Source organism: Colletotrichum godetiae, assembly GCF_030913485.1.
Source record: "Colletotrichum godetiae strain CBS 193.32 chromosome Unknown BDP55scaffold_44, whole genome shotgun sequence".
In the NCBI taxonomy this organism is placed as follows: domain Eukaryota; kingdom Fungi; phylum Ascomycota; class Sordariomycetes; order Glomerellales; family Glomerellaceae; genus Colletotrichum; species Colletotrichum godetiae.
In genome coordinates this window covers 46,224-178,095 of record NW_026851292.1, presented here as the reverse complement: position 1 = coordinate 178,095, position 131,872 = coordinate 46,224, and the positions used below count along the sequence as shown (strand labels likewise).

Here is a 131,872-nt window from a genome sequence, read left to right as displayed (position 1 = left end):
TGTTGACCGCTCCATGGACCACTCCAAGTGGTAGCACTGGTACGCAGTGACCTTTCTCTTCCCCGGTCCAGTATTTCCATACTATGCCAACAGGTTGGCACTGGAAGGCCACTAGTAACACGGAACCCATCCCGAGACCCACGGTGACGGCTTGCGTTGCCCACAAGACCCGGCGGAAGTTCTTGCCAGGGAAGACTCGGAGAAACATGAACAGTATAGAGCATTTGATCAACGTCAGTGTGAATGTGTATATCAACTGCCCAATGTAAAAAGTCTGGAGCTAGTTAGCATCAAGGTATCGCCTCAGAATTCCCTGTCCTCGGAAGTAACGTCATTACCAAGAAGTAGAGATCAATTTGGTCAAAGGTGAGACTCCAGATATCTCGCCCAGCGCCGTTCAGTTCAGCTGTAAGGTTAGGCATTAGCTGTCAAAGACTACATGTATATATGGAAAGGAATGTTCACACCAATATGATTGACAGGTATGAAACCTATCATCAAGACCTTGGTTCACGAGTTAGAATTTTCTCCATCTACTCGTCCACTTCAGCGGCATAACTCACATATGCTAGTACGATAGTACTATCATCAAGTCCCCATGATGATATCCGAGCTATCTTCACTACCAAGCGTAGGATAATGGCGATAGTGGCAAGTGTGAAGAATAGAACTAGGCGAACGATCTTGACCGCGGCGAAGTCGTCTTCTACCGGGAATCCGCATTCCGTTTGCGTGATATTCTTCGTGACTAGACGTAAGATCAGCAATCAGCCTTTTAGTACACTCGATACGTGGTTTGATGTACTAACTCAGGGCATTTTTGACCGAACAATTTGCTCTAATGCATGTCTCTACGAGATTGATGTATGAAGTGTCCTCGCAGAGGCATGTCTGATCGCCCGAAGCGCATGCTGACTTGGGAATCGCGTCCAGTAGGCAGGGTACCTGTAGGATGTTAACGAAAAATGTCTCAAAGAGCACATGGGGCCAATGTACTCACAGCGCATGGTGGGATATCGCCCAGATCGGATGCTGTTGTGAGTTGGCCGAGGCAGAGCAGAAGCAGGGGCGGCGCGAGCCGTGCCCAAAGCATGACTGCGAAAGTGATAATGAATAGTTGCAGAAACGAGGAGTAATATCTTCGTCTTTCAGTGCGGCGCTCTTCTCAGCGTCTTTTGCCCTCTCAGCGCAGGCTTCAGTTTCAACTTTCAGGAGATCACCCGACTGGCAACAGTCTCGCGATCAATTTCTATTGTCGGCGATTTGGATGGTTTCGGTTTTGCACGAAACACAGAATAAGCTGAATGGAAAGGATAGGTAAGTGATAGGGACGATTCACAAGTACAAATCCTCCAGCCCGCTTAGATGAGCGGCGAAGTTGGCCTCGGGGCCGTGGCTGCACTGCGGCAGAGCTCTCATTGATTTGAGGTGGCTTGACTCCGCGCCGCTAACATTTCAAAGCCATTTGCGTCAATCTACATTTCAGTGGCGCTGAATGGAAACAAAGAATGCTTTCTATTCATTGTCCTCCAATTGCTGAAAGAAAGCTTGCCGCGACTACAGGTTGAAGCCGGTTTTGGCATAGACCGTCCAGCGTAAGGCCTCGGCGCCCTCGCCAGATCACTTCTCGATCTGCTAGATGGCTGGAATTTGAGCTTATCTGGATTACCATGGTGCCATGGCACTTAATGCTGTGGAATCATGCAAGCTGGTTGAAACCCTACATGCTTATTTGGCGCTTCCTCCTAACATCGGCCCGAGGTCGGTTCCGAGAAGGTGACTCTGGCACCATCACGCGGGCCGAAATAATCTCATAGGGCCCTCTAAGATTATGAAGCACTGTACCATTGAGTACATATAAATGACCACTCGTGAGGCACTCGACTCGTATATTTGTCTCGTTGTCCATTTTATTCCTGTCCCTGGCACCTGCTTCCAACTTTTTCACTTAAAGGTCGGCGTGCATAGCCCCGCGCAAGACATATATCATATAAGCAGTGTGCCAAGGAAGCGTGATTGACGAGACTGACTAAGACGGCCTACTTTAGCTATGGCTTGTAACATTCTTTTCCTTATTATCAGGGAAGTTGATCTCAGTATTTCAGAAAAATGTCTATCATCAAGTATCAGCGATCAACTCTCAAGAATCATTGCATATAACAACAGTAAATTATTCATTGTAACATAATGAGAACTAGATACGTCTCTTCTTGTTCGCGTTATTTCTGTTCCTTCCGTTCCTCGCATTGCCAGTGTTACCAGTATTACCAGTGTTGGCATTGTTGTTGTTGGTCGCGCCGCCTGCACCGGCCCCGCTCACACGCTCGCATCTCTCGCCACCATCGCCGTTGCCGCAGCGGAGGGGCAGCAAACAACAGCCATCAGGGTCTGCGAACTGTTCCAGACCGTTCGCGCCCTTGCCGAGGGACTGGCAGTCAGGTCCATCCGGGAAGCCGCATCTGAATTCGCAGTCATCGTTAGAAAGGTTGCTCATCGACATGGGGCTAGTTTGATCTGAGTTTAGTAAACTTACCCGTTCTGGGCGAGGACGCCGGCGGAAAAGAGAGTGATGATAATGGTTGAGAAGTGCATTGGTGTGGTGGTTTGACTGATGATTGTGAAATGGAAGACTTCTGCACAGCAGACTGGGGATTGTGATTACAAGATGTAAATAAGTACTTAGAAAGGATAAGGCGAATGCGGTCAATTGAGGTGGTTTGAATTGAGACAAGAACCATAAAGCAAGTAACTTCCATCTAGATTTATAGGAATTGAGTTGATCCTATTAACCATCAGCTCAGCTATGATCTACAAGGTCTCAGCTCCTAAACATCTTGGCTGAAGTCCTCAGCTGTTTTGCCAGGTAGTATCGCTTACTCCGAAAGGAGAGCTGGATAATACGGGGTAGTAAGTGAACCCACAGGGCAGACCCACCCGCGGAGTCCCTGCGAAACTCGGCTCTAAAAGCGAGCTTAATGAGCCTCGGGTTTTGATTCATGGGATGTGTCAGGCTTGGATAGAGCCAAGCCAGGTGCATGGTTCAAGCTTCAAAATTCGGTTCGTCGCGGAAGGACAAGACTGCGAAAAGCTTGGAGATCGCATGTATTTTCATGCAGGATGATCTTGACAGGAGGCTGAGATGAGTCTTTAGGATGCAGAGTGCCATTATTAGTACATGAAGCAACCTTGGACCACGCATTTGACTTGTGATAGTGTTCTTGGTAGGTTCTATCCATTGGCCAACGAAGTCATCATGTAGCGCAGTGTTGATAGTTATCATCTTTGACGAGAAAGATGCTGAGACGAGGGCTAGCCCAACTTCGGTGTCATCCGATTTCCTTGAATCTCCTCCTGTCATGCATTCTGACGTGGGCTGCCGTCTGAAGATGACCGATGAACCTCGCGCGTGCTTTCGTCAGTGCGTAGACTCTGTCTCAACTGATGGTAATGTGAACTGGGAATATGCCTTTAGCAGTCGACCCGAGGTCTAAGACAAACTCGCTGGTGTACATCACTCTTCGAAATTCATCGATCTTTGACAGGCCAAAACTTGACTACATCAAGATACAACGCGGGACATGCATTGTTTCTCACTCTCGACATCCTCGCTCAGTGAAGCACAAAGGTACCGCCGAAGGTAGCGTGACAATGTAGCCCAGCTCCTGTGTTTGGATCTATTCAGCTTGTCTTTTCTGGAGCCAGGCAAACGAATGACGGTCTAGGGATGTAACAAGCAGGCAGTGGATCTCTCATTCAAAGTAACCTAAGCCCTAATTCAGTTCCAGGCCCCTGGACGGGAGGGCTGATGTGAGGCGAGTGCGGGGTGGAAGCTTTCGAAACTCGTTCACTATCTGAGTGGATCTACCGCATCAACTCAGGGGTGCTGAGCCTACCGAGGATCGCGAGTATGTCGGGCATTCCCAGCCGGCCGATATCCAAGCCTACTCCTTATTGACAAGCTTAATTCGAGCATGGACACCTTGTCTACTTAGGCAAGGAAAGCATGCGCGATTACTCCGCGATGCCGGAGCGCATCAGGCGACCTCAGGCATGTGAGCAGAATCCAGACACTGCTACTATTTTAATTAGCTAAACTACCTAAATTGTGATGAGACAATCCGGGTTGTTCACTGAGTATGGATGCTTCGGGGCATTGAGACTAGCAATACCACATCTTATAGCTTGTTGTGGATAGCCTTTCCCCTTGTTTGGGATACCGGAGTTCCATGATGAAACAGAGCACCGGTGGGATGGGAGCACTCGTGGCTCATGCACCCTCGTTGAGAGTCGAGCTCCATCAGTCACAGTACAAGAGCCATTTTGGTGGGCCAGTTGACTACGACTCAAGATGGGAGCGGTCTCCGTCTTCAACTAGTCAGTCAGCATCTATGTCTTTACTTACCTAGTAGTCACTGAATGCATCGCTCTTCGTCACTTTCGCCAGTCTGCAGTGGTATAGTCAACACCATGTAGAGGAAACATCGAGTGTCTCGATACTAAGCCCGCTTAGTGGTGGACATCCACATTCGAGATGTTCGGAGACCTGTTTGGAGAGCTGACGGTGGCACTAGCTTGTTACGCGCTCATCGTTGGCTGACCTATGAGCCAAGAGCCTTCAAACAGCATATGAAGGATGCATGTTACCATGTTTTTTCGAGTCGATAGCAGCCGAATCTAGTTGTCAAAGATTGACCTATAAGAGTTGCGTTATTCTCGCGAATTGTGCTTGTGGTGTAGTAATGGAATAGGGCTTAGAGCGAAGGTGAACATCATTTTTTTTTTCTCAATTTAACTCGATCATTTGAGGATTAGTCAACGACTCAACCTACAATTCAACTTGCGAGTGACGTTTGCTGCAACTAATCTCCAGAGTCCACTGACATGACTAGTAAACACCCAGCCAATATATAAACCAATCAAAGCACCCCGTGGATCACCAGCGATCGCCATTTGGGTAACCCGGCAAGGACGGCACATTAAACGAGATCTCTTGCGGGCCCGCCATGTCAAATGGGGCGCGGACATCGGCCACGCTAGATAACAAGAGGAAGCTCGGTCCCTAGCGATCCCTGGCAAAGCTGCTTTATCAAGTTTATCCCACGTGTCTGGGTTGTCTTGTTGCTTTGGATGATAGCGAGATAGCAGCTTTGCGAGTTGCGATTTCGGTCGCCCCCGATGGAGATATATTGATTGAGGGGGGAGAGCGATGGGTTATCATTTGCCGCGTCAGCGCGGCAAAGCTGCAGCTGCCCGGAATACCACGCCGTCTCCAGCTGCTGCTCTCGGCTCATGTAGAGGAAAAGCTTGTTCGAGCGGGAAGCGCATCTTTTAAAAGCTTGGCTGCATGCCATCCCACGCCTGGTATCCTGGGCCTTGCCGACCTGCTGCTCAGAGGTTCTCGCCAGTCTTTGCTTGAGCTCGCAAACAAGGTTTTCCAGACGTTGGACCATTCGTTCTTTATTCATTTGAGAGCCTGTTCACGTCGCAATGCGTCTCGGAAATAGCATCTGGGCCTCCCTCGCCCTTGCATTCGGCGCCGCTCCGGCCCTCGCCTGCGAGAGCTGCGAGCATCCTGAGAGAGACGTCGTACTGACCAGAAATGTGCGTCGCGCTCAGCCCGATGCGCAGGCGGCGACCGTTGCGCCTCGTGGTCCGCTCTCGTGGGGTCAATTGAACTTCCTTCACACCACCGGTAAGCCAGACTTGGTCTTTGAACGAGTTGCAACGTCGGGGATACTAACAACCTCGACACAGACACTCACGGATGGTACGATCTCTACATCTCTCTGAAGAGTCCCCTCGCACGACTCGGATGCTGACAAAAAGTGACAGGCTCGAGGGACACATCCGTGAGCAAAATTACGGCGCTGACTGGGGTGACTTTGTGAGCTTCGTCAAGCACATGCGCCAGAAGGCAAAGGATTTGGATGTTGACTTGCTGGTGGTCGACACGGGAGTATGTTTCCGCCCACCAGCCATCCTCAAAACCGGTCCGCTACAGCTCAACTGACGCACATTCAGGACTTGCACGATGGTGCAGGAATCAGCGATGCCACCGGCGTCTCGACTTACGCCAACGATACCGGCGTCAACGGCCAATTGTCGAACCCAATCTTCGAGAACATTGACTACGATGTCTTGGCCATTGGCAACCACGAGCTCTACGTTTCCGCCATCGCGTATGAGACTTTCAGCCAGTTTGCCAAGGTCTATGGTGACAGATACTTGACGAGCAACGTCCAGATCCGCAATCCCAGCACGGGAGCGCTCGAGACCATTGGCAAGCAGTACAGATACTTCACCACCCCCAAGGGTATGTAGCTTCTCTGCCATTGTCTTTCCAATGCCTGACCAATCCATCCACAGGCCTAAGAATCATGGCCTTTGGCGTCCTCTTCGACTTCACAGGCAACTCCAACGCCTCCGTCGTCACAAAAGCCGCCACAATGGTCAAGCAGCAATGGTTCCTCGACGCCGTCGACTACGCCGAGCCCATCGACCTCTTCCTCGTCATCGGCCACAACCCCGTCCGCCCGACGCAGAGCAGCAGCACCCTTAAGACCGTCTTCGACGCCATCCGCGCCGTTAAGCCCGACACCCCCGTCCAGTTCTTTGGCGGCCACACCCACATCCGCGACTTTGCCGTCTACGACGACAAGTCAACCGCCCTCGAGTCCGGCCGCTACTGCGAAACCGTAGGCTGGCTGTCGCTGAGCGGCGTCAAGTCGGATAGCTACAAGGGCGCCGTGTATCCCAAGGGCGTGCCGCACCCGTCTCAAAAGGCTGTCAACGTGACTGCCGGAGCGACGGCTGCTACCGGGAACTCTAGCATCACGTACTCTCGCCGCTACCTGGACTGGTAAGATATACACACACTAACCATCAGAGTAACCGCCATACTGACCACACTCCTCAGGAACACCCTCACATTCGAGTACCACGCAGTCGGCAGCCAGCTCAAAGCCTTCAACACCACAAAGGGCCTCGCCGTCTCAGCAAACATCACAGCAACCCGCAAAAAGCTCAAGCTCACCTCCCTCTACGGCTGCGCGCCCCAGACGTGGTGCATCGCCTGCGCGCCCTACATGTCCGCCGGCTCCATCTACTCCCTGCTGTCGACCGCCCTCTCCGCCACAATCGTCACCGAAGCCAGAAAGGCCACGCCGCGCATCATCCTCGCCAACACGGGCCATATCCGCTTCGACCTCGCCCAGGGCCCCTTTGACTACGACTCCTCCTTCATCGTGTCCCCCTTCACCGACGGGTTCCAGTACATCCCCGACGTCGACTGGTCTCTCGCGCGCCAGGTCCTCGCCGGTCTCGAATCCGGCGGGTTTCCTTCCAAGCGCAGACGTTCCCTTGCGTCGGACTCCTTTGGCTTCAGCCAGGTCAACCCGGCTCTCTCCGCTGTGGACAGCTGCATCGACCCGCATGTGACGAACGACCACTTCTCAAAGCGGTCCTACGCTGGCGGGCGCATCGTCAGGCGTCAGGCTGTTACGCCGGGGTACACTACCACCGACGACTTTGGCACCGACGGAGACGATACTGTGCACAGCGAGATCCCAACGTACGATTACCCCGACTTCTTCCAGGCCAACGGCAGCTTCCCCACCAGCGGTGAGCTAGCGGATGATGACAAGATAGATCTCATCTTCCTGGACTACGTTGCCGGTTCCGTTGTCTCGGTGCTGAAGTCGCTGGGTGGAAATTACACGTCTGCTGATGTTTCTTACTACCTGCCTAGCGTAAGTCTAAATCTCAGGATGGGAGACTATCATTTACCTGGATGTGATGAGCTGACCTTTCTCATAGACTTTCACGACAAACTCGTATCTGCCCGCGTTCGCAAAGAACAACGCAGCGTGGCAGGCGGATGTGCCGAATTGCCCCGTCGGACTAGGCATTGGCTACAACGCCACCACTGCTTGAACATGAGATTGAGCTAGGATTCTGAGTACAAAAGCGGCATTCAGGGGTCATGGGGATCGTGTTGTTAACCTAGGTATGTCTAGGCCCATAAGGTGTTTGGCGCATGAGATTGCTCCTCGTAGTATTTCTCACCTACCACCGGTACATATCCTTACTCTTCAATTATAAATATTTTGAACACCAATCGCGATCTCTTATCCATGACCTTTAATGTCTCGTTGCCGAGACTGCTCAGTCAAGTACCCACTCGAGAGTATCACGCCCGGCTTCCGAGGTTGATGACCTCAACCAAAAGCAATTCTTTCATCTTGTGATTTCATCCTTCATCGCCGAAAGGTCTTAGATCGTATCCGCCGCCTTCAACCCAGCAGCAACTCCTGAAACAATAAGATGCGCAGCCTTGGCAATCGTCTTTCGATCATTCACCTCGGCGCGAAACTCGGGCCCAAACGTAATCGTAATCGCATCCCGCTTCGTCACCCGCCTGCTCTCCACCGCCTGCGGGGAGGCATGCGTCTTGGCCCGGTACGAAGGCTGCCAATTCGTCGCGGCGTCCCGCAGCAGCCTCTCTAGATTCGCCTCGGTCATCGAGAAGGCCGATGAGGAGGCAGAAGAGCCAGAGGTGGAGGCGAGCCCGTCCAGGTACCGGAAGATCCACCACGACTGCCCTGCCTTGTTGACGAGCACCCCGAAGAGCATCCAGAGGGCGCCGTCCTTTTGGCTGAGGGAGTTTGCGTGGAGTCGGACGAGCGCGCCGTGGGCTTCTATTGCGTTGAAGACGGCCGAGTTCGTCGCTGTGGTTGTCGTTGTCGTTAGTGATTGGGGAAGTTTGAACTTCTTCATGGTGATAAATCCCGCCATGGAATCCGTGTACCGCGGTATGGCCTCGATGCGCGTGAAGATGTCAACGCCTGAGCCCCGGTTGTGCATGACGAGGAGCATGATGGCGTACTCGCCTAGGTGAAAGTTCGAGTCATGCGGCTTCAGCTGGACGATGCCGAGGTCACTTCCCGGTGCCTTTGAGGGGACGAATATGTCGTGGACTTCGACCTTGAGGCTGCCGGACTTTAGGAGCCCGAGGTCGTGAGTGGTCCATCGCAGTGAGATAAGTCGGGGGAAATCCCGAATGACTCTGTATGTATCAACCAGGCCGGTACTCTCCAGGGGAACCCCGATGAGGTGGCCGTCCTTTGTGCTGGCTGACAGGATACCGATACACTCCGGCGGCCGGAAGCCGAAGTTGGAAATACGGATATCGGCAGGGCGTATCACCGTCAGCTGTATCGATAAGCCAAAGTTGGTCATGGAGTACGGCACCGGCCTGCTCGAGGCGTCGTACGCCGGGTGATAATCCTGCCCGTTTCTAAAGTTGCGCGGCGACGGCGCCAGCATGCTTACCCACGAACCCGGGTCGCTCTCGGTCCAGGACCAGCAAAAGAGTGACTGGTCCGTCGATGTCTTTAGTATCTCCTCCTGCAGTCGCGCGAAAGCTTTCGCGCCCTCGCCGTAGAGGAGAGGCATGTTGATGTCAAAGATACCGAGCATGCAATACGCCATGTCCTCCTTGCGAGTCGTCTTGCGGCACGATAACCATGACATGCGCTCGGCGACGCTGGCGTCAGACAGGCGTTGCCTACTTCGTGGCTGGAGGTATTTCCAGTCAATGTTTGTGATTCTTTGGATGACACCTGCGAGGAGCTTGCGGGTGCCCAGGAGTCTCCAGCCACGGGCGAAGAAGAGAACTTCCTTGGGGGCCAGGAGTTCTTGGAGCGTCCAGCCGCGTGTGAACCAGAGACTCCGCGAAAGGACGTTGAAGCTATGCTCTGCGTCGCCGGTGGGCCCGTCAAGGCGTCCTGGTTGGTCTATAACCCAGTGTTCTATATCCGAGAGATAGGCGTAGCATCGCACGGCGCACTCGTACCACGTAAACATGGAGTTGATGGCCTCGGACAGCTCAGCGGAACTCTCCTTGTTGATGCAACAGGTGTCGATCCAGAGGTAATCGAGTCCATCATCAATCGCCTGGATCCTGGCCAGATCAATCTTGCGAAAGCCCTGTCTCTCCCTCGCCACGCAGAGATCCACCGTCCAGTGTTGGAAAGTCACTTCATCATGGCCCCACGTGTGGGAGACGATAGCGTACCGCGGGATCTCGTCGCCAAAGAACTCGGCCAGGGCCAAGGTGCGCGTGTTGATGAGGCGCATCGCATGTGACTAGCGCGACAGAGTCGAAAGAGGCCGCGATGGAGACATGGGTAAGCTGGGTTTCGCATGGCATGTCGTGCTGCTCAAGCTTTGTCCGAAGCTGAGAAGCGGGGACACTGGCTGACCGTTGCAAGACTGCCAGACATTTGTTAGATGTAACCTCCCACTCTCCCAGCTACCAGCGGCGATTATCACCCGGAATTGCCAGATGGTGCCAGCCGGTCACAGTCAGTCGAAAACGACGAGCATCACAATGCTTCCTGTATGGGTAGGCGATGACAACGATGTTGGCGTTATGACGGAATAGGCATGGCTCTGGGGAGAATGTTTGTGTCATGAACTGCTTAGGTTTGGCTTTCAGCATGGTAGAAGTTGGCTGCGTCGCATGGCTAACAATTACCGCTTATGCGTCTTCAAGTTTCGTCGTCACTGTCGGCGGTGACTCAGGAGATCGATCCCTCTATCTAGGTTCTCCAGTTCAATAATGGCATCGGCGGATAACAAAAGAATAACGATCTGTTCAAGATCAACCCCAGTGTATACCTGAAGCATACACACTGCAACTAGTACTCATAGCGGTCGTCGTAATCCGAGGTTTCATACTAGTCCGCCTCGTCGGACTATCCTGACGAAGGCATGCCTTCGGAGCTCTCATCGTCTTCGTCCGACGAGACAGCCAAGCTTTCTGCAGAATGACGGTCCCATAGGAAGTTGTTGAGAGTGCCATCGCCGCAAATCGGGCACCACCGGGAACGGGACTCCTCCGGCCCCGGGCACCCCCGCTTCGGACAATCAATGTCCTTTTCCGTGTAGTGCTGCACCTGATGGGGTTCGGACCAGGACCCTCCTTTCAGGCTCGGGTTGCCAAAGTTGTACACGACGTAGCCTCGTCTGCAAAGACCGACTACGAAGTCATCGTCGACCGCGATACTACGGAATCTTTCCCCGTCGCCGCGAACCATGCGGGCGGACTCTTCGAACCAGAGGCTTTTGGTTTCGAGGACAAATGTTGATGTCTTGTTGGCGATGCAAATTGCTCGTTGGTTCTTGCCTTCGAATCGGTGCCTCCATCGTGGTGTCGCTTCGGCAGGGAGGTGGGAATCTTTGTTTTGGATATAATATACAGAGTCGTTCCACGAGATGCCACCGGCTTGTTCTGGTCTGAGAGCAGCATGTTCCCATATTGGCCTCCGCATGCCGTTGAGGACCCTCTTTTCGACCACGAATGACTCCGTCATCGTATTGAAATTGATAATTCTTAGGAGAAAACTGGGCGACTTGACGATCTTACTCTTTCCACCGTGCAGTTCGCTGTTGAGAATGGCGACATCCTTCGAAAGCGGCCTGTACATTTTGCCAATGTTGAAGAGTCCATAGGAATTCATGCGCTGGCAGTGCAGTGCAAAGCGCGGGGCAGTTCTCCATCTCCTGATTGATTTATATGTGAAAGTTTCGACAAACTTCATGTTATCAAATTTGTGAGCCTCGACAAGGAGGAGATCTCGAGATGAACGTTCCTTGAGTTCATTTTCATCCGCAGTGTCAGTCTCATTCCCTTCATCACTCGGCCTGGGACTATTAAGTAAGACACTGACGAAGTAGAGAATGTGAGGTTTCGTTGGGTGGAAGATGACACCGTTGTTGCAGTCCGAGCCGTCGTCTCTGTTCTCGTCCCATGCGTAGCTACCACCGCGGGGTTCCTCGGTCAACGGAGAGTCAGGAACGTCAAGCTTGATAAGACCAGTAGACCAGTTCCAGATATGGGGCGGGGGGGTTGCGGGTTCAAACCCGCGATAGCCATAGTAGTCAAGAGAGAAATTAACGGCGAATGTTTTTTTGTGGGCTTGTAGGTCCACCATGCGGTTAGGGAGGGTGACACGACGGTGTTGACCCTTATCAAGGTCACATACGATACTGAGCCGATCAGCTGGGCTCTCAATAGCTGGAGATATTTTTTCGGATGTAGTGGCGAATGGTCGCGGAACAACTTACAGAGCCCTCTTGGTATTTTGATTTGCTAGGATCAAGAGATTCTCCGTCATAGCATATACGATGAAGTCCTTGTCTCCCTTTACCACGAGATCGGGCGGGGAAACGAGCTTCCTTGTCATAGCTCGAATGTCGTCAACGAAGAAACGGTAGGAATCCCACTGCCAGGCGACTTTTCCGTTATAATAAGCGAAGCCGTGCCAGGACTTCGATTCCCAATTGTAGGGCGTGGTTATGGGGTTGGACTTTGCAAATTCAAGGCTGCGATCATCGTATTTGAGGGCGGTGCATTTCAGCAGAGGCACGTCGGCTGTCCTCATAGAGAGCCAGGAAGTGAGTCTGCCTTCGTTACGGGCTGTGGTTTTTTGAGCGATAGGGCGCAGAAGATCCCAAGCTGGCGTATCTGGGAACGTCGCCGTCAAGCCGGGGAAGGAAATGTGGGCAATATCCTTGATGACCGTGTGAGATGTCCATATTTGGCGCCATGCTTTGGAAACCTGGGTGCACTTCACTGCATCTCCAAGGCGCAGATGCCGCGATATCATAGCGACTAATTCTTCTGGAAGATCTTGCATTTCTGCAAGTTTGACTGAGATTCTCCTTGTCAGTTGCCTAAGATGAAGAAGTTCCCACGGCGTGAGCCTCGAGACGAGATTGTCCAAGTTGGCGTGCCGGAGTGCCGTATTGGGGGATCCATCGTCGTTGGTGAGCTTGGTAAACTGCTCAGCAACAATACCGCGCTGGTCCCCAGCGTGTTCCATATTGACCATGCGGCTTGTAAAAGCTCCTGAAGCATCAGAATCAATGTTCAGGAAATTTTAATTCTGAGAAGAAGGCAGAAAAGACCCCCTGAGAAATGGAGAGTCATCATGAGAATGCAAAGGTGGAGGAGGGATGCACGTGACCCGGAAGACGGTTTTCTATCGATACCTACCTTGGTATTGGTGTCTTATCTTATCTAATCCTTGGCGGCGGCTACCGAATCCACCGGACTCCGATCTCGCTAAAGCAAGGTTAGGTAAGCGAGAGGTGCCTGGCCCACCCCAGCTTTTAGCTCGCTGTCTGCCCTCCACCAGCCACCCGGCCAGTGACATGGTGCAGCCTAAGCTCTGTGCCCCAGCGCTGTGTCAGTTACAAACGGGCCCGCCGGACAAACAGTCCAGCAGCGTTCAAACGGCCTAAGAGGCGCTCCAAAGTCCACCAGGCCGGCGAGCACGACATCATTGCAGTGACAGAGGCGGCCTGCTGACGTGCGAAATCGTGACTACAACTCCTGACTCCGACGCGGGCCGTCCGTCTCCTCCCACCATCTTCTCGCCCTCCTCCCCCCCCAGTCAGTTCCATCCCGTCCACCATCCATCCGCCATCCGCAAACCCGAGACTTCTCCTCTCCTCTCCTCGCCCTCCATCTTGAGCACGTCATGTTTGATCTTGGTTGCTTGTGACTCGAGTCTCGCGGATCCGGCCACCTCACTTCTTCATCTGCGCCATAATGAACAGCGGCTGCCTTTCTTTTTCTGTCTAATTGTCTGTTGTTCCCTTACCTACTCACCGCCGAACGAGGCGTAATCTCCAAATCGCCAATCCGTACCCTCTCCCACATATCTACGAACTCGACTGAACCTCCCACGCACCCATCCAGTCAAGATGGCGCGAGCCGCAGACACCCCAACCCCGTCCGATGATCGGACCCTCGTTGCGGGAGCTCACGACGACGACGATGCTTCCTCTACAATCAGCCGCTTCAGCTCGAGATCCTCCTTCGACTCCCAGACGCCACCGAGGCGGAAACGTCCAAGCCGCCGTGCGGCCACCACTCTTCGAGCCATCTCCTTCGTCGCAGCATTGGTCTCGGCCCTCTGCGCGGGCTCCATCACCGTCTTCTCCATGTACGGACACATCTTCCAGGAACGCCTGCACTACACCCAGTTCCAGGTCAACGGCCTCGCCATCAGCAGCTCCATTGCTCTCTACCTTCCCGTTTCGTTCCTAGGCTACATCTGCGACCGCGTCGGTACCCCGCCCCTCTCGCTCCTGGCGGCTATACTCTTCAGCGGCGGCTATGCCATTGCCGCGGGCACATACCGGAAGCTCGAGGCGGAGAACCTGGGCGGGATGCGCGATTACGCCGGAAGGCGCATCGGCGGCGGTGCCGACTGGACGTACCCGCTCATGATCTTCGCCTTCGTCTGCGTAGGTGTCGGTACCTGCTCCATGTACCTCGCCGCTGTCGCGACGTGCGCCAAGAACTTTGGCAAGGGGAAGCATCGCGGACTGGCCCTGGCCGTGCCCATTGCCGCCTTTGGGTTGAGCGGCATGTGGCTCAGTCAATTGGGCACTCACGTCTTCTACGAGCGCCTACCGGACGGCTCGGCCGGAGACTTGGATGTCTTCCACTTCTTCGTCTTCCTCGCCATCCTGCTCTTAGTGGTGGGAGTAACTGGCACCTTCACACTCAAGGTTGTCGACGAAGAAGAAATCTTTGAGGAAGCCGTCGAAGAGCTCGAGCGAAGCGGCCTCCTGGAGCGTAGCACTTCGTTCCTCAGCGCCCGCAGTCTTGAGCGCAGCAGAGGCTACGGCGCAATTGGGCAAATCGACGATGAGGAAGACGGCGGCGTCCTGGGTCCCGCGGAAGATGATGCCAAGCTCAGGAAGAAGATGGTCCTCAACGCTGAGACAAGGAGCTTCCTTACCGACAAGACGATGTGGTGTTTCGCTCTGGGGTTCCTGTTGATGATTGGAACCGGCGAGGCCTTCATCAACAACCTCGGCACCGTCATCGGCACTCTGTACCCTCCCACCATGCACTACGTCGGACCTCCGACGTCGGCCGCGACGCACGTCTCTATTGTCGGCATCACCAGTACCATTGCTCGTCTCGCAACAGGCACCTTGACCGATCTCCTGGCGCCGTCGCCGCAGACGCAGCACCTGCAGGCCTCGTCCACGCCGCCATTCCTTCGAGGCAGACCAACCATTTCCCGCGTTGCGTTCCTGCTCTTCTTCGCCATCGTCCTGTCCCTGGGCCTGGTTGCCTTGGCGTCCGGATTCATCCAAGAACACGGCGAGCGATTCTGGATCGTGTCGGGCTTGATTGGCTCCGGGTACGGTGCCGTCTTCAGTCTGACGCCCATTATCATCACCGTCATCTGGGGCGTCGAAAACTTTGCGACAAACTGGGGCATCGTAGCCATGTTCCCTGCCCTTGGATCGACTTTCTGGGGACTGGTGTACTCGGCCGTATACCAATCTGGCGCCGAGAACTCTCCTCAGCGCGGCGGTGGCGGCGGCGGAGACGTCTTTTGCTACGGCCAGCAGTGTTATGCGCCGACGTTTTGGGCCATGGCCGTTACTGTCTGGGTGGCGTGTGGCATGATCCTCTTTGCCTGGAAGGGCAAGGGTGGATGGGCGCAGCGCGGCATTATCATATAAGTTATACACATTACACACGGTTTGCATCATCACCACATCAAATATTGTTACTCTAGGCATGTGTAGTGGCGTTTGGGCAAGAGCATTTGGGTTGAATAAGGCGTGTCATATCTATTCCGCCGTGGTTTCATTGGGGGTATATATTGCGTAAAGTCATAAAATATCCGGTCCAGTCCTGTTTTCCCTCGTAATCTAAAAGTCGCTCTCCACACACTCTCTGTCTCTCTCACTTCGCCATGTTCTTGTGTTGTTTTGTTCATAGCATCATGATTGCCAACAGGGTTGCAAACACCACAACAAGCCCCGCCATCGCAGGCGTACTCGTCCTCGCGCTCGCGTTCTCCTGGTCATACTCACTCATCGTCTTCATGCAGATCCACTGCGAATACAAGAGTTTATCAAACAAGACGCTCATGACGGGCGTATACCCGTTCAACCCGCCCGTAGGCTTCGTCGTGCTCCCGTCCCCGTCGAGAATCAACTCAACGTCGGTGAGCTTGAACATGTCGTACGCCTGCGGCAGCGTAGGGTGACAATCATTGTTATCATCCGCGTCGCCCGCGTCCTGCGCCAGCACGGTGGGGGCGTCGGGCCCGATGACGTCCACGCCGGTGATGTTGACGGCGCCGGCGACGAGGTTGCAGTGGAAGTCTTTATCTGTGCGCGTCCGCTCCTCGAGGTACATTGCGATTTCCTGGCACCGGGGCAGCGTCTCGTCTTTGGAGTGCGCGGCGCGGAAGTCGTCTACGTAGCCCGTGATCTCGTCCATGCAGGACTGCTGCAGCCAGGAACTGCAATCTGTGGTATCGAGGTCGGGCACCTCGTGCGGCGTGGGTAGGGTCTGGAACATGTGCTGAAAGATGAGGGCACATCCCTTTGGATAGCTCTCCGAGGAGAGATTCAGTCCGGCGGGGGCGCCGAGGTAGTAGGACTGCGTGTAGAGCTGCTTCTTCATCCAATTGGGGGAGTTTGGCGGCGCGGGGGAGCTTGCGAGGGTGGCGACGGTGAGGGAGAGCTTGCGGATGTCGGTGGTGTTGTTGTCGTCTATGGGTATGTCGAGGACTTCCGGGGCGATGCCGACGCGGCGGAGGACGGAGCCGGCAAGGGTGCAGTTTGACTCGCCGACGAGGTCGTCGACGGCGCCGGGCGGGCAGGCGACGTCGGCGCAGCCTTTTAGGGAGACCTCTGTTAGGATGGGGACCGTTGCGAGGGCGGGCCCGGACCCCGCGAGGACCGTGAGGAGGGAGGTCCCCATGAGGCTCGGGGACGAGAGCCTCATTCTAGGGGGGGGAGGGGTGGGGGTGTATCCGTAGGGAGGGACACCGAACCGGCGGGATGGACTGGAACGGATTCGTCCTTTTCGTCCTCGGTTGAGTCGGTTTACGTCAAGGCAAACGTGTTGAGGGGAGACCGGGGACGGGAAACCGGCAAGAGGCCACGCAGGGCCAAGACAGCGATGACAATGGGCCTGGCCGAATAGGTATAAAGACCTGGGTCCCGGGACGCGACAGAGAGAGAGCGAGAGAGAGGGAGAGCAACGCGGCGCGCCGGGTTTGCGCTGCCTGATCGATGCTGCGGCAGGTCCGCAGGATGATGGGAGGTGGTTCGTCTGGCACGGAAGTACGGCAACGACGGGCGAGGTCTTTGGTCTCGGCGCCGTGGTTGTTCGCGGGCGGGGTGTGGGGTGCGTGGTTGCGGTTGCGGTACGTTTGTGCGTGCGTGCGTGGTGTGTTGTTGGCTTGCCGACCTATGCGGACCGTGGAGAGACCCAAATAGCGGTTCTGGTTTGTCAAGGGGGGGCGAGGCGATGGAGAAAGCAGATGGATTGAATGCTAGGGCCGGTGGGTAGTAGAAGGTATCGCCAACAGTTTTATCGCTGGCTTCATCGTTCGACCTCGAGCGTTGCTTGATTTCTTCCTTTGGGGGTTTGGAGAGTCGAGGATTTTCCTGGGCAGAGCGCCGAGAAAAAGAGAGAAGGTGAAGAGAGGAGCGGGGGTGGAAAAAGGCACCAGACACCACGGCAGGACGTACAGACACACTGGTCGGTGGTCACAGATTACATCAATGAGCGAAAAAAGAGAGCAGCAGCGGGCGAGAGGGTCGCGTGGTGCGAGGTGATAGGCGCCCAGAAGGTGATTTTTTCCTTGGCAGGTCTTGGCGTCCTCACCGATTGTCCTTGATGCTGGCTTATCTAAGGTAAGTCTCTCAACGCTCGACTCTCCGTCGTCGACTGGGTGTGTTGTTTTTGACACTGCGTTGCCATGATGAGATTGAGTGTCTGTGATGCTCAATTGAGTTGCGATAAGATGAGATGGCAGTTCTAATTTCTTCTCACCTTGAGGGACGAGTGAGAGGTGAGAAATGGTCATTGAGTTGTGAGATGAAGAGAGTGTGAGAGGGGAACGGACGTGAAGTTGGCTGGAGTAGGGATGACTAACCAAGCTTTCCGTCCAACTTTAATTCCCGGGTAAGCTTAAACTTCGGACTTTGTTGCTCACCTCACCCAACGCCTCACTCACTCTGTCACTTCACACCACTCACATCATCCAAAATTCCTTGCCTTCAGATTCTGATTAGGGCGGCTAACGCAAACTGTTCTCTCTTCCTTCGCTCAACAATTACACCTGCTGGTTTTCCCTAATGGCATTGGCCTTATTCATGACCTGAGCGAGATACACCCGCCGTCACATTGAGGCATCGGGGCTGTGCTAGATTGTGCTCGACGCCTGGTCGCGCTACTTGAACCTGACCAATCCAGTTGGCTCAAGAGGTCCTTTTCACGCGTCGAATCTTCGCAGATGCGCAGATACGCAAGGAAAGAGTGATGCGGCATACGTTACCGAAAATCGCATCTGCGTTACCCAAGTAAGATGTGATCGCCTCGCTTTTCGTGAAATGTGCAATTACTCGCCTTTTTATGTTATTAAATGCTGCCCCCCCCCCCCCCCCCCCCCCTCTGACGGCATTTCCCTCCTTCCGCTCACTTTCATCCTCCCCGTCACCGAAAAACGAAGTCGTGAACGCGGTTAGCCTGCACGCCAGTAAAGTCTCAAACCACCATAAGACTCCTCCACTTATTCGGATAACGCCCTGTCAGTGATCTGCGAGCCTAAAGCAACTTGATCATGGTCGAGACTATCCCCGAAGATGACATCCTCTATCTCACGCCAATGTCGTCCCAGCCTGATACCACGGAGTTTGCTCCCCCCCTGAGACAGCTACTAGAGGCTGCCATGTGTCGCTCCTTGAATCTCGATGGGAATGACCCCAAGGAATTTATCCCCGAGCCTGATCTCTACCGAATCCTTACCCCGGACTCGGCACTAGAGGCCTTGATTTCGAACCCTGGCATCGCCGATTTGGTGTGTCGCATCTATGCTCCTACAATCTTCAACAAGCAGAAGCCATACATCAAGACTTTTGCCATTCTAGTCTTGATCGACCGTATCGATGCCCTCCCAGCCTTTATGCAGAATTCTCTCGGCGACAAGCACTTGCCGTTGACGTTTACCTCGACATCGGGTGAAATGACTACCTTGGTTCGGTCCCTGGAAACACCGTCTTGCTCCGATCTATCATTAATGGGGTTCAGCCACTACGAAGCCCTGTTGTTCGTGGATACACAATGGAAACTCTTGGCGCCTGTGTTCGCACGACGACAACTTGATAACGAGCCACTCGAGTTCTCGGAGGACACAGTACTGCCATTCATCATGTCTGAATCTTCACCGGGGCTTGGGATGCCTCGAAACGAAATGAGCAACAATTCTCGCATTTACAAAGTCCAGATTCACGACGGGCATCACGACTTCCCCACTGCCGAGGTTGCAGTCAAGAAACTGCTTCATGGTAGATCAAATGACTACAAGCGTGAGCTGGAAGCCCTTAAGACCTTGGGCCGCCTAGGCCAACCTCACATCACCAAGCTACTTGCCACCTTTAAGTGTGGAAAGAAGTTTTACTTCCTCTTCCCCTGGGCTGAATCCGACCTCCACAGCTTCTTCGCCAACCAGTCGCCGTCTTCACCTCGCAAATTGAACGGCGCCGTAGTGCCTACTACCACCTGGACCGCGAAGCAGATGCTCGGCATTGCCGGGGCCCTGAAGGCAATCCATTACTGTCAACAGAACAAACGTTCTGAGCCAACTAGTGAGAAGAATTCATACGCAGCTGGTTGGAGTCGGCATGGGGATATCAAACCGCAGAATATCCTTTGTTCCAAGAGCCGAGACAGTGACACGTTGAAGCTTTGCGACTTTGGCTCCTCCCGAATTGGAAATGTGGCAACCCCTCCGCCGGGTGACAGACCCGCAGACTTTTCACCGACGTACCGTGCTCCAGAGCATGACGTTGGCATCTTCGATGGTCAGAAGACTGACATTTGGTCGCTCGGCTGCGTCATGAGTGTAGCAGCTACATGGATGACTTTGGGGAGCAAGGGTGTCAAGACTTTCGACGCCGATCGTCGGACAAAGGCTGATGGACGGTTTGATAACTCCTTTTTCGAGGTTTTCAAAGACCAAGAGAAGGGAACCCGAGTCAGACTCAAGGCTGCTGTATCTCAAGTGAGTAACCGATAAGGATAGATCTGTGCTACATTCATACGCTAACGCAGACTTGGCCAGTTGATCAGTCGACTACACCGAGCTCCAACAGCAAGTTTATTCACACACGATCTTCTGAACCTCGTTCAAGATGGGATGCTCGAAGTCGACGGTTCTAAGCGGATGTCGATCGGTGATATTGTATCCAGCCTCGAGAAGATGTTCGAAATGTGCTCTAGTGATCCTGGTTATACGAAGGCAGCCCCTTGGAGGCATTCGCCAAGCTGGACAGTTCGACAACGGCTCTTGACAGGAGCCCTTTCACCCCAAGCTCGCTCTCTCACTACGAAGTTGGCCAGTGTGCCGAGTACAATGCGACAAGGTGGAGGACTGTCAACCACCACACCTCGAGCTCGGTCTCTCGCTATAAACGTGGTCAAGGTCCCAAGTCCACCGCGGCGGAGTCGAATGCTGCCAACAATCACATCTCAGGCTCCGTTTGGTTCTAACTACACCAACTCAACCCATGGACTTTTCCCAGAAATTGACGCAAGACTTAGTGTGACTTTACCCAGCTCACTCCCAGGGCAATTCTTTTCTAATCAGGCACATCATGACAGCTTCATGAACCAGTCAAACCCTGTCTTTGAAGAAATGGGTTTCTATACTGCACCAGACATTGGTGGGCTGGCATGTCTAGACACAGAGCAGTACCTAGCCTCTTTCGAAGAACCCCCCATACCCCATTTCGCTGTTCCAGAGTCCACCAGTGGAGAAAAGCGACGCTGTGAGCCAGATAACAACAATAATAACAAGGCTGAGGTCAAACGACGAAGGTCGCAGAAGCAGAGAACAAAGGTTGCATCCAGCCTCTCGGGACCTGAAGAACCCATTGGTCTGTCTTCCAAGGTCTCTACAGGTGCTCAAGATGAAGAGCGCCCTCTGGCATGTCCTTACTACAAACATGATCCGAAGAAGTACTGCAAGAAGAATTGGAAGTTGTGTGGAAGTGATGGCTGGGACGACATTCACAGACTCAAGTAGGTTTTGCTTCGCCCTTTGCTTAGTAACATTACAGTCAGTGAGTACGTGATGACATAGTGAGACTGATATTTTATACTAGAGAACACCTCAGCCGTAAACATCATAAATCCGGGCGTAAATGCAGTATATGTCTTGAGCGACTGCCATCGACGGACGATCTCAAGAAGCACTACAATGCTCACGCACGATGTGTAAAGCGAAACGACAAAGTTGATGACATGATGGATGATGTGTAGTGGGGTTTATGTCAAGCCCAGTGGCGCGGTAAGACGCGCGCCTACAAGTGGTGTGAGCTCTACAAGATAATCTTTGGGTCAACCTCCCCCGAGAACATGCCCTCTCCCTGTATGTGTCTTTCAAAACGCCCCGGCTTAGTACGGTCATGCAACTGACCTTTCAGATCGCGATGATCTTGAGATGTTTCGCAAGTTTCTCGAATCGAAAAAACAGCAGTCAGCTTGTGACAAATTCCAGATCGACATGTGTCTGAAGCTGGTTCGCGAATTTCAGAATCCTGGATCTCTTGGGTCTGTCACACAGTCGACTGACGCCTCTGAGCTACCTTCGTTGACTGGTGGTTGGTCCAATGACTCGACCTCATCTGTTGGTGCCATGGCGATGAGCGGTGAAGCGGAGGTGGTTCAGTTTGAGTATGACAGAACGCCTGGTGCCAAATACCAATCACAGCAAGCTGTAACGATAGCACAAGATGCTCTGGCTGATGGCAGTCAGTTCTTCTTGGAGGAGTTTCGCGATCTATCAGATTTAGATCAAAACGGGTCTGTTATCTGAAGGAGATATTTGGGTTCCCGGCCCGACGATAGGATAGCGAGTGTAATTACTTTCTGTGTTGTTGATTTAGAGCTATTAGATCTGAGTATCAAGATACCCCTAGCCTGTGAAGCTACGTCTTACATTGAAGAAAGTCGGCATCGTAATCAGACTTTCATCGCCTAGAATCAATCCGGGAGCATAATGACATAGTCCTCCATTAAGCCATGGAAATATCTTATCTTTGTGCCGCCTCTGCGTCGCGACAGAGAAAAAGTCCGGTTGTATTTATTTATTTATTTACTTATTTTTTAAAGAAAGGGTTCTCTCCCTGATTCATTGTTGTGACAGATTTTTAATTCACGTCAAGCAAACTTCGGTGCCGGTCCCTATTAGTTAACTCTGGAAAAGAAATGTTCACATGCATCCAAGCAACAATGACACATGCAAAGTGAGGTGCCGAAGAAGGGTCCAGAGCCCTCACAAGCAGGGAGGAAACCCACAGTTGATAATCAATGCCGCTTCGATGAGATTCAACTTGAAGACTGCTAGCATACACATAAGTTCAAAGCTAAACACCAAGCTCAGACGCATTCCTGTTTCCATCTCATACGCCACCAACCACGATAAAGTCCCGAAATGAACAATAAAGAAAGCGACCAGGCATTGGATCCATCTGTCCTAACAACCGCAGCCACAAGACTTACACTCCCTCCCGCACCCTCCATCATCCAAATTCGCACAATCAGAATTCGTATCGCACGTCTTCCAATCCCCGTACCCCCTATTCCGCGCAGTCCAGCACCACCTGCCATCACCGTCACACGCCTTGTAACAGTAGCCGCTCGAACACCCGTAGTCACCCGGGTCGCTGTCCCAGCAATTTCCCCAGCCGCTGTGCCGCCACCCCCAGCCCCATCCCCAGTGGCTCACGGCGGTGGAGTTGACTCCTTCCTTGCTGTCGACGTCTGCAGAGAGAGTCGAGGAAGAGGCTTGCGGACGGGGTCCGACGGCGTGTTCGGGTCGGGGGGCCGGGCCCAGGGGGTGTTCTTGACACATGCGGATGTGTGCGGCATCGACGCCACTGCCGCCGGCGACGGCGGTGTCGAGAGATGCTGCGGTGTAGGCCATTACGCCGAGGGATCCGCACTGTTCGGCGGTTGTAGCTGGGGCTACGCCGGCGAGGATGGGGGTGGCGAGGAGGAGGAGTTGGGAAGTCTTCATTATGTGAAGGTGGTAAGTGCGTTTTTGTGGATTGAGTTTTCGGGGGATCCGGGTACGAGGAGTGGTGCGGGAGTCCCAACTACGTGGATAGAGTTTGGATTGACGGGAATCTCGGGAATTTCAAATGCTTGTTTATGACGATGGATAGTAATCAAGTTGATAGACAGGCGATAATGATGAGAGAGTGGGTGTGGTGTCAGTGGATGTTCAGATGTGTGGAAATGTGATGAATCTGCGTTCCCAAAAGCTGATGTTGGCAAAGGGGGTTTGCCAAAATTTATACTTGGACCTCCTCAACCCAATTCCCAACTCGTCATTGAACATATCCGTTGATTACCGTCCCGCTCCTAATCTTTGATCTCGATCAAGCTTGGAAAGGTTCCGTCGCCTCCGTCGGAATAGGAACATGAAGTTTAACATGCGAACACGAAGTCTACAGACGGCGGACTCGGTAGAGTGACCACGCCCCGGGATACCTCAGTTTTCCATTGATCCCTTTGAACCTGGACGGCCGGGCCGAGGCTCAACCTTGACGAACTCTTCCGGTCCCTTCGGCTTTTCTGAAAAGCCCGCCTCTTATCATCCGAAAGAAGATTCAACGTCATCTCGGGGGACTGATTATGGCAAAGTCTGATCTTAACAACGTTTTAGCTATGTGGGCAATAGCCTAGAATACCATTGTCGGGTTCGATAAGGTGGGTTCCGAGGCATGACTTGTATTTAGTCCAAGATGTCCGAAAAGTCTCAACGTTGTTTCTTGCTGGTAGACTTATATAAGTGAGTGATGTCATTAACTCTTGGAAAATGTCCTACGCAACTCGGAGTCCTCGGAAAATGGGATTAGAAGTTCGGCATGAAATGTATTGCATACTTTCCGTGACTTCTCTTTTCTTGAACTTCACATGAGGATGTGTTACTTCGTCCTCCATTATCTCAAAGTTGTTAGCTGCTCATGTGAGACCAATACTTGCAACCCATCTGCTATTGCCCGAGAGCATCATGACCTGCCGTGAGTAAGACTAATCTCGGCAGGTGCGGATAGACGCGGAACTTGATTAGAAGCAAGGTCGGTCTGATGCTCAAGGTTCAAACTTCAGATAGCATCGTTGCATCTGAAATCGTTAGTTATAACTATTCGAAAATCTGCTGTGTCCTCAAAGTGAGATTAGGTGTAAAGTTCCATAGGAACAAGATTACATGATGACTTCTTGTTATTGAGAACATCTTAGATCTGCGTTTCCGTGAAGTGCATCAAGGATACATGTAAGTTTGAATCTGTCGACTGAGAACCTGTGTATTTCTCCTTGTTCCCTAAGTATGCCCCGTCGATGATAGCGGGAAGAGGTTTCAATTGCCTGGACTGCATGCAAGGGCCCAGATCGATTATCATTATCTCGTCTAGACAATTATCTCATTATGAGTCAGATGAGCCCCAGGCAACGTTCACTTGTATAACAGAGTTGATTTCATCTCGTAGTCTACCTCCTAGCCAGCTCCGAGACAATTCCAACAGTTCGAATAAGTTGCAGTCACCCTGAGCCTATTACCTGGTTCTGGTATGGCGCTCTACCTTGGAGCGTATGCATTTAGGAAGGGCGGAGTTGTCTTTCATTTTTAGGGACTGAAGTTCATCCTAGGTCAAATAACACCGCAACTTGATCTCTTCAAAAATCCTAGAATTTGTTTACGTGCTGCATCAAATCTTAGAAACCCTCTCCGCGCCATTCGACGCAGCCCTAGGTCTCGCAGAGACGGATATCCCTTCTAATTTGCCCTCGTTCCTCCACCTCCCGATGTACTCCAAGAACGACACTGTTCCCTCAGCCCACACGACTCCGCGTGCCTGCTTTGCCCTCTCCTTCGGGTCTTCTGAGGCCGCTTGTCCGTGTCCGTTAAAATATCCCGGAGTACATCCCGCAAGCGACGAAAAGAACGGGGCCCTCTTCGCAACCTCTTGACTATGCTGCTCCTCTGCCTCTCGCGTCACCTCGATGATGGCCCTTTGACCAGGTCCCACTCGTCTCTCGGCCTCGGAAATGATGTACGTGACATGTCGAGCAATGAGGCCCAGCATGAACACATTGTTCCCCGTGATGGTGCCTTGAGACGTACCGGAGAAAAAGAGGTTGGGAAACTTGTTTGTGAGATATCCGTGTAGCGTGGCAGCGCCGTTGCGTCGCCACTTGTCATCCATCGAGAGACCATTGCGGCCGAGAACCTCGATACCGACTCGTTCCGCTGGGCTGCCTCCCGTACGACCACCGGTAACGGAATACCCTGTGCTGAAGATGATGACATCGACGGGATACTCCTGGCCGGCGACGACGATGCCCTTCTCTGTGGCGTTAGATGGGCCCTTGCCGTTCGTGTCGAGGAGGTGTACGTGTGGCTCATTGAAAGTTTCTAGATACTCATCGCTGAATGTTGGACGTTTGCACCAAGAGGGGTACCAGGGCTTCAATTTCTCAGCGGTATCTTCATCCTTGACGATGCTGCTGACACGAGCGCGCACGCCTTCCATATGCGGCAAGTCCAAGGCGTGAAACCAGGTCGCTCTTCGGTCTTGCTCTTCTGGGGAAGGGTTGACGATGCCGTGAGCGGGTGATCCCATGACGGCGGAGTAAGCAGGCATGTCAGTCCAGCCATCTTTCACCAGATTAGGTTGACCTGGCAGCACGGCGTTGGTCATGTGTCGGTTCAAGTTGATCTGCCTCTCAAACTGCCATCCTTTCTTGCTCGCGACAGTAGCTTTAAACGTTTCGGAGTCAGTTTCTTGTTGACCGCGCTCCTTGACGTAGGCCGGTGTTCGCTGGACCACGTACAATTCCTTGGCGAACTTGGCCAGCGTAGGAATTGCTCCTATGGCAGTCGCAGCCGTGCCGACTATTGCGACTCTTTTGTCTCTCAAGCCCGTGAGTGTTTGATCCTCTTGAGATCCACCGGTGACATCGTAGTTCCACCTAGAAGTGTGGAATATGTCCCCTTTGTAGGAAAGCAGACCGGGAATCTTGGGGACTTGTGGCTTTGTAAGAACGCCCGCAGCTAGGTAAACATACTGCGCCTTGACTTTTTGTTGAATTGCAGGTTCTCCCGGACCACGTCTCTCAGAGAGACTAATATTCCAGAGCTCCCTGTCATCATCCCACTGCAAGCTCTGCACATCAGAGCGAAACAGAGCCTTGTCGTCAAGCTTCCATCGCAACGCAATGAGCTCCGCATACTGTCTGATTTCTGAGGCAGGGGCGTATTTTTTGGTTGGAATGTATCCAGTCTCCTCAAGCAGAGGCAGGTAGCAGTAACTCTCGAGGTCGCAGTGCAGCCCAGGATACCGGTGCCAGTACCAAGTCCCGCCAAAGCCGCCAGCGGCATCGACGATTGAGATCTCGTCTGCGGTTGCGACGCCGGATTTGATGAGGTTTACCGCGTATAGAAGCCCTCCAAATCCAGCTCCCAAGATAAAGAAACGAGTGTGCCTGGTGTTGCGAAATGGCGATGGCTTAGTATTCAATACTGCGTGATCTGCCCATGGATCTTCGAGAAGTGAGTGAAGTCGATCCTCTGATGCTTCGTTGAGGGGTTGAAACTGTGCGGAGCCTTCTGGCCTAAGTCTCTTCTCGGCTTCTTCTGCATACTTTCTACGAACAGCGTCAAGCTTGTTGGGGTCAACTCGAGAGATGGGATCTTGCGGCGAAGGTGTCGACATGGTCCTGATATATATACGATGTATTTGATATGAGTTTCTCGAGCGAGTTCAATGACAGAGGTGGCTTGAAGAACGTGCCAAGGATGAAAATACGCTTGAGTACTGCTCTGAATAATTTGATGATCAATTCGTCGCTTTCGAACCAAAAGATGGCGAAATTTATGTTGATTTAAGACGCCGCTGCTGCTGACCCGCGTCTGGATGATAAGGCAAGCCGCACGTCATTTCAAGGCCCTCGGTACGCCATCATTCCTCGATCACACAAGCTGCAAGTCTTCGCACGAATACTGTCGGCACAACTCCGACATCGCTTCAGTTACAGGAAATAGCATAGAGTGATCGAGCCTGCAATCGTTGCCAACTAGCCAATCAAGCAATAGTTGAATCACTGGTTTAGCTGAGTATCCAATTTCATCATCCCAAGTACAGACTTATGGGGCAGATTACAAGTTTACAACAAAACTATGTTCCAATCCACTTCAAGACCTAGCATGACGATGGCTCTTTGCTGGTTTTAGTTCTTTCTTATCAATCGCAGCGTGTCAATCTCGCAACCCCACTTGGTCATCGCGAATCTTTACAATATTTCAAGTCCAGAGTGATTTTCTACTCGGTGTCTCGGAGTGACCAACACATAACCATTTGATTTTAGGTGCCTTAAGGGTAGGTAGCACAACAGCATATCAACCACTTGCTCAATCAAGAGACTGTGCTCAGCTATAGCAATTTGTAGTAATTGCTGTAGACTGTGAGTAATCCTCGATCAGCTATTAGCCGGACATGTTTCGCTAGTTCTAGGCACCGGCCCCCACTTCATAACAGCGTCAATCCTACTCGTTCCTCAAAGGACCCAGTAACCCAACAATAATCACAGCTACATGTGCTCATTGAGTCTAGGATAAAGTCACATTATTCATTGCTGTGAACTTACCACCCATCACCTTAAAACAGCTCGCTCATCCTTTTGTTTCCTGATTAAGCCGAATGACAACATCTTACAAAAATGTGTCGCGTCTGCGATCGACTCAACTACGACCCATTCCCACATGTACCCTTGGACGACGAAGACGGAGAGGATGATGGCCATGAGCTTCAGGAAGTGCCGGTCGTACCATTCAGGCGTAAGAACTTAAATCCGCTCCAGACAGTGGTAACACCTGCGCCGAGCCATGATGACGCTCCGATTTTCGCCGCGTACTTGAAACCGAAAGTCGCACCTGAGCCAGGTGATTGGGACTTTTCGTACCAACGACAAGCCCCATTTGGTATGGCGGTCTATGATACGACCCCATCAGCGACCCCAACGCGGGCCGCTAAGATGGTGCACGCTCTCTCACATCGCACCAGGCGTCACAACCGCGAATGGGGGCGGGACAGGATAGAAGTGGCTTGCTTCCCTCTTCCGTCTCATCTAAGCAGTCAAGAGCGGGCAAAAGCTTGCATTATTCACCACGGACACGAGATTCGGAACCGTGCCGTACTGGACAACATTGACGATGCGAAGTTCTGGTTCCTGTCTGAAGACTTCGAAGATGAGTGGTATTCCCGTGGAATCATCATCATCGACCGGCTGGAGGATACATGGGAGGACTCTTTCGAATGTGATGACACTAGGATCCAGTTTGAAGATGAAATGACGCAAAGCTCCTTTGGAAGTTTTGCAACAGTTCACTGGCGGCCGCGCGAAGAGACATGGGAGCGTTACGAAGAAGACTTTCAACCCGAGAGTCGAGTGCACATGAGGAAGTATGGGTTAGAGAGCATCGGCAGACTGCTAGGACGTGAAGGCATTGGCAGCAGTATTAGGGGCTTCTATGAACACTTCGCGCCTGATGGAGTTCTGGACCGAGAATTGGCTGTTGCGAGGAGGTAAGAATTACAACCCACTCTCTAGTTGGCGCAGAGTACTGATTGAGATGCTCGCAGAGGACTTGATATGCGACAGCAGCTTTTGAAGCAGAAACTTTCAAGAGTTATGAGGCTTGATTGTTCCAGTGACTAGCTGGCTTTCCATTGTCTTGGGCCAATACTGAGTCTCAATACTCACATGTAAACAGCATCTCACCAGAGAATGGTTCCTCAGCAGTGTTGATTCATTACAAGATCCTATCGGGGTCTTCTATGATACTCCACGTCGGGCCACGAACAAATGACAGTAGACCTCGGCATGGGTGCATTCTACAACGTTGATCAAGAGCTCCAAGCAAGGGCATATGACAAACATTTTAGGTTCCAGATGAGGCGTTTTAGACATTCACAGTTTGTCTGTTTCCGGGGCACAATCCTGTTTTAGTAACGTTCGAAACAGGGTATAAATAATGAATCCGCTACGGCAATTCCTTCACCAAAGCCTATTACTCCTCAGCCTCTTTCCCCTAAACTCCTGAATAGCAGTACAATAGCCGAAGACATCACCCATAGCCCCACATACCCGGTAGCTATTGTCCCTTTTGTGGCAAAAAAACAAAACATGCCTCCTCGATGACCAATGCTCGTAACTTCATAGCACAACTCAAGACCATGCAGCATGCCCTCGCGATCATCCACGTGCCTTTCTTCTTTCTTCCCTGTGTGATCACTGCCGGCTGCAGTTTTGTGAAGCTGGCAATGATGCCTTCGTGTATTGCAGAGGTTTTGTGTACAGGCCAGGCGTGGCGTGATCGTGGACTGGTCGTCTGTTGACCATTCGCGAATCGCGATCGCAGCTTCGCAACCTCGAGTCTTCGATTTATGTCTGGCGATGCATCATCGGGCATGCTTGAAGGTAGTAATTCCGGATGTGAGGCATCATGGTTTCTGTCGGTCGATGTACGTTCGTGAAGGAAGCTTGCGCTTTATAGGCTTTGGTATTCCGACATGCGAGGCTTTGATGTTCCGTGGGAGGTCTTCGAAGTTATGTGGAGGCTGCCGAGCCACCTTCTAGCATTTCTCGTGCCGACCACCTCCATTTTGTCTTGTGCCTTCGAGTTTTTGCGATCTCTAGAGGCGTACTCCATCTTTTCAGACATTGCGACCTTTGAGGTTGCCTTTTCGAGAGCACGCTGTCTGTCCGCAGCGAGAGCCGCGTGGAGGGGCCTTTGGTTTCTTGGGTAGACAGGCATGGTTGTGACTGAAGTGATGAGATCTCAAACGGAAGTATGATCAAGGGATGGTGGGTATCTTGGAGTGGAGAAGAGGTGGTTGTGGTAGATAGCAAACCGTAACGTCTTGTGAATAGGGAGAACGAGTAGCTTGCATCAATAGTAAGCGGTATCCGGTTGGAAGTATGGCTATGGTATTTATGGATACGATCTTTACGCCACGTTTACATTTGAAGAGAAACACGTGTGACTGATTTCCAATTCTTGCAAGTCAAGGAAAACAAATTCCCAAACCCCCCTGGGCCGTCATCTTGGTCGCAAAGTGCGAAAGTCCTTTGGCGGTGTCTAAGGTAAGCCACGAACACACCAACCCCGCATACTCCGAAAGTCCGAAGAGCCAGTGCAGGAAGAACAAGTCAGCTGGAGCCAGCCACATGGTGGCGCTAGATCAGTCCCCCAGATTGAATGCGTGCTAAGTTGAGTATAGGATTAGTAAAGGATCTTGGAGTAATCCTTACTGGGTAGGAAATTGTCGATCTGCTTTCAACACGTGCTCAGATGGAAAGCAGCGCCAATCAGCACGTAGTAACATATCTTACGAGGTGTTGAATGCGCTACTAAACGTCATTCTCGCTTGGTGTCGCGATGTTGCTTGATAATAGTCCGACATTTGACACCCGCGACGATGTAGGACGATGCTTTTCACCAACATCACACGCTTTTTCCTTTGCTTGATGACATTACCAAGCCACCACTTTTGACTATCTACCTAGGACAGAGGTCATCGCCGATTATCGTCCGCCAATATGTCGATTGAACGCGCTTTGAATGTGACCAGCACCGCCGAGGCACAAATCCTCTACGACGACTGGGCCGAAAACTATGATCGCGACCTCCTGGGCGCAGACCAAAACTACGTCGCGCCAGTCATTGCCAGCCAGTACGTGGTCAAGTATGTCGGTTTATCTGCCATTGCCAAGTCGAGAGTTCTGGACGCTGGATGTGGAACAGGCCTTGTCGGAGCCAACCTCGCGAAGCTTGGAGCCACGCAGATAGATGGCATAGACCTCAGTCAAGGGATGCTCAAAGTCGCTGAGAGATCTGGTGTGTACCAGTCTTTGAGTACGACAGACCTCTCCAAGCCTTTGTCTCAGGCCTCAAACTATTACGATGCCGTCGTATGCGTCGGTACGATGACCGAGGGTCACGTAGGACCCGAAGCCTTTGACGAGTTTGTGAGAATTGTCCGCCCTGGCGGGTTTATTGTCGCAACTGTGTACGAGGCTGTTTGGGAGAAGAATGGTTATAAGGAGAAGATTGCCTCACTTGACAAGTCAGGAAAAGTCAAACTCTTGAGTGATCAGTTGGAAGACTACAGACGTGGGAAAGGTGCGCGTGCGATCATGGTTGTTCTCCAAGTTTATTGACGGATGTCAAGGAGTAGGCCGTAGATGATAATCCACAGATGACACACGAAAGAACTTGTTAATGTGATGATGTTATCAAAGCTATGAGGGAGGTTAATTAAACAGGCCCTGTTCATTAATAGCTTATGCAGAAATCATAGAGTGCGTACGCTACCTACGTTGAAGTGCAGCTCTGAACCCAGCTCTAGCATTTTTGTTTCTAGAACCTCGAAAGATGTGTCCAGCTTCTGGGATTCAACCCACATTCATTGCCGCCTTTCCTCGCCACCCAACGGAGATTGCCTTTGCCCCCCCCCCCCCCCTCCCTCCAAAAAAAAAAAAAAAGACCAAAGATCGCGACCGAGAAAACGCAAACCATCCGCCTCGAAAGCAGCCTAAGCGCCAGCCGCAAACCGCCCAACGCGGCGGAGCTGGGACGGCGGGGAAGAAGAAGTTGGATCCCGCGGCGCGGATAGGCGACTGTGGCGACTCGGATAATCGCCGTAGCGAAAGATCTCAAGTCTCTGTCTCATCGCTGCACTCAACAACTAAGACCCGCCTTGCTAGCTCAATCGGTAGAGCGTGAGACTCTTAATCTCAAGGTTGCGGGTTCGACCCCCGCGTGAGGCTCAAATCCTCACCGCGATTGGCCAAGCCACTCGTCGGGTCTATTATTTTTTCACGTCTTGTGTTTTTGGAGCCGGTAGACAATAAGTTCTGCTTCACATTGAGGTAATGTCCAAGCACGTAGGCAAATTCATAAGCCCTCACTTTTAGCCCGGTGAAGGTGTAATTCAGAAGTACCTTAATTCCATCGCTGAGTTGATTGACATCGCCTTCGGTGTGCACTAACTAACACGCATAAAACCCCACCTAGAAACAAACAAGGTCCAAGAATCACCACTGACACGAGCATACAGTCGAACTCTTACGAGCGTCGTCTTTGACGTCTCATAACGTATCTCAATGCAAGGGACGCTATTCAAGCCAAGATGACAAAAAAAGACAAATCTTGATCTAACACCAACATACCGAGGCAGGCTGACTGTAACCGTCACCATCTCTCACACGCTCCGCCACGAGCAAAACTAATCCGCGGGCAAATACATTCGCAACAATCTCACAAGAGTTTTGGAAAAGAAACCCCATAGTGCCCCCCTGTCTAGCCTCCATTCGTTCCCCCACACACACATTAGTACCCGACAACACAAACGACCTAAGCGACCTGGTAAAACAACAATTATCACTAAACTCCCAAAGGTCAGAGCGTAGCTATCGACGATCAAGGTTCCAGGCCACAGACTAAGCGAGAAGATCACTGAATCTGACCAAGGCACGCTAGAATAGCTAGGATACCTGTCGATGACATCCCAGAACGCAAATCCCCTAGCATCAACCCCGTCCCCTCCATCCCTCGATCATCGCCGGCCCGAGCTCCCGGGGATCACCAAGTTTAAACTAGCGGGTCTCCCTCCATTCAGGCTTCCCTAGTGCGACCTCTACCTTGAGCAAGAGGTGGGAGTGGGTGGGGGATCTGAGTAGAATTGGGGAGGTGGAGGGGGGCGGCCAAGAAGGGACCGTGAGGTTCGTTCTCGTTTAATAATCGGCCAGTCTCCGCCAAAGACGGGCGGATGATAAGAGCCGAGCCGGAAGACCTTGAAGTTTGGTCAGTGTAAAGGGCACATGGGCACCAGGGAAATCCGTCTTAAAAGAAAAGCGGGCTCCCCATCTCGATACTTTTCACGTTGGAAGAGACGTTGTTCGAGATATGTGGTAGCGGCAGGTTGAGCCGACACAACTTGAGGCTATGTGGATTGCAGGCAAAACCCAAGTTCTCAGCCCTGTTGCTGGCATCAAGTTCGCGCGCTATGTGAATGTGATGGCAAGGTAGAGAGGCATGATCTATTCACACCCACTTGCTCCCAGCAAAACTTGGTTTTGGACCCCAAAGAGAAGGAAAAAAAGAAGGTTTCCCCATGCCATCCTTGTGTCATGTATGACACGCATCTGCCTCCGGTTCCCGCAACGACCGTGAGACTTGGCTCACTAGTCAGGGCACACCATCATACATCGCAGGTGAGGACCACTGATGTAAAGTAGGGTGATGCTTACTACCTTCAATCGCGGGTCCTCGTTGTGTCCTAGAGTGGCACAATGGTCACGTAGCATCACTGAGCCTCCATCCTAGCGGGTAACACCACCCTCCCCGAGTCCTCTTTCTCTTCCCCCGGGTGGACTCCCCGGCTCTCTGGTCTCAGTTCCCTAATCAACTCACCAGTAGCCTCCCGCTTCCCAGTTCCATCTCATGGAACGACGGGTGGGCAGTCAGAAGCTAGATCGTGCTACAGGATAGACCTGTCACCGTTGTCAAACTCGCCCAACCCCACGTCGCCGTCGCAGCAGTGTCACTATCTGAACAGCGACTAAACAAGCGGTTTCAACCAACGAGAAACACGCGATGAAGCTTTCCACCGTGGGGTCGGTGCGGAAGACGAGACAGCTGCACAAAAGCGCTGAAGAACCATTGAAGTAGTGCAAACGAGTCTGTATCAAAACTTCCGTCCATCCAAGTCTCCAGTCTTCGAGACGCAGACACATGAGAGGCGCAGCAACTACGATTCAGAGCTCAAGACCCAGTGTAACCAACAACGTCGTACCATCTCTACGATCCGTAAAATGTGACTTTAGTCCCTAGTGTAACGATACACGTGTCACCAGCCTCTTGTCAGAAGTGTCGTGGCGCTGCCCTAATGAGCCTCCCAACCAAGGCCCTGCGCCTCCCCTTTCCCGCGGAAGACCAGGGCGAAGTGATTGGCGAACCAACGACTATGGAATAACCTCGTTTCCGCAGTGACGTGGCGCAGACAATGATTTGAGTTGTCGATGGCGCTGCCGGAGGGGAGGAGGGGAAGAGAATGACAAGCCGGCAGAGGGTCGCCGAGCCGGATGTGCCCAGGCGTTGCACGGAATCGCCCCCGAGAGAGCTTGTTGGTGATGTTGCGAGCCAAGCCTGCCTTGGTGGTGATGTTGCGATTCTGACATTTTGGTGTTCTTCGACGGATGGTCCCCCGGTGATCCAGAACTGGGACCGCTTTGAAGCTTTTCGCAGCATCTTGCCAACGGTACCACCAAGGTGGCAAGAATGCAAAAGTGTGTGTTAGCCGTAAACCCGTAAAGTCGCTAGAACCTGCTATAGCAACCCCTCGCGATGTCCATAGTTGCTCGGCCCCACTCCACATATCTTCGAACATGAAGCTATCCAGCTTTGCCCAGTTATCGAATCCTTCCTCACAATCCAATAATGACTCCGGGGGAAAAGGAAGTTGTTCATCATGACCTGTAGTAAAAGATCTCGCGAGTACCATGCCTCGGCGAGTCCCCAGGCTCAATTCTTGCTTCGTTTGTACATAAAATAAGATCCTATGTGCAAAAAAAGGGTTCGGGTGCAATTGATTGCCCCTTGTCTTTTTTCGAATTCTCCGTACAACACAACACCCCTTTCGCAGGCCTGTGATTCAGCAACAAACAAAAAAATGGTGAAAGATGATAGAAAAGCAGAGTTATGTCGTATAGACAATGTCAACAAAAACGAAACCCAATTCCAGACCGAATCCAGCCCCATTTCATCCTCTCTGCTGGGTATTGCACTAGAGGAAAAAAAAGGCCCGGCCTCTTCCTCATCCCCTGCGCCTCCTCTCTGTGCCGCGCCCATTAAGAAAATCATCCCTATGCCATCGCCCTTTTTTCTGTTTGAAGTGTTTGCAACTCCTTTTTTTTTTACCCAGGCTCGGTCATCCAGCGAACCGGGCCGTGAACAAAGAGAAAAGAAACAGCAACCGAGAATAAGCTTCCGCCCTTCTCACTCCTTGCTGTTTAGATGGTGCAGACATTAAGGTGTTAACGAATGGTTTGAGGGGGGCCAGTTTGGCTACGCCCACTCAGAGTTTGGTGAGGTCCAAATGATGGAAGGAAAAAAAAAAGGAATGATTGGAGCAAAGTAATTTTTGTAAGAGAAAAAAGTTGACGAGGGAGACAGAAGTTGAGTTAGGAAGGCATTGTAAGCCCCTCGTGTCAACACATTATCGTACATCGAAGTTCCTTCTTCGAATCCGGCTTACTGTCATGGGACCATCATGACAAAGACCCAATTGTAGAGGCCTAACGTGGTTTACATGGCTTCATTTCCGTGACGTTCATGAACAATCATGATTTGTTGCCTGGTGTTTGTTCTGATGTAATAAAACATCCAAAAAGTGTTGCTACGCAGCTCTTGGGAACTCCTATTGAGAGAAGCCCCAATCCACCGGGCCTGCCCCGTGCTGTGCTAGATCGAGCCGCTTCAAGAAGAGAGCTCAAGGTTCGATTACAAATTCAAACTCTCTAGATGATGTTTGCGATGCTCAACCTGTCCTGGGGCCGGCCCTTGGTGCTTGTTGTTGGGCTGTTGGTGCTACTGCCCTCGCCAGGGCCTGGCATTATGCTCGGTAGCGTCGGCGTGCCTTCGGTCTTGATCCCGGCGGGTAGAGCAGACGTCCAAGTCGCGGATGTCGGCGTGGGCGTCGTGTTGCCCGAGGCCAGCCCCCGCAAGGCCGCCTCAAGACGCTCCCATCCTCCCCATTCCTTAACTTCGTCCTCGCTCAGCCCAGTTCTCTGCTCGGCGCTGAATAGACCACTGCTGGCGCCACCAGAAGCTGTGATCGATCCGGGGGAAGTCGGAGAGAGGATGGCCTCGCGCTCGCCGCCGGCCCAGACCCAGGCCGAGTCTGGCGCCGCTTGCAAATCGGCGCTGACATATGCTAGGAGCTCCTCGTCCTGCATCAGAGCCTCCTGTAGCGGGGTAGGTCCAGAACGACCTTGGGGAGGAGGAGGCGGGGCAAATGGTTTCGGAGGTGTCGTGCGGGCAACAAATGCCGCATACTCGGTGCGCTTTGTGCCTAGTGTAGACACGAAGAAGGCGAGGAATCGTCCACAGGGGATAGCAACATCGCGTTTCGAGTCTACGGTCGCTAGAGCGCGCAGGCACGTCGTTGCATGCTCCCAGTATCCCGCCAGAAGGAGGAAGAGAGCACAACGGAAGGTGTGGGTAGTGAGGAGGGCCGTAGCGCCGTCGGCAAGGGTAGGGGTTGCACGCGAGAGAAGGGACGCTGTTTCAAGAGCAATATGAGTGCACTGCTCCATGGCAGCAAGACGTACATCGGACGGGCAGGCTGGAGCCAGGTTGTGGCGGTGTAATGCGAGACGAGCGTGGAGAAGGTAGGTATAGGGCGTTAGGAGGTGAGGCGAAATTTGCCCTGTGCTAGCCGTGTCGCAAACCTGGGGGAACTGTCCATGGCAGGCGTTGAAGTGCGTCTCGAAGGTTGCGAGCCTGGTGGGTACCACAACAGGGGCAGCCAATGTCTTGATCAAAGAAGAGTATGATCTAATGACGTTGATCACAGCCAGGAGGGAGTGGTTCAGGGGCTCGCGGCCAGGAGGAACCATAATGCCTCCCTCATGAATGTAATGGTCGTCCACCGGGGCAGGAAGCGAGACGTCGCAGTCAGTGTCGTCGATCAGCACTGGTCGTCCAAGGTCCAGAGCCAGACTCCTGTCCAGGATGTAGATCGTCCACCACACGCGCCGTCGCATTTCGCCTTCAATCACAGGCCACGGTCCGGATTCCGAGTACAATCCCAAGTCTTGACCAGCTCGCACTGCCGTGCCCAGCCACGTCCAGGCAGCTGATTTCTGGTTCATCTCGTTGAGACAGAGAGTAACGAGAAGCAGAGCGCGTACGTTGTCGAGGACGTAGTCGTTGTTCCAAGGGTCGATCATACCCCTAGCAACTTCCAGCAGTTCCGCCGCCCGAAATGCGCGATGGGGATCCTGACTGAAGAGGCTGCCGAGTGCGAGAGCCGCGAAGAACGTCGACAACCATGCCGGCTGCACGGATTTCGTGTTGCCGATTCTGTAAAGGTCGTCGACTCCCGTCTGGAATGTTGGCCAGTGAAGGATGGGAAACATGGTGTGCGCAGAGCCGTAGTACGTGTGCAGGAGCTGTTCAGTCGTCTGCCTGGGAGGCAATTCAGGTCTCTGAGGGTCGAACAATGGCGTTGAAGGTGCCTGGCGGTACTGGGCAGGTGCCTTCCAGATGCCTCTGGAGAAGATGCGTATGTTCGATCTTGCCCGCGCCAAGTCGTGGATAGGGGCTGGCCGCTTCCTTCGCTTGATGTCGGTTCCTAGCTCTGGTAGCTGAAGAGGTAATTGCTCAAGGCCATCCGGATCGACGTCCATCGCACCGTCTCGCTCCTGGAGCGCTCTCCTCAAGTTGCTGTTGTCTCGCCTGAGGCGTTCCATCTGCTTCTCGAGGTCCTGCACCTGCTTGATCGAGGACATCCGTCGGTTAGTCTCTTTGGTAAACTGGCACTTGACATTGCGGCTTGAACACTCTGAACAACTCGTCGTCTCTGTAGCGTCGCATTTGACCTTCCTCTCCCGGCATGCATCGCAGCTTGGGTCCTTCCTTCTCTGCCTGTACGCCCTCTTCTGGGCTTGCGAAATGGGGGGTAAAGAGGCCGTTGACGGGCCAGGTGTGCTTGCCACAGAATCGGCTGAGGGCAGAGAGTCGCGGCCCATCATTGAGCCAGCAGTCACCGGCGTGTAGGGTGTGAAGGCGTTTTGGTTCATCGGTGGTAAAGGTGGAATGCCAATGGGCTGAGGTGGTGGTGCCGCAGTTGTTCTCGCTCCAGTATTCATTAGACCTCGCGGGATGTACTGGGCAGGTTGTCTTGGAGATGTGGCAGAGGAGACTGAAGATGAGTCGTACGACCTGGTGGAGGGATTAGGAGATCGTGGATATGGGTTGTGTGACGACGCAGCCATGGCGGAGCGCGGTTCAACGGACCAGTGCTCGCGAGTCTGATTCAAAGGAGACTCCATAGGCTCCCCAAGTCGGTGGACGATAGGCAAACGGCGCTCCACGAACATACAGACGATTTGTCGAGGGTTGTGGTTGGAAGGTTGCCGTGTACTGGGCCCAACACTCGGCTAAGGGTCCCGAGACGTTATGTGGACAGACGATCTCTTTTGTGCGCAATGCAGTATTCTCCGGGAGATCAAGTGCCGTGTTCTGCAAGTCGAACCTTTGCAAGATTCGTCTCTCTTCGCGTCCAGGCAACGAGCGCACAGCGGTATTCTCTAGCGATGTTGAAGCGTATTCGTTGTACTATAGCTCTGTGTGGCCCAAAGTCGGCTAGATCCTCAATGCCCAATGGTTTTCTTGTCTGAGCTCCGCCTTCCGAGTATAGGACTGCAGAGCAGGCGAGAGAAAGAGGCACGGCTGCCGTGCTGTTTGATGCTACCGTCGAAGACGCTGACACCAAACGGCATCTGTTACGCAACAGCTTGATTAGCGGATAGACTCTTCGTGATCCGTCGAGAGGGCTGTCGGCTTGTATGTCATATGCAAGCAGCGAGCAAGAGTCTAAGCAAGCATAGTCAGAACGAAAGAGGGCAGCGTGGGTCGTGGAGGAAGGAAGCCGGTAGGGGCAGACAAGCACCAGATAGATGTAGTTTGGGCGGAGGGCAGAGAGATGTAAAGAATGGCAAGCTGTGTGGCTCTGCGGGATGGTGGCAGAAATGTAAAAGACTAATAGCAAGCGGCGTCTAGTCGGAGCAACGAGGAAGCGGGTAAGGTAGACGGACAAGGGAGGCTAAGGCAAGGCAAGCAAGGTATGGTGGTCTTGGGCCGTCATGTCACTCGACGGGTACAACACCGCCGGAGGTTTTAGTGACGATGGTTTGCGGTGCCCTCGAGGCATTAGGTCTGGACTGGATCCGGGGCTCTCCGCGCCTTGAAAGCAGAATCGGAAATATTATCTCTGGAGAGTGGTGGAGGGCTGGACGGGATCCCTGCTGCCGCTGGACCCAGGAAGCAAGGAGGAAGAACAGGGCTGTGGAAGATGCTCATCAACCAAAGTAACTAACGTGTTTCGACCGGAGAGTGGGCGCTGCTGGGATGCCAGGGTCCCGGTTCAAGAGAGCAGGGGGTCCAGGAACCTCGGACAAGTCACCAGGAAACCCCATGATCCCTGCCTTCAAGCAGTGTCGACACCAAGGATTGGTGATGGCGAATCGGCAACAACTTCGAAAATAAGGTCGCTGTGCCGCGACTCAATGGCATTTCCCGTCGAACAAGCCCACTTGGACTCTACTAGGGTGTTTTTCTCAACCTCTTGCGCAGGAGGCAGGGGGCAATGTGAACCGTGAACGTTGATGGTCCCCAAGACAAGGATTCGGGTTGAAAGGGGCTGATAAGTCGATATGGCTTGACTTGTATGATCGTGGGTACCACGCGTCGAGCTCCCTCGTCGGGAATTTTGCAACAGGTGGGCCGTACCAAGACAGGAGAAGCCGCTATAGATCCTGATCCAAAGGACAACGGACTCTAAGATGGAGGCACCTACGTATGTAGGTGAAATTTGCCCTTATGCAACCCTCACCCACGCTTAGAGGGGGGGAACTTGGGAACAAGAGAGAGGGCTTTGAGGTAAGATGCAAAGGGTGTTGGGGTACAATGTGGATGGGTGTAGAGAGCCCATCGTTGGTTCGGTTGGCCTACTAAGGTAAAATCTGCAGGAAGCTCTTCCGCTTCTGCACTCGGTTGCAGGAGACTTGTTGTTGGAGCTGTTGAGAATCGACCGGCATTCTTTCGGGTTGTACCACTGACACTTTGGTGCTGTGGGCTGAGGGCGACTATTTTAGGACATGATGTGCATCGAGAATCCTCCCAGCAATCTTTGCAGCAGCGTGCAGATGGGCCAACCTGGTCCAGGTCATTTCCATTCTCCTCTTTGCATCTGTCCCTTGTCTCGCCATCATCTTGTGTGTTCTGCGAGGCCAGGCTGGAGGCCACGCCGCAAGAAAACAGCCGACAGACGAGCCGACCACAACCAGCCTGGGCGATGGACGTGCGCTTGATGAGAAGGGGCCGCTAAGCCGTTCGTCGGGAGCTATCGAACAATGATCATCGGGGGATTTCGCTGCTACTGGCCGCGATGAGACTATGAGTCGATTGGGTGTTTGGGCAGGCATGGCCTTGGCCACGCAACCGCGTCCCGATCTTGTCATAAAATCTGGCATAAGGTAATGTCCGTGGCTGTGCTAACAACGGTCGAGGTTAAGGGCGGGCGACTAGCCGATACCCGGCCCGGGCGAAGATGGGGGTTTTGGTGATATGGACAGGAACAAGGACATATTCCGGCTCCAGACGGGAGGAAGACGAGACAAATGAAACATGTGGCATACGCACCAAACTTGACGGCTGACTTTGAGGCAGGCTTCTGTGTTCCAGACCGGTTTGCTAAGCTGCTACTGATGAGCTTCGGAATGTTTGCGGGCTATGAGGTGGTGGGTGTTCCGCGTCGACGTAGTGGCTCGTCCGCGGTTTTCTGCAACGGCCAAGCACGTGGTGCGTCTATTGCTGACACAAAGAGTCAATAAGCATATCTCAGTGACAGAACCAAATCCCCGACTGACGTTTTATCTCTCCGAACGACGTCGATGGACTGGCACAGACAAGGTAAGAGTGATGTACAAGCAGCCGGCCGCTGCTCAGTGCTGGCAGGTTTCTCAAACGTGAGGCGTTGGAAGGTTTCGATGGCCCTGTGTCAAGGGAAAGGCTTGGTATCTGAACTGGGGTCCTCGCACCGCCTTGTGGTGCTCGTCGTGCTTTTCGAACGCCTGTCGACCAATTCGAGACTCTTCTCCGGGCTGTTGGCTAGGGGCTGAGATTGGCTGGGGGGGCTTTGTAGAAGCGGGAGTCTGCACGTTGCCGCAAAAGAATACGGCCGGCTGTGCCCACCGGCCACGCAATAGGCGTGATGTTGCAAGGGTCTGATGTTGCTGCTAGTGGCAGGGTGGAATGTGACGGGTTTGACAGGCCCGAGGCCGACGGAACCGCTATGCGGCAACAAATGGGCTTCCTTCCAAAATCTGCTTGCCCACGTTCCTTTCCCAAGGCAAGATCGGCCAGCCAGCAACGGAACCCGGGGAGTGAAAATCTGACAGAGGATATGTGCTGCAATTGGTTCAGGGTTGTCTGGACTCTGTATTCTTGAAAGAGACAGATCTAGAACCAGACCTGAGTTGCGAAAGCGACCAAGAATGTCTCAGAGTGTTGGTCAATTTCGGGTCTTTTCAGGAAAGCAAATTTCCCTAAGCTGGCTGTAGGAATCTTGACTTAAGATTTGGGGCCACGAAAGTAGAATGTATCAGGACTCGGGAGTCCCAGGACTGAGGGGAATGACACCTAGGGATGAAGGCCAGAGAAACAGCAGTTTTCTCAGCTGTGCGGAGTACTGCTGTCGCTGTTGCGGGCTGGGGCTGATGAGTGAAGGCAACAAAGCTTGGCTACTCCGGCCTGCTGGTGCTGAATGCCTGGACGTTACTTGGCGATGTCAAGTGAAGAGCCTTCAAAAGATGACAAGGTTTGCGGCCAGTATGGTAGCGCGTAAGGGTCAGGGGTGATAGAAGTCAACAGGGAGAAGTATGAAGATGCCCGTGATATGATGGTCGTCGTAAGGTGGGTAGCGGCAACAATGATCCCCGAATCGAGGAGAGAAGGTATAGTTGGCGAGTTATGATTTTCTGGAAGGCAATGCAAAACAAGTCTGATGGGCTTGTAACGCATCTAAGCCTTGATCCTCGACTAAGAGACGCGACTATGAGAGATTCGAAGCGAACGCCAGTCAGAAGGTACCGTCCCCGTGATAATAAGGCCAATGTTCTACAAGTCAGAATCTCTATACTACTCTTTGCCTGCGCTGTGGGCTAAGGGAGGCAAAATCCAGATACATCAAAGCAGTGACGGCCTGGTGTAAGAGACGCAACTGGCTGGCCAGCGATCCCACGGACCAACGCGCCGTCTGTGGTGGAACCATCCCTGCAACGGGGTGTGGGTGAGCTTCTGTGCACTTGGCCAGCGTCCGTGTCTGTCGTCCTGTCTTCTTTCTATCAAGGAGCCGATCAAACGTCGTCGGAAAGGGAAGGTCAAAGGTAACGGACGGTACTAAGAATAAGCCATTGCTGACGAGGGGAACGCTGAAAGTTGAGCTGGTACACTACATCGTTCATCCTGCCGCAAGTGACAAGTGGCAGATGGAGATCAGTGTTGGTTGATAACCCCGCAAGCTCGACTTATTAGCTTGGACATGAAGGGTCGGGGCGGCCAGACGCGCCATAGCCTCTCGAGGGTCTTCCTGGGCCAGGACTTCGGACACCGTCCGTTACGTGAGGCACGAGGCAAAGACATGGCTTGCCGCTTGTCAATAACTGCAAGTCTGCGGCGGCGCGGCGGCGGTGGCTTGCCTGTGCGCCTATGTGCGCCATAGAGGGCGTGAATGTCTTGGGTGAGCGGGACGGGTGGTTCCCCAGGGCCTAAAAGCAACTGTGATTTTGAGCGTCACAGTCTTGCAGGTGCCTGTGCCCTGTAGAGGTGGTCATCAATGGCGTTGAGAAATCTGAGAGATTCGAACGACGCTAGCTCATTTTCCCCCGCTACGTGGTGGCCTGATCCACATGCTTGGGATGTTGGGGCCGTGGAGCAAGGCGGTGCTAGGAGTTTGAGGAGATGGACTCGAGTCAATGTTGGAACTGTATCGTCCAGGGTCAGGGCCCTTATCCTTGGCCGGTCTGTTCCTGTCCCCGTCTGTTCCTAAAGGGAAAACATCGGCGGGGAATCGGGACGGCCAGGATCCCGGGCAGGGGTGCGTAAAGTAGATAGGTGGTTCTTGAGAAGTCAGAAGTCAGAACCCGTGGAGCTCGAAAGGCCTGCGGCTTCAGTATCTTGATGTGATGATTTTGATGACAACGTCTGTGCCGAAACTATCATCACAGTTTGAGTTGTGACTGTGGCGCGCACTAGTCTCACGGAAGCAAGTAACGGTGAATGTGAGCATATGCGAAAGAGGCATGCGAAAGATGGGATGAGACAATGCCCATGGGCTATTATCAGTGCTAGTTGCTTTGCCAGTCACTTCGTGTTCGTATGGCATCGGCCGCATTTGGTCAGGTCAAGTCGTGCTGCGCGCCTCTCGCCTCTCAAGAGTGACGTCTCGAAAAGCCTCGCATAGCAAAGGTTTTGGAGTGCGTATTAGGGCATTATTCAAGACCATGGTTGGTATCCGTAGTTCCGAATTGGAGCGCTGGTAATTAGCTTCTACAGTGGCAGGCAAGTTCCGGGCCGTGAGACATCATTCTCGACTTTCCTGTCTGATGAAAAGGATGGGCGACAGCAATCCAAGGCGGGAGGGGGAAGCTCAGCCGTTCTACCGGCGGCGTCGGCCGGGGAGAGGGCGGCAGACCAAACGGACCTCCACAGCGGGCTGGTTGAGTTCCGCCCACAACTTTGTGGGGCAACTACCGGGATATGCACCCTCGCTTGGAGAAAACTGGCGAGTCGTGACGAGGTAACCGAAGCTAGATTTGGGCAGCAAGCGTTCGAGTTCAAGCTTCTTTCCTAGCGGCATCGCCTCGATGCCGGTGCTGGATGGTGGGCTCGACGGATGGATGGTGCGTCGTCGTTGACGAAAAGTGATGGGCACGGTGACGTGACAGCCCGATGCCATTGGAGAAACACCAAGGGGGGGAGGCGAGAGATGAGCCCGAAAGCCACCAGGCGTTGGGGTAAAGACTGTGAAGGCTAAAGTTGGTTGTTCACAACTTCGTACGGCCACCATACACAGTTCCTGGTGCCACTACCATGGCATGTGCAGCTCATCGCTAGTAACAGAATCAGGGGTTATAGCTATTGCCAGGACCAGGCCTCGACTCCGAGTTCCAAGCTGTTGCACGGGAGGGTGTTGAGCCGTGGCACCGTCCCTGTTGGTGTATGGATGTCGCGTGTACAATGGAGATGGCGCGCTGTGTCTCGCGGGAAGGGGGCGGCACTCTCCCTGCGGAGGCGCTAGATAGGTATTGGGTAGCTCTATTTCATGTGGCTGACGGTGGGAGAGAGAGCGAGAGAGAGAGAGAGAAGAGTCGACGGCCAACAAAGAGCATACGCTCCAGAGTAAGGTTGGTTGGTGGCAGCTTTGAACTTGTGTGCTAGTTCATCAACGGCAGTTTCAAGAGCGTCTCCGGCAGGCTCCTTGCTGTGGCTGACTGCCAGCCTTGGACTCCCAAATCGTTATAATCCCGGGATAAGGCGGCAAGACAGAAGCATTGGTGCCCATCAGTGTTCATCTGAGGAGGGATAGAGTTGAGAGTCTGAGTCCAAATGTCCCGCATGTATAGAGGAAGTAAAGCGGGAGCCAAGCTCGTCTGACAGTCGCAGGCCCGTTGGCGCCCGGGCTGAGCTGGTTCACTGAGAGTATGTCAAGAATAGCAACAACCAGAAAGTCATTTGGTTATTGCTTGTTTTGATTAATCGGGCGAAATCATGCCAATCCCAAACCAGAGGCGACGAGTGGGAGGACGGAACGTCTTGATTGTACCCGATTTGGAACAGACGAGAAAAGTGTAGTGTCTCTTGTGAGTCTGGTGAGTAGGGGGACAGCTCTAGCTTCAAGGCCGTGAAGTAACAAACGCATGCCCTGCGATGATCTAGCCGGTGTGCTGGCGTGAAAGAGTTTTCTTCAGCCCCCCCCCCCCCCCCCCCCCCCCCCCCCTTTACTTTTTGCCTCTTGATCGTTGAGAACAGAGCCTCCAATGGCATGTTTCTACTCGGTACCGGTGCCCATCGTGCGTGCACTGGGGATAAGGCGGCAAAGAAACAAGTGGCATCCATGCTGGTAGATCCTTGTTAGTCGAGCAGAGTTTGTTCCCCTCTCGGCCCCAAGCGACAGTGGTGGTGTTGGTCTCGATGAAAAAGAAGATGGTGGTGGTGCTAGGAATAGCACGGCATGCTCCGTGCCGGGCGAGGTACGGATATCAACTCAAGTCTCGATGCTTCGAGGCTTGTTGCCTCCTTGGATCCGTTGGCCCATTGGACCATCAGTCCATTGTCATGATTCGACGTCCCTGAAGGCCTGGAGTGACTCGAGCGTTGGTACGATTACTCGAGGATTATTACTGTGTATCTGCAATAGCAGAGGGCTTAGGGAGGGACTCCCAGTATCGAGGCTGGATGCTATATGCTGGATGCCGGGATGGAGAGCAATTTTGCGTCGGCTACACTAGATTCGCCGTTGTATACGGTATCCGCAGTCCGCACAAACAGGTCGGCATTTGGTTGGTTGAGGAGCAGGGAGGCTTGCTGCAAGTGGGATGAAGATGGACAAGATCGTCCCCCCTGGGGCATGGTAGGAGACTAGGTAGGAGTCTGACACTCTGGATCTCTGTTCTGGGAGAATGGAGGATGGCCAGAACTGAATGCTGGGAGGGCCACCAAAGTGTGAAGAAGGGTGGTTGAATGGTTGACTTGTCGAGAGGGAAATGCCCGCCCGTCTCCTGTCTGCCACTCCTCCCCCACTCAGCATTCCCAATTGAGGTGTTCTCTTTACGGGGTACGTGCCTCTCAAAGCTCAGGGTCGCTGTCACCTTGAGCCTTCCGTGAGGTGAGTCCCTGGCTGGCACCTGCCCTGAGTCCCTGAATAAGGCCTTATGACTGAGGCAAGAAGTGAGACGATGGAAAAGTGGGGGAAGTGCGCGATGGATGGGGACTTGGGTAAGAATACGGAGTACGTTCCTCCCGAGATACCTAGGTACTTGGGTACCTGGATTGGAGTCGTCGGGTCGGGTGGACGGGTGGACGGGTGGACGGGTGGATGTACTTCCGTGTCTAATACTGTGAGGAAGGTACCTAGACCTCCCGCCTACCTGCGTCCTGTTGCACTTCCAGTATCAACCAAGCATTTTGATATCAAAATCTCTTTGCGCTTACTTCCTCCACTCGAAAATGGAAGGCATTAGACTTTGGCTATACCATCCTGCTGTGGGCAGTGACGATGAGATGGAACGCTGCAATAATGGCCTGAGGTACCATTGCAGAGAGGAAAAAAAAATGTACCTTGCATGCGTGTAAGCCGTAGTATCCAGGTACTACTTCTCTCGATGAGATTGACTGTGAGATCGGCGCCTGGAGCCAATAGCACTCGGCAGACGGCACTTGCCTAATCTCCTGAGCCTTATGCGCCAATGGATCAAGGTTCATTGTCAGTGTGCTCCGTACTCTCTGTTGTCTGTATCCGTATTGTAGGGGTTTGTTCAACTTTAGCCGTCTTTCCATGATCCCAGGGGCCAGGACACCGGTCACCGGTGCCGGAGTCGTGCAAGGCCAACCGCCAAGCAGGTGAAGTGGGAGGGTGTCGTGGACTCGTTGTGGGTGCTTTCCCGATTCCGGATTTGTGGCACTGGTGTGATTGATTGAGATGAGCCAGTCTCCGTACGAAGTACCGGAGTACTTCTAGGGCCACTTGGAGGGTACCCAGACACTTTAAGCTTAGGTAAGGCAGGCAGGAATGCTGCAAAAAACTGAAAGACTCCAACAGTTCACTCTTTCCTCGACTTGGAGACTGGAGTCTAAGTGTTCCTTCCCAGCTTCCCTCCATGATAGTGGGGCACCTAATATGGAGCATGTACGTAGTTACGTACTATGGAGCCTTGAGGTCTGGAGTCTGGATTACGTACGCCACTAGCCCCGAAACAGACTAGACACCTTCCTCTGACAGGGAGATCCTCCGATGTGCCTCCGTACACATCCACAGCTCCGTGCTAACTCGGTCTCCTTCCTCTCCATCTTCAGACTCGACTTCGACCTCTTAGTAGTCAGTACGGAGTATCAACCCACCATGCCAACCCCGGCCCTAGACGACGCAACAGCTGCAGCCGGAGCTTGATATGCCAATATGAAAGTTGATCTGGAACTCGAGTCTGGACGCTGGGCGCTGGAGCTACCGTCGAATCAGACTGGCTGACTGGATCCCAACTACTCGCTTTGTTCCATTCTTTCTTTCTGCCAGATCCCACATCCCTCAAAGTCCACCCTCTTCAAAGTTCAGCAACTTCTCTCTTCTGACGGATCCTTTCAACTACCCACGCGGGCACTTCTCCGCCCTCTCCAATCCTATCAACCGTCCCTGACTCCCTATTGTTCGGATACTTGCGAGTACTCTGTACTCCGTACATACGGCCACATTTCCGCATGTCCCACATGGTGTACGAACCAGACACGGCAAACCTATCCGTGGCAACTTACATTCAAATCGACATCAAGCCATGGTTCGTCGTCGGCTACAGGTATTTGCTCCAACTCAAGAATCAGGGAGAAGCCACGAATGAAGATGCTCCAGAGCAACATAAGTGCTGCGCATATGCCGGAAGCTCAGCCGAACCCTGAGTTTCAACGCGTTGAGTTGTTGGGCGTCGATCTGCCACCAACTTACAACGTACGAGTACCACTTGCTGCTTCCGAGTCCAATTCAAGGAGTCTCGAACCCGCACCGTGCCGGACGACATGGTCATGGCTTGATGTTGCGCCTCTGCCATTCTCTCTATCTGTCCCTCACCACTGACGCCTCTTCACTGTCTGCCCGCCCTAAATTGCTCAACACGATGCGTATGTCTGTCGTCCTTTCTTTCTAGGACCTGGCAGGCTCTCAACCTGCGGCTTGGGATCTGCGTCGGCGATTCAGAGACGTGCATCAGTTCCTTGACCACGGCTGGCAGCCATCTATCTTTTTCCCAGGTCTACACGAAGTATCTGGCACAGCCGGCAGATCCTATAGGTCGCAAATCACAAGAGACCACGGTAGCAAGCTCATGGATCATGCCTGGCCCCATGGCCCCCTCTCCGTCGCGCGCCCACGTTCGCATACCTTACGCAGTATGTACGAAGCAATACAGTACCGATACACCACACCCCAATACTTCGTACGCAAGCCGATGTGCGAGCGAGCCACCCGACTATTTCAACGGCCTCAACCGAACACAATTAGACTTTTCCCAATCGCCTGGCCTGCCGAAGCAACCAGCCCGCACGCCCGCTCTTAGCTCTTGGGATTCGAAGTGCCGGCTGCACATCAGCAGTCTTGCACGGCACGCCGGACTGCCATGGCTGGAAAGCCACCACTGCAACCCACACATCTGTCTCCAGATCGTCAGCGGACAGCTCTAGCATCGAACGCCGCTTTAAGTCCGACAAAAACTACAAAGCACATCACCCAACTACCTTCAAAGACGCTCACACAACGCAGTGAAGGTATCCGCACACCCACAGTTTCCACGCTACGGCAACTTGCTTCTGCACTCTCGCCCTGCTTCTGCCGATCCAGGATCCGTCGGCCCCACGCCGCCAACCATTACTTGGTTCCGGTATCCGTCTTCTCGGGGTCTTTAAGAACATAGGTATCAGTACGGATACTTACAAGTGCAATGACTAGGTAGACTGCCTCATCATGTAGGTTTCGCTGGCACGTCCTACCAAACAGTTGAGCAATACGTGTATCATTCCTTCCCGTTCGCCACGTTCGTCTGGTTTTGGCAACCAGAAGCCATGATCTCTTGAAAACTGGGCAAGCCAGGCAAGATTCAGCGAAGGGGGTTCCGCCAGCCGGGGATTTTGATGACGACCGCCTCCTGGGCTAGTGGCAGTGCTACCGAGCCCGCAGATTGACAAGCTCATGTCCACAGTCCACTCGACTCGAGGGATTCCGTCCCCGTAACTCCTGATCAGTCGGCAACATCCGGATGTTCCCAAGAGCCCTTAAAGTGGCTCCATCGAGAATCATATCCTCGCCCTGTCACGACCATCCAATTTCCCCGAATCATGTCCCACAAGCTCCGTTCCTGACGGAGAACACGCACGGATGTCGCTCGCCAGGGGAAACATCGCCGGGGGGGTCGTCAACGCTAGTGCCCTGGGTGACAGGGCCACAGGATGGCCAGGCCTGGCCTCGAACCGTTGACAGCGAACCCACGAACCGGCAGCGTCCCAATGTCATCTTGCGGCTTGCCTTGGCCCGCGGGTCTTGAAAAGATTCGCTGCTCACTGCTCCAATGCGAAGCCCTTCGACTTCGGTCAGTTGCCCGGGGGTATATCTGCAACGGCCAAGTTCCCGCTTGGATACCGTGGATACTGGGAAACTAGCTAGGCAGGTTCGGCTTCTCCAACATGCCATTGTCAAATTAAGCTGGCACTACGGACACCTACTACGTAGGTGCTAAGGTTACGGCCCAGTGTCCACCGTTGGAAGAGCATTTCAGCGAGTGGCCTGCCCAACAGCATCCTTTCGGCTTGAGCCCCGAGAGCGGCTGGTCTTTGCATGGCTCTAGCAGGCCGCCCCAGCAGAAAACATCGAAATCGCTGCCGATGGCCCGAAATTTCCTCCGACATGCTCGCCAGGACTCCCACGTCCCTCGTTTCTTTTCCGACTTTCTGCCAGACTGCCACGCCTCTGGCGTAGCACTGGGCCCCGTCACGGCAGAGTAGCCTCGCAACCATCATGCCACGGGTGACAGACTCCATATGGGTAGTGTACGGAGTACGGACACAGATACCTACACGGCACACTACCGGTACGGATAGACTTCGGCTGGGCTAGGAGCCCTCAGTTCCTGTCTGCTTTATGAACCCCCATCAACTATAAGTAGGTATACCTATACCAACGGTACATGTCTCAATGCATCGTGACACATGCATGGGCTCTTGCTCGGTCAGTCAGCCGAGGGCGAGCAAGCCGACAAGGCCAATAGCAAGACTTCAAGTCCCCCGGCGGTGGTCGATATCATCGTGGTTGCGCAAGATTTGATCTCGCCAACCGCGTCTTCCCGCCCTGGAACGCTCCGCATCCGCCATCATGTGTCGAGAACTGGTTAATTGCCCCGGGCCCAGTGAGGCCCTGTCCTTGTCAAAATATGCTCCTGCAGCACGCAGTGCGCTATTGCACAGGCTTATGAGCTAGATGAGCTAGGAGGGAGAGGAGACTAGCCCGCAGTGCGTGAGTGCGCCCCTAGCCTCTCCTGGGCAAAGTCGTGCCGCAAGAGACGATCCCTCCCCCTCCTGATGGCCTTCTTGAGAGGGCCACCACTCGCGTGGGCCGGGGATGCATCCATGAGCACGCCGCATCCCACTTCCCGAAGCCCATGCGCCCGGTCAGGTTGCGTGTACGTTTCCGCTATGTACCACGGCACACAACGGCCAACCACACGCTCATCACATCCACGACAAGCAAACACAAGACGCAAATGAGGTTTACGACCCCTTGGCTTGCTTGGCCCTCTACTGTGGCGCATTCGACATCACACAAGGACGACAGCACTCACAATGGCTTTCTGGTTCTATTGCGCCGCACGATGGCTAACGTCGGTCAATTATGATGGACAACCCAGGACAAGTGACTCCCATGTCAGGTAGAGCTGGCCATGTCGCCATTCTACCCCCGAAAGCTTCGACAGGGCTTGTTCGCCATGGGGTTGGGACGTCTTCCGCATGTTGCGGGTACTTTGTGCGAATGCCACATTGGCGTGGTCGGACCCGGTGACTACCCCACAGGTCCGCATCAACAATTGCATCTTGAAGGTTGTTCTCGCAAACATCGGTATCCCTTCTATTCATTTTGAACGAAGCTCTTCGACCATCCAACATGCCGACGCTAATATCTAGGTCGGAGTCGTCTTGGAGAAGGGGGAAAGAGTATGGATATCGCTCGACGGTTAAAGTCAATGTTTCGCTTCCTCCAGCTACGTAGAAGACGGGGCGTTCTAGTCATCCTTCTCAGCACCATCCACATCCTTCCTCCGCCGTAGGTCGGTCGCCGTACCACTGAATACTTACCAAGGGTCCCACGGGGGTGACTGACGATTGGTGCAAGTCGCGGAGAAGTCGCCGCTTCGTGGATTGGTGATTCGGTCAGTCACGGCCTCTACTTCGGAGGTTCGCAACTTGGCTAGCTTTCCCGAGCCACGGTAGAGGGCTGCGTGACGAAAGCGCAGATCAGTGGCAGATGGTAACACGGCAGGTGCTCGCGTACATGGTGCGGCTGTACTGTACAGAAGCAGATTGGATCCATTTCACGACTCGCTGCGTTCCGGCCGGGACGGTATGTTTGCAGCAATGTAACGCGATCCCCGAGTCGTACAGCGCCTCTTCAACAGATCGCCGCCATTGATTCCGTGTCAATCGCAGACAAGAGGATTTACCTGACCGGGGCCATGGGGACTGTGAGCACGCAGGGGGCCCATAGGACAAGCCCATGTCAGCAAGGTTACAGTATCATGGCAATCGCTTCAAGTTCAGAACAAGACCACGGGGCATCGGGACGACGATAGAGTTGCTGACGTTTGTCGTACGTCCGCGTTTGTGCATGCGACCGACACTTATCAATTTGACTTGGTCTGGTCACGATAGGACCCTCCTCGACTACGCTATCCCTTGTCCACCCCTTGATCGTCAATGGCTCTTGTTGCCGCGGATTAAGAGCATAAGCTATAGTCAGGACGTTTATCCTAAAGGAGCCGTGGAGCCGACGCATCTGATCACAACCGAATGCCGAATCTGCGGATAGGTGAGATCGGCTCCGCACTTTTTTGTCTGAATATTAATAGCCAAGCTTTGAGGTTTGGTATGTGACTGGTTTCCACCGTTGAGTCAAGCACCAGCAGCCGGTCATCACTCCGGTGTGGTGCTAAAACGATTTGCTAAATCAACTATTCTATCAGATTTCTAAACAAGCCCAGGAAAACCGTGTTTCCTCTCGGGAGAGTTGTCAAGAATTATCCACAACGGGCCGCAGACTGAATGTCGATGGCGCGATTGGCGTACCTGGCAAGCTGGCTCGAGCTTCCCAAGGCTTGTCGGCCCAGATGAAACATGACAGCCCGGAGTGGTAACTTGCCAGGTTCCATCCGCGAAGCGAATCTAGAGCGCAGTTTATCTGAATACCACTGGATGATAGCCGAGAAGCCTACGGATATACTAGCCCGCCAGCATGGCCTCGACGGAGTTCTGTCGAAAGTAGCACCTTCTCCGAGCTCTCCTCACCTCCATCTACACCCTCTTGAGAGGCATCGAAACGGACCATGTGCAGCGCAGGTTACACCACAAGCATCGTTGCAGCACCCCGAGTTGCAGACAAGCCCAGCCTCGGTCAATCACGGTGCTCAGGAGACGCCATCGACCGCCTTCTGGATTCGAGGTGCCATTCGGTATCTCCGCCGGGAGGGAACAGCTCCTGGGTAGCGTGATGGGCAGCAAGCAGAATGGTGTGCAACCCCGCAAAGAGCAAAGAGATTTGGTGGTTCCGGCTGGCAAGTACTCTGCCTGCCCACCTCAAGACCGTGAGACTTCTTGTCTTTTCAGCAAAGTTATCCACCCGTCCGGTCAGAATCACCTAGCCCTGGTTATTGTCCGAAGAGACTGTGTTATGGGCCATGGTTGAAGAGACCGGACGAGGACAAATTGGAAGTAGGCACGCCATGTGACACGAATGTAACCACCAATCCAAGGACGGGTGCTGGCAATATCGCATCGCATAGCTTAAAGTCAGGCAAGCTCAACGACAGAGGCTAGGAAGCAGTGTGACGATGGCGGCAACGACAGCAGACGCACCTTCTTACCCGTTTAATGTACCGTCAGCCGCGGCTTGCTACGGTATCAGTAATACTAGCTGTCAACGTCCGGGCCCAAGACACGCATGTATGTTACCATTTACCGATTAGCTTCCGCTGGCCAGGCAGATTGGCAGGCTATCCGTACCTCGCACTCTTTTCCCGAAGTACTACGTAATACAACGTTTGGAAACGGTGGACAGCCACTCGTGTGTTTATCTTGAATCTGTATTCGTACCCACTACACTTTTCAAGCAGCGGTGCCTCCAAACAACTGGGTCCGGCAAAGGATGCGGAGAGGATTGGGTCTGCGGCGGCAGTCATTGGCAATAGGCGGTCAACAAGCCGAATGAAACAGCACTGTCAAAGAAGCCCTTGCCAGCTTGCATGAAATTGGGTCTGGCTGGTTGGGCGGATCCCACATTCCTGCCGGCGGGGAGGGGGTAGGAACACCTACGGGTACATGGGTAGCAAGCAGCTCGACAAACCGGAGCATCATCTTCACCCGCAGGTTTGATACATCATCCAGGCACGGCGAGCATAGAGTATAACGGGATTGCTTCTCGCACGCTCGGGCGCGTCAACAGGAAGCTTGTGTCCCTCGTGGCCCAAGGTTGTCGATCTCGGAATAAAAGCGTTCACGGGCGCATCCCAAGTCTTTGGATAAGGTAGGAAGATGGAAAGTCTGACAGGAAAGGTGGTTGCCGTCTTCAAACGGACAGAATTAGAACAGAGAGGGCGGGCAGCGGGCATCCAAGAGCGCAACGGGACGACTGGTGACTGGTCGCGCGCAAAAGCATCGGGCGCGGGCGCGCGGAAACGGCCATGACAAGCTTAAAAAGACACAACGGATGAAGGGACGAAGGTCAACGGGACCCCATTCCAATCGCTATTCCATCATCTCACATGGACGTTGGAGCTATTCCTGTCGATAAGCTTTTGAGCACGACTGGCGGAGGCTTCCCTTCTCGCTTGGAGATCGGTGGCTGCGACGACTCACGTCACAGATGCCATGGGACATCCCGTGTCAGCATGGATGGGGCTGATAATCAAGCATATCGAGGGCCAAGAGACCCTTTTGGGAGGGAGGGGCCTCACGGGCTCAGACCAGGAACATTCCTTGGCTTGACAGTTCGGAGCAACAGCCTGAGGGGGCGTGTTCGGTCGTCATCCAACATCTCAGCTCCTGGACGGATATCCGTACGTGTACTGTGGCGACGTACGGATAGCCCTGGGAACTCTGAGAATGGTATCATTCAACTCTCTCGGGTCCCAGTGATGCGAAGCAACACTAATGTCCACCTAGTACGGATATCCCTTCGTAGTCAGCCATCCCGTCGGCTGCTTCCTCGCCCGGTCCATTGGCGGCCACAAGACGGATCTGACCACCGAATCCCGGTCGTTTCTGCGGGGGTTTTTTTTCTCTGTTCTTTCGTCCCTGGGCGCACCGCCCGCCGCCCCCGCAGTCAAACACTGGGATCTCTCTTCTGATCGGCCGTCGAAATATGTCCAGTTGACGTTGAACTTTCAGCTCTGGGATGATCCCTACCCAGAAATCCTGGGAGCGGCGTGCGGCGCCACCACTTGCCAGCCCTTCAGCCCCCCAAAGTGGGAAATAATCGGGGAATCGGCAGGTTTCTGGATGTCTCTGCGCTCTGCGACAAGAAAAAGCAATGGCAGAGGTCTAGACTTTGGATTGCGGTCAGCGGCCGGCGGCAGGCCCTTTCCGTCACAACGGGGGGGAGGGAGAGCATCCTTCAGAGATCGGACAGACAGTGAGGGGTCTTGCTGGAACCAATGAAGGTTGGCGAGTGCAACACAGATTGGGTTTCGAGACCATCTAGACGAGTTCGAGGGGCGCGCCAGCCCGCACACTGCTGGCCGTTGGCGGACCGCTGAAGAAGAACAGCCAAACCAGAAGATGATACGGTACGCAATCGAGCAGTGTCGTATGTGGCGGCCGCCTGGACCTGTCAGTCTCTTGAAAGTCTGTGAGGCTGCCGTTGGTGAGGTCTGAACGTACACATGGCATGGTGACTGGACCTTGGGTGACTGGTAAGCTGGCGATCACCTCGCGTACCCAACCATCCAGACTATTCAAACGGAAATGATTCCATTCGCGGACATTTTGCTCATGTCAGTCAGTCGAGGATGCACGTCTCATTGCCACTGCAACTGCGACTGCGAATACGACTGCGACCGCACCCTCCAGCTTCAATCCTGCTTTCTTGCGACAGTGAGGTGCGCCGGGTCGCGTCTTTCCGACGTCAAAGCTGGAGAAAAGAAGGGTAGGATTTGTGATTGTGCCTGTCACCAACAAAAGTGTTGCTAGCCCAATTCCCGATTCACTGCGACATCATCGTCGTGACACGCAGAACGGGAGAGGAGCTGGAATCTCTCTTTGCGGAGCTTGTTTCGTCAATGGTCATATTTCGTCCAATGTCTTCCTCCCCATGTCCCCGATGTTACTACTCTTAGCCCGCTTCAAACATGGATATTTCAAACCATCTTGTCGTTCGACGGCTTCGCTGGTCGTGCGTTTAATGCCGCAGGGTGCGTCGCGGGCCCGGAAAATTGGGCCACTGACGACAGAGGAGGGCCTGGGAGGAGAGCGGTTAAGCTGCTGGAGACTTTCTTGACTGGCATGTTGGACAAGGAAGAGTGTGGGAGAGGGAGAGAAAGATTCTGGCGAAGGCTCGCCTCCGAATCCGTGGCACGGGAAGTTTCTTGATCAGGGGACACCCTTTCCATAGGGCCTCGTTCTCGCGATCTCTTGTCTTGTGGTCAATGCTGGCCGTTTTGGAATCTTTGTTTCTCCGAAAGCCGTGGGAGGCTCCTGGCTGCTCTCTTTTAGTCTCTTCAGTACGGAGGACTATCAGTGATTGTTCATTTGTGTCTCAAATCCCTTTGTCATCTTGATGGATATCCCGAGGCTAGCAGCGTTAGCCAGAACCACTTATACTCGGTCGGAAGCCGGACACAGGCAAGCGGCGAACCAAGACTGAGCCGAACCTTCGCCGTCTTCCGCTGCAGAGGGAAACACGGCGCTCGCCGACAACGAGGGGAAACTGATAACGTAAACCGCGAATATGGAGACAAAGTCGGGTCGTTGTGACCAGAACGAGAGGCAAAACCGTAAAAAATCGGACACAGAGAAATTCAATAGAATGACACAGCACGGATAAGAAGGCAAACTCTCGGTGGCAGATACCAAGCCGTGCGTTCGTCTACAAGAACTTCTAGAAATTCTCCAACAAAATCTATTTTTGTCGTGAACGACAAAAGGGCAACGCAGAAACCGTCGAGGAAGACTTTTTCTTGGGCAAACTTTTTCAGGTGAAACATCCCTTTTTAAAATACACCTCCCATCTTTTGCAAGCCTTTGACTGGCGCATCGCATCGCCTCCAAACTTCATCCCATTGTTCGTCGTCCTGCAACTCTCCCAAAGCCGACAACGACCTCTCTGCGTCTGAAGCATCGCCAACCATACATACACACAGACTCTGCGACTTCAGACATCTGCCTCCCTCTCTTCACACACCCCACACACACTCTCTCTCACGACACAAACACATCCGCCCACAATGTGCAAGGACGGCCTCCACGACTTCCTAGTCGATCTCCCCAAGTGCGAGCACCACATCCACATCGAAGGCTCCCTGGGGCCCGAGCTGCTGTTCCACCTCGCCGCACAGAACAACATCACCCTGCCTGTCGACAAGGATCCGGCCTTCTCCAGCGTCGAGGCCCTGTACGAGCGGTACCGCAACTTCTCCTCGCTCGACGACTTTTTGCACTACTACTTCATCGGATTCTCCGTGCTCCTGACCGTCACCGACTTCGAGGAGCTGGGCTATGCCTATCTCAAAAAGGCGCACGCCCAAAATGTGCGGCACGCAGAGGTCTTCTTTGATCCGCAGGCGCACACGTGCCGCGGCGTCGCGTACGAGACTGTCGTCGAGGGTCTGCGGCGCGCAAAGGAGCGTGCGCAGCGGGATTTCGAGGGTATGACGGTAGAGTACATTGTCTGTTTTTTGCGGCATTGTACCGTCGAGGACGGGCTTCGCATGTTTGTGGAGGCCAGGGACGCGGGGCACTTTGCCGATGGGACGATTGCGGGCGTGGGCATGTCGAGCAGCGAGGCGCCGTACCCGCCCAAGATGTGGACTTCTATCTATGACGCCGTGAGGGAGGCTGGTGTTCGGGCTACGGCGCACGCGGGCGAGGAGGCGCCTGCTGAGTGTGTTGTGCAGGCGCTGGACGATTGCGGCGTCACGCGGATTGATCACGGACGGCGGTCGGCGGAGAGCCCGGAGTTGTTGGCGAGGCTGGCGAGGGAGAAGACGCTGTTGAGTCTGTGTCCGATTTCGAATGTGGTGTTGCGGGGTGTTAAAGAGATGAAGGAGATGCCGATTCGGGAGTTTTTGGATAAGGGGGTGCGGTTCAGCATCAACAGCGACGATCCTGCGTACTTTGGGGGGTATATCCTCGAGAACTACTGTGCTGTGCAGGAGGCGTTTGGGTTGAGTATCGAGGAGTGGAAGGGGATTGCGGTTGGGAGTGTCGAAGGGAGCTGGTGTTCTGAGGAGAGGAAGGAGGTTTTGAAGGGGGAGATTGAGGTTGTTATGAAGAAGTATGCTGGCAAGGCTTGAGATGTTGGCGTGTTGCTGAGCATACGGAGAGGGCCTTGAGTGGTTGGCGTTTGGGCGGATATCTGATTTTGGGATGGACGGATAAGGGTTTGAGGCAAGATGTGATGTTGCCCTCTGCCTCGGGAGGATTTCAACGAGTGTTGTTGCATTGGTCCCCCTTCAACTGGGACTATCGGTTGAGAAGAATGAAAAAGGGGTTCGAGACGGAGATACCAGAATGACATGGGATTAGACAGTAATTCGCGGTTAGGGGCCCGTAGCAAGATAATAGGTACAGAATTGCACCTTTCAAGTTTCAGGTGTGTGCATTGTTATTTCCATTGAGATTTCGTTGACGGTGTGGTTATAAGCTGAACTTGAACGTCGCGAAGTGCCGGAAAAGGGGCAAATCGCCATTGTGGCCCGGACGCTCTCAACGTCGATGAGGCGCCCGGATGCGAGGCAGCAGCCAACCATCAATAACATCAATATGTTTCCCGCCTTTGCAGTTGCTTGATAAGTTTCTGATTCCCCAATACCGGATATATTGATATCGATTCGATACGTTTCAGAAGTAAAAGGCATGCTGATGGAAGGCTGGGCTTATGATGCTTGGAATGGAAACTGTTGTGCACTCGATGAATAACCTGGCGTCAGGAAGGCTGGTCTCACGCCGTCGGTGTAACATATTTGGCTGAACTGTAAGACTATGATAGAGAGACGAGCCTTGATACAACTAGGTTCGGGTACCATCCATCTAGTCTCCCCCACGTCCCCATTCTCACGTCTTCGAAGGCCGTGATAGGAACCTTGGGAATGTTCAAGCAAGGGCGCTCTGCTACGTTCTGCGCACGAGTCAAAGGTATAGCCTCCCTTCAACCTGCTAGAAAAAGGCCTGAGATTAACACGCCCAGTTACTGAGCAGCTATGTCATTGACGATGGAGTGCCTACTTCGAACTCTGGTCATGGCTCGAAATGCCATGTATCCCCTCCATGGCGAAACCAACACATAACTAAGCCTCCGCGAGACAAAGGGGAGAGGCTGGTCTTTTCAGCTGTGATGCGAACGATACAACATTCTCACCGTCTTGTTCCCACATGCCAGGTCTCGAGAGGTAGATAGATGCCTTTACTCTTTGGCTCGGCCGTGTTCATCAACTTGGAGGCCAAACAAATCAATCCTCTGCGCCGTGCTCCGTCTCCAGCATCATATAACAACTGCCTGTAGAATATCAGCTTCCTCAATATTTCCACACTCAATGAGCTTCGCCTACAGCCGTGTACCAAGCACATATCCATCGTCTATTCGGGGACACACCAGCAAGACCCCCATTCCCAACTCTACATTAGTGAAAAGCAGACCTACATAGCCTCAAGGCTCCCCAATCCGCCCTATTCAAGGACTCGGCTGCATCTCGAACTGTCATCCTTGGAACCGTATCGTAAAGACGGGGATGCTCATCTCGAACATCCTCAACGCCGTCGATCTTCCCCGCCCAGCTCAAGCTCGAGTTAAAACAGCTGCTCTTTCTTACAAGGAAGGCAGACGATTGATTGAGCATCTTAATTAGTGCCCCCCAAAAATGACCGAAATTGCAAAAGAGTTCACCCCCACCGGTACCCGGTGGCGAGAGGGGGCTACATCTCTGGGTGCACTTGCCGGGACTCGAACACGGGACCTCGAGCCTTCACCGATTAGGCTTGTGGACTCGAACCACTCCACCGCCCAGCCAGTTTTGACCTGACCCCCGGGGGACGCCTGCTGGCTGGTGACGGGAATAGGATTGGAGGGGTATATGAGGGCTTTGGTTGTGGTGTGTTCTGTTTGTATTCAGATGGAAGGTGGAAGGTGGAAGGTACGAAATAAGGGGGTCCGGTCGTGCCTGCCTGCCTGCCTGCCTGCCTGCCTGCCTGCCTGCCTGCCTGCCTGCCTCGAGTTGTACCCTCACATGGGGCCTGGGATAGAATGATGTGTCTTGAGGCCATGAATCACACCTTACCTTAGGTTTTCTGGTAGATAGGCTAGTAGCTGATTCATATGAGGCGAGCTCGACGTCTTACTCCCACGACAGCGGCTCTGCCACGGCAGTTTCTTGTGGGTAGTATCCTGGGCCCAAGGTTGACAGACACCCTTCAAGCATTGAGTCGACGATATGAACATCAAGGAAGGTGAGCTGTCAACTAGATACCCGCTCTCCTTGTAAACCCCTAAGATGATGACCACTGGTTGAGGGATGGTGCTCACAGTGGCAGTCGACCCCAGGAACCACCAACGACCATCTTCACCCTTGAGACGAAGATGGGACTGCATTTCAACATAACAGGCACATCGCCGGATTGATTATAAGCGAGTAAGACTCGTTTCCAGACTGTAAATCATCAAGAACCAGGTTTGCCACGACCTCAGGACTCCCCAATCTACCTTGGGTTGTCCAAGGAGTCTCAGAATGCCATCTCGGAGCTCCATGGTACTGTAGCATAAAGGCGGGAAGATAAGAGCCTCGAATTCGCCAACAAAGAGCGAGAGTAGAAGACGAGCCAGATATACTATTCCAAAGCATGGAAAGGGACTAAGCAAAAAGCAGAACACATCACCATTAATCAAAATTGACCAAAAAGGCAAAAGAGTTCACCCCCCCGGTGCTGAACTGGGGGCTACATCTCTGGCGCACATGCTGGGAATCGAACTTGAGCCTGTCGTCTAGTAGGCTGGTTGGCGAAAGTTGTTGACCATTAACCAGTTCCACCACCCGCGCCACAGTTTTGACCTGACCCCCGACCTAGGGGGCGCCTGCTGTGCTGGTGACGAAATTGAGATTGAGGGAGGGTATGAAGGCTTCTTACTGTGTGTGTTCTGTGTATTCAGGTGCAGGTGGTCGAAAGGGTGATCAGATGAGGATGTGGAAGATACGGCCGGGACGCTCCTGCCTGCCCTCCGGGTATGCGGGCTGGTGATGCGGTGAGCAGTCATTTTGAGGCTGATGATGAATCACAGAGTTTCCTGAGCAGAGAGGCAAGCGGCTGCTTTATTGTGCTTTACCTTGCCTTGTGCGGACTCGACAGTTCTGTCACTTGTTTGACTGCGATTCGGCCGTGATCATTCGACGTAGATCATGTTTGAAGCCTAGGCTAACGACCTTCACCCCTCGAATGAACATGTGACTACATGATGTGCACGCACTGGGACACGATCATGATCAACTGGTGTCTATAAAACTTGGTGCTACCCGACGCATGTGTACATCTTCGTTGGCAAATCCAATCTACAAAACATCTATAGCCACCTAGCGAAAACCTCATTCAAGAGGCTACATTCGTGACTCGAAATCGTGATAGGTACTGTGCGCCTCCATCTTACAACAACACTTTCAAGTTTCAGGTCATCATCCACTATCATTCCTGTCCTCTCCCAACACCCGTCAACCCGCCAGCAAGACCCTGCATTCTCCTCCCCAACAAGTCATCCGTACTCTTCAACTTGACAAGGCTTGCGCCCGCACTCTTGCTCGCGCCCCTCGCGCGGCCGTTCTTCTTCTTGCCACTCGCATCGGCTACAATGGACTCGCTTTCGTCCATGGCCTGCGGCTCCTTGGTCAGGGTATTCTTGCGGTTCGCCCTCGTCATGCTAATCTCCAGCGGCCTGTCCTCGTCCCCGCTCGATTCGACGCGGTTGTGATGCCGGCCCTCGCTGTTGCCGTTCGTGATGGGTCCGCCGCCGACGCGTCTGCGACCTCGGCTCTCGCGCTCCCGTACAGCGTCAGCTGAGGCAAAGATCTCTGTGATCCATTCTGCTGACCGCTCAAAGTGCTTCCATGCCGGTGGGTATACGGTAGGGAACTGCAGGAAGCCGTGGGAAATGCCGGGAATCAGCATCACCTCGGCGACGTCCTTGGGGTTGAAGACGGGCTCGAGGCCGTCGCCAAAGTCGGAGCGCTCGGATTGGGCTTGGTCGAACATGGATTCCTTCACCTTGCGCAGGCGAGCTGAGAAGATGACGGTGTCGTCCACCAAGGGGTCTCGCTCGCCGGTCAGGAAGTAGACCTTGGGGAAGCGCGCGAGAAGGGAGTCGGGGGTAAGGACGGGAGAAAGGAGGTAGTCTTTGCTGAAGTCGGGTCGGTTGTGAGGACCTATGTAGAGAATGATCATGGCGCGCATCATTTCAGGGGTGAGCACGCGATCGTTGAAGTAGGAGATCATGGAAGACATGGCGAGGCGGGTCCGAAGTGGTTCCGAGTGGTGGGACGCGCTCTGCTGGCGCTTGATATCCGGAGCTGAGGATTCTGCGTTGGACATACTCTGCGGACCGCCATGCGAAAATTCTGGATGGGGGCTGGCGAGCGCTTGGTGTGAGGCGATCTGGACCTCCTTGGCTGTCAGCTCGGTTGATTGTTTGTTGGAGTCCTCCTCGTCATCAGTATGATGGGGGGTGCCGACGAGGTCGTTGTATTGCATGCTCTTTCTCCTGATGATCGATTGGTTCGTGCTCCTCATCCTTCTGTCTTTCATCAGTGACATCTGCTCGTCTGACATCCAGTTGCCAATGTTCATATCGAGTGCTGGGTAGAACAAAACCAATCCGTCTGGCAATGGAAGATCTCCCGTACTTGAGTAGCGGCGCATCGGTACTGACGTCCGCTCTACGATCATGAGGGTTGTTGCAGTGGCCAAGTTGCCGCCAGCGCTGTCGCCAGTAAGCACGATTCGGGGTGTCTCTCTTCCAGACATGCCGATACACCTTCCCTTGCTGCGAATGAGCGAAGTGTACACGTCAAAACACTCGTTCAAGGCAAAGGGGTATGGGAACTCGGGTGCCTTCTTGTAATCCAGGCTGAGAACCGGCATACCAGTCTTGGACGCCCACGCGAATAGCTTGTCGTCGTTGCAACGAGGATCCATGGCGACAAATCCACCTCCGGGGATATCCAAAATGATTCTGCTGTGTTGCACAAGATCCGTCAATGGGCCATCAAAGTAGAGCCAAGCCGATACCGGCTCTTTGTAGTCGCTACCAGTAGGCCGGGGAATGCGGATTGCGCGCGGCGGCCAGCGGGAGAAGCGAGGCCGCATCAGACCTTGGAAGAACTTCAGGTACGGTGTCGTTCCTTTGTCCCACGATACGCGCAGATGCTCTACCGTCAACATGCCGCGCACCTTGCGAACCTTTTCGTCGGCTTTTTCAGCGGCAAACATGTAGAATACGGAGAAGACGAGGCTGGCCAGGTCGCGAAGCCACTTTGCGCGGATCTTCATGGCGGTCCAAAAGCCGGCATCCAGAGCGGTCAATATCCAGGTTGCGCGGAAGTAGGTGGCGTCGTACATATTGGACATGGGTTCGGGACTCGCGAGGCCGACAAGAGTGCTAAAGTGTCGGGCTGCGTACAGGTAGATCATGGTTACAACTACAGTCTGCCATGTCGTGAGGCGCTTCGTCGTGAGCTTGGAGAAGAAGCGGATGACGGGAGGGCCGTGGGGGTGTCCTCTGCGAAAGATCAAATCAGCTCCTATCGCGACAACACTGCACAGGATTCAAGACGTCGTGTGTTACCTAAAGATGTATGCCGACCAGAAAGCCAGCACCGCCAGGACCTGGAGGCGACGCGACTTGACCGACGGCCGTCCCAGAACGTGGTCTATCATGGCGACTGGTGTATGCTACGATGGACACCAGAGTAGTGAGCAGTGTGTGAAGGAAGGGGTTTGCAGATTCCGCCGCAGGGTCATGAGAATCTAGGCACCGAGGACAGCCGGAGGCGCGGCTGACCAAGCGAACAGCGCAATACCACGAGGTTGTGGCTGGGGGGACAATGGATGGCGTTGAAGTCGTCGACGGGACGGCGCAGCGCGAGTAATGCGATGGCTCCAGGGCTAAAAGGCCATGGCAATGCGTCGAGGCAGCTCGGGGAAGCGCTTGGCGAGCACGGCGAGCAAAAAGGTGCAGCGACAGACGGCTTGACACCACGGACCGCCACCCGATGATGGACTTGGTTCGAAATAGAAGGCCGGAGAGGTTCCGGTTGTTTTGGATCGTACACGTTTGGGGAATGGTTGTACACGAGACGGTAGGAGGAGCTAGAAGCCGAAGATGATGGGAAGTCGACGACTGCTTGGAATGAATGACGGTATGTATCGTAACGGATCTGACGGAGAAGAATGGTCGAGAGTCGAGAGTCGAGAGCTGTCAAAGAAGACTGCGATGGGAAGAGGAGCAGCGGCAGCAACGACAACGGCCGACGTTGCTCGTGAAAGAGGGTCCTTGACCAGGGTACCGGCGGCACATGTTTCAATGTGAAAGCGGTCGAGTGAGTGTACTGTGTGCCTCTCTGCGTGGGCTCGGTTCAATTGCTGGCTTCTGAGGTGAGATGGTGACGTTTGTTTGGGTTTGGGGGGGGAAGGGCAGCTGACATGTGAAGAGGCCTAAACCCACCTTTTGCGTGGGTGCTCGAGTCAACCCGCACGGGGTAGAACTGTTAAGGTGGAGGGTACGGAGTAACCTTGGAGGGGCACGCGGGCAACTGCGGCCTCCGCCGCTAGGCTATGTTGGGACCCACCCCGGATCCGACACCGAGGATGTCCAATCACGCAACGCCGGTTGGCTCTTCTAGCGTTGTTCCCTTGCCGGTTTCACTGCTGGCAGCCTGCTGAACCGCTGTCCAACTCCACTGAAGATTGCTGTCCTGCAGGGCTCTCTTCACCTTGGCCACCTGCAAGGTTACCTAAGCAAAAAGGTAGACCCGCCTGTCCCCGGATTTGGTAGAGTTTCTTCAGGAATGCATTCGACGTCCACATGTCGAGTCACGAGCTCACGGATTCCCGACGTAGTCCGGCATCGTGGAAAACGCCGGCACCCGATATGTCGAACTTCATCACCACCATTCCGCAGGTTCAGTACACGACACTCCGACCTGGAAGAATGGTTGACAACAAAGCCCCTAGGTAGCCTATGCAAATATGCGCTGCCTTGCGGTAGCACTGGTGGCCAGGACGCCATCTCAGTGCTTTCATGCTACGAGAAGAAACATCATTCGAGTAAGCTATACTAAAGTCTTTTTGAGGCATCAGCCTTATTGCCAGTCTTCAATTGCAATGTACTGTACATCGCCAGGTCACCCGCGATCACACCATCGTGTAATTGGTCAAGATTTCATGCATGAGATACTTACATCAGCAGGCACGCAGGTCACTAAAGTCGGCCCAGCTAAGGTACCCGACGTATCAGGCAACAGCACTAGAGGTACCCCTCACTCAGGCTGGTTGCTCTGAGAAAGTTGACAGAGACCTTCAAGCCCACCAACCATATCATTTTGACATGTTGTCAAGTCAATTGGACGCTGAACAATCAGATCGAGTTCCCTAGCAAAGGCATAGGAACTCGCGGGAAGGCGTATGCAACTATCATTCGCTATGCCATGGACCTATTCCAGTACGAACCCCTGAACCTCACGGGAAATTCCTTCAGGCTTCTCATGCTTCATCCTGGATCAACCGGCGAAATATCATGTGACATTTTCGAAGCAAGTCTAGATCCCGACGGTATTATACCCTACGAAGCCTTGTCATATGCCTGGGGCAACATTGAGCTATCGGCCTCCATCACCGCCAACGGCAAGACCCTCCGGATCACGAATAATTTGTTCACTGCTTTGAGTTATCTCCGAGATGACTCTATCGGGAGGGTCATGTGGATTGATGCTATCTGTATCGATCAGAACGATGTAGCCGAGCGAGGCCATCAGGTCGGACAGATGGCTGGTATCTATAAGGGCGCAGAACAGGTCCTTATATGGCTCGGCCCTTCTACGTCTGAGACGAAGCTTTTGCTGGAATATCTGAGAAAGCTTCAACAGGGACTGATTCGCCAGAAAAGTCATCATGACCTTACCTGGGCGGAAGAAAGGTGGTCGAAATTGCGACAAAGCTCAGACCTCGACCAGGTCGCCCTCGCCAGTCTGCAACGTAAAGGGCTCATTTCTCTTTTGAGTGAGACTTGGTTCACAAGAATATGGGTCTTACAGGAAGTGTCCAATGCACGTGCAGCTTCAGTCTGCTGCGGAAGATGGTCCATTCAGGCATATATGCTGGACATCGCTGCGAAGCTCATCGGCATCGTTCCGGACGATGGGTGCCAGGCTGTTATGGATCTGTTCCCAGGACCAATGACTCGGAGATCTCCGAGGAAGAACATCCTTCAGGATTTATTGGAAAAGTTCCGGAAAAGCGAAGCCAGTGACCCAAGGGACATGGTGTACGCCCTCCTTGGCATTGCTTCCGACGTCTCGGAAAGCGACCTAGGATCGTTGCTGTTACCCGACTACTCCAAGACAGAGCAACAGCTCATCCGAGACCTCAATTGGTATCTTTTCTTCGATTCTCCAGGCCAGGAGGTCGGGCATGATACAATGGCATCGTTTCTTGAGATGTTACCCCGGAAAACGGGGGCAATATTAAGAAACTTCGTACTTCATGGGCATACGGATCATGCCCATGCACTCCTTGAAAGAGGTCATCAATTCACTGTCAATGAGACCATTATCAACGAAATATTAGGTAGAGGCATATCAAGTGGTGTAAGTATTCTTCTCGATCTGGGATGCATTGAACACCCAAACCTGAAGTTTGTACCAGAGTCTGTACTAGAAAGCTCCTTGAGGTTCTGTGACTTGGCAACAGCGAAAAGGCTTCTGAGCAATCAAGAAGAAAACATACAGATCAACCGGGGGTTTGTTGATGGCTTGATCAACTGGAATGACCGCGAACTTTACGTGCTCCGGATTCTGAGCGACCGAGGACGTCACTCTCTGGAAGTCACGCAAGATGGGCTCGTATCGTTGTTGCCGTACTGCGACCCGATCCTTCTCAAAACGCTTCTTGAACAGCAGACAAAGGTTTATCGTCTAACACGCGGAGTTCTCAACTCAGCCTGTCAAAACCAGCAACTGGAGAGGATCATCGATTTGCTTCTACAGTGTATAGGTGGCAGAACGGAACTTGAGATGAGTGGGCTCTTATGGTTCATGGAGGATTACAGCTATGATGAGCAGAAAGTGGCGGTGCTGCTGAAGCACCATTTCAAGATTATCCACATCTTTGCTATTGGAGGAAGCCCCGACGAGAGTGTCATCTGGTCTTCGACCGTCACGTCTGATTCGGACTTGCAAGAAATCGAGATGGAAGTAGAAGATACCAGAGGGGATATGGAGTGCAGTGAGGCATTGGGAGTTCGGAAGTTTTCAATAAAGGCGCTTTTCGGCAGCGGAAGGCGGGCAGGAGCGATCTTGGATTGGTACAACTACGACTATTCCATAGAATAGGTAGCCATGATCGCCACTTTTCTTCGGACTACATATTTAATGGATTAAATTCCAGGAGGGCACACAGGCAAGCAACACAACAAAGAAGTCAAGTCGAGGTAGAGGCTGTTTAGGAGATAAAAGTCACCATCCGAAACGAGTGTATGATGGGGCAAAGTCATTCCAAGACACTGGCATCTCTCAAATCACAGAGGTCGAAGTAAATTGAGATCATAGAAAAAAAAATACGTAAAGAGAGGCAGGAGTTATCGTGAGGGTTGAAAGCCGATGAACTCTTCGGATCGAGGCTGGTAATTATATCATTGTATTTCTCCTGACGAATCACAACGGCAGTCCAACGCAACATGATATTCTGTCACAACAGTCCTTCGTGGCAATTGGCTAGATGTACCTGCAGGAAGCATGGCCATAATGCGGTGAAGTCTGCTGGCGAACCATCTTGCAAGGCAACTGAACACGTAGGCGACAATCATTCATCAACCAAACCCCCTCTGCCACGAAGAGAGCCCCGTGGTGGTAACTTGGGAATAAGCCTTGAACAACCCCACACTCCAACGATTTGCCAGACCGGGCTATCATCGACGCAAGCAAGTCTTTCAGCAAAACCCAAGATACGCATTTCTCGACATGAAAGCGTTTCAGTACGAGCCTTTGGATCTTGGACTGAGGTCATTCCGACTCCTCATACTCTATCCAGGAGGCAGCGATATCAGATGTGACATATTCCAAGCAAGCCTTGAGCCTGACGAAAACATCCCTTACGAAGCCCTCTCATATGCATGGGGTTGTACCGACCTCATTGAACCCATATCCGCCAATGGAAAGAGGCTGTTCGTCACAAGAAATCTCTTTCTAGCATTGAACCATCTCCGCACCGAGGAAGCGAGAATACTCTGGGTGGACGCACTATGCATTGATCAGAGCAATCTCGCCGAGCGCGGTCATCAAGTCGGGCACATGGCTGGCATTTACAGACAAGCAGAGCAGGTCCTTGTCTGGTTGGGACACTCGACGCAAGATACGATATTTCTGATGGACGCCTTGAGTAAGACGCGGCGAGGATCAAAGAGTTTGGAAGGTAACGCCTCATGCCCAGTTTCGCTATTGGACCCAGGCTTCATTGCGGGTAATCTCGATGGGCTCCGAAAGGGTTTGGAGCATCTCTTTGAACAGCCGTGGTTTACGAGAGTCTGGGTGCTGCAGGAAGTCTCTTACGCTCGAGTGGCTTTGATTTGCTGTGGGCACCACTCCATTCCAGCTTACATCTTCGTCGAGGCCACACGACTCGCCGGTATCAAGCTCCACGACCGCCAACAAGCCTTGCTGGATCTCATGCCGAGTCCGTCCAACAAGAGATCGGCGAGGAAAAAGTCTCTCTATACCCTTCTTGTACAATTCTGCACGATGCAGGCAACAGACCCACGCGATATGGTTTACGCCCTGCTTGGCATAGCAGCTGATACACAACAAGGTACAGCGGCAACGCTAATTTCAGCGGATTACTTGAAGAGCGAGGAGCAACTCATACACGATTTGAGAACTTACATTCTTGTTGGCGAGACTCAAGGTCGGCTAGCGCACTGCCCTGACATGCTCATATTCCTCAATTCATTGTCAGCCTTGACCGCTGACAGATTGGTCTATCTCGTGGCTGCCGATCGCATCGAAAATGCTAAATTGCTCTGTGATAGGCATGCGCTATTGAAACCTGAGGTTTCTCCCAACGCTCTCTTGCGTCTGACGCACGGCCGGAAGACTTCGAAAGTGAACCTGATTTTTCGGAAACTTCTTGTCTCAGAGGCTCCAAAACTCAGCTTCAACATGGATTGTCTAATTGCTATTCTTGCTTCATGCGATCTTCCCACAGCTGTGTTTCTTATCAAAATGCCTGGAAACGGCTTGTTGATAACCAAAAAGCTGGTAAGAGCAATGCGTGAAAGAAGAGATGTTCGAGCAATCCATTCTCTAGATTCAGGAATACCACTGGTGCGACAGAGATTCTTCGAAGAATTGACGCATTGGAGTATCCCAATCACGCAGGAAGCTTTTGTCGCAATATTGCGCTGGTTAGGACCAACACGAACCGTGGAGATTGCCAATCACCAATGCAATGCTTTCAAGGTCAATCAAATGTTAGTAGATATGGCCAGGATAAGTTTTCCTACCGAGCCAGTCCGCGATTGGTTCCAAGCTATGTTGGCAAGTGAGAAGATCAAGTTGGATTTTAACGTTGAATAATACTGTCGTGCATTTGGCTGTATGATCGGACCCTATTACTAAGGTAGCTAGATGAGGTATCTCTCACTAATGATTCTGTCAAGCTAGCTGTATGAGAAGATCTCTTCATTGCGTGTCGAGCGATGAATACTGCTCCATTACTATTTGAAATATATGCAGCGCAATCTACATGCTTGAGCACTATGCCTAGGTACCTGAGGTGGAGAGCCGATCCATGTACGGATCTGAGGCACCTTCTTTATTGAGGTCGAGACAGTGTTCAGAAAGCCTAAGATACGAATGCTGTGCCTAGGGAGGAAGATACACTGATGATTTAGTGCACAATTACAGTCACACAAGGCGGTCGAGTTCCCGGATTCGTCGCCTTTTCTCAGAAGCAAGCCCGCAAGACAGCCGTTTCAAGACCATCGGCGGTTCGTCCGAGCCTGACCGAGATCGGAGGGATATCCCCGGGCCCCAGCGCACGTAACACCGGGAAGAGTGGATCTGCCCCTCCAAACGCTGCAAAAAATGGGGAAATGCGCGCCTTATCGATAACAGGATTGACGAGTCACCTCTGTGCATGCATGCGCGAACGGCCCAAATTTTAATCGACGACTTCTCTTCAACACCGTTCTCTTTTGCCAGTCTTTTGCCGCAGAGCCCTGTTTATTGTTGAAGATACCATAATGGCGTTCCGTGCTCCTCTGCGACTCCAATTGGCAAAGTACCAGCCCCGTCTGGCCGCCGCCTCGCGCATCAACACCCGTGCGCTCTCTTCTGCGGCGGCCGCCGCCACAAACGACGTCAAGAGCAACTTCGGCGTAAGTGATCCCATGAATTCACGAACTGTTCGAGTGACTCACCACCAGACTGACACTCGCAACTGGTAGAAGCAATCTTCAGTTTCCAACCCCGATCCGACCGAAGACTCTCCGAGCGCCGCTCTCGTCCGCGAACATGCGCCGTACATGGTCGCCACATACGCTCGCCCGCCTCCCGTCTTCGTACAAGGCCAAGGTTCTCTCCTGTGGGACGTCGAGGGCAGGAAATACCTCGACTTCACCGCTGGTATCGCCGTCAATGCCTTGGGACACTGCGACCCTGAGCTGACCCAGATTCTGACCGAGCAGGTGGGTAACTCCGAGCCGCCGTGAGTCATTTCAAGACCAGATGCGCTGACAGTACATGGCCCAACCTTACAGGGTAGCACGCTCATGCATGCCTCGAACCTCTACTACAACCCCTGGACCGGCGCCCTCTCCAAGCTGCTGATCGAAAAGACCCGCGAGGCCGGTGCTATGCACGACGCCAACTCGGTGTTTGTCTGCAACTCGGGCTCCGAGGCCAACGAGGCCGCCATCAAGTTCGCCAGGAAGGCCGCCAAGGTTAGCCAGCCCTCGGGCGACAAGTACGAGGTTGTCTCCTTCAACAATGCCTTCCATGGCCGCACCATGGGCAGCTTGTCCGCCACCCACAACCCCAAGTACCAGGAGCCCTTTGCGCCCATGCTGCCCGGCTTCAAGCTCGGCGCCTTCAACGACATCGCCGCCATCAACGAGACCGTCAACGAGAAGACATGCGGTGTCATCGTCGAGCCCATCCAGGGTGAGGGCGGCGTCACGCCCGCGACGGACGAGTTTCTGATCGCCCTGGCCAAGCGCTGCCGCGAGGTCGGCGCCGTGCTCATCTACGATGAGATCCAGTGCGGTCTCTCCCGCACCGGCACCTTCTGGGCCCACACCCACCTCCCCAAGGAGGCCCACCCGGACATCATCACCACCGCCAAGGCCCTTGGCAACGGCTTCCCCATCGGCGCCACCATCGTCAACAGCAACGTCTCGGAGAAGATCAAGGTCGGCGACCACGGCACCACCTTTGGCGGCAACCCCCTCGCCTGCCGCCTGGCCCACAACATTGTGTCCCGTCTCGCCGACCCTGGTCTGCAAAAGGCCGTCGCGGCCAAGGCCGAGATCTTCAAGACCCGCTTCGATGCCCTTCGCGAGCGCTTCCCCGATCTGATCAAGGAGGTCCGCGGCCGCGGTCTCATCCTCGGTCTCCAGCTCACCCAGGATCCTACGCCAATCGTCAAGGCTGCCCGCGAGCGCGGTCTGCTCATTATTACTGCCGGCACCAACACTCTGCGTTTCGTGCCCCCATTGACCATCACCGAGGAGGAGATCCAGCAGGGCTTGGATATCGTTGAGGAGGCCATCTCCGTCACCCGCTCATGAGAGCATGATGGCTTGCTACTTCGCGACTTCATCTGATGAAAGGATGTTTCGATCCATGTAATTAATTTCGTTTGGCGCCGGCGTTTAAAACCTGACGACACTTAGACCTAGATTCCACACAACGTAAGCAGCGAAGCGTTGTCGTTCTGAGGAAGCAGTTGCTTTAAGGCTTACCGTGTTGAGAGACAGACTTGCCCGAAAGCTTGGATTTATTCAATGAAAATGAGTGAAACTTCAAACTAAAGTGTGCCACAGGAAGGGGCTTCTGTCCTCTTCGATCCCCTCTTCGCTCACCTCTTTGCTCCCCTCTTCGATCTCTATGCTGGTGATGGCATCGAATGCATCTCAAGACAAGCTTCCAAATCATGTTTCTAATACCCTGTCGGCGCCTTCCTCGATCAGAAAACCTACCATTGTTAACGGAGCGGAAGGTGCAAAGAGGCAACAGGCCCACTTTCCCTTGAGAGGTCTTCACGATCACCTTCTCACGGTCCAAAAACCTCTCAATCCTCGACACCGCTCCGTCTTTCTTCCTCCATAACAACCCACGACCCTGAGCACTCGATCTTAGCCTTCTCATTGCAGCGAACTTTCGATACTCGATCTCACACACCAACCCCAGATCGACAAAGCTTCTTCTAGATACTATCATCAAAACCACACCGGCATTATCTAGGATTTTCCCTTGCGATAATTAGATACTGCGTGGCGCCTTCCTAGGTTCTCTGCAATCAACCGTAAGACATAGCTACTCACTAAAGATACCTATTCCATCACACTAACGCATTTAAAAGATGGGGGAAGAACTCCGAAAGAATTCAAGGATGAGAAAGAGAGTCGATGGCTCCAAAAGCTGAGTGGAGAGATCAAAGATCGTCCTCTTCATGCTGTCATGTAGGACATGGCCCGTCGTCTTGTCAAAGCTCTTGTACGAAGTAACCCGGGGACTCTACAAAGTTACCCAAAATCTATCCGACAGCTCTACGATCCCAACGTCAGGCTTTTGGCCAACATGGAAGGCCCTGGCGAGATCTACAAAGGCGTTAACGAGATCCCCAATTACTATGCGGAGCACGGCGGTAAAGGGTTCATCTCAGTCATTATTGTTAACCGCCCTCAAATCACCTGGATCATGGACTTCCTATCCAACCCCTCTATGGTTGAGGGAGTAGTGGCTCGCTTTGCGCAGCAAAGAATCATTATCATGGACATGAACAGTGACTACAAGTTCACCCGAATCAAAGTGAGATGCACAACCCCTGAGGTCCACGCGAATGAGCAAGGCGACGTCCAGGTAAAGGTGGAAGATCCAGAGGAGTGAGTGTAGACCAAGCAACACAGCTTGAGGCTGTTGGCTCACTACACTTGACTCGCTTGTTGGTTGCTCAGAGGACTCGTGGGAGGTGAGATGAAGACATGGAAAGGCGGAGAGGCAAAGGATCCCGATGGCAGGGCCAAGAGGCAGCAAGAACTTGGACATCAGCAGGAATATGCACTGCGACTGGCACACCCATAGAGCTTAGGAAAACACGACTCCTTTCAGAGTCAGGGTTATCTTGGCCACATTTGCTCTGAAGATGAGAGCCATATAGATTATAGACCGTGCCTCAAAGTTTCGCACCTTCACTCAACATGGAATCCCATTATCGCAGCCCTCTACTGAAATGACAGACGTTTGCCTAAAGCGCCACATAGATTCTGGTCTAGTCTCAGAAGTCTTAGACATCCAGGGGCCGCCTTTCCATAGCCAATCACAGTTGATGACTACTTCCGTTATACTACCTTACCTCATTCCTGGGTGAATGGTAAGACCAGCGAAAGTTCCGTCTCGAACCTCGGAAGGTAGAGGTCAACCTTGAAAGATGGGTCTCGCCTAAATCCTCCTCCCGAGAGGCGGGGCCGATCTTGCCGGGTGTCCCTGCGTAGGTGCATCCCAGGTTTTGATGTCCCCTCCTTCCACCTCACCTTACAGCAGGTACGTAACTGCCAAAGCCGTTGGACTTCGGTGTGACGAAACTCTTCTCGGTGACTACTCTCGACTCCTCAGGAATTCTCCGTCTTCATCATGCTTTTTCAATCCAAGGTAACGACAATCGGCCGCGCCCGTTTACGCCTCGAAGCATCTGCCACGTCAAGACATCAAGAATCGTGGAGCGGGGCTTCCTAGATAACCTCCAACCTACTTGCTCGGAAGAGCCTAGTTGAAGTCCCACTCGATAACTATCGCGAACACTCATTACTCGGTCACGACTAATCACCTTGCCGAAATCGCCCCGTTGCGTGGGTAGTGTGCCACCATACTACCGATGGCGATGCCGTGTCGTTGGGTCATCTCACCGCATCTTCCCCGAGCCCAAGTCCGGATCTTCGTCCAGTGCCTCTCTTTTAGTCGAGGAAGAGTATGATAAGACCAGCGAAAGGAAAGTAGAGACGATCTTGGCAAAAGGGCCAGACGGTCAAACGGAAGGCCCTCGAAATCCGACGGTCCAGCTGTCTCCCAACGCCAGTCTTACCTAAACGCACGTCAGCGGTCACCCTCGCCCTTGGTATCGATGGCCACCTTTCCAGCCCTCCCTTCCCTTCCCTTAGGGAGGGACGATTCGCAACTTTGCTGGGGTCAAGACGACAAGAAACGGCGGAAAAACATGGGACCAGAACAAAGCGCTGTCAGAGACCTGCCATCTACTACAGCCAAGCTCAACGGATACTTCCACTTCAGTCTACCACAGCGAGTCTTCCATCCCGCCATTCGCCCTGTCCAGCCCCACCAAACCACACCAAACGTCAGTCGGTACATTCTGAAAAAGTTTGGGAGGCCATCGGTGTCCTCCCCATCCGCTGGTGGTGCGCACAGCCCACCCTGTTGTTTCGAAACTCGTCCCCTCCCTCCCCCATGGGCAACTAGAGATCGGACCCAGCTTCACTCTTGAATCAGACTGCAGCCAATCGCAACCGGCCCGCACTACGATAATCCGCGCCGTTATAGGATTTTTTCTGCCCCGTCAAGTCGTCAGCAGCGCTTTTCAGCCCGCCCAGGCTGCTGGACGGAAGTTTGGAACGCAAGGCACGCACACCAAGCTTTCAAGGGGTCCACCTGTTTGGCTCAGCTCAGCTTGGCGGACTACTCCTGGTCATCATCACCTGCCGCTGTACCAGCGTACCGGCCTACGATTTCTGAAGAATCAGCAAAGTCCGTCCCTGGCTCCCCCGTCTAGTGTCGGGATCAGGTCGATCCCACGTGAGGTCCCTGTCTCTGATCCGCCCTCTTTACCTGATTGGGATGAGGTTGCGGTACCTGAAGCCATTGTGCTGCAGGAACGTCCTACACGGAATAGGCGAGGGAAAGAAGCTTAATGTCGCCTCCGTCTCACCGGCCGGCTAGGCGATTCGAGTGAGGAAACAAGGAGCATCTCACACTACCTCCGCTATAAGAGTACAACGGTCGCCGGTCACTACCTCATCTCTTGTGACGACGACCAAGAACCTTGAATAGTTGTTGATCCAACTTTCAGCTAGCATCGGATAATCTATATACACTCCTTACTAATAACTTCCCGACTACAATAATCAGTCCTTACAATACCAGCACACAAAATGCACAGCTCAACAGCAGCCTTCCTTCTCGCCCTGCTGGGCACGGCGAGTTCCTCACCTGTCGCGATCCAGCCCCGCCAGGCCGACTTCTCAGGGAACCAGCAAGATGGTCTCGCCGCCGGGTGCCAGTCCATGATCGTCATCTTTGCCCGTGGCACCACCGAGGGAGGCAACGTTGGTACCATCGCCGGCCCGCCGTTCTTCCAATCCCTGGCTACTCAGGTCGGCGGCAGCCTCGCCGTGCAGGGTGTCGAGTATCCTGCCGATATCCCCGGCTTCCTGGCCGGAGGTGACGCCAACGGTTCCCAGATGATGGCCACTCTTACCGAGCAGGCCATCACCAACTGCACCAACTCAGCCGTCATCATGTCTGGATACTCCCAGGGTGGACAGCTCGTCCACAACGGCGCTGCTATGATGCAGCCCGACATGGTGGCAAAGGTTGCCGGTGCCGTTATCTTTGGTGACCCGCGTAAGTTATGCCCTGTCATGTCTCATTACCCCATACTAATCCATACTCCACAGTCAACGGACAAGCTGTCCAGGGCGTGGATGCCTCCAAGACAAAGGTCATCTGCCACAACGGCGACAACATCTGCGAGGGCGGCAACCAGATTCGCCGCGCTCACTTGACGTACGGCAACGACGCCGATGAGGCCGCCACCTTTGCCGCCTCGATGATGCCGGCTGCCGCGGCCCCTGCTGCGGCTTAAGAGGGACCCCGGGAGCCTTCTCAGAGTTGACCTCGGAGGCTTTTCTTTTCTTATCCACACTCTCTTTGTATATACACATCTTAAATACCTTTTTTGTGTGCACAAAAGCCCAAGCCAAACAGGTTGCACTCACTTATTTACTTACATAGTACCTATTATTTTGTGTGGAGATTTGTAATGTGGAGAGACGGAGAGAAGCGTATGTGCCTCGTCTCAGGAGCGAGGTGTTGGAGGGCTGTTGTGATTATCATTGGCATAGCTTAGCATTTGCGTAGCCATAGTAGTATACAATCTAGACCAATGTATCGTGTGATCTAGTCCTGCTTGATCAGGTGAAGGCGAGCGGGTACCGTCCTTGTCGTAAAATCAACGCCCGATGTTGCACGAAGGTGTCGGCTCCCGTGGCAGAGTGCCTGGGTGCTACCTGGCCTGTTTCAGCGCCACGCCAAATTAAGAGAGAGTCCTTATGCTGGGTGGCCTGATGAGCGAAAGCGAAGCCCTGCGCGAGGCTTGAGAAGACTTTTGTCGATGATACTGATGAGCGAGCCTCGAAATGGATACTGATGGGATCGTAGATTCTCATTCAGGTGTGGGAATCACCGCTGCGTATAAAGGTTATCTACCCCGTCGCCTTTTGGCAAAGTTACCTGTAGTTGGACGTACTAGGCCATCCGTATTGGATCATGGGCGACGTGTTGATGATTCGACTTTCTACTTCCAACTCATCGACTATGCCAGACCATGCGCGTACGGACTAATGCATGCGACTATTCTCCTGATCAAACAATTCGAAGAGGTGTATGAAGCCGGTTAGAATGATGACCAAGAGAAGATAGGGTTATCTTCATCATCCCTCCCGACATCGGTCTTGGCTTGGGCTGATGATGGGACAGTCAAGGGCGGCACGTTGCAGTACCCACCGAACAGGAAACGAGAACCTCATATCCGACTTGATTTTCGCATTCAAGTCCAACATTTCCTCCTCTCCATCATTAAACGCCTACAACCTGGATTCCCCCATCCTACTCACCTCCGAACCCTAACAACAACAACACATTCCCACCCCATCCCCCCAACACCCTCCATCCTCTCCTCCTCCCAAACCTCAACATCCTCCGCGTATGGCTCCAACGCACCCCGGAAATCATCCCAATCCATTCGTGGACCGACATACACCACCTTCTCCACGGCCCCTCTCACGCTAGAAGCAGCAAACGCCTCCATATACTTCCTCACAAGAGCTACTTGCTTCGGATACACAAACATCCACGCCTTTGCATCCATCGCAGCCGGGTCGAGGGCCCATGTGCCCGGGACGATGCGGTGGTTGGCGTGGTATTTATTTGGGCTTGGTGCGATTTCGATGCTGGTTAGGTTGAGCGGCCGATGCATATCCTGAGAACCCTGGAGAGCACCAAAAGCCTGGGGATCTTGGTCCTGGAACTCGGCGAGAGAGTCTAGCAGAGCTTCGACAAGCCCTGTCCCACTACCAATCGAGAGCGTAAGGTCCGGCGCCGACGGGAGTTGGGCGTGCAGGGCTTTTGTGAGAGGGAGAGAGAGGGTTAGGCAGGAATCTAGGTGGCGTTGGGGCTGGTTTGTGAGGATTGGGAGGGGCGCGGGTGTGAAGTTTGACGAAGGCTCTTCATCTTCGAGGAGGTCTTCATAGTCGGGATCCTCGGGGTTGGCCAGCACAACATCGTTGGCTTCATATCGGGTGGTGGCCATTTCAAGTTATTGACGGTGCGGGTGAAGTACACGGAGGTAAGCCGGAGCATATCGACCCGGGCCAGCAAGCTTCGATTCGATGCACCCGTGCTGCACGTCAGTTGAACCGGCCCCACCGAACCACGGATCCACCAAACCTTCCCTTAATGTTTAGTCCCGGCCTTCCTTCCGGAGCTGATGGGATATAATTATCACGTCCAACCTCACGCTTAAATAAAGCGCAGATCCGTGCCGCTGTAGTATTAATGCATTGAACCATACGATTTTCCCTTACAAAGCCGGATCTCGTCAAGGTTCTTGTCAGCTAGGAAAACCACTCCCTCCAATTATGCAAGGGAAAAAAAAGAGTTCGCTACCGGTGTGGCTACATCTCTGGTGCTCATGCTGGGATTCGAACTCGGGCACTGGCTAAGCCTGTCGTCGAGTAGGCTGGTTGGCGTGGCTTGTTGACCTTGGACCACTCCACCACCCAGCCAGTTTGATCTGATCCATCGACCTAGACGGACGCCTGCTGGCTGGTGACAGGAATGAACTTGAGGGGGTATATATACCCTCAGACCCGTTGTGTATTCATAAGTGGGGATTCCACTGGTCCGTTCCCATCGGCGACAAGGTACTCTACATCAACGCCCGAGACCAACGTCCGTTTCAATCAAATGTGTATTTCTTGAGAACAAACAAGTTAATGCGACAAAGCTCCGGAGGACCAGACACGGGTCCCAACTCCCAGTCGCGACTTAGACTCGCCAGAATGATGCAAACTCAGAACCGTAGCCACTAATCCAGTTTACAGCTATAAAATGTACACTTCCTTTCCGTCTTTTCCCGTCATCTCTCTGAGTGGATGCTGTGGATGAGAATCATCATCTCAGTCTTGCTCCTAGACGGCACTGTATCCGCCTCGGCCACCGCTAGTGTTCACGGTGTTGAGCACGTTCCTAGTCCAGTCCTTCACCAAGTAGGGGATATCGCGAATGGTGTCTCCGTGCGGCAAAAGATCCCAGCCCCTAGCGCCGTATCGGTTGTAGTTCAGCCACGAGCCGAAGATGAGGTATGCGGCGATACCGAGGAAGGCCCTGCAGAAGAGGCAATGATTAGCCAGCGCGTCCAAAGGAAACAGCACGTAGATCCATCAAACTTACAAGACAAAGAGCCAGGTGAAGAAGCCCCAGTGGCTGCTCGTGTCACCACCACCACTGCCACCCTCCGCAGGCGGCTTACCGTACGCGTCCTCGCACGCGTACTTGGTATGCCACGTCAACCTCAACACATCCATGTCGTTCTTCTCGCTGGGACCGTAGCTGTTCCAGATCAAGGCCGTCCTGTTCATCACAATCTGCTTCTCGTCGGGCGAAGGCCCGTCGTCTTCCCCCTCCTTGCCCTCCTCGCGCGCCCGGAATTGGCTGCCGTCGTACTGGTCCTCGGGCTTGACCTCGCCCTCGAGACCCGTCCTGTCGCGATCGCAGAGGAACTCGATAATGGCCTTTTGGTTCCTGCCGTTCTTACCCAGCGGGTACGAACCTCCGTTGAGGATCAGGCGGACGCCCTCCTTCTTCGCGTCCGAGTTGGAGTCGCTCGACTTGAGGCGTTCTGCTGTGGCGTCTAGCTTGCTTCCGCCGTGGTCGCCCAGCTCGCCGGCAATGGGTATCACTTTCTCGACTTCGTCCTTCTTGTCGTCGCCTGGATGGATGTTGCGTTCAATGGCACATACTGTTCAGACACGTCAGCTATATACTGTTCGAGCTTGATACCTCTCAATCATTCCACTACTTCGCGTGAAACATACCTCTTGTAAAGCTGGGGCATTGCTCCTCCTTCTTGACGTCTCCTTTGCGCTTAAGGGGTGCACAGATATCAACGGTATAAGATGTGTTGGTGAACGTGGGAGGATGCCACTGGCTGGTCACGACGCTGTGCGGTCCGCCTAGCGCCTCGAGATTGAATGAGACGTCGTCGACTCGGATGTGTTTGCAATCGAGCATCGCTGCCGCAGGCAAAGGTGCCAGCAGCAGTGCCAGCAGAAAGGCTCCTTCGGCCCGCGGTAGTCGAGGGAAATGCATCGCGGGAGAGCAGGCCAAGCGTTTCTCTCGGGGATGGAAACGGGGGGCCGTCTGAGCTTCGATTGGGGGTTTCGGGGGAGGCGGATCTGCTGGGGGCTATCCGCACACAGATCAAGATCGGAAAAGCTTAGCAAGCAGAGCTCCTGCAAGATTGCGTAAAGTATTGAGAGAGAAAAGGGGGAACAGGTAGAAAGAAGAAGTTTCAGTAACGTAATGAGTGTGGTTCTGGACGCTGGGCAGGCAACAGAAAACGGGCAGGTCACGGCGTGTCGTTCATGTGGCTTAGGAGGCCGAAGCAAGTGGACTGTGGCAGCGGGTAGATGACCTCGTTTTGGCTGCTGCTGGGAGAATGGGACCTGACCGTTTTGGCCAGGCGGCATTTAGCTCGTTGCATCATCGTCATGCCGAAGATCTAGCGAATCACGTGCAGCACCATGTACCTAAACGCGTGGGTCGCTGGGGAAGTGGACAACGAGCACGGATCTGGCCGCACTGTCATCGGCCAAGCTGACATAAGCATCAGATCCCCAATCTCACCTTGCCTGACCTTGACACACCTTGGCACACCTCGGCTATACCTCAACTCACCTTACTCTTGTGAGATCCATCGGATCTCAGGTATCAGTCCATGCATACCCTCACTCAGCTTCGTCAAGTAGAACAACTTGGCGGTCCGAACATTACTCATCACCAGGGCACTGCAGCATGATAAACTGGTTTGATATTCTGTACATCAAATGATACATGAGCTCGCTTCCGCAGAGCCTTGATCTGCTCTGGTGGTATACACCATTCCGTTCCCTCCTCCATGACCCATGAAAAGCAATTGCCGTCCATCCCTAACCGCACCTCGAAGGATAAGGTAAGTACGCCTTCGTAGGGGTATATAAGACCATGAGAGATCAAACAGCCAATCCGTCCCTGAAGTCCCCAGACGCCAAAGTACCATAAAAGACGCTCACATCCCGTTCCGTCCAAACCGTAGTCTCCTAATCGTTTCTTCCACCCCCTCAACTTGCCCACAATGTCATTGTTGACCCGTAAGGTGATCTCTGACGGCGTGTTCCGCAAGAATCTGACTCGAGCGGCAACGGCGATTCCCATTCACATGCTGATGCAATTGGTGACGGCATGCATGGCGTATGTTCAAACGCCGTATGAGAGTCGCTGGTCCCAGTATCAGGGCCAGTATCGGGGCCGGTACCGGGCCAGTCCTACATGCCGTGAGGTCCCATCATACCGCCCATACCCTGCATCTGTTGTTGTTGCTGCTGCTGCTGTTGCTGCTGCTGCATCATGACCTGATGCGCCCTACGCTGGGCAAGGACACTCTGAATCTGATTTTTGGCCTCCATCATACAGTTTCTCTTAAAGGCCTCCATCTGCTCTGGCGGGATGTTCTCAACGGCACCGCCCCACTTGGCAGCAAGATTGGCGATCGACTTGTTGTAGATCGCTTGCCCTTGCAGCTTAACTTGGTTCGTCAATGCGTTGTTATTGTTCATTGCTTGCTGCTGCTGCATCTGCATCATGGCCTGCATGTTCATGTTCTGGCCATTCATCATGTTCTGGCCGCCGCCGGCCATCTGGCGCTGCATCGGGTTGCCCATTTGCGCTTGGATTTGCGCTTGAATTTGTGCTTGCATTTGCGGCGTCATTTGGCCGCCGTTCATCTGGTTGGCGCCCATCTGGCTAAGCTGCTGAGCGTATCTCTGCGCCAGCTGCTGGTTCATCATGTTGCTCATGTTGCCACCCATATTGCCGCGCTGTTGTTGCTGCTGTTGTTGCTGCATCATGAGTCTGTGTTGCATCTGTTGCTGCATGTACTGTTGTTGTTGCGGCGTCATTTGCTGGGGGTTCATGTTGCCGTTCATCATGTTGCCCATGCCATTTTGCATCGCGGCAGCCATTTGCTGTTGCTGAATGGCGCGTTGTTGTTGGGCAACCTGTGCGGCAATCATATTAGGGTTATGCCCGGTTTGTGGCATGGCACCCGGAGTACCCATCATGACGTGCTGGCCCATTTGAGAGTTGGACTGCATCATATTGGGAGGCGGGCTTGCCTGGTTCATACGAGGCGTTGCAGCAACTGCTGGGCGAGGCACGGGCGTTCCCTGCATGTTTGGCGTACCGTGCTGTATGCGCGGGGTGGCGGCCTGGTGACTCTGCTGGCTGGCGCGAGCAGACATGCTGTGCGCCATCGGGACTCCACCAACGTTGGGAGGATGGCCTTGAACGACCGATGGTGGGCGTGGCGGACTGTTGGCCATTTGAGAATTGTTTTGCTGCATAGGCACAGCGCCAGGCATGGGAGATGACATGCTGTGGGGTGTGCCTTGTCTGACGACGGGAGACACAGGCGGCTGTGATGCCTGAGAGAAGCGTGCCTGGGTTTGAGCCGGAACGCCATTTGGCATCGCACCAGATGTGCCGTTTGGCAAAGCAACGTTCGCCTGCTGCTGCTGCTGCTGCTGCTGCTGTTGCTGTTGCTGTTGCTGCTGTTGCTGCTGTTGTTGCTGCTGCTGTGCCAGGGTTGCCGCAGCGTTTTGGTTATTTTGGGCGGCTTGGTTCGCAGCTGCCTGAGCAGCCATAGCCCGTCTCTGGGCCTCTCTCTGCTGTTGTTCTTGGCGAGCTTTGAGTTCCTGAGCCATTTGATGTTCGCGCCGCATCTTCTCTTGCTCGGCCTGGCGCTGTGCCGCAATGACTGCTTGCTGCTCTTGCATCTGCTTTTGCTTCTCTTGTGCAAGCTGGCGTTCCTTCGCAGCCGCCTCGACTTTCTCTTGCTCCTTTCTCTCCTCGTGCTCTCTTTTAATGTCAGCGATGACCTTGAAACGCTCGAACCTTGGCTCGAATGTGGACACAGCAGCCTGGCCTTCTTTGTCCGCTCCGTTGGCGCCACCTTGCGCGCCATTGGCAGCCGATGAAAGACGCTCGTCCAAGATAAGCATGTATCTCTCTTGTTCTGCTGCCGCAGCCTCGTCCGCAGCCATCTCTGCGACGGTTCTCTTCCGGGTCTTGGGTTGAGGAGGCGAATCCGAATGTTGGGGGTGCGCCAACGCATCGAGCAAAGCAATAGTCTCCTCGGTATCTCGAGTTGGCTCCAGAAACAGCGGAGCATTGGTCGCAAGCAAGATCTGTGATTCTGCTTGGTATATGTTGCTTGCATCAAGCTCCATGCGCTCACGCTTCTGCTTCTTGGCGGGAGGAGGCATGCTGCCTGCAGTTGGGGTAGGAGGCACCATAGTAATCGGCGTTGACGGAGGTACAAGGCCGGTGCCGTCCACGTTTCCTGTCGCGCCTCGGGGTGTTGCAGCCTTCATCATCAGGTCTGCCTGAAGACTTTCAGGCGTAGGGTGGAGAACCACAGTGAAAGTCTTCGGCTTTGAGGGTGTCTTGCTCTTTTGGCCTTCGCCAGGCAGACTAGGCGCCGGCATGCTCTGCTTGTCCTTCTCCTCTGCGGTCTTGGGTTTCGTGTCCTCCTGCATGGCGGATGTAGCATCGGGCTGCCCACCGAGGGACTCTTTGGGATAGGGAACGTATGGTGAAGGGACGATATACGGGTTGTGATTGTGAATCGAGGAAGGCACAACCTTGCTCGAAGCCGACGTCGGTCGCTGGACTTCCTTAGATTGTGCGACAGACTTGTGATCGTGCACCTGCACAATCAAGCATCCCTCGTAGAAAGGGACACCCGCCTCTGAAAAGTATTCGATAAGATCGTGAGGTACGGTACGCTCCCGCAAGTGCTCCAAGAACAACCGCATCGGAGATTTGTATGGGAAGATACCATCTTGCTGATCGAACCGGAAATGTGTTGCGTGCATGTGTACGACGAGAGAAGGTGCGTTGCCTGCGAACTTCTTCAGGATGTATTCATCCGTTACAACTATAGCCTGTCAGCATTGCGATTTTTGATGATTGCGACGAGTTCCCAATCAACTAACCGTATGGTAACGGTTCCGATGGCTGGGCGGCTGCCATATCGCCGGCGAGTGAAGCCGACCGGAGTCCCACGCTGTTCCTAGAAATGCGACTGCCTTGGGCTGACTGTTCGCGGCGCGTGCGATTGATAGGCCGCGCTGATTGCGGATTCACACCATTCGTTGTCGCAGAGTTCGGGGGCTTCTTTGTCGACATTGAAGGCGATGGCGATGATCGGATAGAGCTCGCTCCATTGGTTTGGATGCCAGGGGGCACAGGACGCTTAATCTTGGACGCGACAGAAGGCGGCTGGATGGCCGTCACGACTGGCGCCATTTTTGCCGGATGGGATGGCTACCGGAGCGCAACAGGCCAGAGATGGCGTCGCGAGGCTATTCTCCCACTGTCGAATGATGCCCGGAGTTGTGTTACAGAGCAATCATTGAATGAGATATTCAGCTCGTCGATCGCGATGGGGTTCGTTACGGGGGTGGTCGAGTGGATGATGCGCGTTGACAAATCGGGTGACGTCGACGTGGAGCAGGGTAATTGATATCGAATGGGCGGTCGCAGTTGTATCGGATGTATCCTCGGCGAAGGATCAAATGGCAGAGAAGTTAAAATTCAGAAAGCAGACGATCGGAAAGATGCACAACAGCCCAGATGGATGGATTCCAAGGCGTGTGGGGTTGGGATGTAGTCAGGCTTCCGTGAGAGTCGGAGAAAGGTCCAAAGAGGAGCCGCCGCAAGTCTCCGAGACGGGGACGCGGGCGTGGAGCAAAGCAGAGCCTCAGGCAAAACCCCGGATAGGGACACGGGCCACCGTGCTGGTACAGTGTGTAAACGGTACGTACTCAAGCACCCCAAAAGGTGAATATCAGACCTTCAAATGTTGTTCAAATTTGTCCAAATGGTGAAGTGGAGGCTCAAGAAAACGGGACGTAGAGATTTTGGTTGTTGTATTTAAATATTCTTGTGATTCAAGTAAGATTTAAGCTCACTGGAATATCTCTACCCTGATACTCAAGTCATGAGGAATTATTCTGCTCTTTTCTTTCACTTGTTGTTCACGTCTAGGAGAAACTGAGCAATGCGGAGGAATTCTTTTTGGTTCGAGCACCTTTCGATCGAACGAACTCCAGAATTAGTTTCACATGATACCTAAGATACAAGGACGAACAGAGATATTTATCAAGCAGAGGTCAAGCTGGCGTAACATCAAATGGTGAATATGGCACGATTGATACTTTAGATAAGTCATTGGAGTAATTCACTGTTGAAACAATTCATCTCGTGCCGCAACGGTCGATTACCTATCTGCTCATGGAAACGTTACATGATATCTCGTGGTATATACCAATCCAATAAAAACACACACATTTCATACCCGTCCCGTCCTCCCATGCCATCGAATTCTCCTTATTGGAAGTCTTCGTTTATACAGTGGAGAGAGAACTACTCCTTGCCCTGAACACGGCGGGCCCAGTCGTCATGGACCCGCATGCCGTCAACGACGACAACGCCTCGGCCACGTCCTACGCGGTCCGATCGCTGCCACCACTTTTCTTCCTTGCCAGGCCTCTCTGCCTCGGACTCGCTATCAGCGAGGCCACCACCACCACCCTCGGCACCGACGACAAGAATAATGTCGTGGCGCAGCCAAGTCTGGAGGTTAGAAACCATGGCTCCGTTGTCACCTGCCAGAGATTCCTGAAGGTAGATGATCTCGGGCTGCAGGTGGCGCAGGATATGCGTGTGCCCGTTGGCCGTGGTGAAGGGCATCACCATGGTCTCCTTTTCAACCAAAGCCAATGCCTGAGAGTAGACGGCATTAAAGGCTGGGTTTGTAGGCGATGGGTTCATCAGAGGACTCTTGGATGACTCTTCACCAGGCGTCTGGGCTTGATGGTGCTCAATGTTAGAGAAGGACGAGCTCAACGACGGTGGCGGAAGGTTACTGGTGGACTCGCCCGCCGTGTCTTTCAGACCCGGCGCATAAATTAGAACAAAGAGCTTGACATCGTTGAAGTTGGTGTAGCGCGGGATATGCGACAAGATGGACTACAAGAGTTTTAGCGTGGCACTTCGGAAGTCATGTCAAAGAAGGGAGAGAGGGGCTTACAGCGTGTTCGTGGAATCCATCTTCGTCAAAGTCGTCGCCGTGGCTATCCGCAGATACGACAATGGCAACAGTCCTACGTCGCTTACTGGGGTCTCTGGGCCCGGAAGATCGTTCTTTTCTGGCATCCGCTTCTTCGGACCATGTCTCATGGTCAGCGTACGCGTTCTTGTCCTCTTCCCTGATGGCGGCCAAAGCCCTACCGGCTACAGCGCCGGCGGCGGCGAAACCAGCAGTTACCGTCTTCCCGGCTGCATCAAGGAACTGCTGGGGGCTGGGTGTGCGCCTTAATGCGCCAGACATCCTCGCTCCCAATCCATCCCCAGATGCATCTCGGGGCCCCTCGGCCGTGCCGTATGTTTCGGTTCCGACGTTGCTGGACGGAGGTTTGGGTCCTCTTGAAGTGCCGTACGCAGGATTGTCGCCATAGTTGGCATTGTCGTAATCGAGGTCGGGGTATTGCTCGTTCTCGGGCGTGTCATCCTCATCTTTGCGCTGACTCCATACCCACGCTGCGAGACCGACTGTCGCGACAGTCACAGTGACTGCAAGCGGTACCCAATGGCTCCAAACCCCTCGCCTCCGAGAATTCTGATCGTTGGGCCACGACATTTAGTTGGACGCAATCATTGCACTTAGGCACGTAGCCTAGGTATTAGAGATGTGGGTTTTGCGTTGATATACTCGAGCTTATCGAGCTTCGTCAACCGATTCGGGCGGTCGCGTGGGTGGTCGGGCTGACTTTGTCTGTGAATTCGCCAATGGTATCGCAGTCGCCAACGTTACGTCGTGATTCGGCTCTCAATGTTGTCAAGAGACAGGAAATCGCAAATGGGGGGGTGGGCTATGGATCACCCACTTGTCGCGAGCTCGGGTGGCTGGTCTTGGGGGAACATCAACATGGGGGGCATTGGATGGCAAGGAGCTAAGGCCCAGGAGGCATCCCGAGGTTGGCCGTGTTGCCATTGGTTGCCGGGCCAAAATCTCTCACCTTGGCTGACAGGCGGGAAGGCAGGTGAGCAGCCGGACCGAGGATGTGCCGACAATCACGTGCATCATCCCACCTTGATGCGCGACGTCAATAGTGGGTCCCTGTCAATCGATTAGCGTCGCGGGTCGTTTTTTGGCGATGACTCCTTCAGCGGGCATACAAAAATATCCAAGAAAAGGGTTACTGAACTGGCACTGGTGTGGGCAACACAGAACCTAAGCTTCGACTAGGCCCAGGACGACAACTTGTCATATTTTACATCTCGCCAGCCCGGTATCTACGCTCTGGCACCCCGGCGCTTCTCGCTGCAGCCACTTGTCGCAAACCGAATACCCCGCCAAAATCACCTCGAGATGCCCCACGCTGTGTCGATGCCCTCACCAGGGCTCCAAGCCTTGGTCCTTTGCGGCCCGGGGTCTTCATTCCCAACTTTCACTTCAAACCCCGATGAGAACCCCAAGGCACTCCTACCCATCGCAAACAGGCCTATGGTCTGGTATCCCGTCGATTTCTGCTATCGTATGGGCATCACAAGTAAGTGCCTGGTCTGCTCTGCAGTTATTGCTGGGCTCAATATGGGCACCCACAGGAATCACTGGCGATGGAAACGATGAGGCTGACTGTCCCAGACATTACTCTTATCTGCCCGGCATCTGCAGAAGCAGCAATCACAACTGCCCTGAACACCAACCCTTACTTGACAGGACTTCCCCTGCCTAGACCAGACATCCTCGCGCCCAAGGATCTGGATCAAACTACAGGCACGGCTGAGATCCTACGCCTGCCCGAGGTCAAGGAACTCGTCAAGTCTGACTTTGTCGTTCTTCCCTGCGACCTCATCTGCGAGGTTGCCGGCGAGAAGCTGCTACAGGCATGGATGGTCAAGGGCGCAAGCATGTCAGACCTCCTGAGCGCGCCAAAGTTTTCAGGGAGCAAACAGAGCCCCTTCAGCGGCGGCTTGGGCGTTTGGTACGAGACGAAGACAGCAACCCCGGTAAAAGGCGAGGAGACAGACTTCATCGCCGTAACACCGTCCACTCCCTCCGCCGTTGCCCCCCCAAGGGGTCTTTACTCCCTAACCTGTCCAACCTGGTCACGTCCATACCCACAGACTCGTTGAAGGATCTCATGGAGACGCGGAGAGGCTTTGCTGTCCGCCATGGCCTTCTGCGGAGCCATCCTCGAATGAAAATGCTCACGACACATAGAGATGCGCATTTGTACATTCTACCGAGATGGATCATGGACTTTGTTGAGAAGAATGACCGCTTGGAAAATATTGGCGAAGATGTCATTGGATGGTGGGCCAAGGCAACCTGGCAAAAAGGCCTTGCGGAAAAGCTTCAACTGGACGAGACTCTGCGTAAGGAAGACGCAGACGACAGTGACGACGACAGTTCACTGCAGGAGAGCACCTCGTCGCCTCAAGATGACGACCCTGAAGAGCTGCGACCTAGCAGAGGTATCGACGACAACGCTTTCGATGGAAAAGACTTTGACGGCACAAATTCCCAGGGAGCGCTTAAGGTGCCTCCAATTATCGCCTACGTACATCCTTCTGAAGCCGATGCACCGATGATACGCCGTGTGGACACAGCTCAACTACTCCTGAACGTATCACTACAGCTTGCCAAGGTCCCCTCCGTGGAGGAGACGGGCAGCGAGGCAGCATCCCCTTTCGCGCATGCCAAGAAGGTGGCATATCCGGAGGGTGTCAAGGGCCGAACTACAATCACAAAGGCAGACAGCTTGGTCGGAGAGAACGTTACAGTAGAAGAAAAGGTGTCCGTCAAAGAGTCCGTCGTCGGAGCTGGCAGTCAGCTCAACGAGGGTGCCAAATTGTTGCAGTGCCTCTTGATGGAAGGCGCCGTGGTGGGCAAGAACTGCAAGCTTACGAGATGCATTCTTGGCAAGCGATGTGTCATTGGGGATAACTCAGTCCTGACAAACGTCGAGGTTCAGGAGAACTTGCTTGTTGAGGCCAGGAGTAAGTCTAATTCGTGTCCCACATAATACGTAATGATAGCTAACACTGCTTTAGCTGAGGAGAAGGACACAAAGCTCATGAGTTCCGATGGCTTGGAGGCCACCGAAGAGGAGATGCAGGGAGTGCTGGAAGACATGGACAACGAGATCATGGCCCAGAACGAGGAGGCAGTGGAATAGACTTCAGGCATTTTTCGCCGATTATGCTTCGCCGCAATTCTGGACTGAACCCCTTTGCTGAATTTTCTCTCGTGATTCATTATATTTTCCCCTGCGCTGACCTTGGAGCCACTCTAGAATATCATATACGCTACCCGGAAGAGCTGATCGTATTGCAAACGAGAACTTTGTACTAGCCACCATGGAGGATGAGCCAATGTTCACTAGGCCGAACCCGCGGATGAGGGACGGACGAGGTGGACAACTGCCGGCAATGCGGGATCCCCGATAAAGTCCGGAGGCGAAACGACGAACAATCAGCAGTCGAGGGCAATCCGACCTCTTAGTCGAACTCTACTTCTGGTCCGGTGGGAACGGGGGATCCATCAGATACCTCGGGGAAGCTGGACAGCAATCCGGCAGACATACAGCAGAATCGCGACGGCGGGCTGGAAGAGTAAAGCTACCGCGGAACCTACGGGAGCCAAAAACCGCTCTCACGCGTAACGAACGAAGTGGAACCTTGCCCGCCTGGTCCACGGCAATGGCATTCCTGAAGCTCGTGTAAGTCCCTCAAAAGCTCTAGCTAGCTCATCAGGGGCGATTGTCTTGGAAGCTTCTGGCTCGGTTGGGAATTCCTGAGGGGGTCGAGGGGCATTCTAGTAGGTCTTGTTCAGCAAGCAGAGAGGCGAAAAAGGCTTTCGTAGTGGCCTGACGGCAGTAGCATGTGTAAACTAGGGAGCTGGTGAGCCTTTCCAAAAGGCACGAAGTGGAACGACTTTCTCGTGGGACACGATGGGACATCAGACGAAGGTTGCCAATAGCTTGCAGAAACTACGGGAGAGCGTCCGAAAACCCCTCAATCGGAACGGTCCAAGGTAATGGTTTCATCCCCAGAGTTTCCCCTCTCCTCCCGGAAAGCTGCAGAAGAGGGCGCAATCGCGAAGAACCCTTCCCCCTTGATCTCCTAACGCCGGGCATGGTGGACGAGCTATTTGCCCATAACCTCTTTCCTACGATGTACGCCAGGGGCAAGGGACACCCACCCACCCGCACGCTGACACACGGAGTGAGAGCGAGAGAGCGCGACGAGAGTGAGAGATGGACTCTGGGGAGGGCCTCTGTAGAATCAGCCCATCTGCCAGGGGCAAACTGACTCTGCAAGGATCACCAATATTGGGGCCACTCGAGAGGCCCGAGGAGAGACATTCAGCAGATGATGCTACGGTCTAAGCGGGCCTAGCGCGTACCTCGATGTCGATATCGGGAATTTGTCCTACTGCTGATGGCACTTTGAGAAAGTGACAGGTCACAAAAATCCTCGGAACATTGTCATCTGCTCGTCCCAAGTTGGCGGGATAGGCACTTTGCCGAACAAACCTACCTGGCCTTGTCCCCGAATGTTCAAGGGGGGTCGAATATGTGGGCAACGATGTGGGCAGCAGTCCATTGAGTGTGAGAGAGTGAGGAGCCAAGGGCAAAGGGCAGCGATGATGGGACTCTAGTGTAGCATCTGAATCGCAAGTGCCTTGTGGTAGTACAGAGATCGATTTTGAGTCTAGGCTAACGGGATTCAAGCCGAACCAGACGACGGCGGCGGCGGGCGGATATGGGCAAAAAAGAGGGGTCCAGGGCAAGAGAGACTTGGTAGTGACGGAGAGAGATAGAGCTAGAATGTCCGTAGAGACAGAAAGAGAGGGAAAGAGGAGGGACAGACAGGAAGTGGGTGGACGAGCGAGACCCACGGCCCAGCTCCGGCCAGGAACGCGGGTTACGCGGGCCACGATGGTGAGACTCCAAAGCTGTGTCGCTCGTGCGAGAGTTATTGCGTTCCTCGTGGGAAGTCGTGGCAAAGCAGAGACTTCTTTTCCTCTCTCTTGCCTTATTTTGGGGTTTGGAAACAATAGGAGAAACCTGCCCACGCGTCATGATTGGGGGCGGGCGTTTCTCACACATAACAAGGAAAGGGGGCCAACTTGAGCATTCCTCTCGCGTGTGCCAAGAGCAAGAAAAGTAAAGAAATTTTTGCTGCATAGATGTATGAGTGTGTGTGTGTGTGTGTGTGTGTGTGTGTGGGTGTGTGTGGGTGGGTGAGGTTTGAAGCCTCACGCAAGACTTCTCTCTCGCCAGGCCAACGCCAAAAAAAAAAAAAAAGACAGGTCTCGTTTGACACGCGTTGTGGGAACTCGACAGTGTCTATGACAGACTACGAGGAGGGCAAAAAAGAGGAGCTTCTTAGACCACAGAGGCGGCGAAAGCCGCAGAGAGACAGAGACAGATAGGCCTTGTGGAAAGTCAATTCGTTTGAACCGGTAGTCTTGTGTCACTTTTTCCTGTCCCCTCTTCTCTGTCCCATTATCTCTTGTGTGGTGGACTAACGGCCGAAGGTTGCTAGACTGCCCTGTTTTCCCTTGGCCCGCCGCCTGGTTCAAGGGGCACGAAACATGGGCCACTAAACGTTGGAGGCGCGTATGAGGTCTTTTGTATTATGGCATTTGAGAAAAAAGAAGAGAGAGAGAGAGAGAGAGAGAGACTGTGAGATGTTGGTGGCACCTGGAGACACCTGGAGCTGGAACTTCAAGGAAAGAGGCTTATTGATGTGTGTGGCCGACTAAGAGCCGCGCGGGGGAACTAATACAAGCGTACGGATACTGGATAGAGATGTCAATGATACGAATCGAGTTAGACGTACTGGTAGCACTGGAATAGTCACGGGCTGAACGGTGTGCGTGGATGGGAATCAACGTCTTTTTTACGCTTTGTCCTAGAATAAGTTGTCAGAATCGGACGATTCTCGATGACGAGGGTGGTTGTCGTGATGATGATCGTCGACCGTTGAACCATTCCCAAATCCGATGGTGCTCAAAGAGCGAGAAACGGTTCCGCGCGGGATTGAACAAAGAGCGACCATGTGGTGGTGGTGGTGGGAGAGTTCGTCCGAAATAAGGTCGTATAAGCTTTAACCTGGATCTGTGTGAGAGGCTGGGCGGGACGGTGGACGGGGGGACGACCTTTGACGAGGACAGGGAGCCAAGCAAGAGCCGGCGACGCCAGGTACAAGCACGAGAACACGCACACCTCCAGCTTTCCCGTCATGACTTCGGTGGTATTTGCTGGAGGAGGGGCAGCGAAGGGGTCCCATTCTGGTCCGTCCTATTCACAATGGTTCCTATCTTGGAGTGAGATAGCGAGTGCGGGTCGTCCTTTCTCCACGTCTGCCTGTGCCATGGTCAAGGCTTCCGTGTATTCCCCCATGCCCGCTTCCCCCTCCAGGCCGGGTGATCTGCCAGGTATTTGACAGCAGTACAGGAAGCTCGGGGCCGCTCGTGAGCCGTGACGACGATCGGTGCGGGATGGGCAATCCACAAGAGAAAGAGAGGTGAGAAGGAAAGAGTACGATAGGCATGGCATGGGGGGAGGGAAGCGGGACATGGGCTACCCTGTTCACCTGAGCGACAGTCTCGGGTTCGGCAGCTTGACGTCGATCACGGATGTGGGCGAACTGACCGCAGCTCGACAGGGGGGGATGGGGAGGTCAAAGTGGGTAAATAGTGACAGATTCTCTTTGCTTGGCGATATCCATACGGGATATTCACCATCTAGCATATGCGCTGCGTGCTGGGAGAGAACAGGATTTGCCCATCCTCCATCCTCGCCGGCCGGCTACTGGAACTGGCTAGGCACACTCCATATGGAGACACTACGGATACCTATCCACAATGGATTTGACGACCGAGAAAAGAGACACACGGACGAGACGGCAGACGCACGGATTCTCGGGTGCCTGAGTTCAACTTGGATGGGGGATGGGGGGGGGGGGGGGGGGGGGGGGCGCGAGGCTGTTCAGCGGGGATCCCTTCGGACGACGGCGCGCCAAGTAGCGCGTGTTGTTTAGACGCGATTTCTTACTTTGCTAATGCTGAGCAGATGCCGACGACGCTAGCAGTCTCTGATAGTTTGCCTGCCCTTTGGCTCGTGGCTGGTCAACATGGACGATGTTTCGAAGGGGTCCTTCGTCTGATTTCTATTTCGCGTTTTTCTGTCTCTTGAACCAGTCTGTATCAGTATGGCGCCCGTCCTGGCGTTCCCGAGTCTAAGGACCGGAGGGAAGCCTCAAGAATCGGAGACTAATGTTGGCCGACAGGTTATAGCTCGTCCCAGGAATCGGAGGACTTGCAGCAAGCGTGCAGCAGCGCCGGGGACCAGCCCAGTCTGAAAGACTGAAGGACTTCTAGACAGACGTAGACAGCGGCACAGCCAGCCCCAGGCGGCGAGCCGGCGAGGCACTACAGACGGGAGTTCTAACTTGTTGGTAGGCTAGAGAGGGGTGGCGTAAAGCATCTAGCCGGATCCCTTAGGGCGTGGGCAAGATGAGAATGACGGTCGACATGGGTCCTGGATGAGAGAAAGAGACATAGTCGTACTCCGTACACTGAACCCCAGAGAGAGAGAGAGAGAGAATATGGTGACGATGAATTTGGTGTAGAGGGGGGTGGTGGATGACGGGTGTGGGTTGGTTACTGATGAGCCGCCCTGCCCTTGTCAATGACCTTTGGGGGTCTAAACATGGATGGTCAATGGTGTCTGAATCCATCCCCGCTTTTCCTTTCAAGCGCGCTGCGTGCCTTGATCGCAGCCCTTGTTCGTGGCTTTATGGGAAGGGCTGTCCAGGGTCCCCGTCATGTTCCCATTGTATCGAGGCTTTTGAATGAAGAAAGACTTGGGATTCGATGAGAGGGGAGGGTGTGAGTGAAGGGTGGATGAGATGACATAAGCACTCACTCACACAATACCGCGTCAAAGGCTCTCTCACATGAGCTGGGAACCAATGAGATGAGAGATCAACGGCAGGCATCTCGTCGATGAGTCTTGTCAATTGGCCGATCTGGTTGGTGGAGAGGCGGCAGGCCCATGTTATGCCCGTTTTCCCCGTCGTGTGCGTGTTTCTGCCATTCTCCCGCCCATTCGCCCATTTAATCTTCCTGTCGCTCTGTCTCTCTCACTCACACTACCTTACTCACACAAACTGGTACCTTCGACACAGTGAGAGTGAGAGTGAGAGAGGCAGCAACACCAGAGACGCTATCAAATCTCACATCGCCCAATGTTCAGCCCGTCGTTAACTTACGGTGCGGTCCTGACTCAAGCGATCCGAGTCGGACGATAACTTTCCATCGCTCCATCATTTTTCCCGCCTTCTCCCTTCTCAACCTTTTCGCGGCTTGCCGTCTATCTCTTGCCAATGGCCTCTTCGCCTTGGTACGCTTCTTCTCACACAACATTCCGGTCATTCTTACTCGTTTTGGTCCTCTCGCAGTTCTAGTCCCCTCTGGCCTGGAGTCCGTCTCCTTCAGAATCGCTTCATCTTTGCTTTTTGCACATCTCTCATCTGCATCGTCCCTGTTTCAGCGCCTCTTTTCCTCTCACCCACCCATATTATCCATCATAACAGTTAGAGAGTACCTGGTAGGAAAGAAGCTGAGACCAACTAGCCATGCCGTACGAAGTCAAAATGTGCATGCATACCTTACGTCAGGTAAATCTTCTTCCAGTTTCACTGTGCGAGCTCCGTGTCAAGATGGCATGCGGACTTGACCGGGGTCCGCAGCACCGGACTACTGGGTTTTTGCTTTTCTTACCTTTCTCTTCTTCCTTCGCGTCCTGCGGCCTGCTCTTCAGGCATTCGTCACTTTTCATATTTCCTGCACTGTGTCTCAACTGCATCATACATCCTCCGTCGTCAGGAAGAGAGAGAGAGAGGAAGAGAGCCGATTGTTGCCCAAAGGCAGAAGAGCTTGCATCAGGGGGGTAGAGGGGCGGCCTGTGCCTGGTGTCTCACACCACAGCTGGCCAAATTCTCGGCCAGTGAGTGTCGTACGTATCGAGTTATCAGTTCTTCCATTCCTTGACAGGCGTGTCTCCATTCCCCCAGGGTTACACACATTCAAACATACAACCAGATGTGAGAGACATACACGGCAGCCAACTACGTCTGGGCATCTCCACTCTTACTCTCTCTCACTCTCGCGGCCTCCCGTCCGTCCCCCAGTCTCCTCATCCCCTCCGCCCAAGGCTATCTCACACAGACACACGCTTCCTCTTGTCTTCTCTGGAACCCCACTACCACCACCACCACCACTACCACTGCAGCTGCTTGTCCCGCTCGCCATGGGCTGCTTCCTGCCGCGGTGTCATGTACATTTGATAGCTAGCCTGCTAGGAAGACAAAAACCGGAGACGCGTTCTTGCTCTCACGTCTGACAATGGAGCCTTTCCGGCCTCCCTGCTTCTTTCCGACCTCACCAGTGGAAGTCTACCGGTTGTCTTGCAATGCTTGGACGTCCAAATCTGGAGATGGATACAGAGAAAGATAGAGCCATGTACCCATGTCTCTGACCCAAGATTCAAGAGCGTGTGGATTGCCAACATCCACCCTACCCCCTTGTCGTCCATCATCCTCACCCTTCACCAACTCGCGATCCTTGAACAAGCAGAAGCGGTTCATGCAGGTACTCTTTCTTCTTCGTCGAATCTGCCCCCGGCCGGTTCTCCGAGTCTCCAGCTGCCTGGCAGCAGTCCTTCGGCCGTGGTCGACCCCGGTCAAAGTTGACTCGATCACTACGAATCCCCCCCAAGGACAAGGGTCATCCACACAAACTGCAACCTAAGATAGAGTAGGATTTGGTTGTCTGGGCTTGACGAATGGGTAGGTACTTTGATCATGATGTATCCGTATCCCAGCAGCCCCAAGCTTGGACACGGCTGTGTACCCTGCCAGTTGCTCCAGATTTGGACTCTTTGCTTTCTCAACTCAGAACCCATGCAGACAGGCATAGCCCTGAGCCTGTCCTTCTACCTCTCTCTCACACTCTCTCGCCTGCCATGCCGGAATCAAGAATCGTAGGCGACAAGAGAGCAACTGGCTCGAGCTTCTTTCTGGATCAACAGCTAAAGCCGCCCAGAGCACCGTACCTAGTTCAGCTTATCCATTGATCTGACACCTATATGTACCTGGGTCTGCGTTCATGGACCGGGCGATCGTCTTATTGTTTCTCAGGGACGACGAAACATACTGGACTGAACTGGACTGGACCCTCTTCTTCCCGCCGCGAGAAACGCTCTTCTGCTCTAGACCCTCACCATACTCTTGCCCGTCCATAGATCGGTGGGCCCCGCGAAAGAGATTAGAGCCTCTCTCTCTCTCTCTCTGTGTGTCTCTGCCCTCCCCTCCCCCACCACCACCACCATCACGTCTTCAAACTCCACGCCCATTCTTCCCACGCCTACACCCCCCGGCTGGGTTCTTGCAGCTCTCCCTCCCACGCTCCACTCCACCTCCACTATCACGTACTCAGACCTCGATACATTCCTATCTGGGGCTCTCTGTCTCTCCCCGCTGGTGTATTGATGACACTATTTCCCCATTTTGTGAGAATATACCTGTCCATCACTCTTTAGGGGCGTCATCTTCATCTCCGTCCCCCTCCGTCCCATGATATAACACTGCCTCGACTGCTCGTCTGTGGAACGTTTCCATTATCCCATCATTCTTCATCTTACTTTTAACCGGACAACTCGCTCCCTCTTCAGAAACGGATTCACCCCCTCTCTCGAACAACAGCGAGTAAGCAACAACAATCAACAACACTCTCACCTCACACAATGATGTCGCACTCGCACCTCTGGCAACAGGAGCAGGACCACTCCATTGAGGGAATCATGGAGTCCTTTGGTGGTCCCGAGACCAGCTTTAGCTTTGACGGTTCCATGAGCTGTGGAACTACAACACCAAGCTTCTCTGCCGCATCCTCTGTCTACGACCCCAACGGCCCCTTCACTCCTCGCTCTGGCCGCTCAACACCTCACGATCACAGCCAGTCCAGCATTGATTTCGACTCCTCCTTCTCCTCCCACAGCTCCTTTTCCTTCGACCATGCCCCATCACAAGATCCCAAGGGCTACTTCCCCAAGCCCGATGAGGTGAAGATCCAGATGCCCATGCAGTATGCCCCAACACATGTTACTCCCTCAAGGAGGCAGAGTGCAGGCTATGGCATGGAGCATCTCGACTACAACACAATGCTTCACGTAACCCTCAACTCTCACTGCATGCCCGGCATGTCCTCGCCTCACCCTCACCAGCAGCAACACCAGCACCAGCAACATCATCACCACCACCCAGAGCAATACTCGCTCCACCCGGAGCTGAGCTCATCACCCTTCGTGATGCCGACCCCCCACCGTGGCCTCCCGAGTTCCACGCCCAGCAACGCCCACATCTGGTCCTGCAGCAGCGAGAGCCCCATCATGATGTTCGGCAACGAGGCCACGCCCTCAACGTCGCCCCTTCAGGCCATGCACGGCGGCAACAGCAGCGCCGTCAAGCGCGAGACCACAGACTCCCCCATCCCGCGCCTCACTCCCCCCTCCGCGGCCGCCTATCACCACCGCCAGGACCCCAGGCGCAAGCTCTTCGCCGAGGTCCAGCGTAAGACCCTCGCTCTCCAGAAGAACCAGAACGATATGGAGGCCCTGCGACAACTGAGGTCGATCCAGGTCAACCAGGACGGCTCCGTCCTAGAGTGTGGCTCAATGAAGGTCCGTCACGTGGCGCCTAGGCGGGAGCGGTGCACCTATCCCGACTGCACCAAGACTTTCAAGAGAAAGGAACATCTCAAGCGACACTTCAAGGCGTATGTTCCTCATCACTAGCAGTTTACGCTTTCAACGTTTAACTAACACATCTTGTCTAGCACCCACGAGAAGGAGGTTGAGCTCTACACGTGCCCTGCAACAAATTGCAACCACGTGTTCAAGGAGCGCCGCGACAACTTTGTCTCCCATCTCCTCCTTCACAAGCAGGGCAAGAGCAGCAGGACTCCGTACAACGAAAAGGCCGCCAAGCTCTACGACGAGATGTGCCTGCAGAGCAAGAGCCGCAAGCGTGTCAAGACAGGCACCAGCTCAAGCCCCAGCAGTAGCGGCAGCAACAAGAACTGAGATGGGCCTTATTTGCCCATCTCACCTCTCTCGGCTGCTGCTGCTGCTGGAGTGAGACATTTCGAACCAGGGTGTTTACAGGACGTTTTCCTGGGGCACTGGAGACTCGAGAGCCACTCCGGCCGAGAAAGAGGGGCAGAAGAAACGCCAAGTCGGGATCTCCCATGGCGATAGGCTGCGTCGTCTGTTCCAAGACAATTCCCAGGATCGCACGCCACTTGTCTGCATGTCGCTTCATCCTTGCAACATGCTGCAACAAACACAAATCTTTTCAACTTTCCAACCTGTAATAATTCTGTTGCACGAAAAATCACTTTTTTGGGCGTACATTTGGCAAACCGTTTGGGTGTATTTTTTGTCACTTTTGTTTCTACTTCACTTGTTTCTCTACTGTATGGATCAACCGGGAGAGGATGCTTTTGCTTATCAGAGAGACACTTGGAGCCTGCCTTATTGGAGGTTGTCAACATCCATCAAACCCGTCCTGCGCAACGACGTTACACGCATTTTTTACGATTGCCGCGGAGAAATATCAACCCACACACACTACAACCTACACACAAAAAACTCAAAAGATTTACATATATTCTTAACGATAAAAAAGACTCCAAAAACGAAGTAGTATGAGTACCAACAAAAAATCCGGCGGGAGTGGTGGGGGGGAGGGGGGGAATGGAGGATACCAAAGGGAGGATGCTGTCTCTGGCGCGAAAACTAGGAGTAGGGGATATCGGGAGGAGGCCAATTTTGTCTTACAACGGGGTTCAAACGGCGAAAAATGGGACTTGGAGGGGACTACTACTCTGTACTGAATAACACGCTTAAACGCCCTTTACTGGTTTGCGCAAGAATGAAAGAGATCACACATTGTTTCTACGATTAAATTGTCACACTACTATCGTCTGTGAGAGAGAAGAGAAGATGATTGAAAGAAACCCGATATTTTCCCCAGAGCGGGTCCATAGTCAGTGAAATCCATGGCACTTAACAGACTACTGTTGATACGAAGAAACATAAAAAGCTGAAGTCCGAGAGCGACGCAGAGTAGGTAGGTGACAAGGTGTCAGCCGAAGTTCTATCACATCTCTTCTGCATGGCGTAGACTTGACAGGTTGTTGGGGAATCTCACCCCTTCAGCTACGTCTTGCATCTCCCCAATCTAGACTCAAAGGAGACAGTTTTGCCCGTTAGAATCTTGGTACTGATGCATGCTACTGTAGGTGATATCTGATTTGGTTGATACTTGATCCTCCTCCCCCCCGATCTGGTAGGATCATTTTCCTTGTGGAAAAATGGCCAACGCGTAACTATTGTAACAGCGTTGCAATCATCAAACTGACAACGACAACATTCAGCTGAGGTGCCCTCTCGTCCCATTCTCGTCTCGGTAGGTGAGCTTGACGATCACCGTCCGGGCCACCAAGTATCCCCACTTCCAGACGTGCGTGTGTGGTCAAGGTTGCGCGGGTGGACCAGGGGTCAAGATCAAGGCACGGCCAGAGCGAAGGCATGCTTGTCTCAGATTTTGGCGTCGTTCCTCTCTCTTTCTCTCTGTGTTGCGAGACTAAGAGGCACCACCGCTACTCTCTCTTGCTCAATCCACCAAGGAAATGGTCAACAGAGGTAGGGGTAGGGGTTCGTGATGGGGACGAACGTGCTTGATAGCCTTCTTTTCCCATGTCCCATGTCCAGGGCCAGGGCCCCGGTGAAGTCTCTTTCTTCCTCGTTGCCATCTCAGGCTCTTCTCACAAGTCGCCCCATCGTGACCTGGACTCGTGGACGATCCGGGACGCGAGTCGAGAGCCGGAGTGGGCGGGGAGGAGAGGGGCAAACGGCGCGGTTCAGGCCGTCAGGGTTTTGGGGATATTCGGGTTAGATAGAGAGACTACGGATACTGGTCTACGTAGTATGGTTAGCTCATCGGCGTTGTGGTTAGTTCAACTGTAGTTCGAAATGCCCCATTCTACAGGCAAACTTCCGTCATCAGGATTACGTCCCGCGCGAATCGGGATGATTGACGGGATCACGAAATAGGGTTGGTGGGAAAGCAGGGGCAAGAGGTTTACCAAAGTATCCATAACACTTGGTTCTGTGGTACAATGGCTCTGGAATCTAGGGGCCCCTTGATAGGTTCGAGAGGGCGACGAACCGATGCATATGATGGAATGGGCAGGGGTAGATGATCAGAGGCAGGGGGGCCAATCGACCGGGGGCGAAGGGGAGAGAGGAAGAGGGGAGGAGGAGAAGAGAGCAGGCTGGCAGGGTCAAGAGCCAATGCCCGATGGGCAGAAAAAAGGCGGGAGTCGGTGGTTTGGAGCCAGGCAAGGCAGGCCACCCCGGACGAGGAGACTATTGTAGCCTATTAGGTAGTAGCCAGAGTGCCTGGACGACGTGATATTAGACAGCCTGACAGGAGACTCCGAAGTGTAACATAAGATGAGAGAAATCTCCGTCTGGCCTCTTTTGTTTCGAAACGTTGCCAGTCGTGGGAGCCTCGTGGTTGGTCGGGAAAGGCGGCCTGCCGTGTAACTATTCCCATGTGGTATTTTTCTTTCTTCCAATGACGGGAATCGCTTTGATTGGCAATGAAACGAGAGACGGGCCGAAGGCGTCTACATGGCGATGAAAGACAGAAGCAACAAATTGAAATCAGGAACGCGGCCCTTCTGCAGTGCAAGACTGCAAGAGAGCGAGTGAGTGGTATGGGAAACACCACAACTCAATCTCAGAGAGTGAGACGAGACTGAACACCGCTTTCTCAGTATTACGGGCGCAAAGGGTGTTTGATTAAGCAGTGCTGCAGTTGAACCACACAGACACACACACATACATACCCACCCCGGAAATGCCTAGACCTAGGTGACCTTGTCCGAACGGCCGTTCCGGTGCAACACTGGTCGAGAGATGAGATGAGTCGAGGTTCGGGCTGATGAATGGGCAGCTTGGATTCCCAGGTCCAGATTGGTAGGGTGGTAGCGCATCCAGGCAGCCCAGTCAGGCTGGCCTGAGCGTCGGCATTCGGAGCCTGCGGCGACCCTGTCAAACCGTCGATCTTGACCATATTCTCGGGACATGGCAGGGGGAGGGGGGTTTGTCGCTCAGCGCTGTCGTCGTTCGGTGTCGTCGTCGTCGTACAGAAAACCCTGCTAGGAGAGGTATGGCGCTGCTGCTCCTGGTGCTACTGCTGCAGTGCTGCTTCTCTCGCACGGGATGGGATGTCAGTGTTCCACTGAAGATGCAAAATGTCCGCTGTCGGTGGGCAAGCTGCAGCAGGCCAGCATGCAGGAGTCCAGGACAATGATAGGTAGGGCAGGAGGAATTTGTCAGGACCAGATGCATGTGCCTGCCCCCTCTGGCCACCCCTGGTGCCCTGAAGGACAAGAGAGCACGGCGTTCGCAGGGGTGAGTATGCAGCCCATCGGATTCGGGCAGCCGCTGCATCTGGCGTGGTGCAGTATCTCATCGTGCAGAGACATGGCAGTGGGACCTGATAGGTACCACCCAGGTAAGGTACCAGGAGCTGCAGAGCGAAAGGAAGAGGATGCTGTTGCGAGTTCGGGGAGTACGATGTACGAGATAAGAAGCAGGAAGATGCCCATGACTCCATGTGCCGAGGTAACGTATCAAAACAAGACCAAATCCGTTTTTGGTATTTGCATCTTTTCGTGGTTTTAGTGTATGCTGTCCGGTGGAAGTTGAATGCGTGGGTGTGGGACGGACGGACGGACGGGCGCTTGACAAGCAAGATGCGGCAGAGGAGAGGATCGTCGTCGTTAGAATATGCCTCAATCCGTTACATTTTTCGTTTAGGTTCGTTTAGTCGATGAGTGAACGATCAAGTCTGCTGCGGGCATCGGCGCTACATTGCCCGAACACATGTACTTTGGAATCCTCAAATTGCAAGGCTACAACAACTTCAAGGCTGGACGATTCCCTGTTTTTCGTGTCAATTGACTAGCAACAAAAAGATGAATAGGGAATCACAATTTGTCGGAGGATGTTGTGATGGGTGGTTGTCTGGTCAGAAGGATGATGGTTTTCTTATTCGGGGGCTGATGAATGGGTGAAATAAGGTGTAGTGTGGTGGAAGGGATGGTGGTGACGGTGGACGTGCGGAGCTGCTTCCGTTAGGAAAACCTGCGAGTTGCTCTGGGCTTTTCTGGTGTGGGAAGCCGTTAGGTGCGTGCGATGCCGTGGGGCAGCACCGGCTGTCGGCCGGGTCTCGACCTTTTGGTGAGCATCGGATGCGGGGGTACAGACGGAGCGGGATTGGATAGAAGCTAGCGAGCCACGGAGTGGAGACACCGACGCCAGTGGTTGTGTGGGGCAGCAGCTCGGGGCGCAGCTCCGGAGAATTAGCGCCGAGGTGGCTTGGAAGTTGGAAGGACCCTGGCCGTTGTCATTTTTTTAATTTTTTTTTACGTCGGACCCGCCTACCGCTCACGGCTCCGCATTGCGTGAGCTATCAGATGGACTCGCTCGCGCAGACTAAGACTATCGAAGTCAATGTTAGCTTCGGGACATGTCGTCTCGTAAGGTTAGTAGAGAGGATACCTTGGCGTGATCTTGCGGGTCTCTACTGCCATTGCCGGTGTTGCCGCGTTAGCCACGGGAAGAAGACGCCGGACACGCCGGGGAGTCCCGAGGTACGTATCTGTTTTTTTGCTTAGGTAATTCGGGAGCTTCCAGGTAGAGCCATGGGTCACGGGTTGTCAATCTCGCCCGGCTGACGACGGCAACCTTTTCCGAACCCCGCGAATTCATGTCTTCGGATTTCCAAAACATGTCGGCCTGCGATTTACGGATATCACTGTCGTACAGATAGACCCTTGGTCATCTGCGATACGTGCGGTACGGACGAACCGCGTTGGCACGCATGCATGCACAGCCCAACCTCGAGTGGCTGCTGACGTCAACCAACACCACCCCGACCGATCGCCCAGAACAAGGCAAGCCAGGCGAAGAAAGCAGACACAGAAGAGCAAGCAGATACTGAATGTGAGGCGACTCAAGCAATCGGTGCAATCTTACACGCCCGGTCCCAGCAATGATTGCCCGACAATCGTCACATGCAGCGAACAATCACCACAGCAGCACCACTTCCATGCCCTGTCACTGTCACCGGGCGTTCCCTTGTCACCCACGTGTCTATCCCGTCTGAAAGGTCGTCTTTGCTTCGGCACGATTGCGGCTTATCGTTGAAGTTCAATGCAGATCTGCTGAAGGCCATCCTCAACGACTTCCAGGCCGCCGTGCTTCGACTTGCATTCCTGTATTCGCTCCCTGCTTCTCAGCATCGCTGCATCACCTCTTTAGCACAAGCACAACCCTGACAGCTTGTCCTCAAAGACTCTCCGATCTCTTCCAGGGCCGCAGCCTGGACGGCGCGCCATTGTTCACTGGAACGGAACCTGCATCATTCTCATGTCTGGCGACGACAATCTCACCACTTTCAGGCCACTTTTCTTTTTCCCGCCTCAGTCTCGTGGATGCCACACTTGCAATTTTCCACATCGCGACTAGCTGGATATGCCGTCCGTAATGCGAGCTTCTCTACGATCATCGACTGTTTGATCGGCCGCTGTAACGTGTCGCCCGCCCATCTCGCTCCAGCACATTTGCCCAGCAGTAAACGCAACCACGTTTGCTTCTCTGCATCGGCGGCTGTTTCGGCGTAGGCTGACCCCCAAACCAGTAGAGAAAGGCGGCAAGCTGTTTCATCTTCTGGTACATACCCCATGATCCTGGCATAGGATTCCCAAGTGGTCTCAATCAGGAGGCGCAAACAAAGCCACCAACACCATCATGGCCATGGCCATGCTGCCATCATATCAGGATGCCGTCAGTAAACTCGACTGGCTTGAGTTGGTGGCACCATACGTCGCAGACAAGGACTTTGCGAGTCTTTGTTCTGTGAATAGACGTTTCCACGTCGTCTTCACACCCCGCCTATGGAACGACCCGTTGGTCACCGTTCGACGGTTGGGACTAGATCCAAGTGACGGTATGTTTGTCTCGATCTACACCCGTCAAACTAAGGAAATACCATTTGCTGACTTTTCGCTACTATCTCGGTGGAGTGCGAAAGACCTTGACTGGTACCTGGCATTTGTCTTCGACCGCATGCAGCGCCTGCGGCCGAAGACCCTGGCTCTGATTATTACTCTCGACTTTCGCGACTTTGCAAAAGACACTGCCCACTTCTCGTCCGACAGTAGCATCAGGACAATACCTCAGACTCTGCGTCAGCTGCCCAAAATACTGCCAAACCTCAGATGCATCCTCTTGGACGGCCACGCCGAGGCGGACCCCGCCTTCTTGACAGCCACCCCGGTGTCCGAAGCAAATACGACACCTCCCGATCCTCGTCAAGGCCTGTTGGTTCTTAGTGTCGCTCGCTGCCAAAATCAACTCCCCAACAGCTTCTATACGTCGGACAAGCTCCAGCAGCTGATCCTTCTAGACGTTTCCGGATTGCCAGGTTCCCTGCAGCCTCTGATCACTGCAGCACACGGACGTCGCAACCTACGCAGATTAAAGGTCCTCAAGGCGAGGCGTCGGGAGATCAACGACTCTTTGGCTGTGATGCTCTTCCAGGCTTTCAAGAGCTCTCTGTGGAGTCTGGATATCAGCGAAAACAGAGTTACAGACGGTGTTCTTGGTCAATTTGCTGCACTTTGCTTCAATAGTCCATCTTTGAGGTCTCAGTCTCGATGCATGGCCGAGGGCAAACTTGTCTTTGATGGTCAAGGAAACGACACCTTTGGGCCATTCATGTTTATCCAAGAATCTGACTCGAGCGGGACCTTCAGCCATGCAGAGCGGCACTTCGTGGATGCCCCCATCTACTCTGCCGATGCGAGTCGCGATCTGCAGGAGGACGAAGCAGTTCGAGCCAATGGCAGAACTCCTTTGAGACGAGACAGTGTGGATTACGTTAAGGCCGCAACTGCGGGAGGCATGGATCATCCGGTACCTGACTGGTCAGACGTGCCGTACCTCGACGTCTGCTCTGCACCCTCCGGGATCACCCACCTGCACATCTCAGACACTCAAATCACTTCTTCAGGTGTGGAGAGACTGCTACGTAGCTCGCAAGGCCAGCTGGAAGAGTTCTCCTGCGATGATCCGTTCTACCTACCGGTCCAAGGATCTGCTTTGAATCAGCAGCATCTCCTCCCATGGCCCAAGAACGTCACTTTGCGCGGCTCTCTGGGCTGCGTGCATGTCTTCAGGCCCGTCTTCTCATCCAATCTTCGAGTGTTGAGGATTCACCATTCGCTCGTGACGCAGATACCGACGCTTGAGACTGATGGACTGTCAACCATGGCACGACTCTGGCTAGCCGAGACAGTGGTTAGGGAACGATCTGAGATGGCCTTCCCACAGACGTTCGAGCCGGACATGAACCCCCGGCTGACGTCTCTGACTCTGACCAAGATCCCACGTCGCTCCAACGGGCCGTTGATAGACAAGGTAGTGCACTTCCTCACGCTGTCCGGTCTCCAGGAGCGCGCGATTCGAGAGACTGCCTCTCAATCGTCATTGCGACGTGGTCCAGTCCTCCTGCGCGGCCTGCGTCATCTTCGTCTAGAGTTCGAAGCCGATCCGATTGAGGATCCCGCCGGCTTTTCAGCCGCGGACGACCTAGACGCCGAAGAGCTTATGAATATGGGCGAGGGAGTGGGCTTCAGCTTTTTCGGCGACCAGCGCCGACCTCGGCCACGACCTAACGCTACGAGGAAAAAGCAAGCAACAGCGGGTGACAAAGTCGCTAATGACCACCCTCAGCCCGCCACAGGCCGTTTGAGCGCTTTCCCCTACAGCGATATTGGGGGCGAGATTATGCGCTACCGTGACATATGGGGCGGAAGTCAATTCGATCGGGACATCTGGGTCGGCGATGGAATTCCGAGTTCCGAACACCTTGCTGTCAACGAGTATATGAAACTCGTGACGAACCCAGTGCTAAGAACCAGAGCCGGACCAGCCTCCCCAACGCACGTGAAAGCCGGCGTCCCGGAAGGAGTTCTCATCTTCCACGCGGCTTGGGACGCCATCGTTATGCCACCAGAGTTGGAACCTCCCAGAACGGCAGGGCTACATGGTATGCGGGACGTTTTAGAGGCCATCAAGGCGTTTCGCATCGAGACTAGGGCGGCGTACGAGGCTGCAAAGAAGGCTGCCGTTGGAGGCGTGGTAGAGCTCAATACCATCAGACCGCAACACTGCTTCTGGTCGGGGAGGCTTGAGGTCTCTGCGCAGCAGAGCATGGCACACTATCGAGCGCCTGGTTATTGGCGATGAAAGAAAAAAAAAGAAAAAGAACCTATTTTACCAAAGTTTTCTCTTTCTCAACGGTTCTAGTGTCCGGTCTTACTCTCGTGTCAAGTCGCAATCTTTGGTCATTTGTGATATATACTTGTTTTGAAATAAGTATGAACAGTGAAGCGAATTGTGGTCCTCGAGACAGCTTTCTTTTTGACCCTCCCATATGATTTCCCACATGTCTGTCTCAGTTCCCAGCGGGCCCCCTTCCCCATCCAACGTCGCCTAACTTTCGACTCGGCCAGAAACCTATCAAGAGAGAGAAGCAGTGTAAGCAGTCGTGGTGAACTTGGCATTCGACCCGACAAACGGCTCTGTACCGGCGCCGATGCTCTGGAGGATCTGCGAGGAGGGCAGGCCCTGGCTGTTGATGAGGTAGGTCGCAAACGCCTTGAGGTCGCCGCTGAAGCTCTGGACGTTGCTGGGCGCGACGAAGCTGAAGACGGTCATCTGGCCGTTGACGCCCTTGTAGAGGTTCCAGGTGCGGCCGGCGACGGTCGGGGTGGCGATGGTGCTGCCAGTGGCGGAGATGGGACCGGCGCCGCCGAGGGAGCCGAGCCAGATCATGATTTCGTATTGGGCGTCGCCGGTAGCTGTGGAGGAGGTGAAGAGGTCGTAGGCTACGTTTGCTACGATGCCTGTGCCGGAGTAGCTTCAATTGAGTGATGTTAGTTTGATCAAGTCTTTGAGCTTTACGTCTGTGGTTTTGATACTTCATATGTGAAGAAAGGGAGAAGAGAAAGAGAAAGCATTTACCTCCAGTTCCAGGTCGAGGGGATGCTGCTAATAGCGCTCAAAGCCTTCTTGCTGACGTTGACAACAGCGTTGGCGTATGACTTTACGTTGTACTGCCCGCCGGACCAGGACCAGGCCGTGGACCATTGCAGGTTGCTGCCGGAGAGGCCGGTGAGGGTGGTGCACTGGCTTCCGGTGCCGGAGGACATGCCCCAGAGGTTGTTGTAGACGGTGTAGGTGCCGGTGACGGCCGAGTCCCACTGGCCACAGTAGGTCGTCGCGCGCTTCTCGACGGTTGTCGGCGTCGGGCTGGCGAGCGCCAGGGGGAGGAGGGCGAGGACTCCGGAGAACTTCATGGCGGGACTGGCTGGTGGATGGAGACAAGAGCTTGCAAGTGAGGGACTGGTCTGTGATTATTGAATGATAGGCTGGCTGGAAGGTCTAATAGGTACAGGAACTGCGAAACGAATGATCAAGTTTTATATATCCTGCCTTTCAGTTTAAGGTATCTGTATTTGACTCCATGTTGAAATTGATTCTCTTGGCCCAGGACCGCTTCTCTCTGCAATTCATCTATTCTTCCGCGGGGTCCCCAGCAACGTCAAGCAAGCTTCCGTCAATGTCACAGTCCACGTGGGAACATTCTATCTATCCGCACGAATCGTCAGTAATGCCGGACCCGTTTCGTGGACCTACCTTCCGTAACTGCCTCGAAAGGGTAGATTGAGGACCTAGCATATTGATCACGAGCGCCTTGATCCCCTGGAGCTCATACGGGAGTTACCAATTGGGGTGACGATCATATCCGCTCTTGATATAAGCTCTCCTGGACCGTAGGACGACAGTGAGCTAAGCCCATGGTAAACGAGTCTTCATTGGCGGCTACCATCGTGGTGTTGTCAGCACCCCGGGCGAGATCCATCCAGTTCGGGAGTTTAGGGAACCACGAATCAGGGGAACCCGGCTATTGGAGGCGTGGGGAAGGGGAACCCGGGGCCGTGGATGGGATGATGTCCAAAGGTTAAAGTTTCTTGGGACGTTCTACACCAAACTTCGAAGTTGACTCGACTATCTGATTATATAAGGTATCTCAAAGAGAGCGGAACAATAATCGATTCCTAACTTTGTAGTAACCTACATGTTCACGAAAGCCCGTCACCCATTCTGACCTCATTCGGCATCTCTTTTCTTCAAGGCGCACAGATTTACAACAAACTCCAAGCAGCTTCATTGCCGACGTCACTTGGCGCCCCGGCTACCCCGGCATGGCTTTCAACGCACGGGATTCGAGGAGATATAATCTGCCCTGGCACTCCTGCGAAGCAGTTACGAAGCAGTATGGACTGCCGGCGGAAAATGCGGGGTTAGACTGCCGTAATCCGCGCTGCTGCGCCGGGGGCTTCCCGCGATGTAACCGAGAAGAGTCGACCAGGTGGAGTTGGGAAGTGGGAGCGCGGCGGGATCTAGGAGCCGCGATTGGCGGGATTCGATCGGGCGTTAATTTACTGGAAACGTGCCGGAGGTTTTCGTTGCGTGCGAAGCTCTCTTCTTCTTCTGTCTCCTAATGCAAACTTGCGTGCGAGCCGCTGGGTTTCTTCTTTATGAAAAGAATGAAAAGAATGAGGGTGAAATTTCGTTCAATCTTAGTGCTACGGACGTACACGGCCCAGCTTCGTGGAGGTACGGAGTTTACAGATATCGCTGTATGCACTCTCATTCCAAATCTTGATGGTTAATCTCAAGTAGTTCAGCGTTGGCCATGATAACGGGCTCGTTTGATCGGCGCATATGGGATTTCGCTTGTGCACGCCTTGGAGACCTGTCATTTTAACGTGCATTACGTGCGTGCGCATCCGATCTGATTTACCGCACTCTTGGCTGCCGCTGGTATTGGTGATTACGTGATTACCTACTTGTAAAATCTTACCCGGTCTGGTCAGAAAATTACTTGGTCCCCGAATCCTACGATGCCTGTTCCCTGACAGGCTATCTGACGGTGCTGACCCTACATTCGCTTATCTGAGGCTCTTAGCCGGATATCGAGACATGACGCACCACTTGGGAGTATGGTTCTGTAATCTGTTAGGTCTCCCTTTTCTTCACGTGAAATTCAATAGTACGCAGATTCATTTACCAATAAGGTGCTCTCTCGCGTCATTGTTATGATCTATCAGTGAAGATGATGCAGTCATCGTGGCTGGCCCATCGTAGGCCCATGAGCATGAGACGATCAGAAGATCGCTAGCACGGGTGTCTCATTGGAGTATCTTCCAGTGAACCCAGGTATTCTGTAAAGTTTGTGTTCAACTTGGAACTCTCCAAAGTTGATATCAGGAACCATATTGCAGCTAGTATGGATACGAAAGCACAAAAGCAAACGCGGAGAGGTCCGACCTCATGGTGGCGCTGCTGAACTCCAGCTGTGGCTAGCCCACAGCCTCATGACCTGGGGTAGAAGAGGTAGGCAGACTCATATGAACTGCTCGTGGCTTTCGTGTGAGAAAAAACCAAGAAAGCCAGTATGAGATGTGATAGTGGCTCGAGAAACAATTGCCATGGTTGACGATACTTGGTTTTTCTGTGCGCTTGTTGAACGCCTTCCAACTAGATTCGGACAGCAAGCCATCTGTGGACGTGAACTGGTTCAGCATTTGAGATATTTGGTTTTTCTTCGTATCTGCAGAGTGAACCTCGCGTGGACAGCGCCGAACCAGACTATTTTCACGGTATATGAGATGTGAGGGGAAAAGTTGAACTACATAACGCACTACCATTGAGAGGGGACGGTACGATTTGTCTGCGCCACTTGGCATACGCCATCGGTTATCCGTACCTGTCCATGTAAAAAAGCGCCTTAATCTAGCCTCGGAGACAGGACGCGTCTGGTTCGGACGAGAGACTGGGGCCACTCGGAGGTCAAGATAGTGAGTGAGTGATCTTCGGTGCTGCCATCCCACGAATCTGGGAAGATCCCCTTCGGCCCTGTTATGTCTTGGTTATCTACCTGGCCTTTCCTTGTTTTGAGTCCGCGGACGTGCGTCGTGCCTGAGCTGGTGGAGACGCGTCGCAATGGTGGTGATGTTTGGGTAAGGAGGGTAGAGGGGTGTGGTGGTGTGTGCTGACAATTGGCACATTGACTAGCGGCGGGTTCATCTGAGTAGCGTAGCCGATGGCATAGACTCAACTCTAATCAGATATCATTGCTTTTCGTCATGCTTGGAGGGGCGTGTGCAGTCGTGTCTTTTGATATCTTATCCTGTCTTGGTATATAGACACTCAAGAGGGTTGACCTAGGACAAGTGCAGGGGATGGAGGTCCCGGTTCCGAGGAATGGAATTTGAGTTGTTAGTCTGAATCCCTGGAGGCGACTCAACACCGGCGCTTGTCTCATCTGTCCTGCGTTCCCGATCGGAAAGAGAACAGGGGACTTTCAAGAAGGGGTGGTCGGTTCCACGTGCTCGGGACCAGACCATGAATCGCGGGATTTCCTGAGCCTGACTGTTCTTGAGGAAGGAAAAGAGGCTCTGAGAGGGGAGAGAAGAGGGTGGTGTAGGTGAAGACGCACTGTGACAGGGGTCTAGGAGAGACGGACTGAGACTTGTGGCGTACGCCGGCCGGTACGGGTTTTCGCCGCGGCGGCTGGCCGGCATGCGCTAGACCCAGAACATAGGACTGGGCAAAAAATAATCGGCAAGACTGAGGAACGGACGGAGCCACGGAACGTCCATCGAGGAATGGAAAACGGGTAAAATTGCGCGGCGCGGGAGCTAACAGAGAGACAGGAAGAGCCATTTGCCGCAAGAGGGTGCTCGTTGGTGGCTTGTCTGCCTCCTCCGCAGAGGATGGGCTGGACTCGGCTTTTGGTTGACATACTCACACCCTGTTATCAGCCATCGTCCGCGGCATTTTTGAGGGGTCGAGACATGGACCCGGCAGGAATGTGTCGGATGGAGCATTTGAGGGCTTTGCTGATGGGCTATCGTTTTGACTTGTTTCCATTGTCTTCCACGAAGGCAATGCGTGGTTTTCTTTGTTTTTCGGGAGGGGGCCTACTCCCACGCGTTCCTCTTGTGGCAACAATGCCACGGCCGTTGATTGAAACACACGAAAGGCGTATCCGGGGAAGCGTTAGAAGGCGAATGCTGAAGCGGTGATGTCTTAAGTTTTCCGACACTCAATATTCACTCTCTTAAGATACTTGCGTTACTGATAATGGCGGTTGCCATTGCCCTGGATTTCTTCATCGCCGATTGCAGTAGGCTGGATGATCGGATTGAGGATTCTGCCTCTGGTGGAGACCTGTTCTCATCTGCAATGAAATTCATCAACATATGGGGTTTATGTCGCATGTGGGCTGGCCGACGGGCGTATCATATCCTACAAATTCTTGCTATATGCATGTCTCTGCCACTCATGCAGCTTAACGATTCGGGATATGCACAATTACCCTCGGTGGTTGAATTCGCCCCCCTCCCCCTGCTCTCTCGCCCAGAGACGAGGCTTCGGATTTTTTAACGCTAGGAAAAGCTGGAAGATGGGATCCGGGGAATGCGGACTGATCCTCATTGGGTAACTGAAGTGCCCAATCGAGGATAACCTCGCTTTTGTCTCTCACATTCGGTCTCGGACTATTGCGACAGCTGGGTTTCGATGGGTGGTTAGGTAGTTGGTTCGGCAATCCACCCGTCAAAGAAGGGGTACTCGGAGCTCGTCTTCCTATTGGCAGCCCATACCCAAGGACTTTGACGTGAGAAGCGAGAGAGAGGAGAAGCCTGCAGAGTGGAGAGATTAATAGAGAGATTGGATGAGGCAAGATGTCTCTCAGTATTTGCGTTTTGTGCATTAGTGCCTCGGAGCTGAAAGATGTAGCTACTGCAGGATTCACCAGGGGTTGATGCAATCGAGATCTACATGACGAAAAGGAGATCGCCTGCATATTGAGCGGCGACATTGAATGTCTGGTGGAGGTTGAATGTCACTCAATGCCAGGGAAAGTAGATATCGCCATACTGGTGTCTTTCACAGGTTGAACTCCTCACTAAGGTATGACGACGAGCTCGAAAGCCCATCGTCAGAGGTTGCGCCACACATCTTTGCTTGTCCATCTTGGAAAATCTGACGTTTCTATGGAAGACAATGCTCGAACTTTTTCGTGTCCGAGCAGCTTGTCATAGGAAGCCCCTGGATGTATCATGTCATGGTATCCAGAAGAGGCGAATTGATTTTTGGAAGATAATGATTTTCAAAGAGGTTTCTAGGAATCACAGTTACCAATGATGACTGTTAGAAAAATGCTGAGTCCTTCACTGAACTGTATGTATCCATAGCAGCCTACCAGCCAATGCTTGTGCTAGACCAGACGTTTTCATTGTCAATACAACACGGAATTCTGGGCAGTAAAGAAGATTGCCAGTTTAGTGTCCAAGGTACCCAATACCCTCATTTCAAGGTTTCTGTGATTTTGTAGTCAGCGTCTTTGAAGTCAAACAAGGCATACTGTTTCGACAACTACTGTTGTTCTTTTTGCCGGTGAAGCTGCTATGCCTGAATGACTTTCCTGGTTCGAGTCTCGGTGCCTATTTCTGGTTCGATTCTAAAAGACCTGTCTCGGCTAAGGTACGACCCTTTGTATAGGTGCTGAGAGGAGAAAATGTGAACTTGGATTTTGATCTCCGTGCAACAACATTTGAAGTTGTCAATTGAAGAATGGAAGCATCCAAGGTTGGATAGCGACAGCCATCGGCGGATATGTCTATATCAAGCAAGGTATCGTGCAAGTGCGGACAAAATTAATCATGCACAACTGCAATAAACTCTGAAGTGTCTGATATGCGGCCGGTCATAGACTCTCACCACATATCAAGTACTGTATTATACAGAGCAACTAATAGCAGGCAGGTCAGTCGGATATGATTCGGTTGGCATATGACCAAGGCGGATAATACGTGACGAAGTTGTTGTACTAGGATACTTATCGAGGTACTAATTGAACCTAGAACAAGAAACAATCGAAGTCACGAGCTGCAATCGTATTGACGCTATGGCAGGTCGAATGTTGAGTTCAAAGCACGGCAAACCGGTTTTCCTCTCATACATCCCAGTTTCTTCCGAGTCAAATGATGCGAAGAACAGAAAGGGTTGACATTGCAAAGTATACTTGAGAACATTTATGTGCTAATCAACAACTTGAATACGATGATGTGGTATCTACGAGCCAAACTAAAACCGTCTTTGTCGTTCTACGAGTTGTAATCACTGCCTCTAGAGCCAAGACCCAGGTCTATCAAATACTTCTAGGCAATGGGACCGTAGAAGCTGAACTTGCCATTGGGATCGTACTTGGTCTTCAGAGATTGAAGACGGTCCTGTCTCCATTGCTCGCTACCGTACCACTCCTTAGGAGTCTCATCACCAAAGGCATAGTTGAGGTACACGTGCTGCTCAGTGCGGCCGCTTCCTTCATGGATGATGTCACGGAGCTGGTTACCGAGCGTGGCGGCCTTCTGATCAAGCTCAGTGCCGTTGGGGAAGTAAGTGATAAGGGGTGCGAAGAGAAGGTTGTCGCTGCGATAAGCAAACGCAGTTGAGTCGCTCGCAATAGCCTTGACACCCTCGTTGGAGTAGCCCTCAAACATGAAGAGAGAGTTGTTGAACGGTGAGTCGCCGCTGATAGAAGAAGCGAAGAGGTCGTACGCCTTACGTTGAGCCTCAATGTTGTATGACTCGACGTAAATGGGGAACCGAGGGTTGTTCAAGCCAACCTTCTGGCACGGGATGGAGTCAAGAGCAATGCCGGTCCACGTGGCGAGGTCAAGGTAGGTTCCCGAGTCCGGAGTGGCGGAGATGGGGCCGATGTCCCTGAAAGGCTGAGTGTAGACGGAGTCGACAGTCGTGACACCTTCCTGGATAACCCAGAAAAGAATGATGGGCTTGACTAATGTTAGTAGTACTCATGGACAATGACAGACAGTCTTCACTCACGTTCTCCGGGTCAGCATCGGGATTTCTGAGCCAGTAGGACCAGTTGATGACTTCAGCAGCCTGGGTGCCATTCTTGAGGAGGTGCTCATTGGCAGCCTGGTAGACTTCCTCAACCTTCTCGCCGCTGAAGATAAACGTCTCAACTGCCCAGTCGCTGTGTTCGATATCATAGACCTTGACATTGAGAGAGGTCACGATACCAAAGTTATGGCCAGCGCCCTTGACAGCCCACCAGAGGTCCGAGGTCTCATTGATGGTCTGCAAGGTGCCATCGGCTAGCACAATGTTCATGGAAACAAACTGATCGGCGACCAGACCGTGGTGACCCTGAAGCCATCCATGGCCACCCCCAAGAGCAGGCCCGAGCGTGCTGACGCACTCGCATGTTCCCGTGACTGCAGTACATGATCAACGATACATCTCGACAAGGTACGAGTGATGGAGATAAAACGAGAACGGAACTTACCTGTCTGCTTGCCGGCAGCCCAGAGCGTGTCGGTGACGAGCTTGGACCCGGTACCACCGCCAATCTTGGCGGTGGTTCCGTCTGCAGCAACCTCAACACCGCTCAGCTGGGACAAATAGATTTCGATGCCGTTGTCCATCTTTCCCAGAGTGGTGATAGCGCCATGCACGCCATTGTACGCAAGGAAGGGCATGCTCTTCTCGTTGGCGAATTTGACCTATCGGTAGGTTGATTAGCACCTGCTTCGCGCCTAGTCACATTCGGACGAAACTAAAGTCATTCACTTACAGTCTCTGCAACATCGTTCTCAGTCCCGGGGATCACCACGAGGTTGGGCTTGGGTGCATCAAGGTTCGACCACCGGATAGACGCGTTGGTAAACTCGGCAGTGCCCGGCTGGTAGATCTTTGCAGTAGCTGAGAGCCTATCGCCAAGCTCAGCCGTATCTCTCGGGCAGACGCCTCCGAGGAGTTGACGAGCGACAGGAACGTTTAGGCATGCTGAGGTGATTGCCCATGCAGCAACGGCTGTAAGGACTTCCATCTTGAATCGATGCATCTCGGCAGGGGGAAGGGGCAGAAGAGGGAGCCGGATTGGCAGTAGATAAACTCTCGATAGACCCAAGGATGCAACTGGTGACACAAAAGCTGGCCCAAGTGTAACCTAGATGTCAAGAGAGTTCGAAACGAATGTGGTGGTAGTGAACGGACAGACCCCTCGTGGTTGAGTGCGCCTGGTTCCAAACAGTCAATCCGTCGATAAGCAGCAGCGATTCGATCATTATTTATTATCGTGCATGGGAGGTGTGATGGATTCTGTAAGCCAAGTTTACCGGGCGCAACGCTGCTTGCATTCTTAATTTCGATCCCTTGCTTGGTGCCCCTGACATGCATGCGTCCCTGCTTATTCTACAACGGAGCCGCCAACCAAGTTGATCAAAAGTGGTGAAAGCTCCTCGCGACCCTCGTCAATATGTGTGGCTGTAGTCCGCGTATCCCGGGGAACACAATGACGAATTGTCCAGACTTATGCGCTTTCCAGATGCTGGATCGAACCGCGCGTGCTCTCTGGGAGACCTCTTTCTTTCCACGCAGGTCAGTGAGATGCGTCGACATGGCCCCCATCTCAATCCACGTGTCTCTGCTAGTGTTCATTTGTAAGTGAGTTACATTCATTTACCAAACTCCCAATCAGCATGAATACCGCAGCGGAGCCCTATGGCTCAAGGTTACTTTGAGAAGGGAAATCGTCCCATACAGTCCAAGCGTAGCGAATAGTTCCGACCGGTGTTTGTAAATCCTGCGGCCCGTACCATGGGACACCTGTGTGTCGAAAAGTCCAACGGCTGCCAACTTCTTAGTGCCAAGTTAAGTCAAGTCAGAGACAAAACTCCGAATGCTACCCATCTGTTGCACCTCTTCGCACGTCTGCGATGAGATATATCCTACTCTCCACAATCCCCCACCATGATTCTTCCTTCAATGCTGCTACGAGACGTTAGGCCCTCGGCTGTGCGGCATCTGGTATAGCGCAGCCACAAAATCCCTCGTGCCAACACTTTTGAGGGTGGGTATCTTCTGTTGTGGAGTGCCTCTTCTCAGTGCTGCTCAGGAAATCTGGATGCATTTACGCAAGGGCCAGGAACCAAGCCGAGGCAGCTATGGCTCGGGAAGGTTGATTGAACGTCAGGTCGGAGAATCTCCCCGAGTCTGCGCCTCACTGTGCCCCTTTGCTACTGGAAATCTGAAAGCCGTTTGTCTCTCGGGCCGCTTTGACCTGTCAACCATCCCCTCGGACCCATGTGAAGTCTTCCATTTTCTTTCTCCCCTTCTGGACGTGTTCTCGGCATGACCGTCTGATATGATATATTCTTGATTAAAGAATTCGGCTGCTCGTGTCCGGGCCTGGGCCCTCTCAACTGTAGCCCCGTTTGCAAATCCTATGCCGTTTAGGTCTGGTGTTCGCAACTCGCCCCCGCCCCCTCATCACATCGCCCGAGGTATCCTCATTACCTTATCGTAAAGAAAAGTATTGACAGTGGGGGCGCTCTACACCGGGGGAAGCACCCGTGTTCCGCTTGGGCCCCCTACAGAGGGGAGCCGTCCACTTTCGAGTCAGGGGGCAGCCATGGGTTCGATTCCACCATCATGATCTAGGACCTTGGCAAGTGGAGGAGAGCTCCGTCAACTGAACGCTGAATAGTTCACCGGACGGGAGAGTGGAGGCAAACGCAGTCCAAAACATGGCTGCGAAGCTGCGTTTGTTTTATCATCTGTAATCTGAGCTGATGTTAGGAGGCCTACGGATCGAAGCGTGCGGATAAAGCGGATGAGGGCCCAATTCTTAAAGTAATGGTATCCCTGTTTTTGATCCCAGAAATAATTCTATCTGGTAACCTTGTGAAGAGCCATGGCCACGGAGACAACTTGAATTGCCAAGTGAGAGATGAAAGAGACGACCGGAAGCCGGATGATGAGCGAGTGTAACACACTCCTGAGCCATCACCGTTGCGGTAGCATCGCGTCCTGCTCACCAGATGCGGGATTAGTCCGATGAACATGTTCAAAGATCCTTGAATCCTTAGAAACTGCACTATGGGTTGTCTTGGGGCTTCCCATACACGAAGTTTGGTTTGCACTGTCACAGCTCGGAGATGGAGTTATGCAACAAGAAAAGCTACATGGGGTCCCTGCAAATTCATCCAAAGTCGTCTTGCGGATAGTAGGGGAAACGTCTCCTCCGCCATGGGTTGCATCAATTGGGACTCTACGCTCCAACTTGCTGCGTTTAAGCCTGTTGCCATGTTTCCAATGATCGATGTTCCGGTTCTTGTGCACTAGTGTTGGATCGCGGACCCTGATTCAAACATCTAGACTTGCTTCTTGATTCAGTTCAGCTCCTCCTGGTCTCTCAAGATTTAATACTTGTATGCATGGCGTTCCTCACTCTATCTTGCCCTCTTTCTCGGTCGTATCCGCAGTCATTGGACATATTTCGACCCCGCTCCCTCGACTGAGACACAACCTGCCAATGTCGACCACTGATCCCACGGACCCAGCTGCGCAGGCTGCCGCTGCAGCTGCCGCCGAGGCAGGTCGACAGTTCACGATCGAGGCGTGGACACTCTACGGCATCGGAGTGATCGTCACGGCCTTGAGGACGTACGCCAGAGCCAAGGCTGTGGGGTTCCGAAATTTTCGGGCTGACGACTACCTTGTGTGGGCAGCAATCGTATGTGTTTTGGATGATACTACGGCACTTAAAAAAGCTTGTTGCTGACTTTCATCTACTTTGTGTGCAGCTTTTCTACACAGTCCAATCCACTCTGGCCTACTCGGTTGGCAACATCGCTCACGGGCTCGCTAATAATGGCATGACTAACGAAGAGCGAGCGGCACTATCTACGAGTGACCCAGAATATCAATTAAGGTAAGTCGGCATCGGCACTAATGCGGAATGTCATTCGTTAAACCAGAACATAGGATCATCGGATCCAAGATCCAGATTGCTGGGTGGACCACTTACTCGGCACTCATCTGGCTGCTGAAGCTCGCGATGCTGGTCTTCTACCTTCGACTAACGGTATCTACTCCCTATTTACTATGCAGCCACATCATATCATAGTTGTCGACTGACATCTACATTCAGGAAGGTCTAGGCCGTCGATATCGCATGCGTATCTGGATTGGCTTCGGTCTTGTCATCGGGACATTCGTCGCCTCTCTTGGAGCAGTGTTCTTGTCGTGCATCCCCTTCAGCAAATACTGGCAGATTAGCCCGGACCCCGGAAGTGAGTTCATTATCCCCATAACCAAAAGCTTAACACATGCTCACAATTGTTCTTCTAGATTCCTGCCAAGCTGCTGTCTCGTTACCGATCATATGGACCTCCTTCGCTGCGAATGTTTCGACCGATATCTATCTCATTCTGATTCCAATTCCTCTGCTGTGGGAGTCAACATTGAGACTCGCCAAGAAGATTGCATCGACCATTGTGCTCGGTGCAGGCATCTTCGTCCTGGTCTGTGCCACGCTCAAGAGCATATTCGTGCTGGTGGTACGTTTCATCCATCGCGAATAGTCCTCGTTGTAATTCTTATCTGTTCGCTAACATTGAACTAGGATCCCGTCAATGGTGCCCAACTTGCCGGCACATGGGGTACTCGCGAAACCTTCGTCGCAGTTGTCACGACGAACCTTCCCATGATCTTCCCTCTCATCAGAACATATCTCAAACCTCTTTGGCCCAATGTCTTACGATCATCCAAGAACACTAAGAAGGCATACAAGACACCGAGCGGCTTCCGAACCATTGGGGGCGGCCATGGGGATTCCTCGCGCCGGACTGGACCTCCTAGCGCAAACCCTGTCGCCTCCAACGTGACTTTCACCGAAAGCGAGGAACGCATAATGAGCGACGTGAAATTACAAAACCTTAAAGGCTCTTCTACGCCCACATCAGGAAAACCACCGAACGGTATCGTGGTATCGAACGAAGTTGAGATCGTTACCGAGGATAGGACCAGCGAATTTGGTGAGCAGCGCCCTCAACGAACACGTGAAGCTTGGTAGCCTCGGAGTTCTTTTTGTTTATTCATTTTCGATTGGTTGTAATTTCATGTCTTGCTACTTGCTCTATACCAATTTCTATATTCAATTCATCAATTCTCCATGTGGTTTCAGGCGTTGCATGCTAGCAGTACCTCGGAAAGCGAGTCTGACTTTTCCATGCAGTTGAACGTCACACCAAAAGTTGGCTCGACTGTTGACAGAAAGATCGCGTTGTTTAATGATCCAAAGGGAGAAAATAGCTTCCTTGTTAGGTAGATATAGCATGAAATCTCCGAAGTTTCTTGGACTGACTCGGCCTCAATGATTTGAAACTCTCCTTGGTCGTAACAACCTCCACGAAGGTTTCTGCAAGTGCGGACTCGGGGGGTTTCTGCACTATCGCCCATGATAGAAGCCTAAATAAAAGTTTCTCGTATCGAGAGAAAACAATACATCAATACCACCCATGTACATTCAATCTTTTTCCTTCTATAAATTCTGCCTGCGTAGCAAAAGTCTGTCACGACCAGTCTAGGAAGAAAGGCAAGTTCGCGATGTACCCATGCATATCTGCCCACATTCCGGCTCTGGCATGCTCACCTACTTGTCTGCATCAAGTAATTGTTGCTGTATGTGAGGCTGTAGATCTTCGAAATACACATGCAAGTAACAAACCATCATCTATTACTTGGCTGTAGCCGGAAACCGAATATCACTAATATGTCTTGCAAACAGTTGGGCAAGCACAGATGCAGCGGAGGCATAGTCGCAGTCAGCCGTCTCCATATCCACACATGATCCTTCTATCTTGTAGTCGAAACGGCGATTGTCTTGCCGATGCCTGAATGCTACGTTCTGAAGCTTCGAAAAAACCTGGGGCAGTCGGGCTGGAACAGGCTATCTGGGGTCCACCTCATGTTGCTTGCTTTCTATTATGGTTCCCCGCGGTGGGTAAGGTGATCAACCCGCCCAAGAAGTCTCCCACTTCCCGGGCCCTCTTTCATCATTCTCAGGATGTGTAGATAGCCAGTCTAGGAGAAGTCTCAAGATATGATGCGATAAACAAGAGGACTTGTCCAGGACTTGTTCCCTGGGGGTTAAGTCCTTGCAATTTAGATTATATTATAGGTTTCCTGAGACGCACGGGGTGAAGGCCACATATAAGGACCGAGTGAGTTGAAAGTTGTACTCCCTTACATTTCCCCTGCAGGCTTTGGCTGTGTATACAAGGTTATTCAGATTTCAAATCTGGCTTGGGCTAGGTACATTAAATGGTTTATTGCAACAGTGCGGGAAGGAAAGAGCGAGACAAAAATTGAACGTTTAGTTGCAGGTGCAGCTATGAGAAATCGCAATCTTCTACAAAGCGCACTGTTGTCTGCGTCATGTATAAGTGTACTTTTATACACCTTATGGGAAAAAACTGCCTGTTGCAGAAGTCTTCAATAGTCGGAAGTTGCGACTGTAAGAGTTGAGGCCCATTTCAACGTTTCTGATATTGAGTACTTGATGATCAAAAGGTCGAGCTCCCGGGAGTCGACCTCCTACAAGCGCACTACTGGCCTCGTCATTCTAAGCTAAACCCAATAAACCAATCCAGAGAATAGTGTCAGATTCAGCTAAAAAAAAATGTTGTAGTCTACTACTCTCGGAATTGAGGAACTTGGATATTTGCATAAGAAAGTACAGTTCTCATCCGCTTGGCCATGAATAGTTGAAATGTTGATCAAATTTCGAGCTAACAAAACTTTCTGCGATGGAATGGCCGAAGTGTAATTACTCATTGTGTGGGTTAAAGTCGCCGAAGGTGAATGATGCCTGCCTATTTGCCTTGCCATACATGCCTCTGCCCTCTGTTGTTACTAATCAAATAAATCAGATTGCACTTTTCGGGGCCGGGAGCGAACGTCAGCACTACTGCAATTTTGAAAAGCGCTGACAAAGACAGCATAGCCAATGATAGAGGGCATGAGGGTGATCCTTCGGCCCCGTATTACCGGCGCTGGACTAATTCCCTTATTCCCTCGGCGCCGAAATAATGCATGTCACTCCGGGAATTCAGGGTCGATCTTCGAAGCCCGCCAAGTTAACTTGACTACATAAGGCTTGACCTGACATAAGCCCTTGATATAAAACGGATAGTGTTGGTATTCAATCATTCAGTCATCACCCAGCATTCCAAATCCGCTAACATATACCGTCTTTGAATTATATAACAAAAGTCTAGCTTTTCTATCTCAATATGTCTGATTCATTCCCTCGCCGGCGCATCGTCATTTCAAATCTCGATCTCGACTCATCCAATGATGGAGCCAAGACCGAACCTGGAGTTGAGGTAGTTACCGATAGCTTGGTGACAGAAAACATGTTCGACGGTCAATTGCAGAGAATCACGATTGGGACCGTCTCGGCAGTACCTGCCAGCAATGAAGGACGGTGCGTAGCATCCGGCTCCCCAGAATTAGACGAGCTGTAGTTGACTTTTGCAGAGGTCTGCCAGCCTTTGCTGATGTCCCTGGAAGTGGAATAGTCCTGCCAGGTGGAGTGAACATTTACTTCTTGGACTTGGCCCCTGGATTCACTACTCCGATGGTATGTTGATGTTCTTCTTACGATTGGTTCTGGCAAATGGATCAAGATTACTGCATTGATGGATGTCCTGACCTGAGTCTACCCCGAGGCTAATTCAACCTTTTCAGCATCGGACCCCATCAGTCGACTACGTTGCAGTCAGCCAGGGAACACCTACGCTTATTACACCGAAGACTGCTTTCAGTGCCGAGGATGGCAAGGCTGACTACGAAGAGACTATCGAAAGCCTACTTCGACCAGGGGATGTTGCCGTTCAACGCGGGGTCATGCACTCGTACGTTTTCATTTTCCTTTGACAAGTCACATGGTATTCTTGAAGACCAGATCTAATATGTATTCTCTGCAATAGTTGGGCGAACAGAACTGACGAGTGGGTTCGCATGATCGGCATGGTCATCGACGCAAAGCCCTCCGAAGTTGTGATGGATGGAAATCGATTGGAGCTCGGCGAGAAATGGCTTCAGTGAGCACCTCAATCGCATAGTCAATGTCTTTGAGAATAGAGAGTCTCGATGCATGATGTGAGGTGAGCTGAGATGGCAGATGTAATGTCGAGGTAGTAGAGAGGGGACAAGCTTTTGAGCATTCGCGAACAACAATACGCGCCTGAAGAAAGTATCGATTTAAACGTCATTGTTTTATTACTTAATATATGCGTGTCTCTAGTTTTTGTTGTTCACCCCCGGCCGCAGGGTGTATACAAAGCAATCTCTGTTGTAGTAGAGTGCACCCGTGCTATCCCCTTCGTCCACCCCGTCTTCTACCGAAACATCGAATAGCTTGCATTTTTTGGCTGTCGACTCCCATGAAAAGGACTGACATCGAGGTGGCCGGCGCCCGTCGGTGCACAATTCCCAGCATTCGTATGCGTTATCGAAGTCTACCCCGAGACCATAGTGCCCGTATGTGGGCTTGATGCTGCCCTCAACATTGCAGGTTGCATTTGTTGGAGCCTGCGGTGGCCAAGAAGCGAGAGCGTTAACACCAAGTGCGAGGGTTGTGAAGTAGTGAAGGGCTATCATATCGAGTCTGTCCAGGCTGAGGATCGATTGATGCTGTGATGCTGGATCTGTCTCTTGTGCCGCCAACTGAAAATTAGCTGATCATGGAAACAACGATCGACAGACTTAACTGGCGACGTCAGTGCAACAACTTACGAGTATTTATAGGCCAAGGTTGAGAAATTACCCCGCGTGCCACCCACGTGGTAAAGAAAGTACGTGTGTTTGTCTGTGGACTCAGCCGGCTGAATGCAGCTGACAAGAACCACAATCATGGTCCAATTGGTGTTAAGTACCTACAGGCAGCCAAGCCTCAGCTCGTATTCCCTCTTGATGTTTGTCTTTTGGAGGCTGACTTGCGTTATAGTAGCTGGGCGAAATGGCGGTTCCAAGGCACATTTAATTCGCGGCCATGGAGCAACGTGACATAGTCATGAACTGATCTCATCCATTCATCTCTGGATGGTCGCCCGGGTTTGCATATTTGGTATAGAAAAAGACATCACTCATTCATTCAACCTTAGACATTGTGAATTATCTCGGGAAGCAAAACCGACCTCGAAGTCCCAAGGAAAGTAATGCACTATACCCGGGCCTGGAACCGACTTTCGGACAGAATAGAAACCAGTTGAGGTACCGTTACAAGTGCATCCAGATTGGTAGCTGACAGCCAAATGATGTTGTCATAAAGGCTCGCGTCTAGTCCTGCGTCAAGGATGGAGCGAACGCCGAAAATAAGTTACAAGTCACATGCGAAGACTAAACGCAGGTGTTAAACGCCGATATATCATACCGACGGCTAGGCTCACAACCTTCTAGACTGTGAGTGAAATTTTGAGGTAACTCTATACTGAGAAACCATAAACAGCCGCGGGGTTTTTGCACTGGAGTATATCGGATCTCAAGGGCCTCGTACATCTTACATATCAATGAATTTAATCAGCAGTTATGATTCAGGTAGTTACCAGTAACACTTGGCAAGTCGACCACGAAGAATACTTGTAAACTTGGTCGCCCCAAATAGAGGTGGACCAGTCCGGAGGTTAGTGGGACTCACCAACGGCTTCTGACCCGCCACTTACCGCTGCCGGCGGTGACTTCACCACCCGTGCTTCTACCTTGATTCAATTAAGTGACAATAAAGTGCTACCAGTCACGATGACTATGGAATTGTAATTTTGACTACATGTGCTTAATGGAAAGCGGAAAACGTTTCCCGCTGCACTGGCGTTGGAGCTGATCACACGAAGAACTACTCAGTACGGACGTCGCCGCGTGTAAACAGGGATGAGCCTAGATGAGGCAGGTCGTGAGACTCTAGAGTATTGCCAAATGAGGCTCTTCCGCCGTCAGCTGGGGCAACTATTCTATGGAAATGCCGTCACAAAACTGGCATCCATTGATTACCGCAGGGCCTCTAATCGGCAATCGGAACGCATCGTCACCGCCAAGATCTACCGTACTACGGATGAACCACATTCTGTCTTATCCGCGGACATTCACCTTCCTCATTGGACAGTTTAGCGCCACATTGCATGATTAGGGAAAGAAATTGTTACCTCCCCCTTTGGTTTCTGGCAGATCCCTGATTACATCCTGCTTCTCAATAATTAACTTAGACTCCGTACCAAGCATTTGGGTGGTGGCTCTTACCGACGGGATGTTTTGGTAGCGGAGTTGAAGCGGAAATACGCTGAAATTCCAGTTCTAGATCTTCATCGCTTAAAAAAGGACGCATCTTGTATTTCTATTGGGAAGCTTGCCGGTGCAAACTTGGCACGCTGTGAGAAGTTTCGTGTAGACAGTTACCATCAGAGCGAGGTGGCTACCCGGCCAACGTCCGATGCCACAGTCGGAAGGGGAACTCACCAAGTCAATCTGCCAGATGGAGCCCGGGTATTGGGCCCCTTTTTTCACCCACCTTCCTTAAACTCATGGCAGACCACCATGACGAATTTGGGTCTATCCACACACACACTGACACACTCACTCAACCTCCCCCTCTGGGTCATCTGGTCGCCACATCTGATTAGATTCTCCATGCTCTAGGCCAAGACCGGTTTTGGGGCCGGAAAGTAAGGAGCATGATGCTTGTTCTGCGATGGCAGGACTCAAAGTAGACTCCTCTCGTGCCCCCATCCTTAAAGTGCCTACGCGTTAAATGAAAGGTAGTGCTGACAACAGACTTGTTCAAGATGGCGGAACGGTAGAGGCAAGTACCTTGAAGTGATCGCGAACGTAAAGCTATTTGCTTGTAGACCTACAAGTACATAGAAATACAACGATCTCAGCCCTACCAGGACTTAAGCATACTTGTATCCGACGGAAACCAAAAACATCTTACCCTATTGTGGAATGTGTTTGCTGCGTGTAACTATGGAGCTTCAACTTGATGCTCTTCCCTCGGTTCGCTCTGTCACAGGAAGTCGACAAGGTCTATGTGGTCTTCAAAATGATGACCAGGTTTTGAGAAACGTATAAATACTTTATGTAGTATCATGCAGGTCCAAAGCTAATCTCGCGCCAACATCGATCTTTACACATTCCCAATCACAAGAAAAGTATGAGCGGCACTTGCCAGACTGTAACTATGTTCACCAACCTTCTTGCGGCCGCAGCTATTGCTGTCAGTCATACTGTCCATGCTTCTGCCTCTGCAACTCCTAGTCTGCTGCTATTCTCAAAGACAGCCGGTTATCGCCATGCAAGGCACGTCTCTGATTCTCCGTCTCTTGTGTTCCTCGTCTAACCTAATTATCTGAGCTTCTAGCATCCCTCATGGAATCCAGCTTGTGAGCTCCATTGCCAATGAGAAAGGCTGGTCAGTCGCGGCAACGGAAGACTCTAGCATCTTCACAAACGGAAGTTTGTCCGCATATAGCACTCTGGTCTTCATTTCCACCACCGGCAACTATTTGTCAACCAACGAATCGGATGCCTTGAACGAGTTTCTACTGAACGGTGGTTCTTGGCTAGGCATTCACGCCGGTACGTCTTAACGGATGTATCTGATTATAGCCGGTAGCCCACATGTCTGACGGTTTGAACTGCAGCCGGTGATTTCGGAGATGACATGCCCAACTGGTTCAACAAGCTTGTTGGCGGACAGGTAAGATATACCGTCAGGACTCTGCCCTCTGGAACAACTTTACTGACCTCTCTATAAGTTCCGATCCCACCCATGCGAGACTGACGACATCTGTGACGACGCGCAAAAGGAGAGATACCCTCCCAGTAAGCCAACACTCATCTCCATCGCCAATCCTGTACAGGACGTTTCTAACGCTTACTCAATCTAGATGGCAACATTCGTCCGGACACCGTTACAATTCTCGACTTTGACCATCCCTCAACCTCTGGTCTTCCGGAGAGCTACAACCGAACAGACGAGTGGTATGCGTACAAGACAAATCCTGCTGATGACTCTGCATACAAAGTTCTCGCAAAGGTGGAAGAGACTTACATCGATGAGATTACTCTGTCGCCGGAGCTTCAGCACATGCCTCCCATGCACTCAATCTCGTGGTACTCCATGTACGAGGGCGTGGCTAGGGCGTTCTACACTGGTATGGGTCACACCAACGAGTCTTATTCTGAGGAGTACTTCGTCAAGCATGTTACCGGTGGGTTGGAGTGGGTCACCGGCACTTCAGATCAATGAATGATGTGGGCACACAATGACGGGATCGACTGGTCTCCATCAGGGGATGATTCAGTCTTGAGTTTCACAGAACCTTCCCTGTAATCAGAAAAGGTTTCGTCATCGCATTCTCGGCAAAACGATACCTGGCCGATGACATCTCGCTATTGAGTACCTTAATTATGAATTTACAACTTCCGACAGTTCAATCAAAACTCGATTCACATTCTGGAGACTAAAGTAGTCATGCACATGTGAGAGTATCATCATCTTCGTGCCTACCGAACTGAGAAATGGGCTTCGCGTTGCGTGGTAGGATTGCTGAGTCGACAAGATCAGGTCGCAGTTACCACGGAGACAAGATGTTTCCACAAGTGGAAGAAACGCGCAAGGTTACTCGTACCGATCGGGAGAAGAATAAATACATGTAAACAGTAACAATGAGATCTTTAAGATTTGAATACTGGTGAGAACCAGAGTTAGTTGAAATAGATGCCGTCCATGCTAGTCGGGCGCCAACGTAACTGGAAGTAACTTTTCGTTCACGGGTTGTATACCTAGTCTGCATCCATTCATCTGCGATCTGCATCTTGTTTATTCGTAATAAGAATCGAGACTTAGGAAAGGGGTAAGGGGAGTATGGGGTTGCTGATGATGCTGATGGTGCTGTAGAAACACTGCGGGGTGGGATGAGGCCTTGGTCTTATACTCGCCTCCAAGAGATATCATTCTCTCTCTACTTTGAGAAGACACTTGATTCTCGAAATGCAAGACCATCCAAGGCAGAACTGCATAACTGCTTGACGACATGGACAACATCGCACGTCCGGTCTCAGGAAAAGGTAGTTCGACTTTGGAAAGCATAGTGCAGGAACTATCATCATCATCCCCCTTTCACAGGCAAACACCCGTCCCTGGTGAATGACAACTAAACTCGAAATCCGTTCGATAAAACTTTGGGTGCGCATTCGAGCATCCGGTGGCGCCAAAGGGAGAAAACGGTTCAGAGTTACCGAGACTTGTCAAGTCCCCCGAGTACGATCTTGGAGCCAAGCGCCGCGTGCGAGATCATTGCTTAACCCTGCTCCCGCTCATTGGCAAGGCTGCCCAGAAGGATTCAATACATGTATTATGTAGGCACTCGTAGCAGGGATGACTGGAGAAGCTGGCCTATCAACTCGGTTGGTTGCTGCCGCCTTGTAGAGAGGACTGTTTGCGCCAAGACGGCCAATCGGCACAAACGCCACCTCTTTTGCTTTGATTCAACTCCTCGCTCCTGTCACCTAGGCAAACATTGAACAGGCAAGCTGGGTTGGGCAAAATTGCGAGAAATTTCCCCGGACCGTGGGGGTGGCCAGGTACTTTTATCGTCCATCCATCTGTACAAACTACTATGTTCCGACTTTTCCGTGCCTCTTCTCCCCATCATCACAACATCGTTGCCTGCCTATCTTACCGCATCGAACCAGGGGCGTCGAACATCATCTGCTGCTACCCATCAAGTTTTCATTCTTAGTAGAACGTCAGCATGCACGCAATATCCTGGAAGGCCCGGTCGTGGTCTCTTAGGGCTTATGTCTGGACCATCCTCGGAGCTGCCACCGTCGCCGCGAGCGACCATTCGGGCATCGTGGAAGTTGACCTCGTCTTCCCCCGCAACGATACATACGCGCCCACGCCGGTTTTGCCCATCATATTCGGTTTTAGAAACTCGCAGTTTGCGCCGGGTCTCGCTCCCAAGATCGGATTCTCGATATGGAACTACAATAACAAGAGCGATTCAGTTAAGACCACGGAGTACGACGTGAGATTTGCCAACTTCTCCAGCAGCGACCCATACTATGAATACCGCGGGTTCGTCATGTTCAACGTTGAGGGGACCTGGCAGATCAGATATACCGTGGAATGGTTTAGCTGCACGGAGGATTCATTCAAGTATCCATACAATATCCCCAGCAATGACACGTCCAATGCCATCATCTTCACCACCAAGAACGCCGGGCAAAGTGTGGATCTTGTGGCTGCCACAAATGGGCAGGATTGTTCGTCTCATGCGGGGGTAGCTATCAACGTGACTGATTCGCTTAACTCCACCGGAATTGCAAAGTGGCCAGGCGGCGGTATGTGTGCTGTGGCGGCATCATCAACGGTCACGCCGGACCCTTGCCAGATCAAGGTCAGCGAGGCCGAGGCGTCAAGCATCTCCGCCTCGGTAACTGCTCGGGCGTGCGAGTCTCAGAATCCACCAATCGAGTGTCCTTCGGGAAACAATGGTGATAAAAATGATGCTGGTCATGGGTTGGTTGTTGGAGGAATGGTGTGTTTGACTGCCGCATCGGGTGCGATCTTTCACATTTTGATATGAGAAAGGGCTGGATTGTATTTGCCACCTGCACCGAAATGACTGAAGATGGAAGCTTTTGTGAGAATTGAAGCCTCATAGATGTTGTGTACAAGGCATCCAAGCTCAGGCTGAACAAGAATCTCCTGCGTCGTCCTCTCGTACCTCCTGCATGTAGTTCGTAGGTGACCGTACCTAAAGGATCTGACTTAGATTACTACTGCGGCCAATAGCAGGAGGGTTTTAGCCAAGCTATCGCCGGCCGTCGCTCTCTGATCAAGCAGATGTGCAAGTACATTGATCACGGCACGGCGATAGACGGTCCCTTCATCATGTTTGGTCAGTCTGGCAAAGGGCTGATGCCGAGATTCTCGAGATCATGAGCGACAAACGCCGTACCGGACGCGTGGTGACGAGTTGCCTCGATGGTAGTAGTAATAGCTATCTGCTCGTCTACGATGACGGCGAGTACGTCGCCTACATGGGCGTCAGTACAAAGAAGACCCGCACGGCGCTCTACATGACTTGGGACATGGGTGGCACCACGGACGGGGTGACAGACTTACAGAAATACTACGACGTGCCCGCGCCCAAGAAGGACTGGGCGCAATTCAAGCAGCTCGCCGTGAGCGGGCTGGATCCCAAGTCAAATTCTACCCGTAACCGCAACTGGACCGAGTTCGACTGCACGCACATTTGCGCGACGGACCAGCTTCACTGTGACGTCGAGGAGCTCTGACTGGGTCAACAGCATCCAGACGATGAGCCCTCGTCAATATGTAACACTCACGGCTCCTCCAAGGGCATGGACGGCGATTACTCAGGACTAACGGGGCAGTTGATCAGGAACTCGCTCGTCGTCACCCGGAATATCCACGATAAGTATTATGATGCTCTGTACAAGGCCGCTCCAAGCTTTGTTGTCGCACTCTATGACATGGAGAACAAGCTTGCGCCGATCCCGCCCGAGGAGGACGATACCTGGCTTCTCCTTATCGATTCCATCACTATCAGAGCTCTATCTGCCGCTACTCCCTTCTTCAACACGTTCCTGAAGTCTCTGCCCAAATTCGTCAAGCCCCTGGACAACTTCAAGGACACCAGCATGACACTGATCGGCCGAAGCTCAACCATTGCCAAATACCTGCTGCCCAACCAGGGCGAACCAGACTGAAAGTTCGAGGACCAGGACAAGCTCTTCAACTACACGGGCCAAGTCATCGACGACTAGGCCACTGTCACCTCCCTTGTCTTCAAAAGCGTCTTTGACGGCACCCCCGATTCGGTCAGCCTCCTAGGCAAGGCCATCGGCGACGGCAAGCTGTACCCAAAGGACGTCAGACCGGACCTGGGATCTAACGAGCTGCTATAAAACATTCGAAAATCCATCTTCAGCTGCGCCATCCCCGCAATATGGCACGCCTCGAGCGCGTGGGCGTTCGTCATCAACTCGGGTTATGGCTGCGACGCGTTCAACCTGCTCGACGACTACCTCTCTGATGACACAATGAAGGCCACGGGCGCGTGCTATAACGGGAAGCTGTATTCCCTCGCCAGCCCGGACGGCGACGCTTGTGAATGCTTCGACGACGGATGCCTGGACAATAAATTCTCGACGCCAAGGAGCGTGGGCAAGCTAGGCGACAGCTTTGGCGGCGTCACGAAAGAGGACCTGATCGCTAGCGCAGTGCGTACGTACCTCGCCAACGGCGGCAAGAACGGCGCCAGCACCGATGACGAGGGCGTGCAGAACGACCTCCAGGACGTGGACTTCACGAGGCCGGGCTTCATTCGCATCCCCTTCTGTCGCGCTGAGCGCGCGTTGCAGAGATGGGAAGGGGCGACAAAGGACGACGCAAAAGGCTTCAACGAGAACTATCCGTGAGACGTGCCGCCGGCCAGGGACAACTGCGGCATGGCGTCGCTTGAGGACCAAACGGGCGGCGCGTCGCCGGGCGCGAGCGATTCCCGGCAGATTATCGAGAACATTGAGGCCGACGGGAGCACCGACTGAACGGTTCAGGTTGTGGGTAAAAATTAGCGCGAAATTGCCAATTTTGGCGGGTGTTCCTTTGATGTTGAGGCGACCAAGGTGAATGGAAACGTCGACCTCACTGTCGGTGGGCAGGATGTGATCGAATGCATCAACAATGCGATGACAAGGTTTGAGAATAGTGACGGAAAGGTGGGAGCCAAGGGAGACATGGACTGTAACGGGAACATTCACCAAGGGGCGGTGAAATGCGGCATTTACTAGGCTTGCCAGGACTTGGATGCTGGATATAGGGTCTGAGTGCTGGCGGTAGTGGCACATTACCTTGGCCACTGTTGTTCTTTGTAATTTACATTCATCTGTAACTGTGTATTTAGCATTATCTGGGTCTTTAACTAAGTACCTATCAGATCATACATTGTATGTTCGTTTTCTGCGTAGAAATGACTCAATCCGGTTGACCGCGTCTTAGACTCTCGGTGAGTGATTCTCACTGGGGTTTCTACCTCGGGCGGAGAATGGCTTGGCTAAATTGTTACCCAGTTGTGCCAGTGCGAACACGTTGGACAACGCTGCAGTTGATCGCGACATGACGCGTGCATACATGTACAACCTTCATACCGAGTACTAGACCGTGAGTCTAGTCAAAGGCATCATCTCTCACGATTCTACGCTTTTCCATCTTCTAGTAAGGGTAATCAAGAGTTATCGCGACAGAGTTAATAATGTCTAACGTGTTGTTCCTGGTTGGGTGAGACACAGGGATCCTTGCTGCTGCTGCAGAGCGTTGTGCCACGCCGTTGGGCCTTGCGCTCAGGCACCGATACAGATCGATCGAGCGACTTTGATCATATGCTCGAGGTGAGCCACCAGTGGTTACACTGTCTCGTGAGCTCTCTCAGGCTCTCGCGATGTGATCATTAAGTTGGTGATTCACTTCAAGAGCTGTTTTGAAAGTCTGGCTGTCTGATTTCAAAGACATTGTTCGACGAGCTTGTTCCCCTCGATCGGGAGATTCCTGTGCAGGGCCCCTAAACCATTCCTATTAATAGGCGCGTTAACCCCTCATTCAGCTGATAGTAAGGCGGCAGCACCCGCACCCCCCAACAGTGCTAGCACAGGGCAACATGGACGGTCCTGGGTCAAGTTAGGCTTCATGACACCCTCCTTTTCACGTAGCTGTTGAAGATACGGAGTAACGAGGAGCTGAACTTGAGTCTCAATTCGAGTATGATGTTGTCCCTCCAAACAACGTCAGAGGGGAATGGGAGAGAGATAACGAACGAAGATGACTGATTGATCAGCAACCCCGGCATGCCGCATGCCGGTGAAATGATCCGTGCCGAAATGGCGGTGACAACAAACGGGCCCTGTACCTCATGTACTCCTAGGGAGAGGGGACTCTGGGACAACTCACGTCTGGTTGGAATGGCGGCGGGGTGGAGACGAGAACCCTCACCGCGGCCATTAACATCGCGGCCGACGCATGGCAGTGGAGGTTGGGCATCATACACCGCGCATGATCCATAGTAGCGACGTGGCGGAAAAAGTAGAGAGAGGCAGCAGCCAGCCAGGAATCCCTTCAATCTGTTTGGTCTGTTGCTCTCTCTGCTGCGACTCGCAAGCGTGGCCGCAGGTTTTCGACGAGACCGCCCTTCACGACCCTCGCCTCGCCTCGCCTCTCTCACTCACCTCTCACCTCTACTCCGTACTCAGGAAGCAGAGTCTGTCT

The 131,872-nt window shown here is 53.0% G+C and overlaps 36 protein-coding genes and 1 non-coding gene across 37 annotated transcripts in view; 20 read left to right on the top strand and 17 right to left on the bottom strand.

Moving 5' to 3' along the window:
- The window catches only part of BDP55DRAFT_675237 (uncharacterized protein), a 2,023-nt gene extending 668 nt beyond the window's left edge, over positions 1–1,355 (bottom strand). The window contains exons 1-6 of the mRNA XM_060575726.1: positions 1,001–1,355; positions 810–945; positions 564–748; positions 468–504; positions 339–406; positions 1–274 (exon numbers count right to left, since the gene is read on the bottom strand). The exon at positions 1–274 is cut by the window's left edge and continues 109 nt beyond it. Of these exons, the coding sequence (XP_060425720.1) occupies positions 1–274; positions 339–406; positions 468–504; positions 564–748; positions 810–945; positions 1,001–1,093 (793 nt within the window). The 5' untranslated portion in view covers positions 1,094–1,355. The remainder of the gene's footprint in view (positions 275–338; positions 407–467; positions 505–563; positions 749–809; positions 946–1,000) is intronic.
- Positions 1,356–1,905: 550 nt separating this feature from the next.
- On the bottom strand, positions 1,906–2,592 carry BDP55DRAFT_771511 (uncharacterized protein; the record flags this gene model as incomplete). The annotated part of the gene is made up of 2 exons (XM_060581109.1): positions 1,906–2,459; positions 2,534–2,592. 2 exons carry the CDS (start codon positions 2,590–2,592, stop codon positions 2,195–2,197), a joined length of 324 nt encoding a protein of 107 aa, XP_060425719.1. The 3' UTR covers positions 1,906–2,194.
- A 2,664-nt stretch (positions 2,593–5,256) lies between these two features.
- On the top strand, positions 5,257–8,102 carry BDP55DRAFT_286380 (calcineurin-like phosphoesterase). The gene is made up of 7 exons (XM_060566518.1): positions 5,257–5,692; positions 5,755–5,767; positions 5,833–5,956; positions 6,022–6,313; positions 6,367–6,859; positions 6,917–7,748; positions 7,816–8,102. The coding sequence occupies exons 1-7, from the start codon at positions 5,488–5,490 to the stop codon at positions 7,930–7,932; spliced, it is 2,076 nt and encodes a 691-aa protein (XP_060425718.1). The 5' UTR covers positions 5,257–5,487; the 3' UTR covers positions 7,933–8,102.
- A 169-nt stretch (positions 8,103–8,271) lies between these two features.
- Positions 8,272–10,137, bottom strand: BDP55DRAFT_559769 (heterokaryon incompatibility protein; the record flags this gene model as incomplete). Its single annotated transcript, XM_060569928.1, has 1 exon — positions 8,272–10,137. One exon carries the CDS (start codon positions 10,135–10,137, stop codon positions 8,272–8,274), a length of 1,866 nt encoding a protein of 621 aa, XP_060425717.1.
- Positions 10,138–11,021: 884 nt separating this feature from the next.
- On the bottom strand, positions 11,022–12,860 carry BDP55DRAFT_520948 (uncharacterized protein; the record flags this gene model as incomplete). The annotated part of the gene is made up of 2 exons (XM_060567768.1): positions 11,022–12,051; positions 12,130–12,860. Coding segments are annotated over 2 exons (1,761 nt in total), but the record flags the coding sequence as incomplete, so codon positions are not given.
- A 913-nt stretch (positions 12,861–13,773) lies between these two features.
- Positions 13,774–15,558, top strand: BDP55DRAFT_635572 (MFS monocarboxylic acid transporter; the record flags this gene model as incomplete). The annotated part of the gene is made up of 1 exon (XM_060572791.1): positions 13,774–15,558. The coding sequence occupies one exon, from the start codon at positions 13,774–13,776 to the stop codon at positions 15,556–15,558; it is 1,785 nt and encodes a 594-aa protein (XP_060425715.1).
- Positions 15,559–15,814: 256 nt separating this feature from the next.
- On the bottom strand, positions 15,815–16,837 carry BDP55DRAFT_559775 (uncharacterized protein; the record flags this gene model as incomplete). Its single annotated transcript, XM_060569929.1, has 1 exon — positions 15,815–16,837. The coding sequence occupies one exon, from the start codon at positions 16,835–16,837 to the stop codon at positions 15,815–15,817; it is 1,023 nt and encodes a 340-aa protein (XP_060425714.1).
- A 1,846-nt stretch (positions 16,838–18,683) lies between these two features.
- Positions 18,684–21,938, top strand: BDP55DRAFT_635570 (kinase-like domain-containing protein; the record flags this gene model as incomplete). The annotated part of the gene is made up of 6 exons (XM_060572790.1): positions 18,684–20,123; positions 20,184–21,142; positions 21,181–21,183; positions 21,226–21,337; positions 21,383–21,491; positions 21,547–21,938. The coding sequence occupies 6 exons, from the start codon at positions 18,684–18,686 to the stop codon at positions 21,936–21,938; spliced, it is 3,015 nt and encodes a 1,004-aa protein (XP_060425713.1).
- Positions 21,939–22,397: 459 nt separating this feature from the next.
- BDP55DRAFT_718683 (uncharacterized protein) lies at positions 22,398–23,367 on the bottom strand (the record flags this gene model as incomplete). Its single annotated transcript, XM_060578415.1, has 2 exons — positions 22,625–23,367; positions 22,398–22,465 (listed from the first exon to the last, which is right to left on the bottom strand). The coding sequence occupies exons 1-2, from the start codon at positions 23,139–23,141 to the stop codon at positions 22,398–22,400; spliced, it is 585 nt and encodes a 194-aa protein (XP_060425712.1). The 5' UTR covers positions 23,142–23,367.
- A 1,470-nt stretch (positions 23,368–24,837) lies between these two features.
- Positions 24,838–26,844, bottom strand: BDP55DRAFT_732010 (uncharacterized protein; the record flags this gene model as incomplete). Its single annotated transcript, XM_060579890.1, has 1 exon — positions 24,838–26,844. One exon carries the CDS (start codon positions 26,842–26,844, stop codon positions 24,838–24,840), a length of 2,007 nt encoding a protein of 668 aa, XP_060425711.1.
- A 748-nt stretch (positions 26,845–27,592) lies between these two features.
- BDP55DRAFT_286308 (uncharacterized protein) lies at positions 27,593–29,064 on the top strand. Its single transcript, XM_060566517.1, has 2 exons — positions 27,593–28,713; positions 28,771–29,064. Exons 1-2 carry the CDS (start codon positions 27,848–27,850, stop codon positions 28,844–28,846), a joined length of 942 nt encoding a protein of 313 aa, XP_060425710.1. The 5' UTR covers positions 27,593–27,847; the 3' UTR covers positions 28,847–29,064.
- A 1,409-nt stretch (positions 29,065–30,473) lies between these two features.
- Positions 30,474–31,592, top strand: BDP55DRAFT_675220 (S-adenosyl-L-methionine-dependent methyltransferase). Its single transcript, XM_060575725.1, has one exon. It carries the CDS (start codon positions 30,731–30,733, stop codon positions 31,349–31,351), a length of 621 nt encoding a protein of 206 aa, XP_060425709.1. The 5' UTR covers positions 30,474–30,730; the 3' UTR covers positions 31,352–31,592.
- Positions 31,593–31,887: 295 nt separating this feature from the next.
- Positions 31,888–31,960, top strand: BDP55DRAFT_t267. Its single transcript has one exon. It is a non-coding gene; the product is annotated as a tRNA-Lys (tRNA).
- Positions 31,961–35,710: 3,750 nt separating this feature from the next.
- BDP55DRAFT_559896 (fungal-specific transcription factor domain-containing protein) lies at positions 35,711–38,296 on the bottom strand (the record flags this gene model as incomplete). Its single annotated transcript, XM_060569944.1, has 1 exon — positions 35,711–38,296. One exon carries the CDS (start codon positions 38,294–38,296, stop codon positions 35,711–35,713), a length of 2,586 nt encoding a protein of 861 aa, XP_060425708.1.
- Positions 38,297–48,988: 10,692 nt separating this feature from the next.
- Positions 48,989–49,266, bottom strand: BDP55DRAFT_675205 (uncharacterized protein). Its single transcript, XM_060575724.1, has one exon. It carries the CDS (start codon positions 49,246–49,248, stop codon positions 49,072–49,074), a length of 177 nt encoding a protein of 58 aa, XP_060425707.1. The 5' UTR covers positions 49,249–49,266; the 3' UTR covers positions 48,989–49,071.
- Positions 49,267–56,437: 7,171 nt separating this feature from the next.
- On the top strand, positions 56,438–57,505 carry BDP55DRAFT_732005 (adenosine deaminase; the record flags this gene model as incomplete). The annotated part of the gene is made up of 1 exon (XM_060579889.1): positions 56,438–57,505. The coding sequence occupies one exon, from the start codon at positions 56,438–56,440 to the stop codon at positions 57,503–57,505; it is 1,068 nt and encodes a 355-aa protein (XP_060425706.1).
- Positions 57,506–60,878: 3,373 nt separating this feature from the next.
- BDP55DRAFT_635562 (Alpha/Beta hydrolase protein) lies at positions 60,879–64,312 on the bottom strand (the record flags this gene model as incomplete). The annotated part of the gene is made up of 5 exons (XM_060572789.1): positions 60,879–63,000; positions 63,031–63,137; positions 63,266–63,673; positions 63,910–63,949; positions 64,290–64,312. The coding sequence occupies 5 exons, from the start codon at positions 64,310–64,312 to the stop codon at positions 60,879–60,881; spliced, it is 2,700 nt and encodes an 899-aa protein (XP_060425705.1).
- A 441-nt stretch (positions 64,313–64,753) lies between these two features.
- On the top strand, positions 64,754–66,872 carry BDP55DRAFT_286107 (heterokaryon incompatibility protein-domain-containing protein). Its single transcript, XM_060566516.1, has one exon. The coding sequence runs from the start codon at positions 64,892–64,894 to the stop codon at positions 66,791–66,793; it is 1,902 nt and encodes a 633-aa protein (XP_060425704.1). The 5' UTR covers positions 64,754–64,891; the 3' UTR covers positions 66,794–66,872.
- A 450-nt stretch (positions 66,873–67,322) lies between these two features.
- On the top strand, positions 67,323–69,186 carry BDP55DRAFT_718675 (heterokaryon incompatibility protein-domain-containing protein). Its single transcript, XM_060578414.1, has one exon. It carries the CDS (start codon positions 67,421–67,423, stop codon positions 69,029–69,031), a length of 1,611 nt encoding a protein of 536 aa, XP_060425703.1. The 5' UTR covers positions 67,323–67,420; the 3' UTR covers positions 69,032–69,186.
- A 513-nt stretch (positions 69,187–69,699) lies between these two features.
- On the top strand, positions 69,700–71,244 carry BDP55DRAFT_559791 (acetylornithine aminotransferase; the record flags this gene model as incomplete). The annotated part of the gene is made up of 3 exons (XM_060569932.1): positions 69,700–69,834; positions 69,904–70,143; positions 70,216–71,244. 3 exons carry the CDS (start codon positions 69,700–69,702, stop codon positions 71,242–71,244), a joined length of 1,404 nt encoding a protein of 467 aa, XP_060425702.1.
- Positions 71,245–74,506: 3,262 nt separating this feature from the next.
- On the top strand, positions 74,507–75,708 carry BDP55DRAFT_286085 (cutinase). The gene is made up of 2 exons (XM_060566515.1): positions 74,507–75,310; positions 75,364–75,708. Exons 1-2 carry the CDS (start codon positions 74,839–74,841, stop codon positions 75,549–75,551), a joined length of 660 nt encoding a protein of 219 aa, XP_060425701.1. The 5' UTR covers positions 74,507–74,838; the 3' UTR covers positions 75,552–75,708.
- An 881-nt stretch (positions 75,709–76,589) lies between these two features.
- BDP55DRAFT_535667 (uncharacterized protein) lies at positions 76,590–77,198 on the bottom strand (the record flags this gene model as incomplete). The annotated part of the gene is made up of 1 exon (XM_060567880.1): positions 76,590–77,198. A coding segment is annotated over one exon (609 nt), but the record flags the coding sequence as incomplete, so codon positions are not given.
- A 515-nt stretch (positions 77,199–77,713) lies between these two features.
- BDP55DRAFT_675188 (autophagy-related protein 27) lies at positions 77,714–79,738 on the bottom strand. The gene is made up of 3 exons (XM_060575723.1): positions 79,063–79,738; positions 78,419–78,986; positions 77,714–78,352 (listed from the first exon to the last, which is right to left on the bottom strand). Exons 1-3 carry the CDS (start codon positions 79,334–79,336, stop codon positions 78,157–78,159), a joined length of 1,038 nt encoding a protein of 345 aa, XP_060425699.1. The 5' UTR covers positions 79,337–79,738; the 3' UTR covers positions 77,714–78,156.
- Positions 79,739–80,550: 812 nt separating this feature from the next.
- Positions 80,551–83,593, bottom strand: BDP55DRAFT_731997 (Spt20 family-domain-containing protein; the record flags this gene model as incomplete). Its single annotated transcript, XM_060579888.1, has 2 exons — positions 80,551–83,222; positions 83,281–83,593. 2 exons carry the CDS (start codon positions 83,591–83,593, stop codon positions 80,551–80,553), a joined length of 2,985 nt encoding a protein of 994 aa, XP_060425698.1.
- Positions 83,594–84,490: 897 nt separating this feature from the next.
- On the bottom strand, positions 84,491–86,379 carry BDP55DRAFT_675182 (uncharacterized protein). Its single transcript, XM_060575722.1, has 2 exons — positions 85,380–86,379; positions 84,491–85,318 (listed from the first exon to the last, which is right to left on the bottom strand). The coding sequence occupies exons 1-2, from the start codon at positions 85,986–85,988 to the stop codon at positions 84,713–84,715; spliced, it is 1,215 nt and encodes a 404-aa protein (XP_060425697.1). The 5' UTR covers positions 85,989–86,379; the 3' UTR covers positions 84,491–84,712.
- A 341-nt stretch (positions 86,380–86,720) lies between these two features.
- On the top strand, positions 86,721–88,533 carry BDP55DRAFT_696614 (uncharacterized protein; the record flags this gene model as incomplete). The annotated part of the gene is made up of 4 exons (XM_060577593.1): positions 86,721–86,901; positions 86,997–87,391; positions 87,430–88,354; positions 88,409–88,533. 4 exons carry the CDS (start codon positions 86,721–86,723, stop codon positions 88,531–88,533), a joined length of 1,626 nt encoding a protein of 541 aa, XP_060425696.1.
- A 7,641-nt stretch (positions 88,534–96,174) lies between these two features.
- On the top strand, positions 96,175–97,512 carry BDP55DRAFT_559818 (uncharacterized protein; the record flags this gene model as incomplete). The annotated part of the gene is made up of 2 exons (XM_060569935.1): positions 96,175–97,205; positions 97,266–97,512. 2 exons carry the CDS (start codon positions 96,175–96,177, stop codon positions 97,510–97,512), a joined length of 1,278 nt encoding a protein of 425 aa, XP_060425695.1.
- Positions 97,513–103,323: 5,811 nt separating this feature from the next.
- Positions 103,324–105,819, top strand: BDP55DRAFT_559850 (uncharacterized protein; the record flags this gene model as incomplete). The annotated part of the gene is made up of 2 exons (XM_060569940.1): positions 103,324–103,516; positions 103,601–105,819. The coding sequence occupies 2 exons, from the start codon at positions 103,324–103,326 to the stop codon at positions 105,817–105,819; spliced, it is 2,412 nt and encodes an 803-aa protein (XP_060425694.1).
- A 273-nt stretch (positions 105,820–106,092) lies between these two features.
- BDP55DRAFT_559907 (family 12 glycosyl hydrolase) lies at positions 106,093–106,931 on the bottom strand (the record flags this gene model as incomplete). Its single annotated transcript, XM_060569945.1, has 2 exons — positions 106,093–106,492; positions 106,597–106,931. The coding sequence occupies 2 exons, from the start codon at positions 106,929–106,931 to the stop codon at positions 106,093–106,095; spliced, it is 735 nt and encodes a 244-aa protein (XP_060425693.1).
- Positions 106,932–112,868: 5,937 nt separating this feature from the next.
- Positions 112,869–114,580, bottom strand: BDP55DRAFT_559823 (FAD-dependent oxygenase; the record flags this gene model as incomplete). The annotated part of the gene is made up of 4 exons (XM_060569936.1): positions 112,869–113,504; positions 113,557–113,951; positions 114,023–114,239; positions 114,311–114,580. 4 exons carry the CDS (start codon positions 114,578–114,580, stop codon positions 112,869–112,871), a joined length of 1,518 nt encoding a protein of 505 aa, XP_060425692.1.
- Positions 114,581–117,008: 2,428 nt separating this feature from the next.
- On the top strand, positions 117,009–118,698 carry BDP55DRAFT_752313 (uncharacterized protein). The gene is made up of 6 exons (XM_060580660.1): positions 117,009–117,253; positions 117,324–117,451; positions 117,505–117,604; positions 117,671–117,812; positions 117,871–118,079; positions 118,145–118,698. The coding sequence occupies exons 1-6, from the start codon at positions 117,053–117,055 to the stop codon at positions 118,592–118,594; spliced, it is 1,230 nt and encodes a 409-aa protein (XP_060425691.1). The 5' UTR covers positions 117,009–117,052; the 3' UTR covers positions 118,595–118,698.
- Positions 118,699–120,725: 2,027 nt separating this feature from the next.
- On the top strand, positions 120,726–121,797 carry BDP55DRAFT_675160 (uncharacterized protein). Its single transcript, XM_060575721.1, has 4 exons — positions 120,726–121,009; positions 121,063–121,165; positions 121,273–121,439; positions 121,515–121,797. Exons 1-4 carry the CDS (start codon positions 120,816–120,818, stop codon positions 121,630–121,632), a joined length of 582 nt encoding a protein of 193 aa, XP_060425690.1. The 5' UTR covers positions 120,726–120,815; the 3' UTR covers positions 121,633–121,797.
- BDP55DRAFT_675159 (uncharacterized protein) lies at positions 121,784–122,301 on the bottom strand. Its single transcript, XM_060575720.1, has one exon. The coding sequence runs from the start codon at positions 122,185–122,187 to the stop codon at positions 121,828–121,830; it is 360 nt and encodes a 119-aa protein (XP_060425689.1). The 5' UTR covers positions 122,188–122,301; the 3' UTR covers positions 121,784–121,827.
- Positions 122,302–124,729: 2,428 nt separating this feature from the next.
- Positions 124,730–125,849, top strand: BDP55DRAFT_752309 (ThuA-like domain-containing protein; the record flags this gene model as incomplete). The annotated part of the gene is made up of 5 exons (XM_060580659.1): positions 124,730–124,859; positions 124,930–125,154; positions 125,220–125,275; positions 125,334–125,400; positions 125,466–125,849. 5 exons carry the CDS (start codon positions 124,730–124,732, stop codon positions 125,825–125,827), a joined length of 840 nt encoding a protein of 279 aa, XP_060425688.1. The 3' UTR covers positions 125,828–125,849.
- Positions 125,850–127,095: 1,246 nt separating this feature from the next.
- Positions 127,096–128,291, top strand: BDP55DRAFT_285804 (uncharacterized protein). Its single transcript, XM_060566514.1, has one exon. The coding sequence runs from the start codon at positions 127,335–127,337 to the stop codon at positions 128,169–128,171; it is 837 nt and encodes a 278-aa protein (XP_060425687.1). The 5' UTR covers positions 127,096–127,334; the 3' UTR covers positions 128,172–128,291.
- A 162-nt stretch (positions 128,292–128,453) lies between these two features.
- BDP55DRAFT_675155 (uncharacterized protein) lies at positions 128,454–128,899 on the top strand. Its single transcript, XM_060575719.1, has 2 exons — positions 128,454–128,624; positions 128,714–128,899. Exons 1-2 carry the CDS (start codon positions 128,573–128,575, stop codon positions 128,884–128,886), a joined length of 225 nt encoding a protein of 74 aa, XP_060425686.1. The 5' UTR covers positions 128,454–128,572; the 3' UTR covers positions 128,887–128,899.
- A 755-nt stretch (positions 128,900–129,654) lies between these two features.
- BDP55DRAFT_635543 (uncharacterized protein) lies at positions 129,655–130,032 on the top strand (the record flags this gene model as incomplete). The annotated part of the gene is made up of 1 exon (XM_060572788.1): positions 129,655–130,032. The coding sequence occupies one exon, from the start codon at positions 129,655–129,657 to the stop codon at positions 130,030–130,032; it is 378 nt and encodes a 125-aa protein (XP_060425685.1).
- Between the last annotated feature and the right edge of the window lie 1,840 nt (positions 130,033–131,872).

Coding starts and splice junctions, on each gene's coding strand:
- BDP55DRAFT_286380 (XM_060566518.1), top strand. CDS start 5,488: ATGCGTCTCGGAAATAGCATCTGGGCCTCCCTCGCCCTTGCATTCGGC. Junction 6,314..6,366: donor ATACTTCACCACCCCCAAGG/GTATGTAGCTTC, acceptor ATCCATCCACAG/GCCTAAGAATCATGGCCTTT. Junction 7,749..7,815: donor TTTCTTACTACCTGCCTAGC/GTAAGTCTAAAT, acceptor CCTTTCTCATAG/ACTTTCACGACAAACTCGTA.
- BDP55DRAFT_286308 (XM_060566517.1), top strand. CDS start 27,848: ATGTGTCGCGTCTGCGATCGACTCAACTACGACCCATTCCCACATGTA. Junction 28,714..28,770: donor GAATTGGCTGTTGCGAGGAG/GTAAGAATTACA, acceptor AGATGCTCGCAG/AGGACTTGATATGCGACAGC.
- BDP55DRAFT_675220 (XM_060575725.1), top strand. CDS start 30,731: ATGTCGATTGAACGCGCTTTGAATGTGACCAGCACCGCCGAGGCACAA.
- BDP55DRAFT_675205 (XM_060575724.1), bottom strand. CDS start 49,248: ATGACATTGGGACGCTGCCGGTTCGTGGGTTCGCTGTCAACGGTTCGA.
- BDP55DRAFT_286107 (XM_060566516.1), top strand. CDS start 64,892: ATGGACCTATTCCAGTACGAACCCCTGAACCTCACGGGAAATTCCTTC.
- BDP55DRAFT_718675 (XM_060578414.1), top strand. CDS start 67,421: ATGAAAGCGTTTCAGTACGAGCCTTTGGATCTTGGACTGAGGTCATTC.
- BDP55DRAFT_286085 (XM_060566515.1), top strand. CDS start 74,839: ATGCACAGCTCAACAGCAGCCTTCCTTCTCGCCCTGCTGGGCACGGCG. Junction 75,311..75,363: donor CGTTATCTTTGGTGACCCGC/GTAAGTTATGCC, acceptor CATACTCCACAG/TCAACGGACAAGCTGTCCAG.
- BDP55DRAFT_675188 (XM_060575723.1), bottom strand. CDS start 79,336: ATGCATTTCCCTCGACTACCGCGGGCCGAAGGAGCCTTTCTGCTGGCA. Junction 78,987..79,062: donor ATGCCCCAGCTTTACAAGAG/GTATGTTTCACG, acceptor GTGTCTGAACAG/TATGTGCCATTGAACGCAAC. Junction 78,353..78,418: donor TTCACCTGGCTCTTTGTCTT/GTAAGTTTGATG, acceptor CCTCTTCTGCAG/GGCCTTCCTCGGTATCGCCG.
- BDP55DRAFT_675182 (XM_060575722.1), bottom strand. CDS start 85,988: ATGTCGTGGCCCAACGATCAGAATTCTCGGAGGCGAGGGGTTTGGAGC. Junction 85,319..85,379: donor ATGGATTCCACGAACACGCT/GTAAGCCCCTCT, acceptor AAACTCTTGTAG/TCCATCTTGTCGCATATCCC.
- BDP55DRAFT_752313 (XM_060580660.1), top strand. CDS start 117,053: ATGTCGACCACTGATCCCACGGACCCAGCTGCGCAGGCTGCCGCTGCA. Junction 117,254..117,323: donor ACCTTGTGTGGGCAGCAATC/GTATGTGTTTTG, acceptor CTTTGTGTGCAG/CTTTTCTACACAGTCCAATC. Junction 118,080..118,144: donor AGAGCATATTCGTGCTGGTG/GTACGTTTCATC, acceptor ACATTGAACTAG/GATCCCGTCAATGGTGCCCA.
- BDP55DRAFT_675160 (XM_060575721.1), top strand. CDS start 120,816: ATGTCTGATTCATTCCCTCGCCGGCGCATCGTCATTTCAAATCTCGAT. Junction 121,166..121,272: donor CTGGATTCACTACTCCGATG/GTATGTTGATGT, acceptor CAACCTTTTCAG/CATCGGACCCCATCAGTCGA. Junction 121,440..121,514: donor CAACGCGGGGTCATGCACTC/GTACGTTTTCAT, acceptor TCTCTGCAATAG/TTGGGCGAACAGAACTGACG.
- BDP55DRAFT_675159 (XM_060575720.1), bottom strand. CDS start 122,187: ATGATAGCCCTTCACTACTTCACAACCCTCGCACTTGGTGTTAACGCT.
- BDP55DRAFT_285804 (XM_060566514.1), top strand. CDS start 127,335: ATGCACGCAATATCCTGGAAGGCCCGGTCGTGGTCTCTTAGGGCTTAT.
- BDP55DRAFT_675155 (XM_060575719.1), top strand. CDS start 128,573: ATGGTAGTAGTAATAGCTATCTGCTCGTCTACGATGACGGCGAGTACG. Junction 128,625..128,713: donor GATGACGGCGAGTACGTCGC/CTACATGGGCGT, acceptor TGACAGACTTAC/AGAAATACTACGACGTGCCC.